General features: G+C 58.1%; 2 protein-coding genes and 1 long non-coding RNA gene across 3 annotated transcripts; 2 read left to right on the top strand and 1 right to left on the bottom strand.

Annotated features, from left to right (window-relative positions):
- Window positions 1–2,981: 2,981 nt before the first annotated feature.
- LOC148134943 (uncharacterized) lies at window positions 2,982–22,123 on the top strand. Its single transcript, XR_015755542.1, has 3 exons — window positions 2,982–3,098; window positions 16,829–16,939; window positions 20,798–22,123. It is a non-coding gene; the product is annotated as an uncharacterized LOC148134943 (long non-coding RNA).
- Window positions 22,124–34,388: 12,265 nt separating this feature from the next.
- LOC148134942 (uncharacterized) lies at window positions 34,389–49,305 on the bottom strand. The gene is made up of 5 exons (XM_087985232.1): window positions 49,173–49,305; window positions 47,145–47,516; window positions 44,434–44,465; window positions 43,618–43,675; window positions 34,389–34,574 (listed from the first exon to the last, which is right to left on the bottom strand). The coding sequence occupies exons 1-5, from the start codon at window positions 49,303–49,305 to the stop codon at window positions 34,549–34,551; spliced, it is 621 nt and encodes a 206-aa protein (XP_087841358.1). The 3' UTR covers window positions 34,389–34,548.
- On the top strand, window positions 49,287–121,791 carry LOC122546842 (organic solute transporter subunit alpha). Its single transcript, XM_087985258.1, has 7 exons — window positions 49,287–49,373; window positions 52,908–53,059; window positions 62,738–62,811; window positions 70,794–70,949; window positions 72,737–72,848; window positions 76,252–76,504; window positions 120,964–121,791. Exons 1-7 carry the CDS (start codon window positions 49,304–49,306, stop codon window positions 121,419–121,421), a joined length of 1,275 nt encoding a protein of 424 aa, XP_087841384.1. The 5' UTR covers window positions 49,287–49,303; the 3' UTR covers window positions 121,422–121,791.
- Window positions 121,792–135,118: the final 13,327 nt, after the last annotated feature.

Genomic DNA, 135,118 nt, shown 5'->3' with positions numbered 1-135,118 from the left:
CCCATCCTCCCTCCCTCCCCCCCTCCCCCCTCCTCCCCATCCCTCCCCCTCCCTCCCCCCCTCCCCATCCCTCCCCCCTCCCTCCCCATCCTCCCCCTCCCCCCCATCCCTCCCCCTCCCCCCCTCCCTCCCCATCCTCCCCCTCCTCCCCCTCCCCCTCCCCCCCTCCCCTCCCCCTCCCCCCCTCCCTCCCCCTCCCCTCCCCCCTCCCCCTCCCTCCCCTCCCTCTCCCCCTCCCTCCCCCTCCCTCTCCCCCTCCCTCCCCCCTCCCTCCCCCTCCCTCCCCCTCCCTCCCCCTCCCTCCCCCTCCCTCCCCCTCCCTCCCTCCCCTCCCTCCCCCTCCCTCCCCCTCCCTCCCCCTCCCCCTCCCTCCCCCTCCCCCTCCCCTCCCCCTCCCCCTCCCTCCCCTCCCCCTCCCTCCCCTCCCTCCCACCTCCCCCTCCCTCCCACCTCCCTCCCACCTCCCTCCTCCCCCTCCCCCTCCCTCCCTCCCCCTCCCTCCCCTCCCTCCCCCTCCCTCCCCCTCCCTCCCCCTCCCTCCCCCTCCCTCCCTCCCCTTCCCTCCTCCCCCTCCCTCCCCCTCCCTCCCCTCCCTCCCCCTCCTCCCCCTCCCTCCCCCCTCCCCTCCCTCCCCCCTCCCCCTCCCTCCCCCTCCCCCTCCCTCCCCCTCCCTCCCCCTCCCTCCCCCTCCCTCCCCCTCCCTCCCCACCCCTCCCCCCCTCCCCCCCCTCCTCCCCCTCCCCCTCCCTCCCCTCCCCCCCTCCCCCTCCCTCCCCCTCCCTCCCCCTCCCTCTCCCTCTCCCTCTCCCTCCCTCCTCCCCCTCCTCCCCCTCCCTCCCCTCCCTCCCCCTCCCTCCCCCTCCCTCCCCCTCCCTCCCTCTCCCTCCCTCTCCCTCCCTCTCCCTCCCCCTCCCTCCCCCTCCCTCCCCCTCCCCCCTCCCTCCCCCTCCCTCCCTCCCCCTCCCCCTCCCTCCCTCCCCCTCCCCCTCCCTCCCTCCCCTCCCTCCCCCTCCCTCCTCCCCCTCCCCCCCCTCCCTCCCCCTCCCTCCCTCCCCTCCCTCCTCCCCCTCCTCCCTCCTCCCTCCCCCCTCCCTCCCCCTCCCTCCCTCCCTCCCCCTCCCTCCCCCTCCCTCCCCCTCCCTCCCCTCCCTCCCCCTCCCACTCCCTCCCCCTCCCCCTCCCTCTCCCTCCCTCTCCCTCCCTCTCCCTCCCTCTCCCTCCCTCTCCTTCCCTCTCCCTCCCTCTCCCTCCCTCTCCCTCCCTCTCCCTCCCCCTCCCTCCCCCTCCCTCCCCCTCCCTACCCCCCCTCCCTCCCCCTCCCTACCCCCCCTCCCTCCCCCTCCCTCCCCCTCCCTACCCCCCCCTCCCCCTCCCTCCCCCTCCCTCCCCCTCCCTCCCCCTCCCTCCCCCTCCCTCCCCCTCCCTCCCCCTCCTCTCCCTCTCCCTCCCTCTCCCTCCCTCTCCCTCCCTCTCCTCCCTCTCCCTCCCTCTCCCTCCCCCTCCCTCCCCCTCCCTCCCCCTCCCTCCCCCTCCCTCCCCCTCCCTCCCCCTCCCTCCCCTCCCTCCCCCTCCCTCCCCCCTCCCCCTCGCTCTCTCTCTCTCGCTCCCCCTCGCTCTCTCTCTTGTTCTCTCTCGCTCCCCCTCGCTCTCTCTCTTGTTCTCTCTCGCTCCCCTCGCTCCCTCGCTCTCTCTCTCGCTCACTCGCTCTCTCTCGCTCCCTCGCTCTCTCTCTCGCTCCCTCGCTCTCTCTCTCGCTCCCTCGCTCTCTCTCTCGCTCCCTCGCTCTCTCTCTCGCTCCCTCGCTCTCTCCTCCTCTCTCTCGCTCCCTCGCGCTCCCTCGCGCTCTCTCTCGCTCTCTCTCGTGCTCTCTCGCGCTCTCTCGCGCTCTCTCGTGCTCTCTCTCGCTCTCTCGCGCTCCTCGCGCTCCCTCGCGCTCTCTCGCGCTCTCTCGCACTCTCTCGCGCTCTCTCGCGCTCTCTCGCGCTCTCTCTCGCTCTCCCTCGCTCTCCCTCGCGCTCCCTCGCGCTCCCTCGCGCTCCCTCGCGCTCCCTCGCGCTCCCTCGCGCTCCCTCTCGCTCTCTCTCTTGTTCTCTCTCGCTCTACCTCGCTCCCTCTCTCGCTCCCTCTCTCGCTCCCTCTCTCGCTCCCTCTCTCGCTCCCTCTCTCGCTCCCTCTCTCGCTCCCTCTCTCGCTCCCTCTCTCGCTCCCTCTCTCGCTCCCTCTCTCGCTCCCTCTCTCGCTCCCTCTCTCGCTCCCTCTCGCGCTCCCTCTCGCGCTCCCTCGCGCTGCCTCGCGCTCCCTCGCGCTCTCTCTCTTGTTCTCTCTCGCTCTACCTCGCTCCCTCTCTCGCTCCCTCTCTCGCTCCCTCTCTCGCTCCCTCTCTCGCCCCCTCTCTCGCTCCCTCTCTCGCTCCCTCTCTCGCTCCCTCTCTCGCTCCCTCTCTCGCTCCCTCTCTCGCTCCCTCTCTCGCTCCCTCTCTCGCTCCCTCTCTCGCTCCCTCTCTCGCTCCCCCTCGCGCTCCCTCGCGCTCCCTCTCGCTCTCTCTCTTGTTCTCTCTCGCTCTCCCTCGTGCTCCCTCTCTCACTCTCTCCCACTGTCCCATCTCTTTCTCACTCCCTCTCCTTCTCTCACTCACTCTCTCCGTCAGCCACGAGACAGGCAGAGAGCAAGAGAGTGTGAGAGAGACGCACACATAGATGGGACCGAGAGAGAGCCCGCTCCTCCCCCATCTGTCCCGCTCTCTGTCTCTCTCACTCCCTCCCACCCTCTCCCTTTCTGTCTTGGTCCCATTGCTCTCTCCCTTTGTCTCTGTCTCTCTCAGTCCCATCTATGTTTGGGTGTCTCTCATTCGCTCACTCTCTCTCTCTCTTTTGCTGTCTCTCGCTTGCGTTCTCTCACTCTCTCTCACTCTCACTCTCTCTCTCGGCCTGTCTTGTGGCTGATGTCGTTGTGAAAAATGAAGAGTGCTTTCCTGCATTCCAGGCACTACCTGAATGCACTTTGTTGTTGCAGAGCTGAGGAGGAAGCTGGCAGCTATATTGAGTGCCTGTATCCTTTCCAGGCGATGCCCACCTGGCTGTCCCCATCGCAATAAATCGGTCAGTGTAACCACCTCAGGGAGAGGCACTGTTCTGGGGTGGGGCGGGAGGGAGCCCGTATCCCAGTGAGTGTGTGTGTGTGTGTGTGTGTGTGTGTGTGTGTGTGTGTGTGTGTGTGTGTGTGTGTGTGTGCCCGTATCCCAGTGTGTGTGTGTGTGCCCGTATCCCAGTGAGAGTCTGTGTGTGTGTGTGTGTGAGCCCGTATCCCAGTGTGCATGTGTGTGTGAGCCCGTATCCCAGTGTGTGTGTGTGAGAGCCCGTATCCCTGTGTGTGTGTGTGTGTGAGCCCGTATCCCAGTGTGTGTGTGTGTGTGTGAGCCCGTATCCCAGTGTGTGTGTGTGTGTGTGTGTGAGCCCATACCCCAGTGAGTGTCTGTGTGGGAGTGTGTGTGAGCCCATACCCCAGTGTGTGTCTGTGTGGGAGTGTGTGTGTGTGTGTGTGTGTGTGAGAGCCCATACCCCGGTGAGTGTCTGTGTGGGAGTGTGTGTGTGTGAGCCCATACCCCAGTGAGTGTGTGTGTGGGAGTGTGTGTGTGTGTGAGCCCATACCCCAGTGAGTGTCTGTGTGGGAGTGTCTGTGTGTGTGTGTGTGTGAGCCCATACCCCAGTGAGTGTCTGTGTGGGAGTGTGTGTGTGTGTGTGAGCCCATACCCCAGTGAGTGTCTGTGTGGGAGTGTGTGTGTGTGAGCCCATACCCCAGTGAGTGTGTGTGTGGGAGTGTGTGTGTGTGTGAGCCCATACCCCAGTGAGTGTCTGTGTGGGAGTGTGTGTGTGTGTGAGCCCATACCCCAGTGAGTGTGTGTGTGGGAGTGTGTGTGTGTGTGTGTGTGTGTGTGTGTGTGAGCCCATACCCCAGTGAGTGTCTGTGTGGGAGTGTGTGTGTGTGTGTGAGCCCATACCCCAGTGAGTGTCTGTGTGGGAGTGTGTGTGTGTGTGAGCCCATACCCCAGTGAGTGTGTGTGTGGGAGTGTGTGTGTGTGTGTGTGTGTGTGTGTGAGCCCATACCCCAGTGAGTGTCTGTGTGGGAGTGTGTGTGTGTGTGTGAGCCCATACCCCAGTGAGTGTCTGTGTGGGAGTGTGTGTGTGTGTGAGCCCATACCCCAGTGAGTGTGTGTGTGGGAGTGTGTGTGTGTGTGTGTGTGTGTGTGTGTGTGTGAGCCCATACCCCAGTGAGTGTCTGTGTGGGAGTGTGTGTGTGTGTGTGAGCCCATACCCCAGTGAGTGTCTGTGTGTGTGTGTGTGTGAGCCCATACCCCAGTGTGTGTCTGTGTGGGAGTGTGTGTGTGTGTGAGCCCATACCCCAGTGAGTGTGTGTGTGGGAGTGTGTGTGTGTGTGTGTGTGTGTGTGTGTGTGAGCCCATACCCCAGTGAGTGTCTGTGTGGGAGTGTGTGTGTGTGTGTGAGCCCATACCCCAGTGAGTGTCTGTGTGGGAGTGTGTGTGTGTGTGAGCCCATACCCCAGTGAGTGTGTGTGTGTGTGTGAGCCCATACCCCAGTGAGTGTCTGTGTGGGAGTGTGTGTGTGTGTGTGAGCCCATACCCCAGTGAGTGTCTGTGTGGGAGTGTGTGTGTGTGTGAGCCCATACCCCAGTGAGTGTGTGTGTGGGAGTGTGTGTGTGTGTGAGCCCATACCCCAGTGTGTGTCTGTGTGGGAGTGTGTGTGTGTGAGTGTGAGCCCATACCCCAGTGTGTGTCTGTGTGGGAGTGTGTGTGTGTGTGTGTGAGCCCATACCCCAGTGTGTGTCTGTGTGGGAGTGTGTGTGTGTGTGTGTGTGAGAGCCCATACCCCAGTGAGTGTCTGTGTGGGAGTGTGTGTGTGTGTGTGTGAGCCCATACCCCAGTGAGTGTCTGTGTGGGAGTGTGTGTGTGTGTGTGAGCCCATACCCCAGTGAGTGTCTGTGTGGGAGTGTGTGTGTGTGTGTGAGCCCATACCCCAGTGAGTGTCTGTGTGGGAGTGTGTGTGTGTGTGTGAGCCCATACCCCAGTGTGTGTCTGTGTGGGAGTGTGTGTGTGTGTGTGAGCCCATACCCCAGTGTGTGTCTGTGTGGGAGTGTGAGTGTGTGTGTGAGCCCATACCCCAGTGAGTGTCTGTGTGGGAGTGTGTGTGTGTGTGTGCGCCCATACCCCAGTGAGTGTCTGTGTGGGAGTGTGTGTGTGAGCCCATACCCCAGTGAGTGTCTGTGTGGGAGTGTGTGTGTGTGTGTGTGAGCCCATACCCCAGTGTGTGTCTGTGTGGGAGTGTGTGTGTGTGTGTGAGCCCATACCCCAGTGAGTGTCTGTGTGGGAGTGTGTGTGTGTGTGTGTGTGAGCCCATACCCCAGTGAGTGTCTGTGTGGGAGTGTGTGTGTGTGTGTGTGAGCCCATACCCCAGTGAGTGTCTGTGTGGGAGTGTGTGTGTGTGTGTGTGTGAGCCCATACCCCAGTGTGTGTCCGTGTGGGAGTGTGTGTGTGTGTGTGAGCCCATACCCCAGTGTGTGTGTGGGAGTGTGTGTGTGTGTGTGTGAGCCCATACCCCAGTGAGTGTGTGTGTGGGAGTGTGTGTGTGTGTGAGCCCATACCCCAGTGAGTGTCTGTGTGGGAGTGTGTGTGTGTGTGTGAGCCCATACCCCAGTGTGTGTCTGTGTGGGAGTGTGTGTGTGTGTGTGAGCCCATACCCCAGTGAGTGTCTGTGTGGGAGTGTGTGTGTGTGTGTGTGAGCCCATACCCCAGTGTGTGTCTGTGTGGGAGTGTGTGTGTGTGTGTGAGCCCATACCCCAGTGAGTGTCTGTGTGGGAGTGTGTGTGTGTGTGTGTGAGCCCATACCCCAGTGTGTGTCTGTGTGGGAGTGTGTGTGTGTGTGTGTGTGAGCCCATACCCCAGTGAGTGTCTGTGTGGGAGTGTGTGTGTGTGTGTGAGCCCATACCCCAGTGAGTGTCTGTGTGGGAGTGTGTGTGTGTGTGTGTGTGTGAGCCCATACCCCAGTGAGTGTCTGTGTGGGAGTGTGTGTGTGTGTGTGTGAGCCCATACCCCAGTGAGTGTCTGTGTGGGAGTGTGTGTGTGTGTGAGCCCATACCCCAGTGTGTGTCTGTGTGGGAGTGTGTGTGTGTGTGTGTGAGCCCATACCCCAGTGAGTGTCTGTGTGGGAGTGTGTGTGTGTGTGAGCCCATACCCCAGTGTGTGTCTGTGTGGGAGTGTGTGTGTGTGTGTGTGAGCCCATACCCCAGTGAGTGTCTGTGTGGGAGTGTGTGTGTGTGTGAGCCCATACCCCAGTGAGTGTCTGTGTGGGAGTGAGTGTGTGTGTGTGTGAGAGCCCATACCCCAGTGAGTGTCTGTGTGGGAGTGTGTGTGTGTGAGCCCATACCCCAGTGAGTGTCTGTGTGGGAGTGTGTGTGTGTGTGTGTGAGCCCACACCCCAGTGTGTGTCTGTGTGGGAGTGTGTGTGTGTGTGTGTGAGCCCATACCCCAGTGAGTGTCTGTGTGGGAGTGTGTGTGTGTGTGAGCCCATACCCCAGTGAGTGTCTGTGTGGGAGTGAGTGTGTGTGTGTGTGAGAGCCCATACCCCAGTGAGTGTCTGTGTGGGAGTGTGTGTGTGTGAGCCCATACCCCAGTGAGTGTCTGTGTGGGAGTGTGTGTGTGTGTGAGCCCATACCCCAGTGAGTGTCTGTGTGGGAGTGTGTGTGTGTGTGTGTGTGAGCCCATACCCCAGTGTGTGTGTGGGAGTGTGTGTGTGTGTGAGCCCATACCCCAGTGTGTGTCTGTGTGGGAGTGTGTGTGTGTGTGAGCCCATACCCCAGTGTGTGTCTGTGTGGGAGTGTGTGTGTGTGTGTGAGCCCGTACCCCAGTGAGTGTCTGTGTGGGAGTGTGTGTGTGTGTGTGTGTGAGCCCATACCCCAGTGTGTGTCTGTGTGGGAGTGTGTGTTTGTGTGTGAGCCCATACCCCAGTGAGTGTCTGTGTGGGAGTGTGTGTGTGTGTGAGCCCATACCCCAGTGAGTGTCTGTGTGGGAGTGTGTGTGTGTGTGTGAGCCCATACCCCAGTGTGTGTCTGTGTGGGAGTGAGTGTGTGTGTGAGACAGCCCATACCCCAGTGAGTGTCTGTGTGTGTGTGTGTGTGTGTGTGAGCCCATACCCCAGTGAGTGTCTGTGTGGGAGTGTGTGTGTGTGTGTGCCCATACCCCAGTGAGTGTCTGTGTGGGAGTGTGTGTGTGTGTGTGTGTGAGCCCATACCCCAGTGAGTGTCTGTGTGGGAGTGTGTGTGTGTGTGTGAGCCCATACCCCAGTGTGTGTCTGTGTGGGAGTGAGTGTGTGTGTGAGACAGCCCATACCCCAGTGAGTGTCTGTGTGTGTGTGTGTGTGTGTGTGAGCCCATACCCCAGTGAGTGTCTGTGTGGGAGTGTGTGTGTGTGTGTGCCCATACCCCAGTGAGTGTCTGTGTGGGAGTGTGTGTGTGTGTGTGTGTGAGCCCATACCCCAGTGAGTGTCTGTGTGGGAGTGTGTGTGTGTGTGAGCCCATACCCCAGTGAGTGTCTGTGTGGGAGTGTGTGTGTGTGTGTGTGAGCCCATACCCCAGTGAGTGTCTGTGTGGGAGTGTGTGTGTGTGTGTGAGCCCATACCCCAGTGTGTGTCTGTGTGGGAGTGTGTGTGTGTGAGCCCATACCCCAGTGTGTGTCTGTGTGGGAGTGTGTGTGTGTGTGAGCCCATACCCCAGTGAGTGTCTGTGTGGGAGTGTGTGTGTGTGTGTGTGTGAGCCCATACCCCAGTGAGTGTCTGTGTGGGAGTGTGTGTGTGTGTGTGTGAGCCCATACCCCAGTGAGTGTGTGTGTGGGAGTGTGTGTGTGTGAGCCCATACCCCAGTGAGTGTCTGTGTGGGAGTGTGTGTGTGTGTGTGCCCATACCCCAGTGTGTGTCTGTGTGGGAGTGTGTGTGTGTGAGCCCATACCCCAGTGTGTGGGAGTGTGTGTGTGTGTGTGTGTGAGCCCATACCCCAGTGAGTGTCTGTGTGTGTGTGTGTGTGTGTGTGAGCCCATACCCCAGTGAGTGTCTGTGTGGGAGTGTGTGTGTGTGTGTGTGTGAGCCCATACCCCAGTGAGTGTCTGTGTGGGAGTGTGTGTGTGTGTGTGAGCCCATACCCCAGTGAGTGTCTGTGTGGGAGTGTGTGTGTGTGTGTGTGAGCCCATACCCCAGTGAGTGTCTGTGTGGGAGTGTGTGTGTGTGTGAGCCCATACCCCAGTGTGTGTCTGTGTGGGAGTGTGTGTGTGTGTGTGAGCCCATACCCCAGTGTGTGTCTGTGTGGGAGTGTGTGTGTGTGTGTGTGTGAGCCCATACCCCAGTGAGTGTCTGTGTGGGAGTGTGTGTGTGTGTGTGTGTGTGCCCATACCCCAGTGAGTGTCTGTGTGGGAGTGTGTGTGTGTGTGAGCCCATACCCCAGTGTGTGTCTGTGTGGGAGTGTGTGTGTGTGTGAGCCCATACCCCAGTGTGTGTCTGTGTGGGAGTGTGTGTGTGTGTGAGCCCATACCCCAGTGTGTGTCTGTGTGGGAGTGTGTGTGTGTGTGTGTGTGTGAGCCCATACCCCAGTGTGTGTCTGTGTGGGAGTGTGTGTGTGTGTGTGTGAGCCCATACCCCAGTGTGTGTCTGTGTGGGAGTGTGTGTGTGTGTGAGCCCATACCCCAGTGTGTGTGTGTGTGTGTGTGTGTGAGCCCATACCCCAGTGTGTGTCTGTGTGGGAGTGTGTGTGTGTGTGTGTGAGCCCATACCCCAGTGAGTGTCTGTGTGGGAGTGTGTGTGTGTGTGAGCCCATACCCCAGTGTGTGTCTGTGTGGGAGTGTGTGTGTGTGTGTGTGAGCCCATACCCCAGTGTGTGTCTGTGTGGGAGTGTGTGGGAGTGTGTGTGTGAGCCCATACCCCAGTGAGTGTCTGTGTGGGAGTGTGTGTGTGTCTGTGTGGGAGTGTGCGTGTGTGAGAGCCCATACCCCAGTGTGTGTCTGTGTGGGAGTGTGTGTGTGTGAGCCCATACCCCAGTGAGTGTCTGTGTGGGAGTGTGTGTGTGTGTGTGAGCCCATACCCCAGTGTGTGTCTGTGTGGGAGTGTGTGTGTGTGTGTGAGCCCATACCCCAGTGTGTGTCTGTGTGGGAGTGTGTGTGTGTGTGTGAGCCCATACCCCAGTGTGTGTCTGTGTGGGAGTGTGTGTGTGTGTGTGAGCCCATACCCCAGTGAGTGTCTGTGTGGGAGTGTGTGTGTGTGTGTGTGTGAGCCCATACCCCAGTGAGTGTCTGTGTGGGAGTGTGTGTGTGTGTGTGAGCCCATACCCCAGTGAGTGTCTGTGTGGGAGTGTGTGTGTGTGTGTGTGTGAGCCCATACCCCAGTGAGTGTCTGTGTGGGAGTGTGTGTGTGTGTGAGCCCATACCCCAGTGAGTGTCTGTGTGGGAGTGTGTGTGTGTGTGTGAGCCCATACCCCAGTGTGTGTCTGTGTGGGAGTGTGTGTGTGTGTGTGTGAGCCCATACCCCAGTGAGTGTCTGTGTGGGAGTGTGTGTGTGTGAGCCCATACCCCAGTGTGTGTCTGTGTGGGAGTGTGTGTGTGTGTGTGAGCCCATACCCCAGTGAGTGTCTGTGTGGGAGTGTGTGTGTGTGTGTGAGCCCATAACCCAGTGAGTGTCTGTGTGGGAGTGTGTGTGTGTGTGTGTGAGCCCATACCCCAGTGTGTGTCTGTGTGGGAGTGTGTGTGTGTGTGAGCCCATACCCCAGTGAGTGTGTGTGTGGGAGTGTGTGTGTGTGTGAGCCCATACCCCAGTGAGTGTCTGTGTGGGAGTGTGTGTGTGTGTGAGCCCATACCCCAGTGAGTGTGTGTGTGGGAGTGTGTGTGTGTGTGAGCCCATACCCCAGTGAGTGTGTGTGTGGGAGTGTGTGTGTGTGTGAGCCCATACCCCAGTGAGTGTCTGTGTGGGAGTGTGTGTGTGTGTGAGCCCATACCCCAGTGAGTGTCTGTGTGGGAGTGTGTGTGTGTGTGTGTGAGCCCATACCCCAGTGAGTGTCTGTGTGGGAGTGTGTGTGTGTGTGAGCCCATACCCCAGTGAGTGTCTGTGTGGGAGTGTGTGTGTGTGTGTGTGTGTGTGTGAGCCCATACCCCAGTGTGTGTCTGTGTGGGAGTGTGTGTGTGTGTGAGCCCATACCCCAGTGAGTGTCTGTGTGGGAGTGTGTGTGTGTGTGTGTGAGCCCATACCCCAGTGTGTGTCTGTGTGGGAGTGTGTGTGTGTGTGTGTGAGCCCATACCCCAGTGAGTGTCTGTGTGGGAGTGTGTGTGTGTGTGTGTGAGCCCATACCCCAGTGAGTGTCTGTGTGCGAGTGTGTGTGTGTGTGTGTGAGCCCATACCCCAGTGTGTGTCTGTGTGGGAGTGTGTGTGTGTGTGGGAGTGTGTGTGTGTGTGTGTGAGCCCATACCCCAGTGAGTGTCTGTGTGGGAGTGTGTGTGTGTGTGTGTGTGAGCCCATACCCCAGTGAGTGTCTGTGTGGGAGTGTGTGTGTGTGTGTGTGTGAGCCCATACCCCAGTGTGTGTCTGTGTGGGAGTGTGTGTGTGTGTGTGTGAGCCCATACCCCAGTGTGTGTCTGTGTGGGAGTGTGTGTGTGTGTGTGAGCCCATACCCCAGTGAGTGTCTGTGTGGGAGTGTGTGTGTGTGTGTGTGAGCCCATACCCCAGTGAGTGTCTGTGTGGGAGTGTGTGTGTGTGTGTGAGCCCATACCCCAGTGTGTGTCTGTGTGGGAGTGTGTGTGTGTGTGTGTGTGCCCATACCCCAGTGAGTGTCTGTGTGGGAGTGTGTGTGTGTGTGTGTGTGCCCATACCCCAGTGAGTGTCTGTGTGGGAGTGTGTGTGTGTGTGAGCCCATACCCCAGTGTGTGTCTGTGTGGGAGTGTGTGTGTGTGTGTGTGAGCCCATACCCCAGTGAGTGTCTGTGTGGGAGTGTGTGTGTGTGTGTGTGTGTGCCCATACCCCAGTGAGTGTCTGTGTGGGAGTGTGTGTGTGTGTGTGAGCCCATACCCCAGTGTGTGTCTGTGTGGGAGTGTGTGTGTGTGTGAGCCCGTACCCCAGTGTGTGTCTGTGTGGGAGTGTGTGTGTGTGAGCCCGTACCCCAGTGTGTGTCTGTGTGGGAGTGTGTGTGTGTGAGCCCATACCCCAGTGAGTGTCTGTGTGTGTGTGTGTGTGAGCCCATACCCCAGTGAGTGTCTGTGTGTGTGTGTGTGTGAGCCCATACCCCAGTGTGTGTCTGTGTGGGAGTGTGTGAGTGTGTGTGAGCCCGTACCCCAGTGTGTGTCTGTGTGGGAGTGTGTGTGTGTGTGTGTGTGAGCCCATACCCCAGTGAGTGTCTGTGTGGGAGTGTGTGTGTGTGAGCCCATACCCCAGTGTGTGTCTGTGTGGGAGTGTGTGTGTGTGTGAGCCCATACCCCAGTGTGTGTCTGTGTGGGAGTGTGTGAGTGTGTGTGAGCCCGTACCCCAGTGAGTGTCTGTGTGGGAGTGTGTGTGTGTGTGTGTGTGAGCCCATACCCCAGTGAGTGTCTGTGTGGGAGTGTGTGTGTGTGTGTGTGTGTGTGTGAGCCCATACCCCAGTGAGTGTCTGTGTGGGAGTGTGTGTGTGTGTGTGCCCATACCCCAGTGAGTGTCTGTGTGGGAGTGTGTGTGTGTGTGTGAGCCCATACCCCAGTGAGTGTCTGTGTGGGAGTGTGTGTGTGTGTGAGCCCATACCCCAGTGAGTGTCTGTGTGGGAGTGTGTGTGTGTGTGTGTGAGCCCATACCCCAGTGTGTGTCTGTGTGGGAGTGTGTGTGTGTGAGCCCATACCCCAGTGTGTGTCTGTGTGGGAGTGTGTGTGTGTGTGTGAGCCCATACCCCAGTGAGTGTCTGTGTGGGAGTGTGTGTGTGTGTGTGTGTGAGCCCATACCCCAGTGAGTGTCTGTGTGGGAGTGTGTGTGTGTGAGCCCATACCCCGGTGAGTGTCTGTGTGGGAGTGTGTGTGTGTGTGAGCCCATACCCCAGTGAGTGTCTGTGTGGGAGTGTGTGTGTGTGTGTGTGTGAGCCCATACCCCAGTGAGTGTCTGTGTGGGAGTGTGTGTGTGTGTGTGTGTGAGCCCATACCCCAGTGAGTGTCTGTGTGGGAGTGTGTGTGTGTGAGCCCATACCCCAGTGTGTGTCTGTGTGGGTGTGTGTGTGTGTGTGTGAGCCCATACCCCAGTGAGTGTCTGTGTGGGAGTGTGTGTGTGTGTGTGTGTGTGAGCCCATACCCCAGTGAGTGTCTGTGTGGGAGTGTGTGTGTGTGTGTGAGCCCATACCCCAGTGAGTGTGTGTGTGGGAGTGTGTGTGTGTGTGAGCCCATACCCCAGTGAGTGTCTGTGTGGGAGTGTGTGTGTGTGTGTGAGCCCATACCCCAGTGAGTGTGTGTGTGGGAGTGTGTGTGTGTGTGAGCCCATACCCCAGTGTGTGTCTGTGTGGGAGTGTGTGTGTGTGTGTGTGTGCGCCCATACCCCAGTGAGTGTGTGTGTGGGAGTGTGTGTGTGTGTGAGCCCATACCCCAGTGAGTGTCTGTGTGGGAGTGTGTGTGTGTGTGTGAGCCCATACCCCAGTGAGTGTCTGTGTGGGAGTGTGTGTGTGTGTGTGTGTGTGCCCATACCCCAGTGTGTGTCTGTGTGGGAGTGTGTGTGTGTGTGAGAGACAGCCCGTACCCCAGTGAGTGTCTGTGTGGGAGTGTGTGTGTGGGAGTGTGTGTGTGTGTGTGTGTGTGTGTGTGTGAGCCCATACCCCAGTGTGTGTCTGTGTGGGAGTGTGTGTGTGTGTGAGAGACAGCCCGTACCCCAGTGAGTGTCTGTGTGGGAGTGTGTGTCTGTGTGGGTGTGTGTGTGTGTGTGTGTGAGCCCATACCCCAGTGAGTGTCTGTGTGGGAGTGTGTGTGTGTGTGTGTGAGCCCATACCCCAGTGAGTGTCTGTGTGGGAGTGTGTGTGTGTGTGTGTGAGCCCATACCCCAGTGAGTGTCTGTGTGGGAGTGTGTGTGTGTGAGCCCATACCCCAGTGAGTGTCTGTGTGGGAGTGTGTGTGTGTGTGTGTGAGCCCATACCCCAGTGAGTGTCTGTGTGGGAGTGTGTGTGTGTGTGAGCCCATACCCCAGTGAGTGTCTGTGTGGGAGTGTGTGTGTGTGTGAGCCCATACCCCAGTGTGTGTCTGTGTGGGAGTGTGTGTGTGTGTGTGAGCCCATACCCCAGTGAGTGTCTGTGTGGGAGTGTGTGTGTGTGAGCCCATACCCCAGTGTGTGTCTGTGTGGGTGTGTGTGTGTGTGTGTGAGCCCATACCCCAGTGAGTGTCTGTGTGGGAGTGTGTGTGTGTGTGTGTGTGTGTGAGCCCATACCCCAGTGAGTGTCTGTGTGTGTGTGTGTGTGTGTGTGAGCCCATACCCCAGTGTGTGTCTGTGTGGGAGTGTGTGTGTGTGTGTGTGTGTGAGCCCATACCCCAGTGTGTGTCTGTGTGGGAGTGTGTGTGTGTGTGTGTGAGCCCATACCCCAGTGAGTGTCTGTGTGGGAGTGTGTGTGTGTGAGCCCATACCCCAGTGAGTGTCTGTGTGGGAGTGTGTGTGTGTGTGTGAGCCCATACCCCAGTGAGTGTCTGTGTGGGAGTGTGTGTGTGTGTGCCCATACCCCAGTGAGTGTCTGTGTGGGAGTGTGTGTGTGTGTGTGAGCCCATACCCCAGTGAGTGTCTGTGTGGGAGTGTGTGTGTGTGAGCCCATACCCCAGTGTGTGTCTGTGTGGGTGTGTGTGTGTGTGTGTGAGCCCATACCCCAGTGAGTGTCTCTGTGTGTGTGTGTGTGTGAGCCCATACCCCAGTGTGTGTCTGTGTGGGAGTGTGTGTGTGTGTGTGAGCCCATACCCCAGTGAGTGTCTGTGTGGGAGTGTGTGTGTGTGTGTGTGTGAGCCCATACCCCAGTGAGTGTCTGTGTGGGAGTGTGTGTGTGTGTGTGTGTGAGCCCATACCCCAGTGAGTGTCTGTGTGGGAGTGTGTGTGTGTGAGCCCATACCCCAGTGAGTGTCTGTGTGGGAGTGTGTGTGTGTGTGTGTGTGAGCCCATACCCCAGTGAGTGTCTGTGTGGGAGTGTGTGTGTGTGTGTGTGTGAGCCCATACCCCAGTGAGTGTCTGTGTGGGAGTGTGTGTGTGTGTGTGTGTGAGCCCATACCCCAGTGAGTGTCTGTGTGGGAGTGTGTGTGTGTGAGCCCATACCCCAGTGTGTGTCTGTGTGGGAGTGTGTGTGTGTGTGTGAGCCCATACCCCAGTGTGTGTCTGTGTGGGTGTGTGTGTGTGTGTGTGAGCCCATACCCCAGTGAGTGTCTGTGTGGGAGTGTGTGTGTGTGTGTGTGTGTGAGCCCATACCCCAGTGAGTGTCTGTGTGGGAGTGTGTGTGTGTGTGTGAGCCCATACCCCAGTGAGTGTGTGTGTGGGAGTGTGTGTGTGTGTGAGCCCATACCCCAGTGAGTGTCTGTGTTGGAGTGTGTGTGTGTGTGTGAGCCCATACCCCAGTGAGTGTGTGTGTGGGAGTGTGTGTGTGTGTGAGCCCATACCCCAGTGTGTGTCTGTGTGGGAGTGTGTGTGTGTGTGTGTGTGCGCCCATACCCCGGTGAGTGTGTGTGTGGGAGTGTGTGTGTGTGTGAGCCCATACCCCAGTGAGTGTCTGTGTGGGAGTGTGTGTGTGTGTGTGAGCCCATACCCCAGTGAGTGTCTGTGTGGGAGTGTGTGTGTGTGTGTGTGTGTGAGCCCATACCCCAGTGTGTGTCTGTGTGGGAGTGTGTGTGTGTGTGAGAGACAGCCCGTACCCCAGTGAGTGTCTGTGTGGGAGTGTGTGTGTGTGTGTGTGTGTGTGTGTGTGTGTGTGTGTGTGTGTGAGCCCATACCCCAGTGTGTGTCTGTGTGGGAGTGTGTGTGTGTGTGAGAGACAGCCCGTACCCCAGTGAGTGTCTGTGTGGGAGTGTGTGTCTGTGTGGGTGTGTGTGTGTGTGTGTGTGAGCCCATACCCCAGTGAGTGTCTGTGTGGGAGTGTGTGTGTGTGTGTGTGAGCCCATACCCCAGTGAGTGTCTGTGTGGGAGTGTGTGTGTGTGTGTGTGAGCCCATACCCCAGTGTGTGTCTGTGTGGGAGTGTGTGTGTGTGTGTGTGTGAGCCCATACCCCAGTGAGTGTCTGTGTGGGAGTGTGTGTGTGTGTGAGCCCATACCCCAGTGTGTGTCTGTGTGGGAGTGTGTGTGTGTGTGTGAGCCCATACCCCAGTGAGTGTCTGTGTGGGAGTGTGTGTGTGTGTGTGTGAGCCCATACCCCAGTGAGTGTCTGTGTGGGAGTGTGTGTGTGTGAGCCCATACCCCAGTGAGTGTCTGTGTGGGAGTGTGTGTGTGTGTGTGTGAGCCCATACCCCAGTGAGTGTCTGTGTGGGAGTGTGTGTGTGTGTGAGCCCATACCCCAGTGAGTGTCTGTGTGGGAGTGTGTGTGTGTGTGAGCCCATACCCCAGTGTGTGTCTGTGTGGGAGTGTGTGTGTGTGTGTGAGCCCATACCCCAGTGAGTGTCTGTGTGGGAGTGTGTGTGTGTGAGCCCATACCCCAGTGTGTGTCTGTGTGGGTGTGTGTGTGTGTGTGTGAGCCCATACCCCAGTGAGTGTCTGTGTGGGAGTGTGTGTGTGTGTGTGTGTGTGTGTGTGAGCCCATACCCCAGTGAGTGTCTGTGTGTGTGTGTGTGTGTGTGTGAGCCCATACCCCAGTGTGTGTCTGTGTGGGAGTGTGTGTGTGTGTGTGTGTGAGCCCATACCCCAGTGTGTGTCTGTGTGGGAGTGTGTGTGTGAGCCCATACCCCAGTGAGTGTCTGTGTGGGAGTGTGTGTGTGTGAGCCCATACCCCAGTGAGTGTCTGTGTGGGAGTGTGTGTGTGTGTGTGAGCCCATACCCCAGTGAGTGTCTGTGTGGGAGTGAGTGTGTGTGTGCCCATACCCCAGTGTGTGTCTGTGTGGGTGTGTGTGTGTGTGTGTGAGCCCATACCCCAGTGAGTGTCTCTGTGTGTGTGTGTGTGTGAGCCCATACCCCAGTGAGTGTCTGTGTGGGAGTGTGTGTGTGTGTGTGAGCCCATACCCCAGAGAGTGTCTGTGTGGGAGTGTGTGTGTGTGTGTGTGTGAGCCCATACCCCAGTGAGTGTCTGTGTGGGAGTGTGTGTGTGTGTGTGAGCCCATACCCCAGAGAGTGTCTGTGTGTGTGTGTGTGTGTGTGTGTGTGAGCCCATACCCCAGTGAGTGTCTGTGTGGGAGTGAGTGTGTGTGTGAGACAGCCCATACCCCAGTGTGTGTCTGTGTGGGAGTGTGTGTGTGTGTGTGTGTGTGTGAGCCCATACCCCAGTGAGTGTCTCTGTGTGTGTGTGTGTGTGTGAGCCCATACCCCAGTGTGTGTCTGTGTGGGAGTGTGTGTGTGTGTGTGTGTGAGCCCATACCCCAGTGTGTGTCTGTGTGGGAGTGTGTGTGTGTGTGTGTGTGAGCCCATACCCCGGTGAGTGTCTGTGTGGGAGTGAGTGTGTATGTGAGACAGCCCATACCCCGGTGAGTGTCTGTGTGGGAGTGAGTGTGTATGTGAGACAGCCCATACCCCAGTGTGTGTCCAGGTGGGAGTGAGTGTGTGTGTGTGTGTGTGTGTGTGTGTTATGAAACGGTGTAACCCTTGTCTCTCTCTCTCCCCCCCCCTCCCCCTCCCTCCCTCGCCCCCAGACTGTCCTTGTCCACCTGATGAACCTCCTGTTCGGATCGCTGAGTGTCTTCTACCTCACCTACCTGGGATCGTTTTTTGACATTGATGTTGAGGAGGAGGTGGAGGAAGAGGTAGGTTGGTGAGGCACCCCACCCTTGCCCTCCCCCATCCCCGTTCCCCCTCCCCCTCCCCCTCCCTGGGAGATCCGCTGGCCTTGACTGTGTCTAGCCTGTGCCTAGGTTGGTAGTGTCTGAACGGAGTCTCCAGGCTGTAGAACATCGAACATTAGAGTACAGTACAGGCCCTTCAGCCCTCAATGCTGCACCAACCTGTGAATCCCTCTGACCATCTAACCTACACCACTCCACTCTCCCCGTACACCACTCCACTCTCCCCCTACACCTCTCCACTCTCCCCCTACACCACTCCACTCTCATCCATATGTCTATCCGATGACCAATTAAATGCCCTTAAAGTTGGCGAGTCTACTACTGTGGCAGGCAGTGCGTTCCACGCCCCTTCTACAGAGTAAAGAAACTACCTCTGACATCTGTCCTATATCTATCACCCCTCAGTTTAAAGCTATGCCCCCTCGTGCTAGCCATCACCATCTGAGGAAAAAGGCACTCACTGTCCACCCTATCTAACTCTCTGATCGTACGTCTCAATTTAGTCACCTCTTAACCTTCTTCTCTCTAACAAAAACAGCCTCAGGCTTTCCTCATAAGACCTTCCCCCCCATACCAGGCAACATCCTGGTAAATCTCCTCTACACCCTTTCTAATGCTCCCACATCCTTCCTATAATGCGGCGACCAGAACTGTACACAATACTCCAAGTATGGCCACACCAGAGTTTTGTACAGCTGCAACATGACCTCATGGTTCTGAAACTCAATCCCTCCACCAATAAAAGCTAACACACCATACACCTTCTTAACAACCCTATCGACCCCTGGGTGGCTACTTTCAGGGATCTACACACATGGAAACTAAAATCTCTCTGCTCATCCACACTACCAAGAATCTGACCATTAGCCCAGTACTCTCTATTCCTGTTACTTCTCCCAAAGTGAATCACTTCACACTTTTCCACATTAAACTCCATTTGTCACCTTTCAGCCCAGCTCTGCAGCTTATCCATGTCCCTCTGCAACATCCTTCGGCACTATCCACAACTTCACCGACCTTGGTGTCATCCACAAGTTTACTAACCCATCCTTCTAAGCCCTCATCCAGCTCATTTACAAAAGTGACAAACAGCAGTGGCCCCAAAACCGATCCTTGCAGTACATCACTAGTAACTGAACTGCAGGATGAACATTTCCCATCAACCACCACCCTCTGTCTTCTTTTAGCTAGCCAATTTCTGATCCAAACTGCTAAATCACCCTCAATCCCACGCCTCCGTATTTTGTACAATAGCTACCGTGGGGAGCCTTATCAAACACTATCATACACATATCAACCACTTTACCCTCATCCACCTGTTTGGTCACCTTCGCAAAGAACACAATAAGGTCTGTGAGGCATGACCTACCCTTCACAAAACCGTGTTGACTATCCCAAATCAACTTATTCCTTTCCAGATGATTATAAATCCTATCTCTTATAACCTTTTCGAACACTTTACCCACAACCGAATTAAGGCTCACCAGTCTATAATTACTAGGGTTGTCTCTACTCCCCTTCTTGAACAAGGGGACAACATTTGCTATCCTCCAGTCTTCTGGCACTATTCCTGTAGACAATGATGACATAAAGATCAAAGCCAAAGGCTCGGCAATCTCCTCCCTGGCTTCACAAAGAATCCAAGGGATAAATCCCATCCAGCCCAGGGGATTTATCTATTTTCACACTTTTCAGAATTTCCAACACGTCCTCCTTGTGAACCTCAACCCCATCTAGTCTAGTAGCCTGTTTCTCAGTATTCTCCTTGACAACATTGTCTTTTTCCAGTGTTAATACTGATGAAAAATATTCATTTCGCTCTTCCCCTATCTCCTCTGACTCCACGCACAACTTCCCACTACTGTCCTTGATCGGACCTAATCTTATTCGAGTCATCCTTTCATTCCTAATATACCTGTAGCAAGCTTTAGGAATCTCACTGATCCTATTCGCCAAAGACTTCTCATGTCCCCTCCTCGCTCAGCTCCGTTCTCTCTTTAGATCTTTCCTGGCCACCTTGTAACTCTCAATCACCCGACCTGAGCCTTCACGTCTCATTCTAACATAAACCACCTTCTTCCTCTTGACAAGAGCTCCAACTTCTTTATTAACCCCCCGGCTCCCTCGCTTGACCACTTCCTGCCTGCCTGACAGCTACATACCTCTCAAGGACACGTAGTGGCTGCTCCTTGAACAAGCTCCGCATTTCGATTGTGCCCACCCCCTTGCAGTTTCCTTCCCCATCCTCTGCATCTTAAATCTTGCCCAATCGCATCATAATTGCCTTTCCCCCAGCCGGAACTCTTGCCCCGCGGTATATACCTATCCCTTTCCATCGCTAAAGTAAACATGACCGAATTATGGTCACTGTCTCCAAATCTAACACCTGGCCTGGCTCATTACCCAATGTGGCCTCGCCCCCTTGTTGGCCTGTCTACATACTGTGTCAGGAAACCCTCCTGCACACACTGGACAAAACCTGACCCGTCAAAAGTATTCGAACTACTCCCAGTCAATATTTGGAAGGTTAAAGCCCCCATCACAACTACCCTGTCGCTCTCACTCCTATCCAGAGTCATAGAGATGTACAGCACGGAAACAGACCCTTCGGTCCAACCCGTCCATGCCGACCCAGATATCCCAACCCAATCTAGTCCCACCTGCCAGCACCCGGCCCATGTCCCTCCAAACCCTTCCTATTCATATACCCATCCAAATGCCTCTTAAATGTTGTAATTATACCAGCCTCCACCACATCCTCTGGCAGCTCATTCCATACACGTCCCACCCTCTGGGGGAAAAAGTTGCCCCTTAGGTCTCTTTTATATCTTTCCCCTCTCACCCTAAACCTGTGCCCTCTAATTCTGGACTCCCCCACCCCAGAGAAAAGACTTTGTCTATTTATCCTATCCATGTCCCTCATAATTTTGTAAACCTCTATCAGGTCACCCCTCAGCCTCCGACGTTCCAGGGAAAACAGCCCCAGCCTGTTCAGCCTCTCCCTGTAGCTCAAACCCTCCAACCCTGGCAACATCCTTGTAAATCTTTGCTGAACCCTTTCAAGTTTCACAACATCTTTCCGATAGGAAGGAGACCAGAATCATCTTTGCTATCCTTACTTCTACCTCTCTGGAACTATTCGGAGGCCTATAGAAAACTCCCAACAGGGTGGCCTCTCCTTTCCTGTTTCTAACCTCAGCCCATACTACCCCAAACATCCTTTCATCAGCCCTAATACTGTCCTTGACTAACAATGCCACACCCCCACCTTTTACCATCTTCCCCGTTCTTAGTGAAACCTCAAAATCCCAGAACAACCATTCCTGCCCCCTGCTCTACCCACGTCTGGGAAGCGACCACAACGTCGAACTCCCAGGTACTGCCCCATGCTGCGAGCTCACCCCGCCTTACCCCGGACAGCGCCAGTCTCCCCAGCCTGAGGATCGGCCGGCTATTCGGCAAGGCGGGGCTTCACGGCGCTTGTTCGCTCGCTCGCTCTGCGTGTTTTTGCGGGGTGGGGCAAGGAGCTAACTGTGAGGTAGACAACTCCCCCCTCCACCCCACAACCCAACCCGTGCAACGCGAAGCCCCACCCTGCCGAACAGCCGGCAGTTCCGAGGTGGGGGGGGGGGGGGGGGAGGAGGATCTGGGGCTGGGAGGGGTTGCCGGGTGCGAGAGAGATGGAGAGGGAGACTGTGATGCCACCCGTGGGCAAATCGGTTTGCGCTGTGCGTGGGGTGGGGGGGGTGTTATTGGGTGGGGGGGTGGGGCATGGTCTGCAGCAGCCACCCCCACCCACTGTTCTGTCTGTCCCTACAGGGCTATGGCATGGCATTCACCATCCAGAAATGGCAGGAGCTGGCGTGGGCTGGGCACTGGGTGACGCTGGGGCTGTGGGCCTTCTCCCGGACTCTGGGCTGATGACGGAGGGATGCCCAGACCCGGGGCATTGGCCTGAGGGAGGGGGCAGGGCTTGGGGGTTCCAGGAATTGGTGGAGACCGACACACACACACGCACACATCCCCCCCCCCACCCTCGCTGATTCGAAAGGGGGCTAGACGCACCCCTCCCAGACCTGGGCGGTCTCGGACTCTTCCCCCCCTCCCCCCCCCCCCCCCCCCCCCCATCACCACTAGCCCTGGTTTCCACCGATAACGCTTCTTGCTCCATCCCCCACCTCCCGGAACACCTCCCCTCTGCCCCGTCCTGGGCGGACGTGGTGGGGTAGGATTTATCCAGCCACCTCCACCCCCACCCCAAACTGCTCATCCCGTCTGGATCCGCAGCACCCCGCTGAGGGACACGGTACAGTCTACACAGGGACAGCAGGAGGCCATTCAGCCCCTCCTCCCTCAGCCTGTTACACAGCAACAGGAGGCCATTCAGCCCCTCCCCTCCGCCAGCCTTTTACACAGGAACAGGAGGCCATTCAGCCCCCCTTCCCTCCTCCAGCCTGTTACACAGGAACAGGAGGCCATTCAGCCCCCCTTCCCTCCTCCAGCCTGTTCCACAGGAACAGGAGGCCATTCAGCCCCTCCTCCTCCAGCCTGTTACACAGGGACAGGAGGCCATTCAGCCCCCTCCTCCTCCTCCAGCCTGTTCCACAGGAACAGGAGGCCATTCAGCCCCTCCTCCTCCAGCCTGTTACACAGGGACAGGAGGCCATTCAGCCCCCTCCTCCTCCTCCAGCCTGTTACACAGGAACAGGAGGCCATTCAGCCCCCTCCTCCTCCAGCCTGTTACACAGGAACAGGGGGCCATTCAGCCCCTCCTCCTCCAGCCTGTTACACAGGGACAGGAGGCCATTCAGCCCCCTCCTCCTCCTCCAGCCTGTTACACAGGAACAGGAGGCCATTCAGCCCCCTCCCCCAGCCTGTTACACAGGAACAGGAGGCCATTCAGCCCCCCTTTCCTCCTCCAGCCTGTTACCCAGGAACTGGAGGCCATTCAGCCCCTCCCTCCTACTCCAGCCTGTTACACAGGAACCACATGCCCTGGCAGTAACCCCGATAGATCACTGAGCAAATTGCTGTGAAATTAGAATTGACTGTCCTACCCTCCGCCAAAATGATACTGTTCCCAACCCCTCACTGCCAATCATGCCTGGTGTATTTATACAGAGAAATATCAGACACATTTCGATACTTTGGAGTCTCGCTGTTTCCTTTCTGTGTGGGGAAATCACAGACCCCCGTCCCATCACCGTGTGGGGGAATCACAGACCCCCGTCTCGTCACCGTGTGGGGGAATCACAGACACAGACCCCCGTCGCGTCACCGTGTGGGGAAATCACAGACACAGACCCCCCGTCCCGTCACCGTGTGGGGGAATCACAGACACAGACCCCCGTCCCGTCACCGTGTGGGGGAATCACAGACACAGACCCCCGTCCCCTCACCGTGTGGGGGAATCACAGACACAGACCCCCGTCCCCTCACCGTGTGGGGGAATCACAGACACAGACCCCCGTCCTGTCACCGTGTGGGGGAATCACAGACACAGACCCCCGTCCTGTCACCGTGTGGGGGAATCACAGACACAGACCCCCGTCCCGTCACCGTGTGGGGGAATCACAGACACAGACCCCCGTCCCCTCACCGTGTGGGGGGAATCACAGACACAGACCCCCGTCCCCTCACCGTGTGGGGGGAATCACAGACACAGACCCCCGTCCCATCACCGTGTGGGGGAATCACAGACACAGACCCCCGTCCTGTCACCGTGTGGGGGAATCACAGACACAGACCCCCGTCCCCTCACCGTGTGGGGGAATCACAGACACAGATCCCCGTCCCGTCACCGTGTGGGGGAATCACAGACACAGACCCCCGTCCCATCACCGTGTGGGGGAATCACAGACACAGACCCCCGTCCTGTCACCGTGTGGGGGAATCACAGACACAGACCCCCGTCCTGTCACCGTGTGGGGGAATCACAGACACAGACCCCCGTCCTGTCACCGTGTGGGGGAATCACAGACACAGACCCCCGTCCCCTCACCGTGTGGGGGAATCACAGACCCCCGTCCCCTCACCGTGTGGGGGAATCACAGACACAGACCCCCGTCCCCTCACCGTGTGGGGGAATCACAGACACAGACCCCCGTCCCCTCACCGTGTGGGGGAATCACAGACACAGACCCCCGTCCCCTCACCGTGTGGGGGAATCACAGACACAGACCCCCGTCCTGTCACCGTGTGGGGGAATCACAGACACAGACCCCCGTCCTGTCACCGTGTGGGGGTATCACAGACACAGACCCCCGTCCTGTCACCGTGTGGGGGAATCACAGACACAGACCCCCGTCCCGTCACCGTGTGGGGGAATCACAGACACAGACCCCCGTCCCGTCACCGTGTGGGGGAATCACAGACACAGACCCCCGTCCCCTCACCGTGTGGGGGAATCACAGACACAGACCCCCGTCCCGTCACCGTGTGGGGGAATCACAGACACAGACCCCCGTCCCCTCACCGTGTGGGGGTATCACAGACACAGACCCCCGTCCTGTCACCGTGTGGGGGAATCACAGACACAGACCCCCGTCCCATCATCGTGTGGGGGAATCACAGACCCCCGTCCTGTCACCGTGTGGGGGAATCACAGACCCCCGTCCCCTCACCGTGTGGGGGAATCACAGACACAGACCCCCGTCCTGTCACCGTGTGGGGGAATCACAGACACAGACCCCCGTCCTGTCACCGTGTGGGGGAATCACAGACACAGACCCCCGTCCCGTCACCGTGTGGGGGAATCACAGACCCCCGTCCTGTCACCGTGTGGGGGAATCACAGACACAGACCCCCGTCCCCTCACCGTGTGGGGGAATCACAGACACAGACCCCCGTCCTGTCACCGTGTGGGGGAATCACAGACCCCCGTCCTGTCACCGTGTGGGGGAATCACAGACACAGACCCCCGTCCTGTCACCGTGTGGGGGAATCACAGACCCCCGTCCCGTCACCGTGTGGGGGAATCACAGACCCCCGTCCCGTCACCGTGTGGGGGAATCACAGACCCCCGTCCCGTCACCGTGTGGGGGAATCACAGACACAGACCCCCGTCCTGTCACCGTGTGGGGGAATCACAGACACAGACCCCCGTCCTGTCACCGTGTGGGGGAATCACAGACACAGACCCCCGTCCTGTCACCGTGTGGGGGAATCACTGACACAGACCCCCGTCCCCTCACCGTGTGGGGGAATCACAGACCCCCGTCCCGTCACCGTGTGGGGGAATCACAGACCCCCGTCCCGTCACCGTGTGGGGGAATCACAGACCCCCGTCCTGTCACCGTGTGGGGGAATCACAGACACAGACCCCCGTCCTGTCACCGTGTGGGGGAATCACAGACACAGACCCCCGTCCTGTCACCGTGTGGGGGAATCACAGACCCCCGTCCCGTCACCGTGTGGGGGAATCACAGACCCCCGTCCCGTCACCGTGTGGGGGAATCACAGACCCCCGTCCCGTCACCGTGTGGGGGAATCACAGACACAGACCCCCGTCCCGTCACCGTGTGGGGGAATCACAGACACAGACCCCCGTCCTGTCACCGTGTGGGGGAATCACAGGCACAGACCCCCGTCCTGTCACCGTGTGGGGGAATCACAGACACAGACCCCCGTCCCCTCACCGTGTGGGGGAATCACAGACACAGACCCCCGTCCCGTCACCATGTGGGGGAATCACAGACACAGACCCCCGTCCCCTCACCGTGTGGGGGAATCACAGACACAGACCCCCGTCCCCTCACCGTGTGGGGGAATCACAGACACAGACCCCCGTCCTGTCACCGTGTGGGGGAATCACAGACACAGACCCCCGTCCCGTCACCGTGTGGGGGAATCACAGACACAGACCCCCGTCCTGTCACCGTGTGGGGGAATCACAGACACAGACCCCCGTCCTGTCACCGTGTGGGGGAATCACAGACACAGACCCCCGTCCTGTCACCGTGTGGGGGAATCACAGACACAGACCCCCGTCCCGTCACCGTGTGGGGGAATCACAGACCCCCGTCCCGTCACCGTGTGGGGGAATCACAGACACAGACCCCCGTCCTGTCACCGTGTGGGGGAATCACAGACACAGACCCCCGTCCCGTCACCGTGTGGGGGAATCACAGACACAGACCCCCGTCCTGTCACCGTGTGGGGGAATCACAGACACAGACCCCCGTCCTGTCACCGTGTGGGGGAATCACAGACACAGACCCCCGTCCTGTCACCGTGTGGGGGAATCACAGACACAGACCCCCGTCCCCTCACCGTGTGGGGGAATCACAGACACAGACCCCCGTCCCCTCACCGTGTGGGGGAATCACAGACACAGACCCCCGTCCCCTCACCGTGTGGGGGAATCACAGACACAGACCCCCGTCCTGTCACCGTGTGGGGGAATCACAGACACAGACCCCCGTCCTGTCACCGTGTGGGGGAATCACAGACACAGACCCCCGTCCCGTCACCGTGTGGGGGAATCACAGACACAGACCCCCGTCCCCTCACCGTGTGGGGGGAATCACAGACACAGACCCCCGTCCCCTCACCGTGTGGGGGGAATCACAGACACAGACCCCCGTCCCATCACCGTGTGGGGGAATCACAGACACAGACCCCCGTCCTGTCACCGTGTGGGGGAATCACAGACACAGACCCCCGTCCCGTCACCGTGTGGGGGAATCACAGACACAGATCCCCGTCCCGTCACCGTGTGGGGGAATCACAGACACAGACCCCCGTCCCATCACCGTGTGGGGGAATCACAGACACAGACCCCCGTCCTGTCACCGTGTGGGGGAATCACAGACACAGACCCCCGTCCTGTCACCGTGTGGGGGAATCACAGACACAGACCCCCGTCCTGTCACCGTGTGGGGGAATCACAGACACAGACCCCCGTCCCCTCACCGTGTGGGGGAATCACAGACCCCCGTCCCCTCACCGTGTGGGGGAATCACAGACACAGACCCCCGTCCCCTCACCGTGTGGGGGAATCACAGACACAGACCCCCGTCCCCTCACCGTGTGGGGGAATCACAGACACAGACCCCCGTCCCCTCACCGTGTGGGGGAATCACAGACACAGACCCCCGTCCTGTCACCGTGTGGGGGAATCACAGACACAGACCCCCGTCCTGTCACCGTGTGGGGGTATCACAGACACAGACCCCCGTCCTGTCACCGTGTGGGGGAATCACAGACACAGACCCCCGTCCCGTCACCGTGTGGGGGAATCACAGACACAGACCCCCGTCCCGTCACCGTGTGGGGGATTCACAGACACAGACCCCCGTCCCCTCTCCGTGTGGGGGAATCACAGACACAGACCCCCGTCCCGTCACCGTGTGGGGGAATCACAGACACAGACCCCCGTCCCCTCACCGTGTGGGGGTATCACAGACACAGACCCCCGTCCTGTCACCGTGTGGGGGAATCACAGACACAGACCCCCGTCCCATCATCGTGTGGGGGAATCACAGACCCCCGTCCTGTCACCGTGTGGGGGAATCACAGACCCCCGTCCCCTCACCGTGTGGGGGAATCACAGACACAGACCCCCGTCCTGTCACCGTGTGGGGGAATCACAGACACAGACCCCCGTCCTGTCACCGTGTGGGGGAATCACAGACACAGACCCCCGTCCCGTCACCGTGTGGGGGAATCACAGACCCCCGTCCTGTCACCGTGTGGGGGAATCACAGACACAGACCCCCGTCCTGTCACCGTGTGGGGGAATCACAGACACAGACCCCCGTCCTGTCACCGTGTGGGGGAATCACAGACACAGACCCCCGTCCCGTCACCGTGTGGGGGAATCACAGACACAGACCCCCGTCCTGTCACCGTGTGGGGGAATCACAGACCCCCGTCCTGTCACCGTGTGGGGGAATCACAGACACAGACCCCCGTCCTGTCACCGTGTGGGGGAATCACAGACACAGACCCCCGTCCCGTCACCGTGTGGGGGAATCACAGACACAGACCCCCGTCCTGTCACCGTGTGGGGGAATCACTGACACAGACCCCCGTCCCCTCACCGTGTGGGGGAATCACAGACCCCCGTCCCGTCACCGTGTGGGGGAATCACAGACCCCCGTCCCGTCACCGTGTGGGGGAATCACAGACCCCCGTCCCGTCACCGTGTGGGGGAATCACAGACACAGACCCCCGTCCTGTCACCGTGTGGGGGAATCACAGACACAGACCCCCGTCCTGTCACCGTGTGGGGGAATCACAGACACAGACCCCCGTCCTGTCACCGTGTGGGGGAATCACTGACACAGACCCCCGTCCCCTCACCGTGTGGGGGAATCACAGACCCCCGTCCCGTCACCGTGTGGGGGAATCACAGACCCCCGTCCCGTCACCGTGTGGGGGAATCACAGACACAGACCCCCGTCCTGTCACCGTGTGGGGGAATCACAGACACAGACCCCCGTCCTGTCACCGTGTGGGGGAATCACTGACACAGACCCCCGTCCCCTCACCGTGTGGGGGAATCACAGACCCCCGTCCCGTCACCGTGTGGGGGAATCACAGACCCCCGTCCCGTCACCGTGTGGGGGAATCACAGACCCCCGTCCCGTCACCGTGTGGGGGAATCACAGACACAGACCCCCGTCCTGTCACCGTGTGGGGGAATCACAGACACAGACCCCCGTCCCCTCACCGTGTGGGGGAATCACAGACACAGACCCCCGTCCTGTCACCGTGTGGGGGAATCACAGACACAGACCCCCGTCCCGTCACCGTGTGGGGGAATCACAGACACAGACCCCCGTCCTGTCACCGTGTGGGGGAATCACAGGCACAGACCCCCGTCCTGTCACCGTGTGGGGGAATCACAGACACAGACCCCCGTCCCCTCACCGTGTGGGGGAATCACAGACACAGACCCCCGTCCCGTCACCGTGTGGGGGAATCACAGACACAGACCCCCGTCCCCTCACCGTGTGGGGGAATCACAGACACAGACCCCCGTCCCCTCACCGTGTGGGGGAATCACAGACACAGACCCCCGTCCTGTCACCGTGTGGGGGAATCACAGACACAGACCCCCGTCCCGTCACCATGTGGGGGAATCACAGACACAGACCCCCGTCCCCTCACCGTGTGGGGGAATCACAGACACAGACCCCCGTCCCGTCACCGTGTGGGGGAATCACAGACACAGACCCCCGTCCTGTCACCGTGTGGGGGAATCACAGACACAGACCCCCGTCCCGTCACCGTGTGGGGGAATCACAGACACAGACCCCCGTCCCCTCACCGTGTGGGGGAATCACAGACACAGACCCCCGTCCCGACACCGTGTGGGGGAATCACAGACACAGACCCCCATCCCGTCACCGTGTGGGGGAATCACAGACACAGACCCCCGTCCTGTCACCGTGTGGGGGAATCACAGACACAGACCCCCGTCCCGTCACCGTGTGGGGGAATCACAGACCCCCGTCCCGTCACCGTGTGGGGGAATCACAGACACAGACCCCCGTCCTGTCACCGTGTGGGGGAATCACAGACACAGACCCCCGTCCCGTCACCGTGTGGGGGAATCACAGACACAGACCCCCGTCCTGTCACCGTGTGGGGGAATCACAGACACAGACCCCCGTCCTGTCACCGTGTGGGGGAATCACAGACACAGACCCCCGTCCCGTCACCGTGTGGGGGAATCACAGACACAGACCCCCGTCCTGTCACCGTGTGGGGGAATCACAGACACAGACCCCCGTCCCCTCACCGTGTGGGGGAATCACAGACACAGACCCCCGTCCCGTCACCGTGTGGGGAATCACAGACACAGACCCCCGTCCTGTCACCGTGTGGGGGAATCACAGACACAGACCCCCGTCACGTCACCGTGTGGGGGAATCACAGACACAGACCCCCGTCCCGTCACCGTGTGGGGGAATCACAGACACAGACCCCCGTCCCCTCACCGTGTGGGGGAATCACAGACACAGACCCCCGTCCCCTCACCATGTGGGGGAATCACAGACACAGACCCCCCGTCCTGTCACCGTGTGGGGGAATCACAGACACAGACCCCCGTCCTGTCACCGTGTGGGGGAATCACAGACACAGACCCCCGTCCCGTCACCGTGTGGGGGAATCACAGACACAGACCCCCCGTCCTGTCACCGTGTGGGGGAATCACAGACACAGTCCCCCGTCCCGTCACCGTGTGGGGGAATCACAGACACAGACCCCCGTCCCGTCACCGTGTGGGGGAATCACAGACACAGACCCCCGTCCCGTCACCGTGTGGGGGAATCACAGACACAGACCCCCGTCCCGTCACCGTGTGGGGGAATCACAGACCCCCGTCCCGTCACCGTGTGGGGGAATCACAGACACAGACCCCCGTCCTGTCACCGTGTGGGGGAATCACAGACACAGACCCCCGTCCCGTCACCGTGTGGGGGAATCACAGACACAGACCCCCGTCCCCTCACCGTGTGGGGGAATCACAGACCCCCGTCCCGTCACCGTGTGGGGGAATCACAGACACAGACCCCCGTCCTGTCACCGTGTGGGGGAATCACAGACACAGACCCCCGTCCTGTCACCGTGTGGGGGAATCACAGACACAGACCCCCGTCCTGTCACCGTGTGGGGGAATCACAGACACAGACCCCCGTCCTGTCACCGTGTGGGGGAATCACAGACACAGACCCCCGTCCTGTCACCGTGTGGGGGAATCACAGACACAGACCCCCGTCCCCTCACCGTGTGGGGGAATCACAGACCCCCGTCTCGTCACCGTGTGGGGGAATCACAGACACAGACCCCCGTCCTGTCACCGTGTGGGGAAATCACAGACCCCCGTCCCATCACCGTGTGGGGGAATCACAGACCCCCGTCTCGTCACCGTGTGGGGGAATCACAGACACAGACCCCCGTCCCCTCACCGTGTGGGGGAATCACAGACACAGACCCCCGTCCCCTCACCATGTGGGGGAATCACAGACACAGACCCCCATCCCGTCACCGTGTGGGGGAATCACAGACACAGACCCCCGTCCTGTCACCGTGTGGGGGAATCACAGACACAGACCCCCGTCCCGTCACCGTGTGGGGGAATCACAGACCCCCGTCCCGTCACCGTGTGGGGGAATCACAGACACAGACCCCCGTCCTGTCACCGTGTGGGGGAATCACAGACACAGACCCCCGTCCCGTCACCGTGTGGGGGAATCACAGACACAGACCCCCGTCCTGTCACCGTGTGGGGGAATCACAGACACAGACCCCCGTCCTGTCACCGTGTGGGGGAATCACAGACACAGACCCCCGTCCCGTCACCGTGTGGGGGAATCACAGACACAGACCCCCGTCCTGTCACCGTGTGGGGGAATCACAGACACAGACCCCCGTCCCCTCACCGTGTGGGGGAATCACAGACACAGACCCCCGTCCCGTCACCGTGTGGGGAATCACAGACACAGACCCCCGTCCTGTCACCGTGTGGGGGAATCACAGACACAGACCCCCGTCACGTCACCGTGTGGGGGAATCACAGACACAGACCCCCGTCCCGTCACCGTGTGGGGGAATCACAGACACAGACCCCCGTCCCCTCACCGTGTGGGGGAATCACAGACACAGACCCCCGTCCCCTCACCATGTGGGGGAATCACAGACACAGACCCCCCGTCCTGTCACCGTGTGGGGGAATCACAGACACACACCCCCGTCCTGTCACCGTGTGGGGGAATCACAGACACAGACCCCCGTCCTGTCACCGTGTGGGGGAATCACAGACACAGACCCCCGTCCCATCACCGTGTGGGGGAATCACAGACACAGACCCCCGTCCTGTCACCGTGTGGGGGAATCACAGACACAGACCCCCGTCCTGTCACCGTGTGGGGGAATCACAGACACAGACCCCCGTCCTGTCACCGTGTGGGGGAATCACAGACACAGACCCCCGTCCCCTCACCATGTGGGGGAATCACAGACACAGACCCCCCGTCCTGTCACCGTGTGGGGGAATCACAGACACAGACCCCCGTCCCGTCACCGTGTGGGGGAATCACAGACACAGACCCCCCGTCCTGTCACCGTGTGGGGGAATCACAGACACAGTCCCCCGTCCCGTCACCGTGTGGGGGAATCACAGACACAGACCCCCGTCCCGTCACCGTGTGGGGGAATCACAGACACAGACCCCCGTCCCGTCACCGTGTGGGGGAATCACAGACACAGACCCCCGTCCCGTCACCGTGTGGGGGAATCACAGACCCCCGTCCCGTCACCGTGTGGGGGAATCACAGACACAGACCCCCGTCCTGTCACCGTGTGGGGGAATCACAGACACAGACCCCCGTCCCGTCACCGTGTGGGGGAATCACAGACACAGACCCCCGTCCCCTCACCGTGTGGGGGAATCACAGACCCCCGTCCCGTCACCGTGTGGGGGAATCACAGACACAGACCCCCGTCCTGTCACCGTGTGGGGGAATCACAGACACAGACCCCCGTCCTGTCACCGTGTGGGGGAATCACAGACACAGACCCCCGTCCTGTCACCGTGTGGGGGAATCACAGACACAGACCCCCGTCCTGTCACCGTGTGGGGGAATCACAGACACAGACCCCCGTCCTGTCACCGTGTGGGGGAATCACAGACACAGACCCCCGTCCCCTCACCGTGTGGGGGAATCACAGACCCCCGTCTCGTCACCGTGTGGGGGAATCACAGACACAGACCCCCGTCGCGTCACCGTGTGGGGAAATCACAGACACAGACCCCCCGTCCCGTCACCGTGTGGGGGAATCACAGACACAGACCCCCGTCCCCTCACCGTGTGGGGGAATCACAGACACAGACCCCCGTCCCCTCACCGTGTGGGGGAATCACAGACACAGACCCCCGTCCTGTCACCGTGTGGGGGAATCACAGACACAGACCCCCGTCCCCTCACCGTGTGGGGGAATCACAGACACAGACCCCCGTCCTGTCACCGTGTGGGGGAATCACAGACACAGACCCCCGTCCCGTCACCGTGTGGGGGAATCACAGACACAGACCCCCGTCCCGTCACCGTGTGGGGGAATCACAGACACAGACCCCCGTCCTGTCACCGTGTGGGGGAATCACAGACCCCCGTCCCGTCACCGTGTGGGTGAATCACAGACACAGACCCCCGTCCCCTCACCGTGTGGGGGAATCACAGACCCCCGTCCCCTCACCGTGTGGGGGAATCACAGACACAGACCCCCGTCCTGTCACCGTGTGGGGGAATCACAGACACAGACCCCCGTCCCGTCACCGTGTGGGGGGGGGAATCACAGACACAGACCCCCGTCCTGTCACCGTGTGGGGGAATCACAGACACAGACCCCCGTCCCCTCACCGTGTGGGGGAATCACAGACACAGACCCCCGTCCTGTCACCGTGTGGGGGAATCACAGACACAGACCCCCGTCCCGTCACCGTGTGGGGGAATCACAGACACAGACCCCCGTCCCGTCACCGTGTGGGGGAATCACAGACACAGACCCCCGTCCCGTCACCGTGTGGGGAATCACAGACACAGACCCCCGTCCCCTCACCGTGTGGGGGAATCACAGACACAGACCCCCGTCCCGTCACCGTGTGGGGGAATCACAGACACAGACCCCCGTCCTGTCACCGTGTGGGGGAATCACAGACACAGACCCCCGTCCCGTCACCGTGTGGGGGAATCACAGACACAGACCCCTGTCCTGTCACCGTGTGGGGGAATCACAGACACAGACCCCCGTCCTGTCACCGTGTGGGGGAATCACAGACACAGACCCCCGTCCTGTCACCGTGTGGGGGAATCACAGACACAGACCCCCGTCCTGTCACCGTGTGGGGGAATCACAGACACAGACCCCCGTCCTGTCACCGTGTGGGGGAATCACAGACACAGACCCCCGTCCCGTCACCGTGTGGGGGAATCACAGACACAGACCCCCGTCCCCTCACCGTGTGGGGGAATCACAGACACAGACCCCCGTCCTGTCACCGTGTGGGGGAATCACAGACCCCCGTCCTGTCACCGTGTGGGGGAATCACAGACACAGACCCCCGTCCCGTCACCGTGTGGGGGAATCACAGACACAGACCCCCGTCCTGTCACCGTGTGGGGGAATCACAGACACAGACCCCCGTCCCATCACCGTGTGGGGAATCACAGACACAGACCCCCGTCCTGTCACCGTGTGGGGGAATCACAGACACAGACCCCCGTCCCCTCACCGTGTGGGGGAATCACAGACACAGACCCCCGTCCTGTCACCGTGTGGGGGAATCACAGACACAGACTCCCCCCTCCTGTCACCGTGTGGGGGAATCACAGACACAGACCCCCGTCCTGTCACCGTGTGGGGGAATCACAGACACAGACCCCTGTCCTGTCACCGTGTGGGGAATCACAGACACAGACCCCCGTCCTGTCACCGTGTGGGGGAATCACAGACACAGACCCCCGTCCCCTCACCGTGTGGGGGAATCACAGACACAGACCCCCGTCCTGTCACCGTGTGGGGGAATCACAGACACAGACTCCCCCCTCCTGTCACCATGTGGGGGAATCACAGACACAGACCCCCGTCCCCTCACCGTGTGGGGGAATCACAGACCCCCGTCCTGTCACCGTGTGGGGGAATCACAGACCCCCGTCCTGTCACCGTGTGGGGGAATCACAGACACAGACCCCCGTCCTGTCACCGTGTGGGGAATCACAGACACAGACCCCCGTCCTGTCACCGTGTGGGGGAATCACAGACACAGACTCCCCCCTCCTGTCACCGTGTGGGGGAATCACAGACACAGACCCCCGTCCCCTCACCGTGTGGGGGAATCACAGACCCCCGTCCTGTCACCGTGTGGGGGAATCACAGACCCCCGTCCTGTCACCGTGTGGGGGAATCACAGACACAGACCCCCGTCCTGTCACCGTGTGGGGGAATCACAGACACAGACCCCCGTCCTGTCACCGTGTGGGGAATCACAGACACAGACCCCCGTCCTGTCACCGTGTGGGGGAATCACAGACACAGACCCCCGTCCTGTCACCGTGTGGGGGAATCACAGACACAGACCCCCGTCCCCTCACCGTGTGGGGGAATCACAGACACAGACACAGACCCCCGTCCTGTCACCGTGTGGGGGAATCACAGACACAGACCCCCGTCCTGTCACCGTGTGGGGGAATCACAGACACAGACCCCCGTCCTGTCACCGTGTGGGGGAATCACAGACACAGACCCCCGTCCTGTCACCGTGTGGGGGAATCACAGACACAGACCCCCGTCCTGTCACCGTGTGGGGGAATCACAGACACAGACCCCCGTCCTGTCACCGTGTGGGGGAGTAGGTGATGTGCTGTACAAGCTGAAAACAGAGACACTGAGAGCGAGTGAGTGAGCGGGAGGAGAGTGCGTTTATTAGTGATGGAAAGGTTCCGGAATTTGGGAAGTGACCTGTTCAGCCGACCCGGAGTTGGGAAGACCGTTTCTCTTTTGACCTGCGCGCACACGACCCCAGCAGCACCTCCAACGCCATCCTCAGGAAACTCTGCAAGTTACCGTTCCGGGATCGTGGAATACCCTGCCCTCGGGAAAAACCAGGAGAGAGTTTGGTGTCGGAATTCAGTACATCCATACGGCAAGGCACGAGGAGGGGAGAGGGGAGGGGGATTATACACACATCCGGGGGGGGGGGCGGGCGGGATTGTGTAAACACCCGGGTACGGGGGGACTTATAAATACCCGGGTCTGGGGGGGATTGTGTAAACACCCGGGTACGGGGGGACTTATAAATACCCGGGTCTGGGGGGGATTGTGTAAACACCCGGGGACGGGGGGGACTTATAAACACCCGGGTCTGGGGGGGATTGTGTAAACACCCGGGTACGGGGGGACTTATAAATACCCGGGTCTGGGGGGGATTGTGTAAACACCCGGGTACGGGGGGACTTATAAATACCCGGGTCTGGGGGGGATTGTGTAAACACCCGGGGACGGGGGGGACTTATAAACACCCGGGTCTGGGGGGGATTGTGTAAACACCCGGGTACGGGGGGACTTATAAATACCCGGGTCTGGGGGGGATTGTGTAAACACCCGGGGACGGGGGGGACTTATAAACACCTGGGTCTGGGGGGGATTGTGTAAACACCCGGGGACGGGGGGGACTTATAAATACCCGGGTCTGGGGGGGATTGTGTAAACACCCGGGTACGGGGGGGACTTATAAATACCCGGGTCTGGGGGGATTGTGTAAACACCCGGGGACGGGGGGGACTTATAAATACCCGGGTCTGGGGGGGATTGTGTAAACACCCGGGTACGGGGGGGACTTATAAATACCCGGGTCTGGGGGGGATTGTGTAAACACCCGGGGACGGGGGGGACTTATAAATACCCGGGTCTGGGGGGGATTGTGTAAACACCCGGGTACGGGGGGGACTTATAAATACCCGGGTCTGGGGGGATTGTGTAAACACCCGGGTACGGGGGGGGTTATAAACACCCGGGTCTGGGGGGGATTGTGTAAACACCCGGGTACGGGGGGGACTTATAAACACCCGGGTCTGGGGGGAATTGTGTAAACACCCGGGGACGGGGGGGACTTATAAATACCCGGGTCTGGGGGGAATTGTGTAAACACCCGGGTACGGGGGGGACTTATAAATACCCGGGTCTGGGGGGGATTGTGTAAACACCCGGGTACGGGGGGACTTATAAATACCCGGGTCTGGGGGGGATTGTGTAAACACCCGGGTACGGGGGGACTTATAAATACCCGGGTCTGGAGGGGATTGTGTAAACACCCGGGTACGGGGGGACTTATAAATACCCGGGTCTGGGGGGGATTGTGTAAACACCCGGGTACGGGGGGGACTTATAAATACCCGGGTCTGGGGGGGATTGTGTAAACACCCGGGTACGGGGGGACTTATAAATACCCGGGTCTGGGGGGGATTGTGTAAACACCCGGGTACGGGGGGACTTATAAATACCCGGGTCTGGGGGGGATTGTGTAAACACCCGGGTACGGGGGGGACTTATAAACACCCGGGTCTGGGGGGGATTGTGTAAACACCCGGGTACGGGGGGGGTTATAAATACCCGGGTCTGGGGGGGATTGTGTAAACACCCGGGTACGGGGGGACTTATAAATACCCGGGTCTGGGGGGGATTGTGTAAACACCCGGGTACGGGGGGGACTTATAAATACCCGGGTCTGGGGGGGATTGTGTAAACACCCGGGTACGGGGGGACTTATAAATACCCGGGTCTGGGGGGGATTGTGTAAACACCCGGGTACGGGGGGGACTTATAAATACCCGGGTCTGGGGGGGATTGTGTAAACACCCGGGTACGGGGGGGGTTATAAACACCCGGGTCTGGGGGGGATTGTGTAAACACCCGGGGACTGGGGGGACTTATAAATACCCGGGTCTGGGGGGGATTGTGTAAACACCCGGGGACTGGGGGGACTTATAAATACCCGGGTCTGGGGGGGATTGTGTAAACACCCGGGTACGGGGGGACTTATAAATACCCGGGTCTGGGGGGGATTGTGTAAACACCCGGGTACGGGGGGACTTATAAATACCCGGGTCTGGGGGGGATTGTGTAAACACCCGGGGACGGGGGGACTTATAAATACCCGGGTCTGGGGGGGATTGTGTAAACACCCGGGTACGGGGGGGACTTATAAATACCCGGGTCTGGGGGGGATTGTGTAAACACCCGGGTACGGGGGGGACTTATAAATACCCGGGTCTGGGGGGGATTGTGTAAACACCCGGGTACGGGGGGACTTATAAATACCCGGGTCTGGGGGGGATTGTGTAAACACCCGGGTACGGGGGGGACTTATAAATACCCGGGTCTGGGGGGGATTGTGTAAACACCCGGGTACGGGGGGACTTATAAATACCCGGGTCTGGAGGGGATTGTGTAAACACCCGGGTACGGGGGGACTTATAAATACCCGGGTCTGGGGGGGATTGTGTAAACACCCGGGTACGGGGGGGACTTATAAATACCCGGGTCTGGGGGGGATTGTGTAAACACCCGGGTACGGGGGGGACTTATAAATACCCGGGTCTGGGGGGGATTGTGTAAACACCCGGGGACTGGGGGGACTTATAAATACCCGGGTCTGGGGGGGATTGTGTAAACACCCGGGTACGGGGGGACTTATAAATACCCGGGTCTGGGGGGGATTGTGTAAACACCCGGGTACGGGGGGGACTTATAAATACCCGGGTCTGGGGGGGATTGTGTAAACACCCGGGTACGGGGGGGACTTATAAATACCCGGGTCTGGGGGGGATTGTGTAAACACCCGGGGACTGGGGGGACTTATAAATACCCGGGTCTGGGGGGGATTGTGTAAACACCCGGGTACGGGGGGGACTTATAAACACCCGGGTCTGGGGGGGATTGTGTAAACACCCGGGTACGGGGGGGGTTATAAATACCCGGGTCTGGGGGGGATTGTGTAAACACCCGGGGACTGGGGGGACTTATAAATACCCGGGTCTGGGGGGGATTGTGTAAACACCCGGGTACGGGGGGACTTATAAATACCCGGGTCTGGGGGGGATTGTGTAAACACCCGGGTACGGGGGGACTTATAAATACCCGGGTCTGGGGGGGATTGTGTAAACACCCGGGTACGGGGGGACTTATAAATACCCGGGTCTGGGGGGGATTGTGTAAACACCCGGGGACGGGGGGGACTTATAAATACCCGGGTCTGGGGGGGATTGTGTAAACACCCGGGTACGGGGGGACTTATAAATACCCGGGTCTGGGGGGGATTGTGTAAACACCCGGGTACGGGGGGACTTATAAATACCCGGGTCTGGGGGGGATTGTGTAAACACCCGGGGACGGGGGGGGGGGTTATAAACACCTGGGAATGGGGGGACGGGGGGGGTTATAAACACCCGGGTATGGGGGGACGGGGGGGGTTATAAACACCCGGGTACGGGGGGACGGGGGGGGTTATAAACACCCGGGTACGGGGGGACGGGGGGGTTTATAAACACCCGGGTATGGGGGACGGGGGGGTTATAAACACCCGGGTATGGGGGGACGGGGGGGTTATAAACACCCGGGTATGAGTGGACGGGGGGTTATAAACACCCGGGGACGGGGGGTTATAAACACCCGGGGACGGGGGGGTTATAAACACCCGGGTATGGGGGGACGGGGGGTTATAAACACCCGGGTCTGGGGGGACGGGGGGGTTATAAACACCCGGGGACGGGGGCACGGGGGATTTATAAACACCCGGGTATGGGGGACGGGGGGTTATAAACACCCGGGTATGGGGGGACGGGGGGGTTATAAACACCCGGGGACGGGGGCACGGGGGATTTATAAACACCCGGGTATGGGGGACGGGCGGTTATAAACACCCGGGTATGGGGGGACGGGGGGGTTATAAACACCCGGGGACGGGGGCACGGGGGATTTATAAACACCCGGGTATGGGGGGACGGGGGCACGGGGGATTTATAAACACCCGGGGACGGGGGCACGGGGGATTTATAAACACCCGGGTACGGGGGGTTATAAACACCCGGGGACGGGGGGGGTTATAAACACCCGGGCACGGGGGATTTATAAACACCCGGGTATGGGGGCACGGGGGATTTATAAACACCCGAGGACGGGGGCACGGGGGATTTATAAACACCCGGGTACGGGGGCACGGGGGATTTATAAACACCCGGGTATGGGTGGACGGGGGCACGGGGGATTTATAAACACCCGGGGACGGGGGGGTTATAAACACCCGGGTCTGGGGGATAGGGGCACGGGGGATTTATAAACACCCGGGGACGGGGGCACGGTGGATTTATAAACACGGGGGGACGGGGGATTTATAAACACCCGGGGACGGGGGGGGGTTATAATCACCCGGGTCTGGGGGACGGGGGGGTTATAAACATTGGGGGGGGGGTTATAAACACCCGGGTATGGGGGGACGGGGGGGTTATAAACACCCGGGTATGGGGGCACGGGGGATTTATAAACACCGGGCTCTCGGGGGATTTATAAACACCCGGGTCTGGGGGACGGGGGTGTTATAAACACCCGGGTCTGGGGGACGGGGGTGTTATAAACACCCGGGTATGGGGGGACGGGCTCTCGGGGGATTTATAAACACCCGGGTCTGGGGGACGGGGGTGTTATAAACACCCGGGTCTGGGGGACGGGGGTGTTATAAACACCCGGGTATGGGGGGACGGGGGATTTATAAACACCCGTGTCTGGGGGGACGGGGGGGTTATAAACACCCGGGTCTGGGGGACGGGGGGGTTATAAACACCCGGGTATGGGGGGACGGGGGATTTATAAACACCCGTGTCTGGGGGGACGGGGGGGTTATAAACACCCGGGTCTGGGGGACGGGGGGGTTATAAACACCTGGGGGACGGTGGGGTTATAAACACCCGGGTATGGGGGGACGGGGGATTTATAAACACCCGGGTCTGTGGGACGGGGGGGGGGGGGTTATAAACACCCGGCTATGGGGGGACGTGGGATTTATAAACACCCGGGGATGGGGGGGTTATAAACACCCGGGTATGGGGGGCACGGGGGATTTATAACCACCCGGGTATGGGGGCACGGGAGATTTATAAACACCCGGGTCTGGGGGACGGGGGGTTATAAACACCCGGGTCTGGGGGACGGGGGGGTTATAAACAACCGGGTATGGGGGGACGGGGGGTTATAAACACCCGGGTAAGGGGCGACAGGGGGTTATAAACACCCGGGTATGGGGGACGGGGGGGGATTGTATAAACACTCGGGTCTGGGGCAACAGGGGGTTATAAACACCCGGGGACAGGGGGGTTATAAACACCCGGGGACGGGGGGGTTATAAACACCCGGGTATGGGGCGACAGGGGGTTATAAACACCCGGGGACGGGGGGGTTATAAACACCCGGGTATGGGGAGACGGGGGGTTACAAACACCCGGGTATGGGGGGACGGGGGGTTATAAACACCCGGGTATGGTTGGACGGGGGGTTATAAACACCCGGGTATGGGGCGACAGGTGGTTATAAACACCCGGGGACGGGGGGGTTATAAACACCCGGGTATGGGGGGACGGGGGGGTTATAAACACCCGGGTATGGGGCGACAGGGGGTTATAAACACCCGGGGACGGGGGGGTTATAAACACCCGGGTATGGGGCGACAGGGGGTTATAAACACCCGGGTCTGGGGGGACGGGGGGGGGGTTATAAACACCCGGGTATGGGGGGACGGGGGGTTATAAACACCCAGGGACGGGGGGGGGTTATAAACACCCGGGTATGGGGGGACGGGGGGGTGTTATAAACACCCGGGTCTGGGGAGTTATAAACACCCGGGTATGGGGGACAGGGGGTTATAAACACCCGGGGACGGGGGGTTATAAACACCCGGGTCTGGGGGGACGGGGGGTTATAAACACCCGGGTCTGGGGGGACGGGGGGTTATAAACACCCGGGTATGGGGGGACGGGGGGTTATAAACACCCGGATCTGGGGGGACGGTGGTTGTAAACACCCGAGTATGGGGGTTATAAACACGCGGGTATGGGGGGACGGGGGGTATAAACACCCGGGTATGGGGGACGGGGGGTTATAAACACCCGGGTATGGGGGGACGGGGGGTTATAAACACCCGGGTCTGGGGGGACGGGGGGTTATAAACACCCGGGTCTGGGGGGACGGGGGGTTATAAACACCCGGGTCTGGGGGGACGGGGGGTTATAAACACCCGGGTCTGGGGGGACGGTGGTTGTAAACACCCGAGTATGAGGGTTATAAACACGCGGGTATGGGGGGACGGGGGGTATAAACACCCGGGTATGGGGGGACGGGGGGGTTATAAACACCCGGGTATGGGGGACGGGGGGTATAAACACCCGGGTATGGGGGACGGGGGGTTATAAACACCCGGGTATGGGGGGACGGGGGGTTATAAACACCCGGGTATGGGGGGGACGGGGGGTTATAAACACCCGGGTACGGGGGGGTTATAAACACCCGGGTATGGGGCGACAGGGGGTTATAAACACCCGGGTATGGGGCGACAGGGGGTTATAAACACCCGGGTCTGGGGGGACGGTGGTTGTAAACACCCGGGTATGGGGGGTTATAAACACCCGGGTGTGGGGGGACGGGGGGTTATAAACACCCGGGTATGGGGGGCGGGGGGGGGTTATAAACACCCGGGTATGGGGGGACGGGGGGTTATAAACACCCGGGTATGTGGGGACCGGGGTTATAAACACCCTGGTATGGGGGGGCGGGGGGTTATAAACACCCGGGCATGGGGGGGGGGTATAAACATCCGGGTATGGGGCGACAGGGGGTTATAAACACCCGGGTGTGGGTGGACGGGGGTGTTATAAACACCCGGGTATGGGGTGGAAGGGGGCACGGGGGATTTATAAACACCCGGGTACGGGGGGGGGAGAGTTGGGGGTTTTATCAACACGGGTGGGGGGGGGAGATGTGGGTTTTATCAACACCCGGGTACGGGGGGAGAGATGGGGATTTATAAACACCCGGGTACGGGGGGGAGAGATGGGGGTTTTATCAACACCCGGGTACGGGGGGGTGGGGGGAGAGATGGGGATTTATAAACACCCGGGTACGGGGGGGAGAGATGGGGGTTTATAAACACCCGGGTACGGGGGGGAGAGATGGGGATTTATAAACACCCGGGTACGGGGGGGAGAGATGGGGATTTATAAACACCCGGGTACGGGGGGGGAGAGATGGGGATTTATAAACACCCGGGTACGGGGGGTGGGGGGAGAGATGGGGATTTATAAACACCCGGGTACGGGGGGGAGAGATGGGGGTTTATAAACACCCGGGTACGGGGGGGAGAGATGGGGGTTTATAAACACCCGGGTACGGGGGGGAGAGATGGGGATTTATAAACACCCGGGTACGGGGGGGAGAGATGGGGATTTATAAACACCTGGGTACGGGGGGGAGAGATGGGGGTTTTATCAACACCCGGGTACGGGGGGTGGGGGGAGAGATGGGGATTTATAAACACCCGGGTACGGGGGGAGAGATGGGGATTTATAAACACCCGGGTACGGGGGGAGAGATGGGGATTTATAAACACCTGGGTACGGGGGGGGAGAGATGGGGATTTATAAACACCCGGGTACGGGGGGGAGAGATGGGGGTTTATAAACACCCAGGTACGGGGGGAGAGATGGGGGTTTATAAACACCCAGGTACGGGGGGGAGAGATGGGGGTTTATAAACACCCAGGTACGGGGGGAGAGATGGGGGTTTTATCAACACCCGGGTACGGGGGAAGAGATGGGGGTTTATAAACACCCGGGTACGGGGGGGAGAGATGGGGGTTTATAAACACCCAGGTACGGGGGGGAAGAGATGGGGGTTTATAAACACCCGGGTACGGGGGGGAGAGATGGGGGTTTTATCAACACCCGGGTACGGGGGGGGGGGGGGGGGGGAGAGATGGGGGTTTATAAACACCCAGGTACGGGGGGGAAGAGATGTGGTTTTATAAACACCCGGGTACGAGGGGGGAATGGGGGTTTTATAAACACCCGAATACGGGGGGGGGAGATGGGGGTTTTATAAATACGGGGGGGAGTTTGGGGGTTTATAAAAACCCGGGTACAGGGGGAGATGGGGGTGTATGAACCCCCCGGTGTGAGGGGTGTATAAACCCCCCGGTGTGGGTGTATAAACCCCCGGTACGTGGGAGTGGGGGTGCATAAACCCTACATACCCAGGGGGTGTATAAACCCCTGGGTACAGGGGGAGATGGGGGTGTATAAACCCCCGGGTACAGGGGGAGATGGGGGTGTTTAAACCCCCCGGTACGGGGGTGGGGGGTGTATAAACCCCCAGGTGCAGGGGGAGATGGGGGTGTATAAACCCCCCGGGTACAGGGGGAGATGGGGGTGTATAAACCCCCGGGTGCAGGGGGAGATGGGGGTGTATAAATCCCCGGGTGCAGGGGGAGATGGGGGTGTATAAACCCCCGGGTACAGGGGGAGATGGGGGTGTATAAATCCCCCGGGTACAGGGGGAGATGGGGGTGTATAAACCCCTGGGTACAGGGGGAGATGGGGGTGTTTAAACCCCCCGGTACGGGGGTGGGGGGTGTATAAACCCCCGGGTGCAGGGGGAGATGGGGGTGTATAAACCCCCCGGGTACAGGGGGAGATGGGGGTGTATAAACCCCCCGGGTACAGGGGGAGATGGGGGTGTATAAACCCCCCGGGTACAGGGGGAGATGGGGGTGTATAAACCCCCCGGGTACAGGGGGAGATGGGGGTGTATAAACCCCCGGGTACAGGGGGAGATGGGGGTGTATAAACCCCCGGGTACAGGGGGAGATGGGGGTGTTTAAACCCCCCGGTACAGAGGGAGATGGGGGTGTATAAACCCCCGGGTACAGGGGGAGGTGGGGGTGTATAAAGCCCTGGGTACAGAGGGAGATGGGGGTGTATAAACCCCCCCGGGTACAGGGGGAGATGGGGGTGTATAAACCCCCCCGGGTACGGGGAGAGATGGGGGTGTATAAACCCCCCGGTGGGGGGGTGACGAGCCGTCCTACTCACCTCTGTCTTTCTTCGTTTCCCCTTTTTGCTCTCCTTTCTTTGGCTGCTCCTTCGGACCCTGACACCAAATCAGACAAAAACAGTCAGTATCCAGCAGGGGACCCTCCCAGGACAGGGGCAGGGACACTACCGGGTCAGATACAGAGTACACCACCCACTACACTGTCCCCCACCAAACCCTCCCAGGGACAGGGGGTTAGATACAGAGTAAAGCTCCCTCTACACTGTTCCCCATCAAACCCTCCCAGGGACAGGGGTTTAGATACAGAGTAAAGCTCCCTCTACACTGTTCCCCATCAAACCCACAGGGACAGGGGTTTAGATACAGATTAAAGCTCCCTCTACACTGTTCCCCATCAAACCCTCCCAGGGACAGGGGGTTAGATACAGAGTAAAGCTCCCTCTACACTGTCCCCCATCAAATCCTCCCAGGAACAGGGGGTTAGATACAGAGTAAAGCTCCCTCTACACTATCCCCCATCAAACACTCCCAGGGACAGGGGGTTAGATACAGAGTAAAGCTATCACTACACTGTCCCCCATCAAACCTTCCCAGGTACAGGGGGTTAGATACAGTGTAAAGCTCCCTATACACTGTCCCCCATCAAACTATAGTGGGACAGGGACAACAGATACACTGGGAGAGCTGTCACTGTTGTAAAGCTCCCTCTATAATAAAGGTGCCAGAGCCAATCTCCCACTGTGTCAGTCTGTATCACAGCCGGGGGACTCTGTGATATCACATTCCCAGTCCCCTGGAACCCTTACCCCAGCAGCCCTCACTGGGACACCGAATAAAATCAGGGCAAAGAGTACCTTTGTTGATAATCTCTTGTCGGACTTGTATCCTGTGAGAAAACAGACACAGCAATGAATGAAATCTGAAATAAAAGCCCATTGATTGATAGACCGTTGTGTGGGTTATGTGTCTGACTATCAGCGAGAAACCACTAACTAACCCTCCCAGGTATTTCAGCAGGAACAGGGACGTTTCTGACTTCCCCACACAGTCTGATACAAGGAGACAGGCTCACTCTACTCTTCTAAACTGACAGTAAAACGCCCAATACATTATCCCCCCATCAAACATTCCCAGGGACAGGGGCAGCACAGGGTTAGATACAGAGTAAAGCTCACTCTACACTGTCCCCCATCAAACACTCCCAGGGACAGGGACAGCACGGGGTTAGATACAGAGTAAAGCTCTCTCTACACTGTCCCCCATCAAACACTCCCAGGGACAGGGACAGCACGAGGTTAGATACAGAGTAAAGCTCTCTCTACACTGTCCCCCATCAAACACTCCCAGGGACAGGGACAGCACGGGGTTAGATACAGAGTAAAGCTCTCTCTACACTGTCCACCCATCAAACACTCCCAGGGACAGGGGGGTTAGATACAGAGTAAAGCTCTCTCTACACTGTCCCCCATCAAACACTCCCAGGGACAGGGACAGCACGGGGTTAGATACAGAGTAAAGCTCTCTCTACACTGTCCCCCATCAAACACTCCCAGGGACAGGGACAGCACGGGGTGAGATACAGAGTAAAGCGCCCTCTACACTGTCCCCCCATCAAACACTCCCAGGGACAGGGGCAGTACGGGGTTAGATACAGGGTAATGCTCTCTCTACACTGTCCCCCATCAAACACTCCCAGGGACAGGGACAGCACGGGGTTAGATACAGAGTAAAGCTCCCTCTACACTGTCCCCCCATCAAACACTCCCAGGGACAGGGACAGCACGGGGTGAGATACAGAGTAAAGCTCTCTCTACACTGTCCCCCCATCAAACACTCCCAGGGACAGGGACAGCACGGGGTTAGATACAGAGTAAAGCTCTCTCTACACTGTCCCCCATCAAACACTCCCAGGGACAGGGACAGCACGGGGTTAGATACAGAGTAAAGCTCTCTCTACACTGTCCCCCATCAAACACTCCCAGGGACAGGGACAGCACGGGGTGAGATACAGAGTAAAGCGCCCTCTACACTGTCCCCCCATCAAACACTCCCAGGGACAGGGGCAGTACGGGGTTAGATACAGGGTAATGCTCTCTCTACACTGTCCCCCATCAAACACTCCCAGGGACAGGGACAGCACGGGGTTAGATACAGAGTAAAGCTCCCTCTACACTGTCCCCCCATCAAACACTCCCAGGGACAGGGGCAGTACGGGGTTAGATACAGGGTAATGCTCTCTCTACACTGTCCCCCATCAAACACTCCCAGGGACAGGGACAGCACGGGGTTAGATACAGAGTAAAGCTCCCTCTACACTGTCCCCCCATCAAACACTCCCAGGGACAGGGACAGCACGGGGTGAGATACAGAGTAAAGCGCCCTCTACACTGTCCCCCCATCAAACACTCCCAGGGACAGGGGCAGTACGGGGTTAGATACAGGGTAATGCTCTCTCTACACTGTCCCCCATCAAACACTCCCAGGGACAGGGACAGCACGGGGTTAGATACAGAGTAAAGCTCTCTCTACACTGTCCCCCATCAAACACTCCCAGGGACAGGGACAGCACGGGGTTAGATACAGAGTAAAGCTCCCTCTACACTGTCCACCCATCAAACACTCCCAGGGACAGGGGGGTTAGATACAGAGTAAAGCTGCCTCTACACTGTCCCCCCATCAAACACTCCCAGGAACAGCACGGGGTTAGATAGAGGAAAGCTCCCTCTACACTGTCCCCCCATCAAACACTCTCAGGGACAGCACGGGGTTAGATACAGAGTAAAGCTCCCTCTGCACTGTCCCCCATCAAACACTCCCAGGGACAGGGGGTTAGATACAGAGTAAAGCTCCCTCTACTCTGTCCCCCATCAAACACTCCCAGGGACAGGGGGTTAGATACAGAATAAAGCTCCCTCTACACTGTCCCCCATCAAACACTCACAGGGACAACATTGGGTTAGATACAGAGTAAAGTTTCCTCTACATAGTTTCCCCCCCCCCCCCAATCAAACATTCCCAGGGACAGCACGGGGTTAGATACAGAGTAAAGCTCGCTCTACACTGTCCCCCATCAAACACTCCCAGGGACAGCACGGGGTTAGATACAGAGTAAAGCTCGCTCTACATTGTCCCACATCAAACACTCCCAGGAACAGACACAGCACGGGGTTAGATACAGAGTAAAGCTCGCTCTACACTGTCCCCCCCATCAAACACTCCCAGGGACAGAGACAGCACAGGGTTAGATACAGAGTAAAGCTCCCTCTACACTGTCGCCCATCAAACACTCCCAGGGACAGGAGGTTAGATACAGAGTAAAGCTCCCTCTACACTGTCCCCCTACCATTGTGCAGGGGAGTGAGGATTAATTCTGGTTGTGATGCCCCTGTTGGTCGAATAGCCCAAGAGTGGATTACGTTGGACGTGGACCAACCCGCGCCCTCCACACACCCCCTGCATTGTGGACACCCCACCCCCGCACTCGGAGGGAGCCGGGTAGGGGGGGTTTACAGGGAGGGTGGGGGGTAACTGTGCTGGGACAGGCGCCAGACCTCTGCCCCCTTACCTTTCGCCCCAGGCATGGCGAGCGTCCTGCCGTCCAGCTCCTGTCTGACTCGGCCTGCTTCACGTGTCAGCGAGGGACTTCCCGAGCCGCATTTATCCGGCCCGTTCCCTGAACGCCGAACTCTCGGGAAGAGGGGAGCGCGTGAGGAGGGAACCGCTGGCCTCACAAAGTGTCCTGCTGAGTCGGCAGGCTGGGCTGGGCTGGGCTGGGCTGGGGGAGGCGGGGGGACAGACTGCTGACCGCACACACACACACACACACACACTGGCCCGTCAACTGCTGCCTGATCCCAGCTTTGTCTCTCTAATCCCTGCCCTTTCACTCCATTGTCAGCGAGAGCACGGCAAAACTTCCTGACCCTTCGCCCCTGACCTGTATTATTCCAGTGTTGGTGCTGGTCACCCAGATCACTACACCTCCCCACTCCCCCCCCTCCCTATCCCCGTCACCCCTCCCTATCTCTGTCCCCTCCTCCAGCCCCGACACCCCCTCCCTATCACTGTCCCCTCCTCCAGCCCCTACACGCCCTCCCTATCTCCGTACCCTCCTCCAGCCTCTACACCCCCTCCCTATCTCTGTCCCCTCCTCCAGCCCCTACACCCCCTCCCTATCCCTGTCCCCTCCTCCAGTCCCTACACCCCTCCCTATCGTTGTCCCCTCCTCCAGCCCCTACACCCCCTCCCTATCTCTGTCCCCTCCTCCTGCTCCTTACACCCCCTCCCTATCTCCGTCCCCTCCTCCAGCCCCTACACCCCCTCCCTATCTCTGTCCCCTCCTCCAGCCCCTACACCCATCCCTATCTGCATGCCCTCCTCCAGCGCCTACACCCCCTCCCTATCCCCGTCCCCTCCTCCAGCCCCTACCCCCCTCCCTATCTCCGTCCCCTTCTCTAGCCCCTACACCCACTCCCTATCTCCGTCCCCTCCTCCAGCCCCTACACCCCCTCCCTATCTCCGTCCCCTCCTCCAGCCCCTACACCCCCTCCCTATCTCTGTCCCCTCCTCCAGCCCCTACACCCCCTCCGTCTGTCTCTCAGTTCCTGTCTGAAGTGTTGGCTGCTGCTTGGGTCAGGAAGAGGGTCAAATGCAGATGTGTCACTGTCCCTGCAGGGTCCACATGTCTGTGTGTGTGTGTGTGTGTTTCTGACAGTGTGTCAGTGTGCCTCAGGGGGAGCGTGTGTAACAGGTTGCCTGTCAGTCGGTGTGTGTTTGAATATCAGTCTGGGTGCTTGTATATGTTTATGTCAGTTTGCGTAGATGTGTTGGTTTGTGTCTGAGTCCGTGTGTTGTGCGTCGGTCCGTGTTTCAGTTGGTTTGCGTGTGTATATGTGTCTGCATCAGTCTGTGTATGAATCTATGTTTGACTGTGTGTCAGTCAGTGTGTGTTTGTCAGTCTGAGTTTGTGTGAATTTGTGTTTGTGTGTCAGTCTGTGTTTGACTGTGTGTCAGTCAGTGTGTGTTTGTGTGCCAGTCAGTGTGTGTTTTTCAGTCTGTTTGACTGTTTTTCAGTCTGTGTTTGACTGCGTGTCAGGCTGTGTGTGTGTGTGTCAGTCTGTGTTTGTATGAATCTGTGTTTGTGTGTGTGTGTGTCTGTGGCTCCAACATTGTGTGTGTATGTGTGTAAGTTAATGTCTGTATATTTGTGTGAGCCTGTGTGTGCTTGTGTGTCCAGCCATTGTCTGTCTGTGCATCTCTGTGTCTCCACCTGTACAAGTGTCCATGCCTATCTCAGTCTGCCTGAGTGTATTGGCCACATGGACTGTGCTATCCCAGTCAAACAGCCTGAGGCGATGTGACGGAGATAGAGATAGAGGAGCCCTCGGGTGACCGGGGGTGGGGTGTGTGTGGGGGGGGAGTGGGGAGAAGGTTCTGTCTGTAACGTCAGCTACATGCAAAGTATAATGGCTGCCCCCCCCCGACAAGACCCTGTGGGTGAAGACCTTCCCCTTTAAGGGCAGGGCGGCCTGGCTCAGTTACCTGAGACAGTTCAAAGGTCGGCCCCAGAATGGTTACCCGTCTTTGGCTGCACCTGAGTCAATCATTGACTCTGGGTCCAGGACCCGATATCCAACTGATCCCTCAACCAGGAAGCATCCGGCCGGGAATACTACACCGAGGCCACCCGAACAGGGTCCACAAACCCCTCGCCAACCCCGCACCATGAGCTCAAAATCATTGAACTGCTCACTGCCGGATGGAGAGATCCCAGTCTCCGGGCAGTTCTTCCAAGGTATGCAGATGCCAGGCCAGGCCAGGATGGGGGTGACTTCCAGAGGCCCCGTGCTCCCAGGAAAAGGCCGCCAGACTATCCTCGGGTGAGGGGACAGGAGAGCGGGTTTCCCAGAATGTTCCTTAAAGGGCTGGCCGAGGAATGGTCAGCAGGGAGGGACTGGGAGAATCCAGGATACGATCCCCCTCAGAGCAGGGAGGGGAAGGGGTCAGGTTCAGAGGGCGGGAAGGATTGTGAGAGTTGAGTGTTTGATGGGTGGGTGACCTGCGGGGGAGACGGGGATAGAGGGGGAACGGGATAAAGACCCAGAGGGGGGAGACGGGGATAGAGGGGGAACGGGATAAAGACCCAGAGAGGGAGACGGGGATAGAGGGGGAACGGGATAAAGACCCAGAGGGGGGAGACGGGGATAGAGGGGGAACGGGATAAAGACCCAGAGGGGGAGACGGGGATAGAGGGGGAACGGGATAAAGACCCAGAGGGGGAGACGGGGATAGAGGGGGAACGGGATAAAGACCCAGAGACGGGGATAGAGGGGGAACGGGACAAAGACCCAGAGGGGGAGACGGGGATAGAGGGGGAACGGGATAAAGACCCAGAGGGGGAGACGGGGATAGAGGGGGAACGGGATAGAGACCCAGAGGGGGGAGACGGGGATAGAGGGGGAACGGGATAAAGACCCAGAGGGGGGAGACGGGGATAGAGTGGGAACGGGATAAAGACCCAGAGGGGGAGACGGGGATAGAGGGGGAACGGGATAGAGACCCAGAGGGGGGAGACGGGGATAGAGGGGGAACGGGATAAAGACCCAGAGGGGGAGACGGGGATAGAGGGGGAACGGGATAAAGACCCAGAGACGGGGATAGAGGGGAAATGGGATAAAGACCCAGTGGGGGATACGGGATAGAGGGGGAACGGGATAAAGACCCAGAGGGGGAGACGGGGATAGAGGGGGAACGGGATAAAGACCCAGAGGGGGAGACGGGGATAGAGGGGGAACGGGATAAAGACCCAGAGATGGGGATAGAGGTGGAACGGGATAAAGACCCAGAGGGGGAGACGGGGATAGAGGGGGAACGGGATAAAGACCCAGAGACGGGGATAGAGGGGAAATGGGATAAAGACCCAGTGGGGGATACGGGATAGAGGGGGAACGGGATAAAGACCCAGAGGGGGGAAACGGGGATAGAGGGGGAATGGGATAAAGACCCAGAGGGGGAGACGGGGTTAGAGGGGGAACAGGATAAAGACCCAGAGGGGGAGACGGGGATAGAGGGGGAACGGGATAAAGACCCAGAGATGGGGATAGAGGGGGAACGGGATAAAGACCCAGAGATGGGGATAGAGGGGGAACAGGATAAAGACCCAGAGGGGGAGACGGGGATAGAGGGGGAACGGGATAAAGACCCAGAGGGGGAGACGGGGATAGAGGGGGAACAGGATAAAGACCCAGAGGGGGAGACGGGGATAGAGGGGGAACGGGATAAAGACGCAGTGATGGGGATAGAGGGGGAACGGGATAAAGACCCAAAGGGGGAGACGGGGATAGAGGGGGAATGGGATAAAGACCCAGAGGGGGGAGATGGGGATAGAGGGGGAACGGGATAAAGACGCAGTGACGGGGATAGAGGGGGAATGGGATAAAGACCCAGAGGGGGAGACGGGGATAGAGGGGGAACGGGATAAAGACCCAGAGATGGGGATAGAGGGGGAACGGGATAAAGACCCAGAGGGGGAGACGGGGATAGAGGGGGAACGGGATAAAGACGCAGTGACGGGGATAGAGGGGGAATGGGATAAAGACCCAGGGATGGGGATAGAGGGGGAACGGGATAAAGACCCAGAGACGGGGATAGAGGGGGAACGGGATAAAGACCCAGAGGGGGAGACGGGGATAGAGGGGGAACGGGATAAATACCCAGAGGGGGGAGACGAGGGTAGAGGGGGAAAGGGATAAAGACCCAGAGGGGGAGACGGGGATAGAGGGGGAACGGGATAAAGACCCAGAGACGGGGATAGAGGGGGAACGGGATAAAGACCCAGAGGGGGAGACGGGGATAGAGGGGGAACGGGATAAAGACCCAGAGGGGGAGACGGGGATAGAGGGGGAACAGGATAAAGACCCAGGGACGGGGATAGAGGGGGAACGGGATAAATACCCAGAGGGGGAGACAGGGATAGAGGGGGAACGGGATAAAGACCCAGAGACGGGGATAGAGGGGGAACGGGATAAAGACCCAAAGGGGGAGACAGGGATAGAGGGGGAATGGGATAAAGACTCAAAGGGGGAGACGGGGATAGAGGGGGAATGGGATAAAGACCCAGAGGGGGGAGATGGGGATAGAGGGGGAACGGGATAAATACCCAGAGGGGGAGACGGGGATAGAGGGGGAACGGGATAAAGACCCAGAGGGGGAGACGGGGATAGAGGGGGAACGGGATAAATACCCAGAGGGGGAGACGGGGATAGAGGGGGAACGGGATAAAGACCCAGAGACGGGGATAGAGGGGGAACGGGATAAAGACCCAGAGGGGGAGACGGGGATAGAGGGGGAACGGGATAAAGACCCAGAGGGGGAGACGGGGATAGAGGGGGAACGGGATAAAGAGCCAGAGGGGGAGACGGGGATAAAGAGGGAACGGGATAAAGACCCAGAGACGGGGATAGAGGGGGAACGGGATAAAGACCCAGAGGGGGGAGACGGGGATAGAGGGGGAACAGGATAAAGACCCAGGGACGGGGATAGAGGGGGAACGGGATAAATACCCAGAGGGGGAGACAGGGATAGAGGGGGAACGGGATAAAGACCCAGAGACGGGGATAGAGGGGGAACGGGATAAAGACCCAAAGGGGGAGACAGGGATAGAGGGGGAATGGGATAAAGACTCAAAGGGGGAGACGGGGATAGAGGGGGAATGGGATAAAGACCCAGAGGGGGGAGATGGGGATAGAGGGGGAACGGGATAAATACCCAGAGGGGGAGACGGGGATAGAGGGGGAACGGGATAAAGACCCAGAGGGGGAGACGGGGATAGAGGGGGAACGGGATAAATACCCAGAGGGGGAGACGGGGATAGAGGGGGAACGGGATAAAGACCCAGAGACGGGGATAGAGGGGGAACGGGATAAAGACCCAGAGGGGGAGACGGGGATAGAGGGGGAACGGGATAAATACCCAGAGGGGGAGACGGGGATAGAGGGGGAACGGGATAAAGACCCAGAGACGGGGATAGAGGGGGAACGGGATAAAGACCCAGAGGGGGAGACGGGGATAGAGGGGGAACGGGATAAATACCCAGAGGGGGAGACGGGGATAGAGGGGGAACGGGATAAAGACCCAGAGGGGGAGTCGGGGAGAGAGGGGGAACGGGATAAAGACCCAGTGGTTGGGACTATGAGTTGAGTGATTGTGTTGGGGGTGTTTGAGGAGCTGAGTGAATTTGAGGGAGCAGCCAGTGTTGAGGGAGCTGGGTGCTCCGTACTCCCCCTCGCACTCTGTCCCTGATCTGATCTGATCTGATCTGATCCCCCAGCGATTCAGTCCGACCTGTGGATCTTCATCATTCCGGCTGTGCTCACCCTCCTCATCCTCATCCTCTTCCTCGAGGAGATGGGCTTTCTCCTTCGCAATGTCCGGGCGGCAAAGCGCAGGCGCCTCAGCCTCTGGATCCTGGGGATCTACCCGGTGAGAGCTCCCACTGCCTCAGCCCACTCCCTCATCCCACTCCCTCATCCCACTGCCTCATCCCACTGCCTCAGCCCACTCCCTCATCCCACTCCCTCATCCCACTCCCTCATCCTACTGCCTCAGCCCACTCCCTCATCCCACTCTCTCATCCCACTCCCTCATCCCACTCCCTCAGCCCACCCCCATCCCACCCCCTCATCCCACTCCCTCATCCTACACCATCATCCCACTGCCTCATCCCACTCCCTCATCCCACTCCCTCATCCCACTGCCTCAGCCCACTCCCTCATCCCACTCCCTCATCCCCCTGCCTCATCCCACTCCCTCATCCCACTCCCTCAGCCCACTGCCTCATCCCACTCCCTCATCCCACCCCCTCATCCCACCGCCTCAGCCCACTCCCTCAGCCCACCCCCATCCCACCCCCTCATCCCACTCCCTCATCCCACTCCCTCATCCCACTGCCTCAGCCCACTCCCTCATCCCACTCCCTCATCCCACCCCCTCATCCCACTGCCTATCCCACTCCCTCATCCCACTCCCTCATCCACCCTCATCCCACTCCCCTCATCCACTCCCTCATCCTACACCCTCATCCCACTCCCTCATCCCATGCCCTCAGCCCACTCCCTCATCCCACTCCCTCATCCCACTCCCTCATCCTACTGCCTCAGCCCACTCCCTCATCCCACTCCCTCATCCCACTCCCTCATCCCACTGCCTCATCCCACTCCCTCATCCTACCACCCTCATCCCACTCCCTCAGCCCACTGCCTCAGCCCACTCCCTCATCCCACTGCCTCATCCCACTCCCTCATCCCACTCCCTCATCTACACCCTCATCCCACTCCCTCAGCCCACTGCCTCATCCCACTCCCTCATCAATGCTCATCCAACTCCTCAGCCCACTGCCTCATCCCACTCCCTCATCCCACTGCCTCATCCCACTCCCTCATCCCACTCCCCTCATCCTACACCCTCATCCCACTCCCTCCATCCCACTCCCTCATCCTCACCTCATCCCACTCCCTCATCCCACTGCCTCATCCCACTCCCTCATCCCACTCCCTCATCCCACTCCCTCATTCCCACTCCCTCATCCTACACCCTCATCCCACTCCCTCATCCACTCCCTCATCCTACACCCTCATCCCACTCCCTCATCCCACTCCTCATCCCACTCCCTCATCCCACTCCTCATCCTACACCCTCATCCCACTCCCTCATCCCACTGCTCATCCCACTCCCTCATCCCACTCCCTCATCCCACTCCCTCATCCCACTGCCTCATCCCACCCCCTCATCCCACTCCCTCAGCCCACTCCCTCATCCCACTCCCTCATCCCACTCCCTCATCCTACACCATCATCCACTCCCTCATCCCACTCCCTCATCCACTCCCTCATCCCACTGCCCTCATCCCACCCCCTCATCCCACTCCCTCATCCCACTCCCTCATCCCACTCCCTCATCCTACACCATCATCCCACTCCCTCATCCCACTGCCTCATCCCACTCCCTCATCCCACCCCTTCATCCAACTCCCTCATCCCACTCCCTCATCCCACCCCCTCATCCCACTCCCTCATCCCACTGCCTCATCCCACTGCCTCATCCCACTCCCTCATCCCACTCCCTCATTCCTACACTGCCCTCATCCCACTCCCTCATCCACTCCCTCAGCCCACTCCCTCATCCCACTCCCTCATCCTACACTCCCTCAGCCCACCCCCTCCTCCCACTCCCTCATCCCACTCCCTCATCCTACACCTCCTCATCCCACTCCCTCCATCCTACACCCCCTCATCCCACTCCCTCATCCCACCCCCTCATCCCACTCCCTCATCCCACTCCCTCATCCCACTGCCTCATCCCACTCCCTCATCCCACTCCTCATCCCACTGCCTCATCCCACTCCCTCATCCTACACTGCCCTCATCCCACTCCCTCATCCCACCCCTCATCCCACCCCTCATCCCACTCCCTCATCCCACTCCCTCATCCCACTCCCTCAGCCCACTCCCTCATCCCACTCTCCCTCATCCTACACCCCCTCATCCTTCACCCCCCTCAACCTACACTCCTCATCATACACCTCCCTCAACCTACACCTCCCTCATCCCACTCCCCTCAAACCTAAACCCCCTCAACCTACACCCCCTCAAACTACACCCCTTCCATCCCTCTCCCCTCATCCCACTCCCCTCAACCTACACCCCCTCATCCTACACACCCTCAACCTACAGCCCCTCAACCCACTCTCCCTCATCCTACACCCCCCTCAACCCATCCCCTCATCCCACTCCCCTCATCCTACACCCCTCATCTCACTCCCCTCAACCCACTCTCCCTCATCCTACACCCCCTCAACCCACTCTCCTCATCCTACACCCCCCTCAACCCATCCCCTCATCCCACTCCCCTCATCCTACACCCCTCATCTCACTCCCCTCAACCCACTCTCCCTCATCCTACACCCCTCAACCCACTCTCCCTCATCCTACACCCCCCTCAACCCACTCCCCTCATCCTACACCCCCTCAATCTGACCCAGAGTCCCTCATCCCACTCCCTCATCCACTGCCTCATCCACCCCTCATCCCACTCCCTCATCCCACTCCCTCATCCCACTCCCTCATCCTACACCATCATCCCACTCCCTCATCCCACTGCCTCATCCCACTCCCTCATCCCACCCCTTCATCCAACTCCCTCATCCCACTCCCTCATCCCACCCCCTCATCCCACTCCCTCATCCCACTGCCTCATCCCACTGCCTCATCCCACTCCCTCATCCCACTCCCTCATCCTACACTGCCCTCATCCCACTCCCTCATCCCACTCCCTCAGCCCACTCCCTCATCCCACTCCCTCATCCTACACTCCCTCAGCCCACCCCCTCCTCCCACTCCCTCATCCCACTCCCTCATCCTACACCTCCTCATCCCACTCCCTCATCCTACACCCCCTCATCCCACTCCCTCATCCCACCCCCTCATCCCACTCCCTCATCCCACTCCCTCATCCCACTGCCTCATCCCACTCCCTCATCCCACTCCCTCATCCCACTGCCTCATCCCACTCCCTCATCCTACACTGCCCTCATCCCACTCCCTCATCCCACTCCCTCATCCCACTCCCTCAGCCCACTCCCTCATCCCACTCCCTCATCCCACTCCCTCAGCCCACTCCCTCATCCCACTCTCCCTCATCCTACACCCCCTCATCCTTCACCCCCCTCAACCTACACTCCCTCATCATACACCTCCCTCAACCTACACTCCCTCATCCCACTCCCCTCAACCTAAACCCCCTCAACCTACACCCCCCTCAAACTACACCCCTTCATCCCTCTCCCCTCATCCCACTCCCCTCAACCTACACCCCCTCATCCTACACACCCTCAACCTACAGCCCCTCAACCCACTCTCCCTCATCCTACACCCCCCTCAACCCATCCCCTCATCCCACTCCCCTCATCCTACACCCCTCATCTCACTCCCCTCAACCCACTCTCCCTCATCCTACACCCCCTCAACCCACTCTCCCTCATCCTACACCCCCCTCAACCCACTCCCCTCATCCTACACCCCCCTCAATCTGACCCAGAGTCCCTCATCGCACTCTCCCTCATCCAACACCCCCCTCAACCCACTCCCCTCATCCTACACCCCCCTCAACCCACTTCCCTCATCCAACACCCCCCTCAACCCACTCCCCTCATCCTACACCCCCCTCAACCCACTTCCCTCATCCTACACTCCCCTCAACCCACTCTCCCTCATCCTACACCCCCCTCAACCCACTCCCCTCATCCTACACTCCCCTCAACCCACTCCCCTCATCCAACCCAGAGTCCCTCAACCCACTCTCCCTCATCCTACACCCCCCTCAACCCACTTCCCTCATCCTAAACCCCCCTCAACCCACTCCCCTCATCCTACACCCCCCTCAACCCACTCCCCTCATCCAGCCTAGAGTCCCTCAACCCACTCTCCCTCATCCTACACCCCCCTCAACCCACTCTCCCTCATCCTACACCCCCCTCAACCCACTCCCCTCATCCTACACCCCCCTCAACCCACTCTCCCTCATCCTACACCCCCCTCAACCCACTCCCCTCATCCAGCCCAGAGTCCCTCAACCCACTCTCCCTCATCCTAACCCCCCTCAACCCACTCCCCTCATCCAGCCCAGAGTCCCTCAACCCACTCTCCCTCATCCTACACCCCCCTCAACCCACTCCTCTCATCCTACACCCCCTCAACCCACTCTCCCTCATCCTACACTCCCCTCAACCCACTGTCCCTCATCCTACACCCCCCTCAACCCACTCCCCTCATCCTACACCCCCCTCAACCCACTGTCCCTCATCCTACACCCCCCTCAACCCACTCTCCCTCATCCTACACCCCCCTCAATCTGACCCAGAGTCCCTCATCGCACTCTCCCTCATCCAACACCCCCCTCAACCCACTCCCCTCATCCTACACCCTCCTCAACCCACTTCCCTCATCCTATACTCCCCTCAACCCACTCCCCTCATCAAGCCCAGAGTCCCTCAACCCACTCTCCCTCATCCTACACCCCCCTCAACCCACTCCCCTCATCCAGTCTAGAGTCCCTCAACCCACTCTCCCTCATCCTACACCCCCCTCAACCCACTTCCCTCATCCTACACTCCCCTCAACCCACTCCCCTCATCCTACACTCCCCTCAACCCACTCCCCTCATCAAGCCCAGAGTCCCTCAACCCACTCTCCCTCATCCTACACCCCCCTCAACCCACTCTCCCTCATCCTACACCCCCCTCAACCCACTCCCCTCATCCTACACCCCCCTCAACCCACTCTCCCTCATCCTACACTCCCCTCAACCCACTCCCCTCATCCTACACTCCCCTCAACCCACTCCCCTCATCCAACCCAGAGTCCCTCAACCCACTCTCCCTCATCCTACACCCCCCTCAACCCACTTCCCTCATCCTACACCCCCCTCAACCCACTCCCCTCATCCTACACCCCCCTCAACCCACTCCCCTCATCCTACACCCCCCTCAACCCACTCCCCTCATCCAGCCTAGAGTCCCTCAACCCACTCTCCCTCATCCTACACCCCCCTCAACCCACTCCCCTCATCCTACACTCCCCTCAACCCACTGTGCCTCATCCTACACCTCCCTCAACCCACTCCCCTCATCCAGCCTAGAGTCCCTCAACCCACTCTCCCTCATCCTACACCCCCCTCAACCCACTCTCCCTCATCCTACACCCCCCTCAACCCACTCCCCTCATCCAGCCCAGAGTCCCTCAACCCACTCTCCCTCATTCTACACCCCCCTCAACCCACTCCCCTCATCCAGCCCAGAGTCCCTCAACCCACTTCCCTCATCCTACACCCCCCTCAACCCACTCTCCCTCATCCTACACCCCCCTCAACCCACTCCCCTCATCCTACACCCCCCTCAACCCACTCTCCCTCATCCTACACCCCCCTCAACCCACTCCCCTCATCCAGTCCAGAGTCCCTCAACCCACTCTCCCTCATCCTAACCCCCCTCAATCCACTCCCCTCATCCAGCCCAGAGTCCCTCAACCCACTCTCCCTCATCCTACACCCCCCTCAACCCACTCCCCTCATCCTACAGCCCCTCAACCCACTCCCCTCATCCTACACTCCCCTCAACCCACTCCCCTCATCCTACAGCCCCTCAACCCACTCCTCTCATCCTACACCCCCCTCAACCCACTCCCCTCATCCTACACCCCCCTCAACCCACTGTCCCTCATCCTACACCCCCCTCAACCCACTCTCCCTCATCCTACACCCCCCTCAATCTGACCCAGAGTCCCTCATCGCACTCTCCCTCATCCAACACCCCCCTCAACCCACTCCCCTCATCCTACACCCCCCTCAACCCAATTCCCTCATCCTATACTCCCCTCAACCCACTCCCCTCATCCTACACTCCCCTCAACCCACTCCCCTCATCCAGCCCAGAGTCCCTCAACCCACTCTCCCTCATCCTACACCCCCCTCAACCCACTCCCCTCATCCAGCCCAGAGTCCCTCAACCCACTCTCCCTCATTCTACACACCCCTCAACCCACTCCCCTCATCCAGCCCAGAGTCCCTCAACACACTCCCCTCATCCCACTCTCCCTCATCCTACGCCCCCCTCAACCCACTCTCCCTCATCCTACACTCCCCTCATCCCACTCTTCCTCATCCTACACTCCCCTCATCCAACCCAGAGTCCCACAACCCACTCTCCCTCATCCTACACTCCCCTCATCCAACCCAGAGTCCCTCATTCCACTCTCCCTCATCCTACACTCCCCTCATCCAACCCAGAGTCCCTCATTCCACTCTCCCTCATCCTACACTCACCTCAACCCACTCTCCCTCATCCTACACTCCCCTCAACCCACTCTCCCTCATCCTACACTCCACTCAACCCACTCTCCCCCATGCTACACCCCCCTCAACCCACTCTCCCTCATCCAACCCAGAGTCCCTCAACCCACTCTCCCTCATCCTACACTCCCCTCATCCAACCCGGAGTCCCTCATCCCACTCTCCCTCATCCTACACTCCCCTCATCCAACCCAGAGTCCCTCAACCCACTCTCCCTCATCCTACACTCCCCTCATCCAACCCAGAGTCCCTCATTCCACTCTCCCTCATCCTACACTCCCCTCATCCAAACCAGAGTCTCTCAATCCACTCTCCCTCATCCTACACTCCTCTCAATCCACTCTCCTTCATCCTACACTCCCCTCATCCAACCCAGAGTCCCTCAACCCACTATCCCTCATCCAACACCCTCTCAACCCACTCTCCCTCATCCTACACCCCCCTCAACCCACTCTCCCTCATCCTACACCCCCCTCAATCGACCCAGAGTCCCTCATCCCACTGCCCTCAACCTACACCCCCCAACCTACACTCCCCTCATCCTACACCCCACTCAACCCACTGCCCTCATCCAGCCCAGAGTCCCTCAACCCACTCTCCCTCATCCTACACCCCCCTCAACCCACTTCCCTCATCCTACACTCCCCTCAACCCACTCCCCTCATCCTACACTCCCCTCAACCCACTCCCCTCATCCTACACTCCCCTCAACCCACTCCCCTCATCCTACACCCCCCTCAATCCGACCCAGAGTCCCTCATCCCACTGCCCTCAACCTACACCCCCCAACCTACACTCCCCTCATCCTACCCCCCACTCAACCCACTGCCCTCATCCAGCCCAGAGTCCCTCAACCCACTCTCCCTCATCCAACACCCCCCTCAACCCACTCCCCTCATCCTACACTCCCCTCAACCCACTCCCCTCATCCTACACCCCACTCAACCCACTGCCCTCATCCAGCCCAGAGTCCCTCAACCCACTTCCCTCATCCTACACCCCCCTCAACCCACTCTCCCTCATCGTACACCCCCCTCAACCCACCCCCCTCATCCTACACTCCCCTCAACCCACTCCCCTCATCCTACACCCCCCTCAACCCACTCCCCTCATCCTACACTCCCCTCAACCCACTCCCCTCATCCTACACTCCCCTCAACCCACTCCCCTCATCCTACACTCCCCTCAACCCACTCCCCTCATCCTACACTCCCCTCAACCCACTCCCCTCATCCTACACCCCCCTCAACCCACTCCCCTCATCCAGCCCAGAGTCCCTCAACCCACTCTCCCTCATCGTACACCCCCCTCAACCCACTTCCCTCATCCTACACCCCCCTCAACCCACTCTCCCTCATCCTACACCCCCCTCAACCCACTCCCCTCATCCTACACTCCCCTCAACCCACTCCCCTCATCCAGCCCAGAGTCCCTCAACCCACTCTCCCTCATCCTACACCCCCCTCAACCCACTCCCCTCATCCTACACCCCCCTCAACCCACTTCCCTCATCCTACACTCCCCTCAACCCACTCCCCTCATCCTACACTCCCCTCAACCCACTCCCCTCATCCAGCCCAGAGTCCCTCAACCCACTCTCCCTCATCCTACACCCCCCTCAACCCACTTCCCTCATCCTACACTCCCCTCAACTCACTTCCCTCATCCTACACTCCCCTCATCCTACACTCCCCTCAACCCACTCCCCTCATCCAGCCCAGAGTCCCTCATCCCACTCTCCCTCATCCTACGCCCCCCTCAACCCACTCTCCCTCATCCTACACTCCCCTCATCCCACTCTCCCTCATCCTACACCCCCCAACCCACTCTCCCTCATCCTACACCACCCTCATCCAACCCAGAGTCCCTCATCCCACTCTCCCTCATCCTACACTCCCCACATCCAACCCAGAGTCCTTCAACCCACACTCCCCTCATCCCACTCTCCCTCATCCTACACTCCCCTCATCCCACCCAGAGTCCCTCAACCCACTCTCCCTCATCCTACACTCCCCTCCACCCACTCTCCCTCATCCTACACTCCCCTCAATCCAACCCAGAGTCCCTCATCCCACTCCCCTCATCCAACCCAGAGTCCCTCATCCCACTCTCCCTCATCCTACACTCCCCTCATCCAACCCAGAGTCCCTCAACCCACTCTCCCTCATGCTACACTCCCCTCCACCCACTCTCCCTCATCCTACACTCCCCTCATCCAACCCAGAGTGCCTCAACCCACTCTCCCTCATCCAACCCAGAGTCCCTCAACCCACTCTCCCTCATCCTACACTCCCCTCATCCAACCCAGAGTCCCTCATCCCACTCTCCCTCATCCTACACTCCCCTCATCCAACCCAGAGTCCCTCAACCCACTCTCCCTCATCCTACACTCCCCTCATCCAACCCAGAGTCCCTCATTCCACTCTCCCTCATCCTACACTCCCCTCATCCAAACCAGAGTCTCTCAATCCACTCTCCCTCATCCTACACTCCTCTCAATCCACTCTCCTTCATCCTACACTCCCCTCATCCAACCCAGAGTCCCTCAACCCACTCTCCCTCATCCTACACTCCCCTCATCCAACTCAGAGTCCCTCAATCCACTCTCCCTCATCCTACGCTCCCCTCAACCCACTCTCCCTCATCCAACACCCCCCTCAACCCACTCTCCCCCATGCTACACTCCCCTCAACCCACTCTCCCTCATCCAACACCCCTCTCAACACACTCTCCCCATCCTACACTCCCCTCATCCAACCCAGAGTCCCTCAACCCACTTTCCCTCATCCGACACTCCCCTCAACCAATCCAGAGTCCCTCAATCCACTCTCCCTCATCCTACGCTCCCCTCAACCAACCCAGAGTCCCTCAATCCACTCTCCCTCATCCTACGCTCCCCTCAATCCACTCTCCCTCATCCTACACACCCCTCCATCCAACCCAGAGTCCCTCAATCCACTTTCCGTCCAATCCACACTCCCCTCCAATCCCCCCCTGTCTCACCACTTGCTCACACTTCCACTTTCTCTCCCTCCCTCACTCCCCTCCCTTCTCCATCATTCTGACCCCCCATTCATCCTCTCCATCAGTCCCTCACACTGGCCTCCGTCCCTGCCACCCCTACCATCATGCTGGTGTGGATGGGGTGCAGGATCCCGGCGGACTGATCTTTTCCAGAGTCCTTCCATTACCTTGGAGAGAGTGAGCCGTCTCCCCTCACCGACCCCATCCACTAATATTTCTGGCTTCTCTTTCTAGGTGTTTGCTGTGACCTCCCTTATTGCGATATATATTCCCAGATCTGCCTCCCTCTGCAGCTTTGTCGCCTCCATGTGAGTATTTCAGGGCAGGACAAGGGGATGGGAGACCGGTCACCGCACACAGGATACTGTTCAAATCACACTCAATCCCGTTCACTCCCGCTCTACACCCAATGGACCCAAACCCCTTACCGTTCACTCCCGCTCTACACCGTCCCAATGGACCCAAACCCCTTCCCGTTCACTCCCACTCTACACCGTCCCAATGGACCCAAACCCCTTCCCGTTCACTCCCACTCTACACCGTCCCAATGGACCCAAACCACTTCCTGTTCACTCCCGCTCTACACCGTCCCAATGGACCCAAACCCCTTCCCGTTCACTCCCGCTCTACACCGTCCCAATGGACCCAAACCCCTTCCCGTTCACTCCCGCTCTACACCATCCCAATGGACCCAAACCCCTTCCCGTTCACTCCCACTCTACACCGTTGCCATGGACCCAAACCCCTTCCCGTTCACTCCCGCTCTACACCATTCCAATGGACCCCAATCCCCTTCCCGTTCACTCCCCACTCTACACCGTCCCAATGGACCCAAACCACTTCCCGTTCACTCCCACTCTACACCGTCCCAATGGACCCAAACCACTTCCTGTTCACTCCCGCTCTACACCGTCCCAATGGACCCAAACCCCTTCCCGTTCACTCCCGCTCTACACCGTCCCAATGGACCCAAACCCCTTCCCGTTCACTCCCACTCTACACCATTCCAATGGACCCCAAACCCCTTCCTGTTCACTCCCCACTCTACATCGTCCCAATGGACCCAAACCCCTTCCCGTTCACTCCCACTCTACACCATTCCAATGGACCCCAACCCCTTCCCGTTCACTCCCGCTCTACACCGTCCCAATGGACCCAAACTCCTTCCCGTTCCCTCCCACTCTACACCGTCCCAATGGACCCAAACCCATTCCTGTTCACTCCCACTCTACACCGTCCCAATGGACCCAAACCCCTTCCCGTTCACTCCCGCTCCACACCGTCCCAATGGACCCAAACCCCTTCCCGTTCACTCCCACTCTACACCGTCCCAATGGACCCAAACCCCTTCCCGTTCACTCCCACTCTACACGATCCCAATGGACCCAAACCCCTTCCCCTTCACTCCCGCTCTACACCGTCCCAATGGATCCAAACCCCTTCCCGTTCACTCCCACTCTACACCATCCCAATGGATCCCAAACCCCTTCCCGTTCACTCCCACTCTACACCGTCCCAATGGACCCAAATCCCTTCCCATTCACTCCCGCTCTACACCGTCCCAATGGACCCAAACCCCTTCCCGTTCACTCCCACTCTACACCGTCCCAATGGACCCAAACCCCTTCCTGTTCACTCCCACTCTACACCGTCCCAATGGATCCAAACCCCTTCCCGTTCACTCCCGCTCCACACCGTCCCAATGGACCCAAACCCCTTCCCGTTCACTCCCGCTCTACACCGTCCCAATGGACCCCAAACCCCTTCCCGTTCACTCCCACTCTACACTGTCCCAATGGACCCAAACCCCTTCCTGTTCACTCCCACTCTACACCATCCCAGTGGACCCAAACCCCTTCCCGTTCACTCCCGCTCTACACCATCCCAATGGACCCAAACCCCTTCCCCTTCACTCCCGCTCTACACCGTCCCAATGGACCCAAACCCCTTCCCGTTCACTCCCACTCTACACCGTCCCAATGGACCCCAAACCCCTTCCCCTTCACTCCCGCTCTACACCGTCCCAATGGACCCAAACCCCTTCCTGTTCACTCCCACTCTACACCATCCCAGTGGACCCAAACCCCTTCCCCTTCACTCCCGCTCTACACCGTCCCCAATGGACCCAAACCCCTTCCCCTTCACTCCCGCTCTACACCGTCCCAATGGACCCAAACCCCTTCCCGTTCACTCCCACTCTACACCATCCCAATGGACCCAAACCCCTTCCCATTCACTCCCGCTCTACACCGTCCCAATGGACCCAAACCCCTTCCTGTTCACTCCCACTCTACACTGTCCCAATGGACCCAAACCCCTTCCCGTTCACTCCCGCTCTACACCGTCCCAATGGACCCCAAACCCCTTCCTGTTCACTCCCACTCTACACCGTCCCAATGGACCCAAACCCCTTCCCATTCACTCCCACTCTACACCATCCCAATGGACCCAAACCCCTTCCCGTTCACTCCCGCTCTACACCGTCCCAATGGACCCCAAACCCCTTCCTGTTCACTCCCGCTCTACACCGTCCCAATGGACCCCAAACCCCTTCCTGTTCACTCCCGCTCTACACCGTCCCAATGGACCCAAACCCCTTCCCCTTCACTCCCGCTCTACACCGTCCCAATGGACCCAAACCCCTTCCTGTTCACTCCCACTCGACACCATCCCAGTGGACCCAAACCCCTTCCCGTTCACTCCCTCTCTACACCATCCCAATGGACCCAAACCCCTTCCCCTTCACTCCCGCTCTACACCGTCCCAATGGACCCAAACCCCTTCCCGTTCACTCCCGCTCCACACCGTCCCAATGGACCCAAACCCCTTCCCGTTCACTCCCACTCTACACCGTCCCAATGGACCCAAACCCCTTCCCGTTCACTCCCACTCTACACGATCCCAATGGACCCAAACCCCTTCCCCTTCACTCCCGCTCTACACCGTCCCAATGGATCCAAACCCCTTCCCGTTCACTCCCACTCTACACCATCCCAATGGATCCCAAACCCCTTCCCGTTCACTCCCACTCTACACCGTCCCAATGGACCCAAATCCCTTCCCATTCACTCCCGCTCTACACCGTCCCAATGGACCCAAACCCCTTCCCGTTCACTCCCACTCTACACCGTCCCAATGGACCCAAACCCCTTCCTGTTCACTCCCACTCTACACCGTCCCAATGGATCCAAACCCCTTCCCGTTCACTCCCGCTCCACACCGTCCCAATGGACCCAAACCCCTTCCCGTTCACTCCCGCTCTACACCGTCCCAATGGACCCCAAACCCCTTCCCGTTCACTCCCACTCTACACTGTCCCAATGGACCCAAACCCCTTCCTGTTCACTCCCACTCTACACCATCCCAGTGGACCCAAACCCCTTCCCGTTCACTCCCACTCTACACCATCCCAATGGACCCAAACCCCTTCCCCTTCACTCCCGCTCTACACCGTCCCAATGGACCCAAACCCCTTCCCGTTCACTCCCACTCTACACCGTCCCAATGGACCCCAAACCCCTTCCCCTTCACTCCCGCTCTACACCGTCCCAATGGACCCAAACCCCTTCCTGTTCACTCCCACTCTACACCATCCCAGTGGACCCAAACCCCTTCCCCTTCACTCCCGCTCTACACCGTCCCCAATGGACCCAAACCCCTTCCCCTTCACTCCCGCTCTACACCGTCCCAATGGACCCAAACCCCTTCCCGTTCACTCCCACTCTACACCATCCCAATGGACCCAAACCCCTTCCCATTCACTCCCGCTCTACACCGTCCCAATGGACCCAAACCCCTTCCTGTTCACTCCCACTCTACACTGTCCCAATGGACCCAAACCCCTTCCCGTTCACTCCCGCTCTACACCGTCCCAATGGACCCCAAACCCCTTCCTGTTCACTCCCACTCTACACCGTCCCAATGGACCCAAACCCCTTCCCATTCACTCCCACTCTACACCATCCCAATGGACCCAAACCCCTTCCCGTTCACTCCCGCTCTACACCGTCCCAATGGACCCCAAACCCCTTCCTGTTCACTCCCGCTCTACACCGTCCCAATGGACCCCAAACCCCTTCCTGTTCACTCCCGCTCTACACCGTCCCAATGGACCCAAACCCCTTCCCCTTCACTCCCGCTCTACACCGTCCCAATGGACCCAAACCCCTTCCTGTTCACTCCCACTCGACACCATCCCAGTGGACCCAAACCCCTTCCCGTTCACTCCCTCTCTACACCATCCCAATGGACCCAAACCCCTTCCCCTTCACTCCCGCTCTACACCGTCCCAATGGACCCAAACCCCTTCCTGTTCACTCCCGCTCTACACTGTCCCAATGGACCCAAACCCCTTCCCGTTCACTCCCGCTCTACACCGTCCCAATGGACCCAAACCCCTTCCCGTTCACTCCCGCTCTACACCGTCCCAATGGACCCAAACCCCTTCCCGTTCACTCCCGCTCTACACCGTCCCAATGGACCCAAACCCCTTCCCGTTCACTCCCGCTCTACACCGTCCCAATGGACCCAAACCCCTTCCCGTTCACTCCCGCTCTACACCGTCCCAATGGACCCAAACCCCTTCCCGTTCACTCCCGCTCTACACCGTCCCAATGGACCCAAACCCCTTCCTGTTCACTCCCACTCTACACCGTCCCAATGGACCCCAAACCCCTTCCCGTTCACTCCCGCTCTACACCGTCCCAATGGACCCAAACCCCTTCCTGTTCACTCCCACTCTACACCGTCCCAATGGACCCCAAACCCCTTCCCGTTCACTCCCGCTCTACACCGTCCCAATGGATCCAATCCATTTCCCGTTCACTCCCGCTCTACACCGTCCCAATGGACCCCAAACCCCTTCCCGTTCACTCCCGCTCTACACCGTCCCAATGGATCCAATCCATTTCCCGTTCACTCCCGCTCTACACCGTCCCAATGGACCCCAAACCCCTTCCCGTTCACTCCCACTCTACACTGTCCCAATGGACCCAAACCCCTTCCCGTTCACTCCCACTCTACACCGTCCCAATGGACCCCAAACCCCTTCCCGTTCACTCCCACTCTACACTGTCCCAATGGACCCAAACCACTTCCCACTCACTCCCGCTCTACACCATCCCAATGGACCCAAACCCCTTCCCACTCACTCCCGCTCTACACCGTCCCAATGGACCCCAAACCCCTTCCCGTTCACTCCCGCTCTACACCGTCCCAATGGATCCAATCCATTTCCCACTCACTCTTTGCTTTGCAGTCATACACCTCCACCCTAAAGTTATCCCTTTTTCTGTGCTCAGAAATTCTTCATTTATTTGAGTCCACAGTTATAAATACTTCAATCAAAAAGACCCAATCTTTGCAACAATCAAAAGGATGGTCAACTCCTGCCTAACACTACAAACTGAGGATAAAGAAACTCCCACCAAGTTTCATTCATAGAGAGTCATAGAGATGTACAGCACGGAAACAGACCCTTCGGTCCAACCCATCCATGCCGACCCAGATATCCCAACCCAATCTAGTCCCACCTGCCAGCACCCGGCCCATATCCCTCCAAACCCTTCCTATTCATATACCCATCCAGATGCCTCTTAAATGTTGTCATTGTACCAGCCTCCACCACATCCTCTGGCAGCTCATTCCATACACGTACCACCCACAGGGGTAAAAAGTTGCCCCTTATGTCTCTTTTATGTCTTTCCCCTCTCACCCTAAACCTATGCCCTCTAGTTCTGGACTCCCCAACCCCAGGGAAAAGACTTTGCCTATTTACCCTATCCATGCCCGTCATGATTTTATAAACCTCTATAAGGTCACCCCTCAGCCTCCGACGCTCCGGGGAAAACAGCCCCAGCCTGTTCAGCCTCTCCCTGTAGTTCAAATCCTCCAACCCTGGCAACATCCTTGTAAATCTTTTCCGAACCCGTTCAAGTTACACAACATCTTTCCGATAGGAAGGAGACCAGAATTACACGCAATATTCCAACAGTGGCCTAACCAATGTCCTGTACAGCCACAACATGACCCCCCAACTCCTGTACTCAATACTCTGACCAATAAAGGAAAGCATACCAAACGCTGCCTTCACTATCTTATCTACCTGCGACTCCACTTTCAAGGAGCTATGAACCTGCACTCCAAGGTCTCTTTGTTCAGCAACACTCCCCAGGACCTTACCATTAAGTGTCTAAGTCCTGCTAAGATTTGCTTTCCCAAAATGCAGAACCTCGCATTTATCTGAATTAAATTCCATCTGCCACTTCTTAGGCCATTGGCCCATCTGGTCCAGATCCTGTTGTAATCTGAGGTAACCCTCTTCACTGTCCACTACCCCTCCAATTTTGGTGTCATCTGCAAACTTACTAACTGTACCTCCTACGTTCACATCTAAATCATTGATAGAAATGATGAAAAGCAGTGGACCCAGCCCCGATCCCTGGGGAACACGGCTGGACACAGGCCTCCAGTCTGAAAAACAACCCTCCACCACTACCCTCTAAGACACGCATGAGAATTCCTCAAGGCCTGGCATTTCCAACTGGACGTCCGTCAATAAACGCATCGATTTGGACCCCATCTACCATCCTCTGAGAAACAAGAAGTGGAAATGGTATCACCCACCTTAAGAAATCTAAACACATAAATAGAAAGTGGGCCGACCACCAGCGCCTCATCAGGAGGCTCACTGATGATGTTACCTAGTAAGGTGATGAAACGTCTGCTCAGCAAGCAAGCCTACAAGCCAGCACCCCAACCTGAGCTACAAATCTGCTCAAAAATCACAACCGCCAGCCTCTGTCTTCTACCTTCGAGCCAAATGGAAGGAATAAAACGAACTGAACTGATTGTCCATCACCAGCACATCCTTTAACACGCAGAAATCCGACAGAACCATAGATGCTGGGACTCCGAAACAAGAACAGACATTGCTGGGAAAACTCAGCAGATCCGGCAGCATCAGCGGAGAGAAACCGGAGTCAGGGTATTGAATCCAGTGCCCTCTGTTAGGGGGTGGCACGTTGGCTCAGTGGTGAGCACTGCAGCCTCACAGCCCCAGGGACCCGGGTTCAATTCCAGCCTCGGGCAAGTTTGCGAATTCTCCCTGTGTCTGCGTGGGTTTTTGTTAAGACGTTTTTGGTGTGTTGGGCAATTATTGGTAAGGGGATTGAGTTTCGGAGCCACGAGGTCATGCTGCAGCTGTGCAAAACGCTGGCGCGGCCGCACTTAAGAGTATTGCGTGCAGTTCTGGTCGCCGCATTATAGCCAGGAAGCGTTGGAAAGGGCTCAGAGGAGATTGACCATGATGTTGCCTGGTGTGGAGGGAAGGTCTTACGAGGAAAGGCTGAGGGAACTGAGGCTGTTTTCGTTGGAGAGAAGAAGGTTGAGAGGTGACTTAATTGAGACGCAGAAGGTAATCAGAGGGTTAGAGCCATTTTCCTCAGATGGTGATGGCTAGCACGAGGGGGCATAGCTTTAAATTGAGGGGGTTATAGATATAGGACAGACGTCAGAGGTAGTTTCTTTACTCGGAGAGTGGTAAGGGTGTAGCAGACTCTCTGGCACTAAGGGCATTTAAATGGGCATTGGACATACGTATGGATAATAATGGACACTGTGGGTTAGATGGGCATCAGATTAATTTCACATGTTGGCGCAACATCGAGGGCCGAAGGGCCTGTACCCTGCTGTAATGTCTGTGTTCTTCAGTTCTGAACTGATAGAGGGTCACCGGACCTGAAAGGTTCTCTCTCTCTCTCTCTCTCTCCCTGGATGTTGTCAGAGCCGCTGAGATTATCGGTTGCAGCCTGTAATCTCTGCCCCAGTTGCTCATGGCTGACGTGCAGATCTTAAAAAATTTCAACGCCACACGCGTTTGCTCGCAAACAGAACAGGCCGAGCGGGCGACGCCAACCGGGAATATCGCGGATCTGGGTGCCGACCCGTATGGACCTATGAGGGGCTTGCTCGCCACTTCCTTGGCTGATCTGGGATCACATGGTCGTGACGGTGGCAGCCGGTCAGTTGGACCTAGGTCTGGCCTCGAGTTCCAGATTTTCTTTCCCATACTCTGATGTAGGAAATCCAGCTTCTCAAAACTTCATATGCTCGTGTGGAAAATGGAAGCACATCGTTCCCCTTTTCCTTCCAGTGCAAACACACTTTTAAAATTCCAACATGATAATCGAAATCTCGGTTTTCCAATTTACGTTTCCAGTCTTATTTCCTCAGTCCTCGCACACGCCCACCTCTCTGAGTGAGTCTTCCTCTCTCTCTCTCCTTCCCTCAGCTACCACTCCATCACCCTCTGGAAGTTCCTGGGGCTGATCAGGGATTTCTTTGGTGGGAAGAGGCAGATGTTGGAGCTGCTTAATGGACAGCTGGTCTCCCCCAATCCCTTCCCATGCTGTTGCTTCTGCTGTTTGCCAATGATCACTATCAACAGGTGAGTGTCTCTACACAGAGAGAGAGAGAGAGAGAGAGAGAGAGGCAGAGGCAGGAGGGGGAATGAGAGAGAGTAGGGAAGGGGGGAAGAGAGAAGGAGAGGGAGTGAGGGAGACTGAGGGCGATGGAGAGGGATGCACATCGACAGAGAGTACGAGAAGGAAAGAAAGTAAGAAAGAGACAGAGAGAAGGAGAGTGAGAGAAAAACAGAGTAGGAGACAGAGACAGGCTGATAGAGAGGGTGTAGGGGCTGGAGGAGGTGACAGAGATAGGGAGGGGCTTAGGGACTGGAGGAGGGGACAGAGATAGGGAGGGGGTGTAGGGGACGGAGATAGGGAGGGGGTGTAGGGGCTGGAGGAGGGGACAGAGATAGGGAGGGGGTGTAGGGGCTCGGGGAGGGGACAGAGATAGGGAGGGGGTGTAGGGGCTGGAGGAGGGGACAGAGATAGGGAGGGGGTGTAGGGGATGGAGGAGGGGACAGAGATAGGGAGGGGGAGTAGGGACAGGAGGAGGGGACGGGGATAGGGAGGGGGTGTAGGGGCTGGAGGAGGGGACGGGGATAGGGAGGGGGTGTAGGGGATGGAGGAGGGGGCAGAGATAGGGAGGGGGTGTAGAGGCAGGAGGAGGGGACGGAGATAGGGAGGGGATGTAGGGGCTGGAGGAGGGGACAGAGATAGGAAGGGGGTGTAGGGGATGGAGGAGGGGTCAGACATAGGGAGGGGTGTAGGAGGCTGGAGGTGGGACGGAGATAGGGAGGGGGTGTAGGGGGTTGGAGGAGGGGACAGAGATAGGGAGGGGGTGTAGGGGCTGGAGGAGGGGACAGAGATAGGGAGGGGGTGTAGGGACTGGAGGAGGGGACAGAGATAGGGAGGGGCCTAGGGACTGGAGGAGGTGACAGAGACAGGGAGGGGGTGTAGGGGCTGGAGGAGGGGACGGAGATAGGGAGGAGGTGTAGGGGCTGGAGGTGATGACGGAGATATGGCGGGGGTGTAGGGGCTGGAGGAGGGGACAGAGATAGGGAGGGGGTGTAGGGGCTGGAGGAGGGGACAGAGATAGGGAGGGGGTGTAGGGGCTGGTGGAGGGGACAGAGATGGGGAGGGGGTGTAGGGGTTTGGTGGAGGGGACGGATATAGGGAGGGCGTGCAGGGGCTGGAGGTGACGACGGAGATATGGCAGGGGTGTAGGGGCTGGAGGAGGGGACAGAGATAGGGAGGGGGTGTAGGGGCTGGAGGAGGGGACAGAGATAGGGAGGGGGTGTAGGGGCTGGAGGAGGGGACAGAGATAGGGAGGGGGTGTAGGGGCTGGAGGAGGGGACAGAGATAGGGAGGGGGTGTAGGGGGCTGGAGGAGGGGACCGAGATAGGGAGGGGGAGTAGGGGCTGGAGGAGGGGACGGGGATAGGGAGGGGGTGTAGGGGCTGGAGGAGGGGACAGAGATAGGGAGGGGGTGTAGGGGGCTGGAGGAGGGGACCGAGATAGGGAGGGGGAGTAGGGGGCTGGAGGAGGGGACAGAGATAGGGAGGGGGTGTAGGGGCTGGAGGAGGGGACGGGGATAGGGAGGGGGTGTAGGGGGCTGGAGGAGGGGACCGAGATAGGGAGGGGGAGTAGGGGGCTGGAGGAGGGGACAGAGATAGGGAGGGGTGTAGGGGCTGGAGGAGGGGACGCGGTTTGGGCGGGGGTGTAGATTTGAGGTACAGAGGGTGTTGATGAGGGGTCCAGACAGGGTGAGGTGGGGGCAGAGATTCGGTGTGAGCGATATGGTAACCAATCTTTCTCTTTCTGTTGCTGAGTGTGAATCTGAGCTGGATGACCATCGCGGTGTTCCAGTTATCTGTTGTCAGGACAATTCTCTTCTTCCTGTTGCTGGTGCTGTGGAGCGACGGGAAATACGATTATGGAGATGTGAGTAAATCCACAAAGGCTCACTCACCCACTCTTATAGTGGGACAGCACGGAGTTAGGTACAGCTCCCTCTACACTGTCCCCCCATCAAACACTCCCAGGGCCAGGGACAGCACGGGGTTAGGTACAGCTCCCTCTACACTGTCCCCCCATCAAACAATCCCAGGGACAGGGACAGCACAGGGTTAGAGACAGAGTAAAGCTCCCTCTACAGTGTCCCCCCATCAAACACTCCCAGGGACAGGGACAGCACGGGGTTAGATACAGAGTAAAGCTCTCTCTACACTGTCCCCCCATCAAACACTCCCAGGGACAGGGAGAGCATGGGGTTAGATACAGAGGAAAGCTTCCTCTACACTGTCCCCCATCAAACACTCCCAGGGACAGCACAGGGTTAGATACAGAGTAAAGCTCCCTCTACACTGTCCCCCCATCAAACACTCCCAGGACAGGGACAGCACGGGGTTAGAGACAGAGTAAAGCTCCCTCTACACTGTCCCCCCATCAAACAGGAAGAGGACCTAGTGGAGCTGCTAGCCTCTGAGGGATGGGTATGTGTGTGAGGGGGTGGGGGACAGGATCTGGTTACTGAAGGACGTACAAACGAGGAAGAAGACCAGGTAACCGCAGGCTTCAGGCCTGGTCCGTTCGCTGTTCAGTCAGGTCGTAGCTTCTTGGAAAGTGAGCACGACTCAACAGAGAGATCAAGAGAGGGGTGAATGGGGAAGGAGTGAGAGAGGGTGAGGAACAGGGAACGCACAGCTCCTCCCACCCCCACCCCCGCCCAAAGACGCTATACGGGGGTGGAGGTGAGGTCAAGAGATATCGAGAGCAGCAGGGTGACAGGCCAGTGGGTGTAAGTATGTAACCTCCCCACCAAGCGATGTGGGCCCAGATCTGGTCCCGCAAGGGAGAGACAGGGGTGTGGTCTCGTGGGGGAGAGACAGGGGTCTGATCCCACAGGGGAGAGACAGGGGTGTGGTCTCGTGGGGGAGAGACAGGGGTCTGATCCCACAGGGGAGAGACAGGGGTGTGGTCTCGTGGGGGAGAGACAGAGATCTGATCCCACAGGGGAGAGACAGGGGTGTGGTCTCGTGGGGGAGAGACAGGGGTCTGGTCCCACAGGGGAGAGACAGGGGTCTGATCCCACAGGGGAGAGACAGGCGTGTGGTCCCACAGGGGAGGGACAGGGGTGTGGTCCCACAGGGGAGAGACAGGGGTCTGGTCCCACAGGGGAGAGACAGGGGTCTGGTCCCACAGGGGAGAGACAGGGGTCTGGGTCCACAGGGGAGAGACAGAGATCTGGTCCCACAGGGGAGAGACAGGGGTGTGGTCCCACAGGGGAGAGACAGGGGTGTGGTCCCACAGGGGAGGGACAGGGGTGTGGTCCCGCAGGGGAGAGATAGAGATCTGGTCCCACAGGGGAGGGACAGGGGTGTGGTGGTCCCACAGGGGAGAGACAGGGGTCTGGTCCCACAGGGGAGAGACAGGGGTGTGGTCCCACAGGGGAGAGACAGAGATCTGGTCCCACAGTGGAGAGACAGGGGTCTGGTCCCACAGGGGAGAGACAGGGGTCTGGTCCCACAGGGGAGAGACAGGGGTCTAGTCTCGCAGGGGAGAGACAGAGACCTGGTCGCACAGGGGAGAGACAGGGGTCTAGTCCCACAGGGGAGAGACAGGGGTCTGGTCTCGCAGGGGAGAGACAGGGGTGTGGTCCCACAGGGGAGAGACAGGGGTCTGTTCCCACAGGGGAGGGACAGGGGTCTGGGTCCACAGGGGAGAGACAGAGATCTGGTCCCACAGGGGAGAGACAGGGGTCTGGTCCCACAGGGGAGAGACAGGGGTCTGGTCCCAGAGGAGAGAGACAGAGATCTGGTCCCACAGGGGAGAGACAGGGGTCTGGTCCCACAGGGGAGAGACAGGGGTCTGGTCTCGCAGGGGAGAGACAGGGGTCTGGTCCTACAGGGGAGAGACAGGGGTCTGGTCCCACAGGGGAGAGACAGGGGTGTGGTCCCACAGGGGAGAGACAGCGGTCTGGTCCCACAGGGGAGAGACAGGGGTCTGATCCCACAGGGGAGAGACAGGCGTGTGGTCCCACAGGGGAGGGACAGGGGTGTGGTCCCACAGGGGAGAGACAGGGGTCTGGTCCCACAGGGGAGAGACAGGGGTCTGGTCCCACAGGGGAGAGACAGGGGTCTGGGTCCACAGGGGAGAGACAGAGATCTGGTCCCACAGGGGAGAGACAGGGGTGTGGTCCCACAGGGGAGAGACAGGGGTGTGGTCCCACAGGGGAGGGACAGGGGTGTGGTCCCGCAGGGGAGAGATAGAGATCTGGTCCCACAGGGGAGGGACAGGGGTGTGGTGGTCCCACAGGGGAGAGACAGGGGTCTGGTCCCACAGGGGAGAGACAGGGGTCTGGTCCCACAGGGGAGAGACAGGGGTGTGGTCCCACAGGGGAGAGACAGAGATCTGGTCCCACAGTGGAGAGACAGGGGTCTGGTCCCACAGGGGAGAGACAGGGGTCTGGTCCCACAGGGGAGAGACAGGGGTCTAGTCTCGCAGGGGAGAGACAGAGACCTGGTCGCACAGGGGAGAGACAGGGGTCTAGTCCCACAGGGGAGAGACAGGGGTCTGGTCTCGCAGGGGAGAGACAGGGGTGTGGTCCCACAGGGGAGAGACAGGGGTCTGTTCCCACAGGGGAGGGACAGGGGTCTGGGTCCACAGGGGAGAGACAGAGATCTGGTCCCACAGGGGAGAGACAGGGGTCTGGTCCCACAGGGGAGAGACAGGGGTCTGGTCCCACAGGGGAGAGACAGGGGTCTGGTCCCAGAGGAGAGAGACAGAGATCTGGTCCCACAGGGGAGAGACAGGGGTCTGGTCCCGCAGGGGAGAGACAGGGGTCTGGTCTCGCAGGGGAGAGACAGGGGTCTGGTCCTACAGGGGAGAGACAGGGGTCTGGTCCCACAGGGGAGAGACAGGGGTGTGGTCCCACAGGGGAGAGACAGCGGTCTGGTCCCACAGGGGAGAGACAGGGGTGTGGTCCCACAGGGGAGAGACAGAGATCTGATCTCGCAGGGGAGAGACAGGGGTGTGGTCCCACAGGGGAGAGACAGGGGCCTGGGTCCACAGGGGAGAGACAGAGATCAGGTTCCACAGGGAGAGACAGGGGTCTGGTCCCACAGGGGAGAGACAGGGGTCTGGTCCCACAGGGGAGAGACAGGGGTCTGGGTCCACAGGGGAGAGACAGAGATCTGGTCCCACAGGGAGAGACAGGGGTCTGGTCCCACAGGGGAATCAAAGGATCAAGTGGGAAAGTAGCCCAAGATGAGCCACAGGTGTGTGGCAGGGTCAGCATACCCGATGGGCTGAACAGTCAGCAGTGACATTTCTCTGTTGTCCACAGGTCGCTTTCATTAACCCCAACTCCTACGTCAACATCATCATTGGTGTGTCCACCTTTGTCTCTTTCTACGGATACCTCTTGTACTACAAGGCTACCAAGAACTCGCTCCATGGCTATGGCCTCCAGGGCAAGTTCATCTGCATCATCGTGGTCCTGGTGCTCTTTGGCCTTCAGAGTGGTATTCTGGAGACCATGGGAGCACTCAGTGTCATCCCCTGCTTCCCACCCTTCTCGGTCGACATGCGCTCTCAGAGTAAGTCCGCTGTCTTCACGGGAAACGGGGCAGTGGGTACGGGGCTGGACGGGGGCAGGGTCAATATGTTGCTGCCATCATGGCTCCCCCCACCCCCGGACATAGGGAGTTGCTACATTTAGAAAGATGAGCTGGCCTTTACTGAGTTGGCAACAAGCACGGGCGATAAGTGTTTTCGGTTTTTCGGCTGGATAGTGCTGTGTTGGGGTGGGGTGTGCTGGGCTGGATGAGTTCAGTTGGATTGAGTTGATTTGAATTGAGTTGGGATGAGTTGGATTGAGTTGAGCTGGATTGGGATGAGTTGGGGTGGGATGAGTTGGGTTGGGTTGAGGTGGGATGGGTTGGGTTGAATTGAGTTGGGATGAGTTGTGTTGAGTTTGGATGGGGTAGGATAATTTGGGTTGAGCTGGGTTGGGTTGAGTTGGGTCAGGCTGGGTTGGGGTAGGATGAGTTGGGTTGGGATGAATTGGGTTTAATTCATTTGGGTTGGGACTAGTTGGATTTGGATGAGTTGGTTTGGGGTGGGATGGGTTGGGTTGAATTGGGTCAGGCTGGGCTGCAGTAGGATGGAGTTGGGTTTGGATGAGTTGAGTTGATTGTGTTAGGTTGCGGTGGGATGGGTTAGGTTGAGTTGAGTTGGGGTAGAATGGGTTGTTTTGGGTTGAGCTGTGTTGGGTTGGATTGAATTGGGTCAGGATGGGTTGGGTTGTGTTGGGTCGTGTCGGGTTGGGTTGAGTTTTGTTGGCGAAAGTGAGGAATGCAGATGCTGGAGATCAGAGTCAATATTAGAGTGGTGCTGGAAAAGCACAGCAGGTCAGGCAGCATCCGAGGTGTAGGAAAATTCATGTTTCGGGCAAGAGCCCTTCATCAGGAATGAGCCTCATTCCTGAGGAAGGGCTTCTGCCCAAACCGTCAATTTTCCTGTTCCTCAGATGCTGCCTAACCCGCTGTGTTTTTCCAGCACCACTCCAATCTTAGGTTTTGTTGGGTCATGTTGGGTTGGGTTGAGTTGTGTTGTGTTGGGGTGGGACGAGTTGAGTTGGGTCATGTTGGGTTGGGTTGGGTTGAGTTGTGTAGCATTGGTTTGGAGTTGGGTTGGGCTGGGACGAGTTGGAAAGAGTTGAGTTGGGTCATGTTGGGTTGAGTTGTGTTGGGGTTGGGTTGGGGTGGGATGAGTTGGACTGGAGTGGGTTGAATTAGGTCATGTTGGGTTTGTTGAGTTAGACCATGTCGGGTTTAATTGCGGTGTGAGGTGTTGGGTTGGAGTGGAGTTGGTTGAGTTGGGTCGTGTTGGGTTTGGTTGCGGTGTTGGGTTGGGGTGGAGTGGGTTGAGTTGGGTCGTGTTGGGTTTGGTCGCATTGTGCGGTGTTGGGTTGAAGTGGAGTGGGTTGAGTTGGGTCGTGTCTGGTTTGGTCGCGTTGTGAGGTGTTGGGTTGAGGTGGTGTGGGTTGAGTTGGGTCGTGTTAGGTTTGGTTGCGGTGTTGGGTTGAGGTGGTGTGGGTTGAGTTGGGTCGTGTTAGGTTTGGTTGCGGTGTTGGGTTGGGGTAGAGTGGGTTGAGTTGGGTCATGTCGGGTTTGGTTGCGGGGTTGGGTTGGGTCGGGGTGGAGTGGGTTGCGTTGGGTTGTGTCGGGTTTGGTCGCATTGTGAGGTGTTGGGTTGGGGTGGAGTGGGTTGAGTTGGGTTGGGGTGGAGTGGGTTGAGTTGGGCCTTGTCAGGTTTGGTTGCGGGGTTGGGTTGGGGTGGACTGGGTTGAGTTGGGCCTTGTCAGGTTTGGTTGCGGGGTTGGGTTAGGGTGAAGTGGGTTGAGTTGGGTCGTGTCGGGTTTGGTTGCGGTGTTGGGTTGAGGTGGAGTGGGTTGAGTTGGGCTATATCGGGTTTGGTTGCGGTGTTGGGTTGAGGTGGAGTGGGTTGAGTTGGGTCGTGTCGGGTTTGGTTGCGGTGTTGGGTTGAGGTGGAGTGGGTTGAGTTGGGCTATATCGGGTTTGGTTGCGGTGTTGGGTTGGGGTGGAGTGGGTTGAGTTGGGCCGTGTCAGGTTTGGTCGCATTGTGAGGTGTTGGGTTGGGGTGGAGTGGGTTGAGTTGGGTTGGGGTGGAGTGGGTTGAGTTGGGCCTTGTCGGGTTTGGTTGCGGGGTTGGGTTGGGGTGGACTGGGTTGAGTTGGGCCTTGTCAGGTTTGGTTGCGGGGTTGGGTTAGGGTGAAGTGGGTTGAGTTGGGTCGTGTCGGGTTTGGTTGCGGTGTTGGGTTGAGGTGGAGTGGGTTGAGTTGGGTCGTGTCGGGTTTGGTTGTGGTGTTGGGTTGGGGTGGAGTGGGTTGAGTTGGGCCGTGTCGGGTTTGGTTGCGGGGTTGGGTTGGGGTGGAGTAGGTTGAGTTGGGCCGTGTCGGGTTTGGTTGCGTTATGTGGTGTTGGGTTGGGTGGAGTGGGTTGAGTTGGGTCGTGTCGGGTTTGGTTGCGGTGTTGGGTTGAGGTGGAGTGGGTTGAGTTGGGCTATATCGGGTTTGGTTGCGGTGTTGGGTTGAGGTGGAGTAGGTTGAGTTGGGTCGTGTCGGGTTTGGTTGTGGTGTTGGGTTGGGGTGGAGTGGGTTGAGTTGGGCCGTGTCGGGTTTGGTTGCGGGGTTGGGTTGGGGTGGAGTAGGTTGAGTTGGGCCGTGTCGGGTTTGGTTGCGGGGTTGGGTTGGGGTGGAGTGGGTTGAGTTGGGTCGTGTCGGGTTTGGTCGCGTTGTGTGGTGTTGGGTTGGGGTGGAGTGGGTTGAGTTGGGCTGTGTCGGGTTTGGTTGCGGTGTTGGGTTGGGGTGGAGTGGGTTGAGTTGGGTCGTGTCGGGCTTGCTTGTGGTGTTGGGTTGGGGTGGAGTGGGTTGAGTTGGGCCGTGTCGGGTTTGTTTCCGTTTAGCGGTGTTGGGTTGGGGTGGAGTGGGTTGAGTTGGGTCGTGTTGGGTTTGGTCGCATTGTGAGGTGCTGGGTTGGGGTGGAGTGGGTTGAGTTGGGCTGTATCGGGTTTGGTTGCGGGGTTGGGTTGGGGTGGAGTGGGTTCAGTTGGGCCATGTCGGGTTTGGTTGTGGTGTGAGGTGTTGGGTTGGGTAGAGTGGATTGAGTTGGGTCGTGTCGGGTTTGGTCGCGTTGTGCGGTGTTGGGTTGGGGTGGAGTGAGTTGAGTTGGGTCGTGTCAGGTTTGGTTGCGTTGTTGGGTTGGGGTGGAGTGGGTTAAGATGGGTCGTGTCGGGTTTGGTTGCGCTGTGCGGTGTTGGGTTGGGGTGGAGTGGGTTGAGTTGGGCTGTGTCAGGTTTGGTTGTGGTGTTGGGTTGGGGTGGACTGCGTTGAGTTGGGCCTTGTCGGGTTTGGTTACGGGGTTGGGTTGTGTTGGGGTGGAGTGGGTTGAGTTGGGCCGTGTCGGGTTTGGTTGTGGGGTTGGGTTGGGTTGGGGTGGAGTGGGTTGAGTTGGGCCTTGTAGGGTTTGGTTGCGGTGTTGGGTTAGGTTGGGGTGGAGTGGGTTGAGTTGGGTCATGTCGGGTTTGGTTGCGGGGTTGGGTTGGGTTGGGGTGGAGTGGGTTGAGTTGGGTCGTGTCGGGTTTGGTTGCGGGGATGGGTTGGGTTGGGTTGGGGTGGAGTGGGTTGAGTTGGGTCATGTCAGGTTTGGTTGCGGGGTTGGGTTGTGTTGGGTGGAGTGTGTTGAGTTGAGTTGGGTCGTGTCGGGTTTGGTTGCGGGGTTGGGTTGGATTGGGGTGGAGTGGGTTGAGTTGGGCTGTGTCGTGTTTGGTTGCGGGGTTGGTTGGGATTGGGGTGGAGTGGGTTGAGTTGGGCCTTGTCAGGTTTGGTTGCGGGGCTGGGTTGGGTTGGGGTGGAGTGGGTTGAGTTGGGCCGTGTCGGGTTTGGTTGCAGGGTTGGGTTGGATTGGGGTGGTGTGGGTTGAGTTGGGCCGTGTCGGGTTTGGTTGCGGGGTTGGGTTGGGGGGGAGTGGGTTGAGTTGGGCCTTGTCAGGTTTGGTTGCGGTGTTGGGTTGGGTTGGGATGGAGTGGGTTGAGTTGGTCCGTGTCGGGTTTGGTTGCGGTGTTGGGTTGGGTTGGGGTGGAGTGGGTTGAGTTGGTCCGTGTCGGGTTTGGTTGCGGTGTTGGGTTGGGTTGGGGTGGAGTGGGTTGAGTTGGGTCATGTCGGGTTTGGTTGCGGGGTTGGGTTGGGGAGGAGTGTGTTCAGTTGGGTCGTGTCGGGTTTGGTTGTGGGGTTGGGTTGGGTTGGGGTGGAGTGGGTTGAGTTGGGCCTTGTCGGGTTTGGTTACGGGGTTGGGTTAGGTTGGGGTGGAGTGGGTTGAGTTGGGTCATGTCGGGTTTGGTTGCGGGGTTGGGTTGGGGTGGACTGGGTTGAGTTGGGCCGTGTCGGGTTTGGTTGCGGTGTGCGGTGTTGTTTTGGGGTGGACTGGGTTGAGTTGGTCCGTGTCGGGTTTGGTTGCGGGGTTGGGTTGGGTTGGGGTGGACTGCGTTGAGTTGGGTCATGTCAGGTTTGGTTGCGGGGTTGGGTTAGGTTGGGGTGGAGTGGGTTGAGTTGGGTCATGTCGGGTTTGGTTGCAGGGTTGGGTTAGGTTGGGGTGGAGTGGGTTGAGTTGGGTCATGTCGGGTTTGGTTGCGGGGTTGGGTTGGGTTGGGTTGGGGTGGAGTGGGTTGAGTTGGGCCTTGTCAGGTTTGGTTGCGGGGTTGGGTTAGGTTGGGTTGGGGTGGAGTGGGTTGAGTTGGGCCTTGTCAGGTTTGGTTGCGGGGTTGGGTTAGGTTGGGGTGGAGTGGGTTGAGTTGGGTCGTGTCGGGTTTGGTTGCGGGGTTGGTTTGGGTTGGGGTGGAGTGGGTTGAGTTGGGCCTTGTCAGGTTTGGTTGCGGGGTTGGGTTGGGTTGGGGTGGAGTGGGTTGAGTTGGGTCGTGTCGGGTTTGGTTGCGGGGTTGGGTTGGGTTGGGGTGGAGTGGGTTGAGTTGTGTCATGTCGGGTTTGGTTGCGGGGTTGGGTTGGGGTGGAGTGGGTTGAGTCGGGCCTTGTCAGGTTTGATTGTGGGGTTGGGTTGGGTTGGGGTGGAGTGGGTTGAGTTGGGTCGTGTCGGGTTTGGTTGCGGGGTTGAGTTGGGTTGGGGTGGAGTGGGTTGAGTTGGGTCGTGTCGGGTTTGGTTGCGGGGTTGGGTTGGGTTGGGGTGGAGTATGTTGAGTTGGGTCCTGTCGGGTTTGGTTGCGGGGTTGGGTTGGGTTGGGGTGGAGTATGTTGAGTTGGGTCATGTCGGGTTTGGTTGCGGGGTTGGGTTGAGGTGGAGTGGGTTGAGTTGGGCCTTGTCAGGTTTGTTTGCGGGGTTGGGTTGGGTTGGGGTGGAGTGGATTGAGTTGGGCCTTGTCAGGTTTGGTTGCGGGGTTGGGTTGGGTTGGGGTGGAGTGTGTTGAGTTGGGTCGTGTCGGGTTTGGTTGCGGGGTTGGGTTGGATTGGGGTGGACTGCGTTGAGTTGGGTCATGTCAGGTTTGGTTGCGGGGTTGGGTTGGGGTGGAGTGGGTTGAGTTGGGCCTTGTCAGGTTTGGTTGCGGGGTTGGGTTGGGTTGGGGTGGAGTGGGTTGAGTTGGGTCGTGTCGGGTTTGGTTGCGGGGTTGGTTTGTGTTGGGGTGGAGTGGGTTGAGTTGGGCCTTGTCAGGTTTGGTAGCGGGGTTGGGTTGGGTTGGGGTGGAGTGGGTTGAGTTGGGTCGTGTCGGGTTTGGTTGCGGGGTTGGGTTGGGTTGGGGTGGAGTGGGTTGAGTTGTGTCATGTCGGGTTTGGTTGCGGGGTTGGGTTGGGGTGGAGTGGGTTGAGTCGGGCCTTGTCAGGTTTGGTTGTGGGGTTGGGTTGGGTTGGGGTGGAGTGGGTTTTGTTGGGTCATGTCGGGTTTGGTTGCGGGGTTGTGTTGGGGTGGACTGGGTTGAGTTGGGCCTTGTTAGGTTTGGTTGTGGGATTGGATTGGGTTGGGGTGGAGTGGGTTGAGTTGGGCCGTGTCGGGTTTGGTTGCGGGGTTGTGTTGGGTTGGGGTGGAGTGGGTTGAGTTGGGCCTTGTCAGGTTTGGTTGCGGGGTTGGGTTGTGTTGGGGTGGAGTGGGTTGAGTTGGGCCGTGTCGGGTTTGGTTGCAGTGTTGGGTTGGGGTGGAGTGGGTTGAGTTGGGCCTTGTCAGGTTTGGTTGCGGGGCTGGGTTGGGGTGGAGTGGGTTGAGTTGGGCCGTGTCAGGTTTGGTTGCGGGGCTGGGTTGGGTTGGGGTGGAGTGTGTTGAGTTGGGTCGTGTCGGGTTTGGTTGTGGGGTTGAGTTGGGTTGGGGTGGAGTGGGTTGAGTTGGGCCTTGTCGGGTTTGGTTGCGGGGTTGGGTTGGGGTGGACTGGGTTGAGTTGGGCCTTGTCAGGTTTGGTTGCGGGGTTGGGTTAGGGTGAAGTGGGTTGAGTTGGGTCGTGTCGGGTTTGGTTGCGGTGTGCGGTGTTGGGCTGGGGTGGACTGGGTTGAGTTGGTCCGTGTCAGGTTTGGTTGCGGGGTTGGGTTGGGTTGGGGTGGAGTGTGTTGAGTTGGGTCCTGTCAGGTTTGGTTGCGGGGTTAGGTTGGGTTGGGGTGGAGTGGGTTGAGTTGGGTCATGTCGGGTGTGGTTGCGGGGTTGGGTTGGGGTGGAGTGGGTTGAGTTGGGCCTTGTCAGGTTTGGTTGCGGGGTTGGTTTGGGTTGGGGTGGACTGCGTTGAGTTGGGTCATGTCAGGTTTGGTTGCGGGGTTGGGTTAGGTTGGGGTGGAGTGGGTTGAGTTGGGTCATGTTGGGTTTGGTTGCGGGGTTGGGTTGGGGTGGAGTGGGTTGAGTTGGGCCTTGTCAGGTTTGGTTGCGGGGTTGGGTTGGGGTGGAGTGGGTTGATTTGGGCCTTGTCAGGTTTGGTTGCGGGGTTGGGTTGGGGTGGAGTGGGTTGAGTTGGGTCGTGTCGGGTTTGGTTGCGGGGTTGGTTTGGGTTGGGGTGGACTGCGTTGAGTTGGGTCATGTCAGGTTTGGTTGCGTGGTTGGGTTGGGTTGGGGTGGAGTGGGTTGAGTTGGGCCGTGTCGGGTTTGGTTGCGGGGTTGGGTTAGGTTGGGGTGGAGTGGATTGAGTTGGGTCATGTCGGGTTTGGTTGCGGGGTTGGGTTGGATTGGGGTGGAGTGGGTTGAGTTGGGTCATGTCAGGTTTAGTTGCGGGGTTGGGTTGGGGTGGAGTGGGTTGAGTTGGGCCTTGTCAGGTTTGGTTGCGGGGTGGGGTTGGGTTGGGGTGGAGTGGGTTGAGTTGGGTCGTGTCGGGTTTGGTTGCGGGGTTGGGTTGGGTTGGGGTGGACTGCGTTGAATTGGGCCTTGTCAGGTTTGGTTGCGGGGTTGGGTTAGGTTGGGGTGGAGTGGGTTGAGTTGAGTCATGTCGGGTTTGGTTGCGGGGTTGGGTTGGGGTGGAGTGGGTTGAGTTGGGCCTTGTCAGGTTTGGTTGCGGGGTTGGGTTGGGTTGGGGTGGAGTGGGTTGAGTTGGGTCGTGTCGGGTTTGGTTGTGGGGTTGAGTTGGGTTGGGGTGGAGTGGGTTGAGTTGGGCCTTGTCGGGTTTGGTTGCGGGGTTGGGTTGGGGTGGACTGGGTTGAGTTGGGCCTTGTCAGGTTTGGTTGCGGGGTTGGGTTAGGGTGAAGTGGGTTGAGTTGGGTCGTGTCGGGTTTGGTTGCGGTGTGCGGTGTTGGGCTGGGGTGGACTGGGTTGAGTTGGTCCGTGTCAGGTTTGGTTGCGGGGTTGGGTTGGGTTGGGGTGGAGTGGGTTGAGTTGGGCCTTGTCAGGTTTGGTTGCGGGGTTGGGTTGGGGTGGAGTGGGTTGAGTTGGGTCATGTCAGGTTTGGTTGCGGGGTTGGGTTGGGTTGGGGTGGAGTGTGTTGAGTTGGGTCCTGTCAGCTTTGGTTGCGGGGTTAGGTTGGGTTGGGGTGGAGTGGGTTGAGTTGGGTCATGTCGGGTTTGGTTGCGGGGTTGGGTTAGGTTGGGGTGGAGTGGGTTGAGTTGGGTCATGTCTGGTTTGGTTGCGGGGTTGGGTTGGGGTGGAGTGGGTTGAGTTGGGCCTTGTCAGGTTTGGTTGCGGGGTTGGGTCGTGTCGGCTTTGGTTGCGGGGTTGGTTTGGACTGCGTTGAGTTGGGTCATGTCAGGTTTGGTTGCGGGGTTGGGTTAGGTTGGGGTGGAGTGGGTTGAGTCGGGCCTTGTCAGGTTTGGTTGTGGGGTTGGGTTGGGTTGGGGTGGAGTGGGTTTTGTTGGGTCATGTCGGGTTTGGTTGCGGGGTTGGGTTGGGGTGGACTGGGTTGAGTTGGGCCTTGTTAGGTTTGGTTGTGGGATTGGATTGGGTTGGGGTGGAGTGGGTTGAGTTGGGCCGTGTCGGGTTTGGTTGCGGGGTTGTGTTGGGTTGGGGTGGAGTGGGTTGAGTTGGGCCTTGTCAGGTTTGGTTGCGGGGTTGGGTTGTGTTGGGGTGGAGTGGGTTGAGTTGGGCCGTGTCGGGTTTGGTTGCAGTGTTGGGTTGGGGTGGAGTGGGTTGAGTTGGGCCTTGTCAGGTTTGGTTGCAGGGCTGGGTTGGGGTGGAGTGGGTTGAGTTGGGCCGTGTCAGGTTTGGTTGCGGGGCTGGGTTGGGTTGGGGTGGAGTGTGTTGAGTTGGGTCGTGTCGGGTTTGGTTGTGGGGTTGAGTTGGGTTGGGGTGGAGTGGGTTGAGTTGGGCCTTGTCGGGTTTGGTTGCGGGGTTGGGTTGGGGTGGACTGCGTTGAATTGGGCCTTGTCAGGTTTGGTTGCGGGGTTGGGTTGGGGTGGAGTGGGTTGAGTTGGGCCTTGTCAGGTTTGGTTGCGGGTTTGGGTTGGGTTGGGGTGGAGTGGGTTGAGTTGGGTCGTGTCGGGTTTGGTTGTGGGGTTGGGTTGGGTTGGGGTGGAGTATGTTGAGTTGGGTCCTGTCGGGTTTGGTTGCGGGGTTGGGTAGGGTGGAGTGGGTTGAGTTGGGCCGTGTCAGGTTTGGTTGCGGGGCTGGGTTGGGTTGGGGTGGAGTGTGTTGAGTTGGGTCGTGTCGGGTTTGGTTGTGGGGTTGAGTTGGGTTGGGGTGGAGTGGGTTGAGTTGGGCCTTGTCGGGTTTGGTTGCGGGGTTGGGTTGGGGTGGACTGGGTTGAGTTGGGCCTTGTCAGGTTTGGTTGCGGGGTTGGGTTAGGGTGAAGTGGGTTGAGTTGGGTCGTGTCGGGTTTGGTTGCGGTGTGCGGTGTTGGGCTGGGGTGGACTGGGTTGAGTTGGTCCGTGTCAGGTTTGGTTGCGGGGTTGGGTTGGGTTGGGATGGAGTGTGTTGAGTTGGGTCCTGTCAGGTTTGGTTGCGGGGTTAGGTTGGGTTGGGGTGGAGTGGGTTGAGTTGGGTCATGTCGGGTTTGGTTGCGGGGTTGGGTTGGGGTGGAGTGGGTTGAGTTGGGCCTTGTCAGGTTTGGTTGCGGGGTTGGTTTGGGTTGGGGTGGACTGCGTTGAGTTGGGTCATGTCAGGTTTGGTTGCGGGGTTGGGTTAGGTTGGGGTGGAGTGGGTTGAGTTGGGTCATGTTGGGTTTGGTTGCGGGGTTGGGTTGAGGTGGAGTGGGTTGAGTTAGGCCCTGTCAGGTTTGGTTGCGGGGTTGGGTTGGGGTGGAGTGGGTTGATTTGGGCCTTGTCAGGTTTGGTTGCGGGGTTGGGTTGGGGTGGAGTGGGTTGAGTTGGGTCGTGTCGGGTTTGGTTGCGGGGTTGGGTTGGGTTGGGGTGGACTGCGTTGAGTTGGGTCATGTCAGGTTTGGTTGCGGGGTTGGGTTGGGTTGGGGTGGAGTGGGTTGAGTTGGGCCGTGTCGGGTTTGGTTGCGGGGTTGGGTTAGGTTGGGGTGGAGTGGGTTGAGTTGGGTCATGTCGGGTTTGGTTGCGGGGTTGGGTTGGATTGGGGTGGAGTGGGTTGAGTTGGGTCATGTCACGTTTGGTTGCGGGGTTGGGTTGGGGTGGAGTGGGTTGAGTTGGGCCTTGTCAGGTTTGGTTGCGGGGTTGGGTTGGGTTGGGGTGGAGTGGGTTGAGTTGGGTCGTGTCGGGTTTGGTTGCGGGGTTGGGTTGGGTTGGGGTGGACTGCCTTGAATTGGGCCTTGTCAGGTTTGGTTGTGGGGTTTGGTTAGGTTGGGGTGGAGTGGGTTGAGTTGAGTCATGTCGGGTTTGGTTGCGGGGTTGGGTTGGGGTGGAGTGGGTTGAGTTGGGCCTTGTCAGGTTTGGTTGCGGGGTTGGGTTGGGTTGGGGTGGAGTGGGTTGAGTTGGGTCGTGTCGGGTTTGGTTGTGGGGTTGGGTTGGGTTGGTGTAGACTGCGTTGAATTGGGCCTTGTCAGGTTTGGTTGCGGGGTTGGGTTAGGTTGGGGTGGAGTGGGTTGAGTTGAGTCATGTCGGGTTTGGTTGCGGGGTTGGGTTGGGGTGGAGTGGGTTGAGTTGGGCCTTGTCAGGTTTGGTTGCGGGGTTGGGTTGGGTTGGGGTGGAGTGGGTTGAGTTGGGTCGTGTCGGGTTTGGTTGTGGGGTTGGGTTGGGTTGGGGTGGAGTATGTTGAGTTGGGTCCTGTCGGGCTTGGTTGCGGGGTTGGGCAGGGGTGGAGTGGGTTGAGTTGGGCCTTGTCAGGTTTGGTTGTGGGGTTGGGTTGGGGTGGAGTGGGTTGAGTTGGGTCGTGTCGGGTTTGGTTGCGGGGTTGGTTTGGGTTGGGGTGGACTGCTTTGAGTTGGGTCATGTCAGGTTTGGTTGCGGGGTTGGGTTAGGTTGGGGTGGAGTGGGTTGAGTTGGGTCATGTCTGGTTTGGTTGCGGGGTTGGGTTGGGGTGGAGTGGGTTGAGTTGGGCCTTGTCAGGTTTGGTTGCGGGGTTGGTTTGGGTTGGGGTGGACTGCGTTGAGTTGGGTCATGTCAGGTTTGGTTGCGGGTTTGGGTTAGGTTGGGGTGGAGTGGGTTGAGTTGGGTCATGTTGGGTTTGGTTGCGAGGTTGGGTTGGGGTGGAGTGGGTTGAGTTGGGCCTTGTCAGGTTTGGTTGCGGGGTTGGGTTGGGGTGGAGTGGGTTGATTTGGGCCTTGTCAGGTTTGGTTGCGGGGTTGGGTTGGGGTGGAGTGGGTTGAGTTGGGTCGTGTCGGGTTTGGTTGCGGGGTTGGGTTGGGTTGGGGTGGACTGCGTTGAATTGGGCCTTGTCAGGTTTGGTTGCGGGGTTGGGTTAGGTTGGGGTGGAGTGGGTTGAGTTGGGCCGTGTCGGGTTTGGTTGCGGGGTTGGGTTAGGTTGGGGTGGAGTGGGTTGAGTTGGGTCATGTCGGGTTTGGTTGCGGGGTTGGGTTGGATTGGGGTGGAGTGGGTTGAGTTGGGTCATGTCAGGTTTGGTTGCGGGGTTGGGTTGGGGTGGAGTGGGTTGAGTTGGGCCTTGTCAGGTTTGGTTGCGGGGTTGGGTTGGGTTGGGGTGGAGTGGGTTGAGTTGGGTCGTGTCGGGTTTGGTTGCGGGGTTGGGTTGGGTTGGTGTGGACTGCGTTGAATTGGGCCTTGTCAGGTTTGGTTGCGGGGTTGGGTTAGGTTGGGGTGGAGTGGGTTGAGTTGAGTCATGTCGGGTTTGGTTGCGGGGTTGGGTTGGGGTGGAGTGGGTTGAGTTGGGCCTTGTCAGGTTTGGTTGCGGGGTTGGGTTGGGTTGGGGTGGAGTGGGTTGAGTTGGGTCGTGTCGGGTTTGGTTGTGGGGTTGGGTTGGGTTGGGGTGGAGTATGTTGAGTTGGGTCCTGTCGGGTTTGGTTGCGGGGTTGGGCAGGGGTGGAGTGGGTTGAGTTGGGCCTTGTCAGGTTTGGTTGTGGGGTTGGGTTGGGGTGGAGTGGGTTGAGTTGGGTCGTGTCGGGTTTGGTTGCGGGGTTGGTTTGGGTTGGGGTGGACTGCTTTGAGTTGGGTCATGTCAGGTTTGGTTGCGGGGTTGGGTTAGGTTGGGGTGGAGTGGGTTGAGTTGGGTCATGTCTGGTTTGGTTGCGGGGTTGGGTTGGGGTGGAGTGGGTTGAGTTGGGCCTTGTCAGGTTTGGTTGCGGGGTTGGGTCGTGTCGGCTTTGGTTGCGGGGTTGGTTTGGACTGCGTTGAGTTGGGTCATGTCAGGTTTGGTTGCGGGGTTGGGTTAGGTTGGGGTGGAGTGGGTTGAGTCGGGCCTTGTCAGGTTTGGTTGTGGGGTTGGGTTGGGTTGGGGTGGAGTGGGTTTTGTTGGGTCATGTCGGGTTTGGTTGCGGGGTTGGGTTGGGGTGGACTGGGTTGAGTTGGGCCTTGTTAGGTTTGGTTGTGGGATTGGATTGGGTTGGGGTGGAGTGGGTTGAGTTGGGCCGTGTCGGGTTTGGTTGCGGGGTTGTGTTGGGTTGGGGTGGAGTGGGTTGAGTTGGGCCTTGTCAGGTTTGGTTGCGGGGTTGTGTTGGGTTGGGGTGGAGTGGGTTGAGTTGGGCCTTGTCAGGTTTGGTTGCGGGGTTGGGTTGTGTTGGGGTGGAGTGGGTTGAGTTGGGCCGTGTCGGGTTTGGTTGCAGTGTTGGGTTGGGGTGGAGTGGGTTGAGTTGGGCCTTGTCAGGTTTGGTTGCAGGGCTGGGTTGGGGTGGAGTGGGTTGAGTTGGGCCGTGTCAGGTTTGGTTGCGGGGCTGGGTTGGGTTGGGGTGGAGTGTGTTGAGTTGGGTCGTGTCGGGTTTGGTTGTGGGGTTGAGTTGGGTTGGGGTGGAGTGGGTTGAGTTGGGCCTTGTCGGGTTTGGTTGCGGGGTTGGGTTGGGGTGGACTGCGTTGAATTGGGCCTTGTCAGGTTTGGTTGCGGGGTTGGGTTAGGTTGGGGTGGAGTGGGTTGAGTTGAGTCATGTCGGGTTTGGTTGCGGGGTTGGGTTGGGGTGGAGTGGGTTGAGTTGGGCCTTGTCAGGTTTGGTTGCGGGTTTGGGTTGGGTTGGGGTGGAGTGGGTTGAGTTGGGTCGTGTCGGGTTTGGTTGTGGGGTTGGGTTGGGTTGGGGTGGAGTATGTTGAGTTGGGTCCTGTCGGGTTTGGTTGCGGGGTTGGGTAGGGTGGAGTGGGTTGAGTTGGGCCGTGTCAGGTTTGGTTGCGGGGCTGGGTTGGGTTGGGGTGGAGTGTGTTGAGTTGGGCCGTGTCGGGTTTGGTTGTGGTGTTGAGTTGGGTTGGGGTGGAGTGGGTTGAGTTGGGCCTTGTCGGGTTTGGTTGCGGGGTTGGGTTGGGGTGGACTGGGTTGAGTTGGGCCTTGTCAGGTTTGGTTGCGGGGTTGGGTTAGGGTGAAGTGGGTTGAGTTGGGTCGTGTCGGGTTTGGTTGCGGTGTGCGGTGTTGGGCTGGGGTGGACTGGGTTGAGTTGGTCCGTGTCAGGTTTGGTTGCGGGGTTGGGTTGGGTTGGGGTGGAGTGTGTTGAGTTGGGTCCTGTCAGGTTTGGTTGCGGGGTTAGGTTGGGTTGGGGTGGAGTGGGTTGAGTTGGGTCATGTCGGGTTTGGTGGCGGGGTTGGGTTGGGGTGGAGTGGGTTGAGTTGGGCCTTGTCAGGTTTGGTTGCGGGGTTGGTTTGGGTTGGGGTGGACTGCGTTGAGTTGGGTCATGTCAGGTTTGGTTGCGGGGTTGGGTTAGGTTGGGGTGGAGTGGGTTGAGTTGGGTCATGTTGGGTTTGGTTGCGGGGTTGGGTTGAGGTGGAGTGGGTTGAGTTAGGCCCTGTCAGGTTTGGTTGCGGGGTTGGGTTGGGGTGGAGTGGGTTGATTTGGGCCTTGTCAGGTTTGGTTGCGGGGTTGGGTTGGGGTGGAGTGGGTTGAGTTGGGTCGTGTCGGGTTTGGTTGCGGGGTTGGGTTGGGTTGGGGTGGACTGCGTTGAGTTGGGTCATGTCAGGTTTGGTTGCGGGGTTGGGTTGGGTTTGGGTGGAGTGGGTTGAGTTGGGCCGTGTCGGGTTTGGTTGCGGGGTTGGGTTAGGTTGGGGTGGAGTGGGTTGAGTTGGGTCATGTCGGGTTTGGTTGCGGGGTTGGGTTGGATTGGGGTGGAGTGGGTTGAGTTGGGTCATGTCACGTTTGGTTGCGGGGTTGGGTTGGGGTGGAGTGGGTTGAGTTGGGCCTTGTCAGGTTTGGTTGCGGGGTTGGGTTGGGTTGGGGTGGAGTGGGTTGAGTTGGGTCGTGTCGGGTTTGGTTGCGGGGTTGGGTTGGGTTGGGGTGGACTGCCTTGAATTGGGCCTTGTCAGGTTTGGTTGTGGGGTTTGGTTAGGTTGGGGTGGAGTGGGTTGAGTTGAGTCATGTCGGGTTTGGTTGCGGGGTTGGGATGGGGTGGAGTGGGTTGAGTTGGGCCTTGTCAGGTTTGGTTGCGGGGTTGGGTTGGGTTGGGGTGGAGTGGGTTGAGTTGGGTCGTGTTGGGTTTGGTTGTGGGGTTGGGTTGGGTTGGTGTGGACTGCGTTGAATTGGGCCTTGTCAGGTTTGGTTGCGGGGTTGGGTTAGGTTGGGGTGGAGTGGGTTGAGTTGAGTCATGTCGGGTTTGGTTGCGGGGTTGGGTTGGGGTGGAGTGGGTTGAGTTGGGCCTTGTCAGGTTTGGTTGCGGGGTTGGGTTGGGTTGGGGTGGAGTGGGTTGAGTTGGGTCGTGTCGGGTTTGGTTGTGGGGTTGGGTTGGGTTGGGGTGGAGTATGTTGAGTTGGGTCCTGTCGGGTTTGGTTGCGGGGTTGGGCAGGGGTGGAGTGGGTTGAGTTGGGCCTTGTCAGGTTTGGTTGTGGGGTTGGGTTGGGGTGGAGTGGGTTGAGTTGGGTCGTGTCGGGTTTGGTTGCGGGGTTGGTTTGGGTTGGGGTGGACTGCTTTGAGTTGGGTCATGTCAGGTTTGGTTGCGGGGTTGGGTTAGGTTGGGGTGGAGTGGGTTGAGTTGGGTCATGTCTGGTTTGGTTGCGGGGTTGGGTTGGGGTGGAGTGGGTTGAGTTGGGCCTTGTCAGGTTTGGTTGCGGGGTTGGTTTGGGTTGGGGTGGACTGCGTTGAGTTGGGTCATGTCAGGTTTGGTTGCGGGTTTGGGTTAGGTTGGGGTGGAGTGGGTTGAGTTGGGTCATGTTGGGTTTGGTTGCGAGGTTGGGTTGGGGTGGAGTGGGTTGAGTTGGGCCTTGTCAGGTTTGGTTGCGGGGTTGGGTTGGGGTGGAGTGGGTTGATTTGGGCCTTGTCAGGTTTGGTTGCGGGGTTGGGTTGGGGTGGAGTGGGTTGAGTTGGGTCGTGTCGGGTTTGGTTGCGGGGTTGGGTTGGGTTGGGGTGGACTGCGTTGAGTTGGGTCATGTCAGGTTTGGTTGCGGGGTTGGGTTGGGTTGGGGTGGAGTGGGTTGAGTTGGGCCGTGTCGGGTTTGGTTGCGGGGTTGGGTTAGGTTGGGGTGGAGTGGGTCGAGTTGGGTCATGTCGGGTTTGGTTGCGGGGTTGGGTTGGATTGGGGTGGAGTGGGTTGAGTTGGGTCATGTCAGGTTTTGTTGCGGGGTTGGGTTGGGGTGGAGTGGGTTGAGTTGGGTCATGTCGGGTTTGGTTGCGGGGTTGGGTTGGGTTGGTGTGGACTGCGTTGAATTGGGCCTTGTCAGGTTTGGTTGCGGGGTTGGGTTAGGTTGGGGTGGAGTGGGTTGAGTTGAGTCATGTCGGGTTTGGTTGCGGGGTTGGGTTGGGGTGGAGTGGGTTGAGTTGGGCCTTGTCAGGTTTGGTTGCGGGGTTGGGTTGGGTTGGGGTGGAGTGGGTTGAGTTGGGTCGTGTCGGGTTTGGTTGTGGGGTTGGGTTGGGTTGGGGTGGAGTATGTTGAGTTGGGTCCTGTCGGGTTTGGTTGCGGGGTTGGGCAGGGGTGGAGTGGGTTGAGTTTGGCCTTGTCAGGTTTGGTTGTGGGGTTGAGTTGGGGTGGAGTGGGTTGAGTTGGGTCGTGTCGGGTTTGGTTGCGGGGTTGGTTTGGGTTGGGGTGGACTGCTTTGAGTTGGGTCATGTCAGGTTTGGTTGCGGGGTTGGGTTAGGTTGGGGTGGAGTGGGTTGAGTTGGGTCATGTCTGGTTTGGTTGCGGGGTTGGGTTGGGGTGGAGTGGGTTGAGTTGGGCCTTGTCAGGTTTGGTTGCGGGGTTGGGTCGTGTCGGCTTTGGTTGCGGGGTTGGTTTGGACTGCGTTGAGTTGGGTCATGTCAGGTTTGGTTGCGGGGTTGGGTTAGGTTGGGGTGGAGTGGGTTGAGTCGGGCCTTGTCAGGTTTGGTTGTGGGGTTGGGTTGGGTTGGGGTGGAGTGGGTTTTGTTGGGTCATGTCGGGTTTGGTTGCGGGGTTGGGTTGGGGTGGACTGGGTTGAGTTGGGCCTTGTTAGGTTTGGTTGTGGGATTGGATTGGGTTGGGGTGGAGTGGGTTGAGTTGGGCCGTGTCGGGTTTGGTTGCGGGGTTGTGTTGGGTTGGGGTGGAGTGGGTTGAGTTGGGCCTTGTCAGGTTTGGTTGCGGGGTTGGGTTGTGTTGGGGTGGAGTGGGTTGAGTTGGGCCGTGTCGGGTTTGGTTGCAGTGTTGGGTTGGGGTGGAGTGGGTTGAGTTGGGCCTTGTCAGGTTTGGTTGCAGGGCTGGGTTGGGGTGGAGTGGGTTGAGTTGGGCCGTGTCAGGTTTGGTTGCGGGGCTGGGTTGGGTTGGGGTGGAGTGTGTTGAGTTGGGTCGTGTCGGGTTTGGTTGTGGGGTTGAGTTGGGTTGGGGTGGAGTGGGTTGAGTTGGGCCTTGTCGGGTTTGGTTGCGGGGTTGGGTTGGGGTGGACTGCGTTGAATTGGGCCTTGTCAGGTTTGGTTGCGGGGTTGGGTTAGGTTGGGGTGGAGTGGGTTGAGTTGAGTCATGTCGGGTTTGGTTGCGGGGTTGGGTTGGGGTGGAGTGGGTTGAGTTGGGCCTTGTCAGGTTTGGTTGCGGGTTTGGGTTGGGTTGGGGTGGAGTGGGTTGAGTTGGGTCGTGTCGGGTTTGGTTGTGGGGTTGGGTTGGGTTGGGGTGGAGTATGTTGAGTTGGGTCCTGTCGGGTTTGGTTGCGGGGTTGGGTAGGGTGGAGTGGGTTGAGTTGGGCCGTGTCAGGTTTGGTTGCGGGGCTGGGTTGGGTTGGGGTGGAGTGTGTTGAGTTGGGCCGTGTCGGGTTTGGTTGTGGGGTTGAGTTGGGTTGGGGTGGAGTGGGTTGAGTTGGGCCTTGTCGGGTTTGGTTGCGGGGTTGGGTTGGGGTGGACTGGGTTGAGTTGGGCCTTGTCAGGTTTGGTTGCGGGGTTGGGTTAGGGTGAAGTGGGTTGAGTTGGGTCGTGTCGGGTTTGGTTGCGGTGTGCGGTGTTGGGCTGGGGTGGACTGGGTTGAGTTGGTCCGTGTCAGGTTTGGTTGCGGGGTTGGGTTGGGTTGGGGTGGAGTGTGTTGAGTTGGGTCCTGTCAGGTTTGGTTGCGGGGTTAGGTTGGGTTGGGGTGGAGTGGGTTGAGTTGGGTCATGTCGGGTTTGGTTGCGGGGTTGGGTTGGGGTGGAGTGGGTTGAGTTGGGCCTTGTCAGGTTTGGTTGCGGGGTTGGTTTGGGTTGGGGTGGACTGCGTTGAGTTGGGTCATGTCAGGTTTGGTTGCGGGGTTGGGTTAGGTTGGGGTGGAGTGGGTTGAGTTGGGTCATGTTGGGTTTGGTTGCGGGGTTGGGTTGAGGTGGAGTGGGTTGAGTTAGGCCCTGTCAGGTTTGGTTGCGGGGTTGGGTTGGGGTGGAGTGGGTTGATTTGGGCCTTGTCAGGTTTGGTTGCGGGGTTGGGTTGGGGTGGAGTGGGTTGAGTTGGGTCGTGTCGGGTTTGGTTGCGGGGTTGGGTTGGGTTGGGGTGGACTGCGTTGAGTTGGGTCATGTCAGGTTTGGTTGCGGGGTTGGGTTGGGTTGGGGTGGAGTGGGTTGAGTTGGGCCGTGTCGGGTTTGGTTGCGGGGTTGGGTTAGGTTGGGGTGGAGTGGGTTGAGTTGGGTCATGTCGGGTTTGGTTGCGGGGTTGGGTTGGATTGGGGTGGAGTGGGTTGAGTTGGGTCATGTCACGTTTGGTTGCGGGGTTGGGTTGGGGTGGAGTGGGTTGAGTTGGGCCTTGTCAGGTTTGGTTGCGGGGTTGGGTTGGGTTGGGGTGGAGTGGGTTGAGTTGGGTCGTGTCGGATTTGGTTGCGGGGTTGGGTTGGGTTGGGGTGGACTGCCTTGAATTGGGCCTTGTCAGGTTTGGTTGTGGGGTTTGGTTAGGTTGGGGTGGAGTGGGTTGAGTTGAGTCATGTCGGGTTTGGTTGCGGGGTTGGGTTGGGGTGGAGTGGGTTGAGTTGGGCCTTGTCAGGTTTGGTTGCGGGGTTGGGTTGGGTTGGGGTGGAGTGGGTTGAGTTGGGTCGTGTCGGGTTTGGTTGTGGGGTTGGGTTGGGTTGGTGTGGACTGCGTTGAATTGGGCCTTGTCAGGTTTGGTTGCGGGGTTGGGTTAGGTTGGGGTGGAGTGGGTTGAGTTGAGTCATGTCGGGTTTGGTTGCGGGGTTGGGTTGGGGTGGAGTGGGTTGAGTTGGGCCTTGTCAGGTTTGGTTGCGGGGTTGGGTTGGGTTGGGGTGGAGTGGGTTGAGTTGGGTCGTGTCGGGTTTGGTTGTGGGGTTGGGTTGGGTTGGGGTGGAGTATGTTGAGTTGGGTCCTGTCGGGTTTGGTTGCGGGGTTGGGCAGGGGTGGAGTGGGTTGAGTTGGGCCTTGTCAGGTTTGGTTGTGGGGTTGGGTTGGGGTGGAGTGGGTTGAGTTGGGTCGTGTCGGGTTTGGTTGCGGGGTTGGTTTGGGTTGGGGTGGACTGCTTTGAGTTGGGTCATGTCAGGTTTGGTTGCGGGGTTGGGTTAGGTTGGGGTGGAGTGGGTTGAGTTGGGTCATGTCTGGTTTGGTTGCGGGGTTGGGTTGGGGTGGAGTGGGTTGAGTTGGGCCTTGTCAGGTTTGGTTGCGGGGTTGGGTCGTGTCGGCTTTGGTTGCGGGGTTGGTTTGGACTGCGTTGAGTTGGGTCATGTCAGGTTTGGTTGCGGGGTTGGGTTAGGTTGGGGTGGAGTGGGTTGAGTCGGGCCTTGTCAGGTTTGGTTGTGGGGTTGGGTTGGGTTGGGGTGGAGTGTGTTGAGTTGGGTCGTGTCGGGTTTGGTTGTGGGGTTGAGTTGGGTTGGGGTGGAGTGGGTTGAGTTGGACCTTGTCGGGTTTGGTTGCGGGGTTGGGCTGGGGTGGACTGGGTTGAGTTGGTCCGTGTCAGGTTTGGTTGCGGGGTTGGGTTGGGTTGGGGTGGAGTGTGTTGAGTTGGGTCCTGTCAGGTTTGGTTGCGGGGTTAGGTTGGGTTGGGGTGGAGTGGGTTGAGTTGGGTCATGTCGGGTTTGGTTGCGGGGTTGGGTTGGGATGGAGTGGGTTGAGTTGGGCCTTGTCAGGTTTGATTGCGGGGTTGGTTTGGGTTGGGGTGGACTGCGTTGAGTTGGGTCATGTTAGGTTTGGTTGCGGGGTTGGGTTAGGTTGGGGTGGAGTGGGTTGAGTTGGGTCATGTTGGGTTTGGTTGCGGGGTTGGGTTGGGGTGGAGTGGGTTGAGTTGGGTCGTGTCGGGTTTGGTTGCGGGGTTGGGTTGGGTTGGGGTGGACTGCGTTGAGTTGGGTCATGTCGGGTTTGGTTGTGGGTTGGGTTGGGTTGGGGTGGAGTGGGTTGAGTTGGGCCGTGTCGGGTTTGGTTGCGGGGTTGGGTTAGGTTGGGGTGGAGTGGGTTGAGTTGGGTCATGTCGGGTTTGGTTGCGGGGTTGGGTTGGATTGGGGTGGAGTGGGTTGAGTTGGGTCATGTCAGGTTTGGTTGCAGGGTTGGGTTGGGGTGGAGTGGGTTGAGTTGGGCCTTGTCAGGTTTGGTTGCGGGGTTGGGTCGTGTCGGCTTTGGTTGCGGGGTTGGTTTGGACTGCGTTGAGTTGGGTCATGTCAGGTTTGGTTGCGGGGTTGGGTTAGGTTGGGGTGGAGTGGGTTGAGTTGGATCATGTCGGGTTTGGTTGCGGGGTTGGGTTGGGGTGGAGTGGGTTGAGTTGGGCCTTGTCAGGTTTGGTTGCGGGGTTGGTTTGGGTTGGAGTGGGTTGATTTGGGCCTTGTCAGGTTTGGTTGCGGGGTTGGGTTGGGGTGGAGTGTGTTGAGTTGGGTCGTGTCGGGTTTGGTTGCGGGGTTGGGTTGGGTTGGGGTGGACTGCGTTGAGTTGGGCCTTCTCAGGTTTGGTTGCGGGGTTGGGTTAGGTTGGGGTGGAGTGGGTTGAGTTGGGTCATGTCGGGTTTGGTTGCGGGGTTGGGTTGGGGTGGAGTGGGTTGAGTTGGGCCTTGTCAGGTTTGGTTGCGGGGTTGGGTTGGGTTGGGGTGGAGTGGGTTGAGTTGGGTCGTGTCGGGTTTGATTGCGGGGTTGGGTTGGGTTGGGGTGGAGTATGTTGAGTTGGGTCCTGTCGAGTTTGGTTGCGGGGTTGGGTAGGGGTGGAGTGGGTTGAGTTGGGCCTTGTCAGGTTTGGTTGTTGGGTTGGGTTGGGGTGGAGTGGGTTGAGTTGGGTCGTGTCGGGTTTGGTTGCGGGGTTGGTTTGGGTTGGGGTGGACTGCGTTGAGTTGGGTCATGTCAGGTTTGGTTGCGGGGTTGGGTTAGGTTGGGGTGGAGTGGGTTGAGTTGGGTCATGTCGGGTTTGGTTGCGGGGTTGGGTTGGGGTGGAGTGGGTTGAGTTGGGCCTTGTCAGGTTTGGTTGCGGGGTTGCGTTGGGTTGGGGTGGAGTGGGTTGAGTTGGGTCGTGTCGGGTTTGGTTGCGGGGTTGGTTTGGGTTGGGGTGGAGTGGGTTGAGTTGGGCCTTGTCAGGTTTGGTTGTTGGGTTGGGTTGGCATGGACTGGGTTGAGTTTGGTCGTGTCGGGTTTGGTTGCGGGGTAGGGTTGGGTTGGGGTGGACTGGGTTGAGTTGGGTCGTGTCGGGTTTGGTTGCGGGGTAGGGTTGGGTTGGGGTGGACTGGGTTGAGTTGGGTCGTGTCGGGTTTGGTTGCGGGGTAGGGTTGGGTTGGGGTGGAGTGGGTTGAGTTGTGTCATGTCGGGTTTGGTTGCGGGGTTGGGTAGGGGGGGAGTGGGTTGAGTTGGGCCTTGTCAGGTTTGGTTGCGGGGTTGCGTCGTGTCGGCTTTGGTTGCGGGGTTGGTTTGGACTGCGTTGAGTTGGGTCGTGTCAGGTTTGGTTGCGGGGTTGGGTTGGGGTGGAGTGGGTTGAGTTGGGCCTTGTCAGGTTTGATTGCGGGGTTGGTTTGGGTTGGAGTGGGTTGATTTGGGCCTTGTCAGGTTTGGTTGCGGTGTTGGGTTGGGGTGGAGTGTGTTGAGTTGGGTCGTGTCGGGTTTGGTTGCGGGGTTGGGTTGGGTTGGGGTGGACTGCGTTGAGTTGGGCCTTCTCAGGTTTGGTTGCGGGGTTGGGTTAGGTTGGGGTGGAGTGGGTTGAGTTGGGTCATGTCGGGTTTGGTTGCGGGGTTGGGTTGGGGTGGAGTGGGTTGAGTTGGGCCTTGTCAGGTTTGGTTGCGGGGTTGGGTTGGGTTGGGGTGGAGTGGGTTGAGTTGGGTCGTGTCGGGTTTGGTTGCGGGGTTGGGTTGGGTTGGGGTGGAGTATGTTGAGTTGGGTCCTGTCGGGTTTGGTTGCGGGGTTGGGTAGGGGTGGAGTGGGTTGAGTTGGGCCTTGTCAGGTTTGGTTGTGGGGTTGGGTTGGGGTGGAGTGGGTTGAGTTGGGTCGTGTCGGGTTTGGTTGCGGGGTTGCTTTGGGTTGGGGTGGACTGCGTTGAGTTGGGCCTTGTCAGGTTTGGTTGCGGGGTTGCGTTGGGTTGGGGTGGAGTGGGTTGAGTTGGGTCGTGTCGGGTTTGGTTGCGGGGTTGGTTTGGGTTGGGGTGGAGTGGGTTGAGTTGGGCCTTGTCAGGTTTCGTTGTTGGGTAGGGTTGGGGTGGACTGGGTTGAGTTTGGTCGTGTCGGGTTTGGTTGCGGGGTAGGGTTGGGTTGGGGTGGACTGGGTTGAGTTGGGTCGTGTCGGGTTTGGTTGCGGGGTAGGGTTGGGTTGGGGTGGACTGGGTTGAGTTGGGTCGTGTCGGGTTTGGTTGCGGGGTAGGGTTGGGTTGGGGTGGAGTGGGTTGAGTTGTGTCATGTCGGGTTTGGTTGCGGGGTTGGGTTGGGGTGGAGTGGGTTGAGTTGGGCCTTGTCAGGTTTGGTTGTTGGGTTGGGTTGGGGTGGACTGGGTTGAGTTTGGTCGTGTCGGGTTTGGTTGCGGGGTAGGGTTGGGTTGGGGTAGAGTGGGTTGAGTTGTGTCATGTCGGGTTTGGTTGCGGGGTTGGGTTGGGGTGGAGTGGGTTGAGTCGGGCCTTGTCAGGTTTGGTTGTTGGGTTGGGTTGGGGTGGAGTGGGTTGAGTTGGGCCTTGTCAGGTTTGGGTGCGCGGTTGGTTTGGGTTGGGGTGGACTGGGTTGAGTTGGGTCCTGTCGGGTTTGGTTGTCGGGTTGGGTTGGGGTGGATTGGGTTGAGTTGGTCGTGTCGGGTTTGGTTGCGGGGTTGGTTTGGGTTGGGGTGGACTGCGTTGAGTTGGGTCATGTCAGGTTTGGTTGCGGGGTTGGGTTAGGTTGGGGTGGAGTGGGTTGAGTTGGGTCATGTCGGGTTTGGTTGCGGGGTTGGGTTGGGGTGGAGTGGGTTGAGTTGGGCCTTGTCAGGTTTGGTTGCGGGGTTGGGTTGGGTTGGGGTGGAGTGGGTTGAGTTGGGTCGTGTCGGGTTTGGTTGCGGGGTTGGTTTGGGTTGGGGTGGAGTGGGTTGAGTTGGGCCTTGTCAGGTTTGGTTGTTGGGTTGGGTTGGGGTGGACTGGGTTGAGTTTGGTCGTGTCGGGTTTGGTTGCGGGGTAGGGTTGGGTTGGGGTGGACTGGGTTGAGTTGGGTCGTGTCGGGTTTGGTTGCGGGGTAGGGTTGGGTTGGGGTGGACTGGGTTGAGTTGGGTCGTGTCGGGTTTGGTTGCGGGGTAGGGTTGGGTTGGGGTGGAGTGGGTTGAGTTGTGTCATGTCGGGTTTGGTTGCGGGGTTGGGTAGGGGTGGAGTGGGTTGAGTTGGGCGTTGTCAGGTTTGGTTGCGGGGTTGCGTCGTGTCGGCTTTGGTTGCGGGGTTGGTTTGGACTGCGTTGAGTTGGGTCATGTCAGGTTTGGTTGCGGGTTTGGGTTAGGTTGGGGTGGAGTGGGTTGAGTTGGGTCATGTCGGGTTTGGTTGCGGGGTTGGGTTGGGGTGGAGTGGGTTGAGTTGGGCCTTGTCAGGTTTGATTGCGGGGTTGGTTTGGGTTGGAGTGGGTTGATTTGGGCCTTGTCAGGTTTGGTTGCGGTGTTGGGTTGGGGTGGAGTGTGTTGAGTTGGGTCGTGTCGGGTTTGGTTGCGGGGTTGGGTTGGGTTGGGATGGACTGCGTTGAGTTGGGCCTTCTCAGGTTTGGTTGCGGGGTTGGGTTAGGTTGGGGTGGAGTGGGTTGAGTTGGGTCATGTCGGGTTTGGTTGCGGGGTTGGGTTGGGGTGGAGTGGGTTGAGTTGGGCCTTGTCAGGTTTGGTTGCGGGGTTGGGTTGGGTTGGGGTGGAGTGGGTTGAGTTGGGTCGTGTCGGGTTTGGTTGCGGGGTTGGGTTGGGTTGGGGTGGAGTATGTTGAGTTGGGTCCTGTCGGGTTTGGTTGCGGGATTGGGTAGGGGTGGAGTGGGTTGAGTTGGGCCTTGTCAGGTTTGGTTGTGGGGTTGGGTTGGGGTGGAGTGGGTTGAGTTGGGTCGTGTCGGGTTTGGTTGCGGGGTTGGTTTGGGTTGGGGTGGACTGCGTTGAGTTGGGTCATGTCAGGTTTGGTTGCGGGGTTGGGTTAGGTTGGGGTGGAGTGGGTTGAGTTGGGTCATGTCGGGTTTGGTTGCGGGGTTGGGTTGGGGTGGAGTGGGTTGAGTTGGGCCTTGTCAGGTTTGGTTGCGGGGTTGGGTCGTGTCGGGTTTGGTTGCGGGGTTGGTTTGGGTTGGGGTGGAGTGGGTTGAGTTGGGTCGTGTCAGGTTTGGTTGTGGGGTTGGGTTAGGTTGGGGTGGAGTGGGTTGAGTTGGGTCGTGTCAGGTTTGGCTGCGGGGTTGGGTTGGGGTGGACTGGGTTGAGTTGGGCCTTGTTAGGTTTGGTTGTGGGGTTGGATTGGGTTGGGGTGGAGTGGGTTGAGTTGGGTCGTGTCGGGTTTGGTTGCGGGGTTGGGTTGGGTTGGGGTGGAGTGGGTTGAGTTGGGTCGTGTCGGGTTTGGTTGCGGGGTAGGGTTGGGGTGGAGTGGGTTGAGTTAGGCCTTGTCAGGTTTGGTTGTGCGGTTGGGTAGGGGTGGAGTGGGTTGAGTTGGGCCTTGTCAGGTTTGGTTGCGGGGTTGGGTTGGGTTGGGGTGGAGTGGGTTGAGTTGGGTCGTGTCGGGTTTGGTTGCGGGGTAGGGTTGGGTTGGGGTGGAGTGGGTTGAGTTGTGTCATGTCGGATTTGGTTGCGGGGTTGGGTTGGGGTGGAGTGGGTTGAGTCGGGCCTTGTCAGGTTTGGTTGTTGGGTTGGGTTGGGGTGGACTGGGTTGAGTTTGGTCGTGTCGGGTTTGGTTGCGGGGTAGGGTTGGGTTGGGGTGGAGTGTGTTGAGTTGTGTCATGTCGGGTTTGGTTGCGGGGTTGGGTTGGGGTGGATTGGGTTGCTTCGGGCCTTGTCAGGTTTGGTTGTTGGGTTGGGTTGGGGTGGACTGGGTTGAGTTGGGCCTTGTCAGGTTTGGTTGCGGGGTTGCGTTGGGTTGGGGTGGAGTGGGTTGAGTTGGGCTGTGTCGGGTTTGGTTGCGGGGTTGGTTTGGGTTGGGGTGGAGTGGGTTGAGTTGGGCCTTGTCAGGTTTGGTTGCGGGGTTGGGTTGGGTTGGGGTGGAGTGGGTTGAGTTGGGTCGTGTCGGGTTTGGTTGCGGGGTAGGGTTGGGTTGGGGTGGAGTGGGTTGAGTTGTGTCATGTCGGGTTTGGTTGCGGGGTTGCGTTGGGTTGGGGTGGACTGGGTTGAGTTGTGCCTTGTTAGGTTTGGTTGTGGGGTTGGATTGGGTTGGGGTGGAGTGGGTTGAGTTGGGCCGTGTCGGGTTTGGTTGCGGGGTTGTGTTGGGTTGGGGTGGAGTGGGTTGGGTTGGGCCTTGTCAGGTTTGGTTGCGGGGTTGGGTTGGGGTGCAGTGGGTTGGGTTGGGTTGGGCCGTGTCGGGTTTGGTTGTGGGGTTGGGTTGGGTTGGGGTGGAGTGGGTTGAGTTGGGTCATGTCGGGTTTGGTTGCGGGGTTGGGTTGGGTTGGGGTGGAGTGGGTTGAGTTGGGCCTTGTCAGGTTTGGTTGCGGTGTTGGGTTCGGGTGGAGTGGGTTGAGTTGGGTCGTGTTGGGTTTGGTTGCGGGGTTGGGTTGGGTTGGGGTGGAGTGGGTTGAGTTGGGCCATGTCGGGTTTGGTTGCGGGGTTGGGTTGGGTTGGGGTGGAGTGGGTGAGTTGGGCCGTGTCGGGTTTGGTTGCAGTGTTGGGTTGGGGTGGAGTGGGTTGAGTTGGGCCTTGTCAGGTTTGGTTGCGGGGCTGGGTTGGGGTGGAGTGGGTTGAGTTGTGCCGTGTCAGGTTTGGTTGCGGGGCTGGGTTGGGTTGGGGTGGAGTGTGTTGAGTTGGGTCGTGTCGGGTTTGGTTGTGGGGTTGGGTTGGGTTGGGGTGGAGTGGGTTGAGTTGGGCCTTGTCGGGTTTGGTTGCGGGGTTGGGTTGGGGTGGACTGGGTTGAATTGGGCCTTGTCAGGTTTGGTTGCGGGGTTGGGTTGGGGTGAAGTGGGTTGATTTGGGCCGTGTCGGGTTTGGTTGCAGTGTGCGGTGTTGGGTTGGGGTGGACTGGGTTGAGTTGGTCCGTGTCGGGTTTGGTTGCGGGGTTGGGTTGGGTTGGGGTGGAGTGTGTTGAGTTGGGTCCTGTCGGGTTTGGTTGCGGGGTTAGGTTGGGTTGGGGTGGAGTGGGTTGAGTTGGGTCATGTCGGGTTTTGTTGCGGGGTTGGGTTGGGGTAGAGTGGGTTGAGTTGGGCCTTGTCAGGTTTGGTTGCGGGGTTGTTTGGGTTGGAGTGGGTTGATTTGGGCCTTGTCAGGTTTGGTTGCGGGGTTGGGTTGGGGTGGAGTGGGTTGAGTTGGGTCGTGTCGGGTTTGGTTGCGGGGTTGGGTTGGGTTGGGGTGGACTGCGTTGAGTTGGGCCTTCTCAGGTTTGGTTGCGGGGTTGGGTTAGGTTGGGGTGGAGTGGGTTGAGTTGGGTCATGTCGGGTTTGGTTGCGGGGTTGTGTTGGGTTGGGGTGGAGTGGGTTGAGTTGGGTCATGTCGGGTTTGGTTGCGGGGTTGGGTTGGGGTGGAGTGGGTTGAGTTGGGCCTTGTCAGGTTTGGTTGCGGGGTTGGGTTGGGTTGGGGTGGAGTGGGTTGAGTTGGGTCGTGTCGGGTTTGGTTGCGGGGTTGGGTTGGGTTGGGGTGGAGTATGTTGAGTTGGGTCCTGTCGGGTTTGGTTGCGGGGTTGGGTTGGGGTGGAGTGGGTTGAGTTGGGCCTTGTCAGGTTTGGTTGCGGGGTTGGGTTGGGGTGGACTGGGTTGAGTTTGGTCGTGTCGGGTTTGGTTGCGGGGTAGGGTTGGGTTGGGGTAGAGTGGGTTGAGTTGTGTCATGTCGGGTTTGGTTGCGGGGTTGGGTTGGGGTGGAGTGGGTTGAGTCGGGCCTTGTCAGGTTTGGTTGTTGGGTTGGCTTGTGGTGGAGTGGGTTGAGTTGGGCCTTGTCAGGTTTGGTTGCGCGGTTGATTTGGGTTGGGGTGGACTGGGTTGAGTTGGGTCCTGTCGGGTTTGGTTGTCGGGTTGGGTTGGGGTGGAGTGGGTTGAGTTGGGTCGTGTCGGGTTTGGTTGCGGGGTTGGTTTGGGTTGGGGTGGAGTGGGTTGAGTTGGGCCTTGTCAGGTTTGGTTGCGGGGTTGGGTTAGGTTGGGGTGGAGTGGGTTGAGTTGGGTCATGTCGGGTTTGGTTGCGGGGTTGGGTTGGGGTGGAGTGGGTTGAGTTGGGCCTTGTCAGGTTTGGTTGCGGGGTTGCGTTGGGTTGGGGTGGAGTGGGTTGAGTTGGGTCGTGTCGGGTTTGGTTGCGGGGTTGGTTTGGGTTGGGGTGGAGTGGGTTGAGTTGGGCCTTGTCAGGTTTGGTTGTTGTGTTGGGTTGGGGTGGACTGGGTTGAGTTTGGTCGTGTCGGGTTTGGTTGCGGGGTAGGGTTGGGTTGGGGTGGACTGGGTTGAGTTGGGTCGTGTCGGGTTTGGTTGCGGGGTAGGGTTGGGTTGGGGTGGACTGGGTTGAGTTGGGTCGTGTCGGGTTTGGTTGCGGGGTAGGGTTGGGTTGGGGTGGAGTGGGTTGAGTTGTGTCATGTTGGGTTTGGTTGCGGGGTTGAGTTGGGGTGGAGTGGGTTGAGTCGGGCCTTGTCAGGTTTGGTTGTTGGGTTGGGTTGGGGTGGACTGAGTTGAGTTTGGTCGTGTCGGGTTTGGTTGCGGGGTAGGGTTGGGTTGGGGTAGAGTGGGTTGAGTTGTGTCATGTCGGGTTTGGTTGCGGGGTTGGGTTGGGGTGGAGTGGGTTGAGTCGGGCCTTGTCAGGTTTGGTTGTTGGGTTGGGTTGGGGTGGACTGGGTTGAGTTGGGTCATGTCGGGTTTGGTTGCGGGGTTGGGTTGGGGTGGACTGGGTTGAGTTGGGCCTTGTTAGGTTTGGTTGTGGGGTTGGATTGGGTTGGGGTGGAGTGGGTTGAGTTGGGCCGTGTCGGGTTTGGTTGCGGGGTTGTGTTGGGTTGGGGTGGAGTGGGTTGAGTTGGGCCTTGTCAGGTTTGGTTGCGGGGTTGGGTTGGGGTGCAGTGGGTTGGGTTGGGTCATGTCGGGTTTGGTTGCGGGGTTGGGTTGGGTTGGGGTGGAGTGGGTTGAGTTGGGCCTTGTCAGGTTTGATTGCGGGGTTGGGTTGGGTTGGGGTGGCGTGGGTTGAGTTGGGCCGTGTCGGGTTTGGTTGCGGGGTTGGGTTGGGTTGGGGTGGAGTGGGTTGAGTTGGGCCGTGTCGGGTTTGGTTGCGGGGTTGGGTTGGGTTGGGGTGGAGTGGGTTGAGTTGGGCCGTGTCGGGTTTGGTTGCAGTGTTGGGTTGGGGTGGAGTGGGTTGAGTTGGGCCTTGTCAGGTTTGGTTGCGGGGCTGGGTTGGGGTGGAGTGGGTTGAGTTGGGCCGTGTCAGGTTTGGTTGCGGGGCTGGGTTGGGTTGGGGTGGAGTGTGTTGAGTTGGGTCGTGTCGGGTTTGGTTGTGGGGTTGGGTTGGGTTGGGGTGGAGTGGGTTGAGTTGGGCCTTGTCGGGTTTGGTTGCGGGGTTGGGTTGGGGTGGACTGGGTTGAATTGGGCCGTGTCGGGTTTGGTTGCAGTGTGCGGTGTTGGGTTGGGGTGGACTGGGTTGAGTTGGTCCGTGTCGGGTTTGGTTGCGGGGTTGGGTTGGGTTGGGGTGGAGTGTGTTGAGTTGGGTCCTGTCGGGTTTGGTTGCGGGGTTAGGTTGGGTTGGGGTGGAGTGGGTTGAGTTGGGTCATGTCGGGTTTTGTTGCGGGGTTGGGTTGGGGTGGAGTGGGTTGAGTTGGGCCTTGTCAGGTTTGGTTGCGGGGTTGTTTGGGTTGGAGTGGGTTGATTTGGGTCTTGTCAGGTTTGGTTGCGGGGTTGGGTTGGGGTGGAGTGGGTTGAGTTGGGTCGTGTCGGGTTTGGTTGCGGGGTTGGGTTGGGTTGGAGTGGACTGCGTTGAGTTGGGTCATGTCAGGTCTGGTTGCGGGGTTGGGTTAGGTTGGGGTGGAGTGGGTTGAGTTGGGTCCTGTCGGGTTTGGTTGCGGGGTTGGGTTGGGGTGGAGTGGGTTGAGTTGGGCCTTGTCAGGTTTGGTTGCGGGGTTGGGTTGGGTTGGGGTGGAGTGGGTTGAGTTGGGTCGTGTCGGGTTTGGTTGCGGGGTTGGGTTGGGTTGGGGTGGACTGCGTTGAGTTGGGCCTTGTCAGGTTTGGTTGCGGGGTTGGGTTAGGTTGGGGTGGAGTGGGTTGAGTTGGGTCATGTTGGGTTTGGTTGCGGGGTTGGGTTGGGGTGGAGTGGGTTGAGTTGGGCCTTGTCAGGTTTGGTTGCGGGGTTGGGTTGGAGTGGGTTGAGTTGGGTCGTGTCGGGTTTGGTTGCGGGGTTGGGTTGGGTTGGGGTGGAGAATGTTGAGTTGGGTCCTGTCGGGTTTGGTTGCGGGGTTGGGTTGGGGTGGAGTGGGTTGAGTTGGGCCTTGTCAGGTTTGGTTGTGGGGTTGGGTTGGGGTGGAGTGGGTTGAGTTGGGTCGTGTCGGGTTTGGTTGCGGGGTTGGTTTGGGTTGGGGTGGACTGCGTTGAGTTGGGTCATGTCAGGTTTGGTTGCGGGGTTGGGTTAGGTTGGGGTGGAGTGGGTTGAGTTGGGTCATGTCGGGTTTGGTTGCGGGGTTGGGTTGGGGTGGAGTGGGTTGAGTTGGGCCTTGTCAGGTTTGGTTGCGGGGTTGGGTCGTGTCGGGTTTGGTTGCGGGGTTGGTTTGGGTTGGGGTGGACTGCGTTGAGTTGGGTCGTGTCGGGTTTGGTTGCGGGGTTGGGTTAGGTTGGGGTGGAGTGGGTTGAGTTGGGTCATGTCATGTTTGGTTGCGGGGTTGGGTTGGGGTGGACTGCGTTGAGTTGGGTCATGTCAGGTTTGGTTGCGGGATTGGGTTAGCTTGGGGTGGAGTGGGTTGAGTTGGGTCGTGTCGGGTTTGGTTGCGGGGTTGGGTTGGGTTGGGGTGGAGTGGGTTGAGTTGGGTCGTGTCGGGTTTGGTTGCGGGGTTGGTTTGGGTTGGGGTGGAGTGGGTTGAGTTGGGTCGTGTCGGGTTTGGTTGCGGGGTTGGGTTGGGTTGGGGTGGAGTACGTTGAGTTGGGTCCTGTCGGGTTTGGTTGCGGGGTTGGGTTGGGTTGGGGTGGAGTGGGTTGAGTTGTGCCTTGTCGGGTTTGGTTGCGGGGTTGGTTTGGGTTGGGGTGGACTGGGTTGAGTTGGGTCATGTCAGGTTTGGTTGCGGGGTTGGGTTGGGTTGGGGTGGACTGCGTTGAGTTGGGTCATGTCAGGTTTGGTTGCGGGGTTGGGTTAGGTTGGGGTGGAGTGGGTTGAGTTGGGCCGTGTCAGGTTTGGTTGCGGGGTTGGTTTGGGTTGGGGTGGACTGCGTTGAGTTGGGTCATGTCAGGTTTGGTTGCGGGGTTGGGTTAGGTTGGGGTGGAGTGGGTTGCGTTGGGCCTTGTCGGGTTTGGTTGCGGGATTGGGTTGGGTTGGGGTGGACTGGGTTGAGTTGGGCCTTGTCAGGTTTGGTTGCGGGGTTGGGTTGAGTTGGGGTGGACTGGGTTGAGTTGGGTCATGTCGGGTTTGGTTGCGGGGTTGGGTTGGGTTGGGGTGGAGTGAGTTGAGTTGGGTCGTGTCGGGTTTGGTTGCGGGGTTGGGTTGGGTTGGGGTGGAGTGGGTTGAGTTGGGTCATGTTGGGTTTGGTTGCGGGGTTGGGTTGGGTTGGGGTGGAGTGGGTTGAGTTGGGTCATGTCGGGTTTGGTTGCGGGGTTGGGTTGGGTTGGGGTGGAGTGGGTTGAGTTGGGCCTTGTCAGGTTTGGTTGCGGGGTTGGGTTGGGTTGGGGTGGCGTGGGTTGAGTTGGGCAGTGTCGGGTTTGGTTGCGGGGTTGGGTTGGGTTGGGGTGGAGTGGGTTGAGTTGGGCCGTGTCGGGTTTGGTTGCGGGGTTGGGTTGGGTTGGGGTGGAGTGGGTTGAGTTGGGCCGTGTCGGGTTTGGTTGCAGTGTTGGGTTGGGGTGGAGTGGGTTGAGTTGGGCCTTGTCAGGTTTGGTTGCGGGGCTGGGTTGGGGTGGAGTGGGTTGAGTTGGGCCGTGTCAGGTTTGGTTGCGGGGCTGGGTTGGGTTGGGGTGGAGTGTGTTGAGTTGGGTCGTGTCGGGTTTGGTTGTGGGGTTGGGTTGGGTTGGGGTGGAGTGGGTTGAGTTGTGTCATGTCGGGTTTGGTTGCGGGGTTGGGTTGGGGTGGAGTGGGTTGAGTCGGGCCTTGTCAGGTTTGGTTGCGGGGTTGGGTTGGGGTGGACTGGGTTGAGTTTGGTCGTGTCGGGTTTGGTTGCGGGGTAGGGTTGGGTTGGGGTAGAGTGGGTTGAGTTGTGTCATGTCGGGTTTGGTTGCGGGGTTGGGTTGGGGTGGAGTGGGTTGAGTCGGGCCTTGTCAGGTTTGGTTGTTGGGTTGGCTTGTGGTGGAGTGGGTTGAGTTGGGCCTTGTCAGGTTTGGTTGCGCGGTTGATTTGGGTTGGGGTGGACTGGGTTGAGTTGGGTCCTGTCGGGTTTGGTTGTCGGGTTGGGTTGGGGTGGAGTGGGTTGAGTTGGGTCGTGTCGGGTTTGGTTGCGGGGTTGGTTTGGGTTGGGGTGGAGTGGGTTGAGTTGGGCCTTGTCAGGTTTGGTTGCGGGGTTGGGTTAGGTTGGGGTGGAGTGGGTTGAGTTGGGTCATGTCGGGTTTGGTTGCGGGGTTGGGTTGGGGTGGAGTGGGTTGAGTTGGGCCTTGTCAGGTTTGGTTGCGGGGTTGCGTTGGGTTGGGGTGGAGTGGGTTGAGTTGGGTCGTGTCGGGTTTGGTTGCGGGGTTGGTTTGGGTTGGGGTGGAGTGGGTTGAGTTGGGCCTTGTCAGGTTTGGTTGTTGTGTTGGGTTGGGGTGGACTGGGTTGAGTTTGGTCGTGTCGGGTTTGGTTGCGGGGTAGGGTTGGGTTGGGGTGGACTGGGTTGAGTTGGGTCGTGTCGGGTTTGGTTGCGGGGTAGGGTTGGGTTGGGGTGGACTGGGTTGAGTTGGGTCGTGTCGGGTTTGGTTGCGGGGTAGGGTTGGGTTGGGGTGGAGTGGGTTGAGTTGTGTCATGTTGGGTTTGGTTGCGGGGTTGAGTTGGGGTGGAGTGGGTTGAGTCGGGCCTTGTCAGGTTTGGTTGTTGGGTTGGGTTGGGGTGGACTGAGTTGAGTTTGGTCGTGTCGGGTTTGGTTGCGGGGTAGGGTTGGGTTGGGGTAGAGTGGGTTGAGTTGTGTCATGTCGGGTTTGGTTGCGGGGTTGGGTTGGGGTGGAGTGGGTTGAGTCGGGCCTTGTCAGGTTTGGTTGTTGGGTTGGGTTGGGGTGGACTGGGTTGAGTTGGGTCATGTCGGGTTTGGTTGCGGGGTTGGGTTGGGGTGGACTGGGTTGAGTTGGGCCTTGTTAGGTTTGGTTGTGGGGTTGGATTGGGTTGGGGTGGAGTGGGTTGAGTTGGGCCGTGTCGGGTTTGGTTGCGGGGTTGTGTTGGGTTGGGGTGGAGTGGGTTGAGTTGGGCCTTGTCAGGTTTGGTTGCGGGGTTGGGTTGGGGTGCAGTGGGTTGGGTTGGGTCATGTCGGGTTTGGTTGCGGGGTTGGGTTGGGTTGGGGTGGAGTGGGTTGAGTTGGGCCTTGTCAGGTTTGATTGCGGGGTTGGGTTGGGTTGGGGTGGCGTGGGTTGAGTTGGGCCGTGTCGGGTTTGGTTGCGGGGTTGGGTTGGGTTGGGGTGGAGTGGGTTGAGTTGGGCCGTGTCGGGTTTGGTTGCGGGGTTGGGTTGGGTTGGGGTGGAGTGGGTTGAGTTGGGCCGTGTCGGGTTTGGTTGCAGTGTTGGGTTGGGGTGGAGTGGGTTGAGTTGGGCCTTGTCAGGTTTGGTTGCGGGGCTGGGTTGGGGTGGAGTGGGTTGAGTTGGGCCGTGTCAGGTTTGGTTGCGGGGCTGGGTTGGGTTGGGGTGGAGTGTGTTGAGTTGGGTCGTGTCGGGTTTGGTTGTGGGGTTGGGTTGGGTTGGGGTGGAGTGGGTTGAGTTGGGCCTTGTCGGGTTTGGTTGCGGGGTTGGGTTGGGGTGGACTGGGTTGAATTGGGCCGTGTCGGGTTTGGTTGCAGTGTGCGGTGTTGGGTTGGGGTGGACTGGGTTGAGTTGGTCCGTGTCGGGTTTGGTTGCGGGGTTGGGTTGGGTTGGGGTGGAGTGTGTTGAGTTGGGTCCTGTCGGGTTTGGTTGCGGGGTTAGGTTGGGTTGGGGTGGAGTGGGTTGAGTTGGGTCATGTCGGGTTTTGTTGCGGGGTTGGGTTGGGGTGGAGTGGGTTGAGTTGGGCCTTGTCAGGTTTGGTTGCGGGGTTGTTTGGGTTGGAGTGGGTTGATTTGGGTCTTGTCAGGTTTGGTTGCGGGGTTGGGTTGGGGTGGAGTGGGTTGAGTTGGGTCGTGTCGGGTTTGGTTGCGGGGTTGGGTTGGGTTGGTGTGGACTGCGTTGAGTTGGGTCATGTCAGGTCTGGTTGCGGGGTTGGGTTAGGTTGGGGTGGAGTGGGTTGAGTTGGGTCCTGTCGGGTTTGGTTGCGGGGTTGGGTTGGGGTGGAGTGGGTTGAGTTGGGCCTTGTCAGGTTTGGTTGCGGGGTTGGGTTGGGTTGGGGTGGAGTGGGTTGAGTTGGGTCATGTCGGGTTTGGTTGCGGGGTTGGGTTGGGTTGGGGTGGACTGCGTTGAGTTGGGCCTTGTCAGGTTTGGTTGCGGGGTTGGGTTAGGTTGGGGTGGAGTGGGTTGAGTTGGGTCATGTTGGGTTTGGTTGCAGGGTTGGGTTGGGGTGGAGTGGGTTGAGTTGGGCCTTGTCAGGTTTGGTTGCGGGGTTGGGTTGGAGTGGGTTGAGTTGGGTCGTGTCGGGTTTGGTTGCGGGGTTGGGTTGGGTTGGGGTGGAGAATGTTGAGTTGGGTCCTGTCGGGTTTGGTTGCGGGGTTGGGTTAGGGTGGAGTGGGTTGAGTTGGGCCTTGTCAGGTTTGGTTGTGGGGTTGGGTTGGGGTGGAGTGGGTTGAGTTGGGTCGTGTCGGGTTTGGTTGCGGGGTTGGTTTGGGTTGGGGTGGACTGCGTTGAGTTGGGTCATGTCAGGTTTGGTTGCGGGGTTGGGTTAGGTTGGGGTGGAGTGGGTTGAGTTGGGTCATGTCGGGTTTGGTTGCGGGGTTGGGTTGGGGTGGAGTGGGTTGAGTTGGGCCTTGTCAGGTTTGGTTGCGGGGTTGGGTCGTGTCGGGTTTGGTTGCGGGGTTGGTTTGGGTTGGGGTGGACTGCGTTGAGTTGGGTCGTGTCGGGTTTGGTTGCGGGGTTGGGTTAGGTTGGGGTGGAGTGGGTTGAGTTGGGTCATGTCGTGTTTGGTTGCGGGGTTGGGTTGGGGTGGACTGCGTTGAGTTGGGTCATGTCAGGTTTGGTTGCGGGATTGGGTTAGCTTGGGGTGGAGTGGGTTGAGTTGGGTCGTGTCGGGTTTGGTTGCGGGGTTGGGTTGGGTTGGGGTGGAGTGGGTTGAGTTGGGTCGTGTCGGGTTTGGTTGCGGGGTTGGTTTGGGTTGGGGTGGAGTGGGTTGAGTTGGGTCGTGTCGGGTTTGGTTGCGGGGTTGGGTTGGGTTGGGGTGGAGTACGTTGAGTTGGGTCCTGTCGGGTTTGGTTGCGGGGTTGGGTTGGGTTGGGGTGGAGTGGGTTGAGTTGTGCCTTGTCGGGTTTGGTTGCGGGGTTGGTTTGGGTTGGGGTGGACTGGGTTGAGTTGGGTCATGTCAGGTTTGGTTGCGGGGTTGGGTTGGGTTGGGGTGGACTGCGTTGAGTTGGGTCATGTCAGGTTTGGTTGCGGGGTTGGGTTAGGTTGGGGTGGAGTGGGTTGAGTTGGGCCGTGTCAGGTTTGGTTGCGGGGTTGGTTTGGGTTGGGGTGGACTGCGTTGAGTTGGGTCATGTCAGGTTTGGTTGCGGGGTTGGGTTAGGTTGGGGTGGAGTGGGTTGCGTTGGGCCTTGTCGGGTTTGGTTGCGGGATTGGGTTGGGTTGGGGTGGACTGGGTTGAGTTGGGCCTTGTCTTTGGTTGCGGGGTTGGGTTGAGTTGGGGTGGACTGGGTTGAGTTGGGTCATGTCGGGTTTGGTTGCGGGGTTGGGTTGGGTTGGGGTGGAGTGAGTTGAGTTGGGTCGTGTCGGGTTTGGTTGCGGGGTTGGGTTGGGTTGGGGTGGAGTGGGTTGAGTTGGGTCATGTTGGGTTTGGTTGCGGGGTTGGGTTGGGTTGGGGTGGAGTGGGTTGAGTTGGGTCATGTCGGGTTTGGTTGCGGGGTTGGGTTGGGTTGGGGTGGAGTGGGTTGAGTTGGGCCTTGTCAGGTTTGGTTGCGGGGTTGGGTTGGGTTGGGGTGGCGTGGGTTGAGTTGGGCAGTGTCAGGTTTGGTTGCGGGGCTGGGTTGGGGTGGAGTGGGTTGAGTTGGGCCGTGTCAGGTTTGGTTGCGGGGCTGGGTTGGGTTGGGGTGGAGTGTGTTGAGTTGGGTCGTGTCGGGTTTGGTTGTGGGGTTGGGTTGGGTTGGGGTGGAGTGGGTTGAGTTGGGCCTTGTCGGGTTTGGTTGCGGGGTTGGGTTGGGGTGGACTGGGTTGAATTGGGCCGTGTCGGGTTTGGTTGCAGTGTGCGGTGTTGGGTTGGGGTGGACTGGGTTGAGTTGGTCCGTGTCGGGTTTGGTTGCGGGGTTGGGTTGGGTTGGGGTGGAGTGTGTTGAGTTGGGTCCTGTCGGGTTTGGTTGCGGGGTTAGGTTGGGTTGGGGTGGAGTGGGTTGAGTTGGGTCATGTCGGGTTTGGTTGCAGGGTTGGGTTGGGGTGGAGTGGGTTGAGTTGGGCCTTGTCAGGTTTGGTTGCGGGGTTGGGTCGTGTCGGGTTTGGTTGCGGAGTTGGTTTGGGTTGGGGTGGACTGCGTTGAGTTGGGTCGTGTCGGGTTTGGTTGCGGGGTTGGGTTAGGTTGGGGTGGAGTGGGTTGAGTTGGGTCATGTCGGGTTTGGTTGCGGGGTTGGGTTGGGGTGGAGTGGGTTGAGTTGGGCCTTGTCAGGTTTGGTTGCGGGGTTGGGTCGTGTCGGGTTTGGTTGCGGGGTTGGTTTGGGTTGGGGTGGACTGCGTTGAGTTGGGTCGTGTCGGGTTTGGTTGCGGGGTTGGGTTAGGTTGGGGTGGAGTGGGTTGAGTTGGGTCATGTCATGTTTGGTTGCGGGGTTGGGTTGGGGTGGACTGCGTTGAGTTGGGTCATGTCAGGTTTGGTTGCGGGATTGGGTTAGCTTGGGGTGGAGTGGGTTGAGTTGGGTCGTGTCGGGTTTGGTTGCGGGGTTGGGTTGGGTTGGGGTGGAGTGGGTTGAGTTGGGTCGTGTCGGGTTTGGTTGCGGGGTTGGTTTGGGTTGGGGTGGAGTGGGTTGAGTTGGGTCGTGTCGGGTTTGGTTGCGGGGTTGGGTTGGGTTGGGGTGGAGTACGTTGAGTTGGGTCCTGTCGGGTTTGGTTGCGGGGTTGGGTTGGGTTGGGGTGGAGTGGGTTGAGTTGTGCCTTGTCGGGTTTGGTTGCGGGGTTGGTTTGGGTTGGGGTGGACTGGGTTGAGTTGGGTCATGTCAGGTTTGGTTGCGGGGTTGGGTTGGGTTGGGGTGGACTGCGTTGAGTTGGGTCATGTCAGGTTTGGTTGCGGGGTTGGGTTAGGTTGGGGTGGAGTGGGTTGAGTTGGGCCGTGTCAGGTTTGGTTGCGGGGTTGGTTTGGGTTGGGGTGGACTGCGTTGAGTTGGGTCATGTCAGGTTTGGTTGCGGGGTTGGGTTAGGTTGGGGTGGAGTGGGTTGCGTTGGGCCTTGTCGGGTTTGGTTGCGGGATTGGGTTGGGTTGGGGTGGACTGGGTTGAGTTGGGCCTTGTCAGGTTTGGTTGCGGGGTTGGGTTGAGTTGGGGTGGACTGGGTTGAGTTGGGTCATGTCGGGTTTGGTTGCGGGGTTGGGTTGGGTTGGGGTGGAGTGAGTTGAGTTGGGTCGTGTCGGGTTTGGTTGCGGGGTTGGGTTGGGTTGGGGTGGAGTGGGTTGAGTTGGGTCATGTTGGGTTTGGTTGCGGGGTTGGGTTGGGTTGGGGTGGAGTGGGTTGAGTTGGGTCATGTCGGGTTTGGTTGCGGGGTTGGGTTGGGTTGGGGTGGAGTGGGTTGAGTTGGGCCTTGTCAGGTTTGGTTGCGGGGTTGGGTTGGGTTGGGGTGGCGTGGGTTGAGTTGGGCAGTGTCGGGTTTGGTTGCGGGGTTGGGTTGGGTTGGGGTGGAGTGGGTTGAGTTGGGCCGTGTCGGGTTTGGTTGCGGGGTTGGGTTGGGTTGGGGTGGAGTGGGTTGAGTTGGGCCGTGTCGGGTTTGGTTGCAGTGTTGGGTTGGGGTGGAGTGGGTTGAGTTGGGCCTTGTCAGGTTTGGTTGCGGGGCTGGGTTGGGGTGGAGTGGGTTGAGTTGGGCCGTGTCAGGTTTGGTTGCGGGGCTGGGTTGGGTTGGGGTGGAGTGTGTTGAGTTGGGTCGTGTCGGGTTTGGTTGTGGGGTTGGGTTGGGTTGGGGTGGAGTGGGTTGAGTTGTGTCATGTCGGGTTTGGTTGCGGGGTTGGGTTGGGGTGGAGTGGGTTGAGTCGGGCCTTGTCAGGTTTGGTTGCGGGGTTGGGTTGGGGTGGACTGGGTTGAGTTTGGTCGTGTCGGGTTTGGTTGCGGGGTAGGGTTGGGTTGGGGTAGAGTGGGTTGAGTTGTGTCATGTCGGGTTTGGTTGCGGGGTTGGGTTGGGGTGGAGTGGGTTGAGTCGGGCCTTGTCAGGTTTGGTTGTTGGGTTGGCTTGTGGTGGAGTGGGTTGAGTTGGGCCTTGTCAGGTTTGGTTGCGCGGTTGATTTGGGTTGGGGTGGACTGGGTTGAGTTGGGTCCTGTCGGGTTTGGTTGTCGGGTTGGGTTGGGGTGGAGTGGGTTGAGTTGGGTCGTGTCGGGTTTGGTTGCGGGGTTGGTTTGGGTTGGGGTGGAGTGGGTTGAGTTGGGCCTTGTCAGGTTTGGTTGCGGGGTTGGGTTAGGTTGGGGTGGAGTGGGTTGAGTTGGGTCATGTCGGGTTTGGTTGCGGGGTTGGGTTGGGGTGGAGTGGGTTGAGTTGGGCCTTGTCAGGTTTGGTTGCGGGGTTGCGTTGGGTTGGGGTGGAGTGGGTTGAGTTGGGTCGTGTCGGGTTTGGTTGCGGGGTTGGTTTGGGTTGGGGTGGAGTGGGTTGAGTTGGGCCTTGTCAGGTTTGGTTGTTGTGTTGGGTTGGGGTGGACTGGGTTGAGTTTGGTCGTGTCGGGTTTGGTTGCGGGGTAGGGTTGGGTTGGGGTGGACTGGGTTGAGTTGGGTCGTGTCGGGTTTGGTTGCGGGGTAGGGTTGGGTTGGGGTGGACTGGGTTGAGTTGGGTCGTGTCGGGTTTGGTTGCGGGGTAGGGTTGGGTTGGGGTGGAGTGGGTTGAGTTGTGTCATGTTGGGTTTGGTTGCGGGGTTGAGTTGGGGTGGAGTGGGTTGAGTCGGGCCTTGTCAGGTTTGGTTGTTGGGTTGGGTTGGGGTGGACTGAGTTGAGTTTGGTCGTGTCGGGTTTGGTTGCGGGGTAGGGTTGGGTTGGGGTAGAGTGGGTTGAGTTGTGTCATGTCGGGTTTGGTTGCGGGGTTGGGTTGGGGTGGAGTGGGTTGAGTCGGGCCTTGTCAGGTTTGGTTGTTGGGTTGGGTTGGGGTGGACTGGGTTGAGTTGGGTCATGTCGGGTTTGGTTGCGGGGTTGGGTTGGGGTGGACTGGGTTGAGTTGGGCCTTGTTAGGTTTGGTTGTGGGGTTGGATTGGGTTGGGGTGGAGTGGGTTGAGTTGGGCCGTGTCGGGTTTGGTTGCGGGGTTGTGTTGGGTTGGGGTGGAGTGGGTTGAGTTGGGCCTTGTCAGGTTTGGTTGCGGGGTTGGGTTGGGGTGCAGTGGGTTGGGTTGGGTCATGTCGGGTTTGGTTGCGGGGTTGGGTTGGGTTGGGGTGGAGTGGGTTGAGTTGGGCCTTGTCAGGTTTGATTGCGGGGTTGGGTTGGGTTGGGGTGGCGTGGGTTGAGTTGGGCCGTGTCGGGTTTGGTTGCGGGGTTGGGTTGGGTTGGGGTGGAGTGGGTTGAGTTGGGCCGTGTCGGGTTTGGTTGCGGGGTTGGGTTGGGTTGGGGTGGAGTGGGTTGAGTTGGGCCGTGTCGGGTTTGGTTGCAGTGTTGGGTTGGGGTGGAGTGGGTTGAGTTGGGCCTTGTCAGGTTTGGTTGCGGGGCTGGGTTGGGGTGGAGTGGGTTGAGTTGGGCCGTGTCAGGTTTGGTTGCGGGGCTGGGTTGGGTTGGGGTGGAGTGTGTTGAGTTGGGTCGTGTCGGGTTTGGTTGTGGGGTTGGGTTGGGTTGGGGTGGAGTGGGTTGAGTTGGGCCTTGTCGGGTTTGGTTGCGGGGTTGGGTTGGGGTGGACTGGGTTGAATTGGGCCGTGTCGGGTTTGGTTGCAGTGTGCGGTGTTGGGTTGGGGTGGACTGGGTTGAGTTGGTCCGTGTCGGGTTTGGTTGCGGGGTTGGGTTGGGTTGGGGTGGAGTGTGTTGAGTTGGGTCCTGTCGGGTTTGGTTGCGGGGTTAGGTTGGGTTGGGGTGGAGTGGGTTGAGTTGGGTCATGTCGGGTTTTGTTGCGGGGTTGGGTTGGGGTGGAGTGGGTTGAGTTGGGCCTTGTCAGGTTTGGTTGCGGGGTTGTTTGGGTTGGAGTGGGTTGATTTGGGTCTTGTCAGGTTTGGTTGCGGGGTTGGGTTGGGGTGGAGTGGGTTGAGTTGGGTCGTGTCGGGTTTGGTTGCGGGGTTGGGTTGGGTTGGTGTGGACTGCGTTGAGTTGGGTCATGTCAGGTCTGGTTGCGGGGTTGGGTTAGGTTGGGGTGGAGTGGGTTGAGTTGGGTCCTGTCGGGTTTGGTTGCGGGGTTGGGTTGGGGTGGAGTGGGTTGAGTTGGGCCTTGTCAGGTTTGGTTGCGGGGTTGGGTTGGGTTGGGGTGGAGTGGGTTGAGTTGGGTCGTGTCGGGTTTGGTTGCGGGGTTGGGTTGGGTTGGGGTGGACTGCGTTGAGTTGGGCCTTGTCAGGTTTGGTTGCGGGGTTGGGTTAGGTTGGGGTGGAGTGGGTTGAGTTGGGTCATGTTGGGTTTGGTTGCAGGGTTGGGTTGGGGTGGAGTGGGTTGAGTTGGGCCTTGTCAGGTTTGGTTGCGGGGTTGGGTTGGAGTGGGTTGAGTTGGGTCGTGTCGGGTTTGGTTGCGGGGTTGGGTTGGGTTGGGGTGGAGAATGTTGAGTTGGGTCCTGTCGGGTTTGGTTGCGGGGTTGGGTTAGGGTGGAGTGGGTTGAGTTGGGCCTTGTCAGGTTTGGTTGTGGGGTTGGGTTGGGGTGGAGTGGGTTGAGTTGGGTCGTGTCGGGTTTGGTTGCGGGGTTGGTTTGGGTTGGGGTGGACTGCGTTGAGTTGGGTCATGTCAGGTTTGGTTGCGGGGTTGGGTTAGGTTGGGGTGGAGTGGGTTGAGTTGGGTCATGTCGGGTTTGGTTGCGGGGTTGGGTTGGGGTGGAGTGGGTTGAGTTGGGCCTTGTCAGGTTTGGTTGCGGGGTTGGGTCGTGTCGGGTTTGGTTGCGGGGTTGGTTTGGGTTGGGGTGGACTGCGTTGAGTTGGGTCGTGTCGGGTTTGGTTGCGGGGTTGGGTTAGGTTGGGGTGGAGTGGGTTGAGTTGGGTCATGTCGTGTTTGGTTGCGGGGTTGGGTTGGGGTGGACTGCGTTGAGTTGGGTCATGTCAGGTTTGGTTGCGGGATTGGGTTAGCTTGGGGTGGAGTGGGTTGAGTTGGGTCGTGTCGGGTTTGGTTGCGGGGTTGGGTTGGGTTGGGGTGGAGTGGGTTGAGTTGGGTCGTGTCGGGTTTGGTTGCGGGGTTGGTTTGGGTTGGGGTGGAGTGGGTTGAGTTGGGTCGTGTCGGGTTTGGTTGCGGGGTTGGGTTGGGTTGGGGTGGAGTACGTTGAGTTGGGTCCTGTCGGGTTTGGTTGCGGGGTTGGGTTGGGTTGGGGTGGAGTGGGTTGAGTTGTGCCTTGTCGGGTTTGGTTGCGGGGTTGGTTTGGGTTGGGGTGGACTGGGTTGAGTTGGGTCATGTCAGGTTTGGTTGCGGGGTTGGGTTGGGTTGGGGTGGACTGCGTTGAGTTGGGTCATGTCAGGTTTGGTTGCGGGGTTGGGTTAGGTTGGGGTGGAGTGGGTTGAGTTGGGCCGTGTCAGGTTTGGTTGCGGGGTTGGTTTGGGTTGGGGTGGACTGCGTTGAGTTGGGTCATGTCAGGTTTGGTTGCGGGGTTGGGTTAGGTTGGGGTGGAGTGGGTTGCGTTGGGCCTTGTCGGGTTTGGTTGCGGGATTGGGTTGGGTTGGGGTGGACTGGGTTGAGTTGGGCCTTGTCTTTGGTTGCGGGGTTGGGTTGAGTTGGGGTGGACTGGGTTGAGTTGGGTCATGTCGGGTTTGGTTGCGGGGTTGGGTTGGGTTGGGGTGGAGTGAGTTGAGTTGGGTCGTGTCGGGTTTGGTTGCGGGGTTGGGTTGGGTTGGGGTGGAGTGGGTTGAGTTGGGTCATGTTGGGTTTGGTTGCGGGGTTGGGTTGGGTTGGGGTGGAGTGGGTTGAGTTGGGTCATGTCGGGTTTGGTTGCGGGGTTGGGTTGGGTTGGGGTGGAGTGGGTTGAGTTGGGCCTTGTCAGGTTTGGTTGCGGGGTTGGGTTGGGTTGGGGTGGCGTGGGTTGAGTTGGGCAGTGTCAGGTTTGGTTGCGGGGCTGGGTTGGGGTGGAGTGGGTTGAGTTGGGCCGTGTCAGGTTTGGTTGCGGGGCTGGGTTGGGTTGGGGTGGAGTGTGTTGAGTTGGGTCGTGTCGGGTTTGGTTGTGGGGTTGGGTTGGGTTGGGGTGGAGTGGGTTGAGTTGGGCCTTGTCGGGTTTGGTTGCGGGGTTGGGTTGGGGTGGACTGGGTTGAATTGGGCCGTGTCGGGTTTGGTTGCAGTGTGCGGTGTTGGGTTGGGGTGGACTGGGTTGAGTTGGTCCGTGTCGGGTTTGGTTGCGGGGTTGGGTTGGGTTGGGGTGGAGTGTGTTGAGTTGGGTCCTGTCGGGTTTGGTTGCGGGGTTAGGTTGGGTTGGGGTGGAGTGGGTTGAGTTGGGTCATGTCGGGTTTGGTTGCAGGGTTGGGTTGGGGTGGAGTGGGTTGAGTTGGGCCTTGTCAGGTTTGGTTGCGGGGTTGGGTCGTGTCGGGTTTGGTTGCGGAGTTGGTTTGGGTTGGGGTGGACTGCGTTGAGTTGGGTCGTGTCGGGTTTGGTTGCGGGGTTGGGTTAGGTTGGGGTGGAGTGGGTTGAGTTGGGTCATGTCGGGTTTGGTTGCGGGGTTGGGTTGGGGTGGACTGCGTTGAGTTGGGTCATGTCAGGTTTGGTTGCGGGATTGGGTTAGGTTGGGGTGGAGTGGGTTGAGTTGGGTCATGTCGGGTTTGGTTGCGGGGTTGGTTTGGGTTGGGGTGGAGTGGTTTGAGTTGGGTCGTGTCGGGTTTGGTTGCGGGGTTGGGTTGGGTTGGGGTGGAGTGGGTTGAGTTGGGTCGTGTCGGGTTTGGTTGCGGGGTTGGTTTGGGTTGGGGTGGAGTGGGTTGAGTTGGGTCGTGTCGGGTTTGGTTGCGGGGTTGGGTTGGGTTGGGGTGGAGTATGTTGAGTTGGGTCCTGTCGGGTTTGGTTGCGGGGTTGGGTTGGGTTGGGGTGGAGTGGGTTGAGTTGGGTCGTGTCAGGTTTGGTTGCGGGGTTGGTTTGGGTTGGGGTGGACTGGGTTGAGTTGGGTCATGTCAGGTTTGGTTGCAGGGTTGGGTTGGGTTGGGGTGGACTGCGTTGAGTTGGGTCATGTCAGGTTGGGTTGCGGGGTTGGGTTAGGTTGGGGTGGAGTGGGTTGAGTTGGGCCGTGTCAGGTTTGGTTGCGGGGTTGGGTTAGGTTGGGGTGGAGTGGGTTGAGTTGGGCCGTGTCAGGTTTGGTTGCGGGGTTGGGTTAGGTTGGGGTGGGGTGGGTTGAGTTGGGTCGTGTCGGGTTTGGTTGCGGGGTTGGTTTGGGTTGGGGTGGACTGCGTTGAGTTGGGTCATGTCAGGTTTGGTTGCGGGGTTGGGTTAGGTTGGGGTGGAGTGGGTTGCGTTGGGCCTTGTTGGGTTTGGTTGCGGGATTGGGTTGGGTTGGGGTGGACTGGGTTGAGTTGGGCCTTGTCAGGTTTGGTTGCGGGGTTGGGTTGGGTTGGGGTGGACTGGGTTGAGTTGGGTCATGTCGGGTTTGGTTGCGGGGTTGGGTTGGGTTGGGGTGGAGTGAGTTGAGTTGGGTCGTGTCGGGTTTGGTTGCGGGGTTGGGTTGGGTTGGGGTGGAGTGGGTTGAGTTGTGTCATGTCGGGTTTGGTTGCGGGGTTGGGTTGGGGTGGAATGGGTTGAGTCGGGCCTTGTCAGGTTTGGTTGTGGGGTTGGGTTGGGTTGGGGTGGAGTGGTTTGAGTTGGGTCATGTCGGGTTTGTTTGCGGGGTTGGGTTGGGGTGGACTGGGTTGAGTTGGGCCTTGTTAGGTTTGGTTGTGGGGTTGGGTTGGGTTGGGGTGGAGTGGGTTGAGTTGGGTCGTGTCGGGTTTGGTTGCGGGGTTGTGTTGGGTTGGGGTGGAGTGGGTTGAGTTGGGCCTTGTCAGGTTTGGTTGCGGGGTTGGGTTGGGGTGCAGTGGGTTGAGTTGGGCCGTGTCAGGTTTGGTTGTGGGGTTGTGTTGGGTTGGGGTGGAGTGGGTTGAGTTGGGCCTTGTCAGGTTTGGTTGCGGGGTTGGGTTGGGGTGCAGTGGGTTGAGTTGGGCCGTGTCGGGTTTGGTTGTGGGGTTGGGTTGGGTTGGGGTGGAGTGGGTTGAGTTGGGCCTTGTCAGGTTTGGTTGCGGGGCTGGGTTGGGGTGGAGTGGGTTGAGTTGGGCCGTGTCGGGTTTGGTTGCAGTGTTGGGTTGGGGTGGGGTGGAGTGGGTTGAGTTGGGCCTTGTCAGGTTTGGTTGCGGGTCTGGGTTGAGTTGGGGTGGAGTTGGGTTGGGTTGGGGTGGAGTGGGTTGAGTTGGTCCGTGTCGGGTTTGGTTGCGGGGTTGGGTTGGGTTGGGGTGGAGTGGGTTGAGTTGGGCCTTGTCAGGTTTGGTTGCGGGGCTGGGTTGGGGTGGAGTGGGTTGAGTTGAGTCGTGTCGGGTTTGGTTGCGGGGTTGGGTTGGGGTGGAGTGGGTTGAGTTGGTCCGTGTCGGGTTTGGTTGCGGGGTTGGGTTGGGTTGGGGTGGAGTGGGTTGAGTTGGGCCTTGTCAGGTTTGGTTGCGGGGCTGGGTTGGGGTGGAGTGGAGTGGGTTGAGTTGGGTCATGTCGGGTTTGGTTGCGGGGTTGGGTTGGGTTGGGCTGGAGTGGGTTGAGTTGGGCCGTGTCGGGTTTGGTTGCGGGGTTGGGTTGGGTTGGGCTGGAGTGGGTTGAGTTGGGCCGTGTCGGGTTTGGTTGCGTGGTTGGGTTGGGTTGGGGTGGACTGGGTTGAGTTAGGCCTTGTCGGGTTTGGTTGCGGGGTTGGGTTGGGTTGGGCTGGAGTGGGTTGAGTTGGGCCGTGTCGGGTTTGGTTGGGATTGGGTTGGCGTGGGAAGAGTTGAGTCGGGTCGGGTCGTATGTAGCAGGATGACCTGTTGTGTTGCGAGAACAGACCGATTGCAGTCGGCATGGGGACCCTCTCCTGTACGTTGCGCTGTAACCCTCTGCCTCTGTCCGTCCCGCAGTTATCTTCCATTACGCTGTCATTGTCGAGATGTTCTTCATCAGTTTGTTGGCCCGTTACTGCTTTAGGAAGGTGGAGCCAGGCGAGGACTCCCTCGATGGCCTGTCCAAACCCAGCTCGCCCAAGTCCAACCGGACGGCTACTGTCTGCGGCTTTCCTGAACCTGACAGCTTCTCTCTGGGAGTTAACCCAGCTTACAGCAGTGAGCCTGAGGATGCTCTGTACAGGATCGAACACACTCCCTTGGAAAGGTTTGACTTCAGGCTGGCAAAGAAACCAGCTCAGGACAACTGTTTCATCTCGGTACCTCTGAACGGGCAGGAGGCAGCCACACGGAAACCAAATAGCTCACAGCACAAAGCCGGCCTTCCTAGCGCTGGGCCTGGCACGGTGAATACGGTTCAGGTGAAGGCACAGATAAACCAACCCGAATCCTGTCGGGATGTGATGATGGTCTGAAGCCTTGGGTCTGTCCAACAGGTCGAAGGTCGTTGCTCAGGGCTGGAGATGTTTCAACTTTCCCGGGAATGGTTCCTCTCCCGCGCGGCGTGGCCCTGTGCTTCCAGACATCGTCGCCAATGGGCGTTTTGACCCCAAATCGCCACCCTGCCTCGGGAAGGTGGGAGTGAAGCCTCCCTTTCTCGAGCTGCTGCGGTAAATCAATCCCCCCTCCCTCCCCCTCCTGCCGCTGTGTCGTGTCGGGACACAGTGCCCTGTGAGGGAGGCAGTTTCTGACCACTGTAGGAACAGCTCACGTCGTTCCCAGTTGGGATGGTATGTGTGTGCGTATGTGTGTGTGTGTGTGTGTGGGGGGGTGGAGGTGGGGTTGGAAGAGGGGAGGGTGCACAGAAGGAAACTCCCCACGTCCTTCTGCTTGTGTGGGTTTGGAAGGAGCCGTTGGGGGGAGTCGCTGCAGTCCACCTTGTAGATAGGTGCGTCGGTAATAAAGACCCCCTCCCCTCGCCCCTTCCCCCCCCCCCCCTCTTTTCCGCGCTCTGGGACCTGAGGGGTAACGTTTTCACGCAGAGGGTGGTGCACGTGTGGAATGAGCTGCCCGAGGACGTCAGACCGAAGGGTCTGTTTCCGTACAACTCTATGACTCTCTGAGACGCAACAACTCCATTTTCAGTGGGCGCCTCTTGATTTTTAAACAGTGCCCCCTCTTATTTTAGATCCTCCCGCGTCTCCCACCTGTCAAGAACACTTCAGGGCGTGGGAAGTCTCAGCAATGTTGTCTCTTGCTCTTCCTAAACTCGGTGGGGAGGCGGGGGGGGGGGGTGTTACAGGCCCAGTCCATGCAACGTTTCCTCATAAGATCACCCATGCCATTCCGGTGATTAGTCACAGAATCCCGACAGTGTGGAAACAGGCCATTCAGCCCATCGAAAGCCTTCGACATCCATCAAAGTTTTACCTGCACATCCACCAATATCATTTATTGTATCCGTTGCTCCCGATGCGGTCTCCTCTACATTGGGGAGACTGGACGCCTCCTAGCAGAGCGCTTTAGGGAACATCTCCGGGATACCCGCACCAATCAACCACACCGCCTTGTGGTCCAACATTTCAACTCCCCCCTCCCACTCTGCCGAGGACATGGAGGTCCACTTCAACCCCAGGGTATCAATGTGGACTTGAACATTTTCCCCATTTCCCTTCCCCCACCTCACCCTAGTTCCAAACTTCCAGCTCAGCACTGTCCCCATGACTTGTCCTACCTGCCTATCTCCTTTTCCACCTATCCACTCCACCCTCCCCCCGCCCCCGACCTATCACCTTCATCCCCTCCCCCACTCACCTATTGTACTCTATGCTACTTTCTCCCCACATCCACCCTCCACTCACTTATCTCTCCACCCTTCAGGCTCTCTGCCTGTATTCCTGATGAAGGGCTTTTGCCCAAAGCGTCGATTTTACTGCTCCTCGGATGCTGCCTGAACTGCTGTGCTTTTCCAGCACCACTGATCCCAAGAACACCCTACCCAGACCCAACCCTCTACCCTATCATTGTGACCCTGCATTTCCCACAGCCAACCCACCCTATAACATGCACATCCCTGGGCACTATGGGACAATTTAGCACGGCCAACCCACCCTAACCTGCACATCCCTGGGCACTATGGGACAATTTAGCATGACCAATTCACCCTAACCTGCACATCCCTGGGCACTACGGGGACAATTTAGCACGGCCAATCCACCCTAACCTGCACATCCCTGGGCACTACGGGGACAATTTAGCACGGCCAACCCACCCTATAACCTGCACATCCCTGGGCACTACAGGGACAATTTAGCATGGCCAATCCACCCTAACCTGCACATCCCTGGGCACTACGGGGACAATTTAGCACGGCCAACCCACCCTATAACCTGCACATCCCTGGGCACTACAGGGACAATTTATCACGGCCAATCCACCCTATAACCTGGACATCCCTGGGCACTATGGGGACAATTTAGCACGGCCAAACCACGCTAACCTGCACATCTCTGGGCATTACGGGACAATTTAGCACGGCCAATCCACCCTAACCTGCACATCCCTGGGCACTACGGGGACAATTTAGCACGGCCAATCCCACCCTAACCTGCACACCCCTGGGCACTACGGGATAATTTAGCACGGCCAATCCACCCTAACCTGCACATCCCTGGGCACTACGGGGACAATTTAGCACGGCCAATCCCACCCTAACCTGCACATCCCTGGGCACTACGGGGACAATTTAGCACGGCCAATCCCACCCTAACCTGCACATCCCTGGGCACTACGGGGACAATTTAGCACGGCCAATCCCACCCTAACCTGCACACCCCTGGGCACTACGGGATAATTTAGCACGGCCAATCCACCCTATAACCTGCACATCCCTGGGCACTACGGGGACAATTTAGCACGGCCAAACTACCCTAACCTACACATCCCTGGGCACTGTGGGACAATTTAGCACGGCCAATCCACCTTAACCTGCACATCCCTGGGCACTATGGGACAATTTAGCACGGCCAATCCACCCTAACCTGCACATCCCTGGGCACTACGGGGACAATTTAGCACGGCCAATCCACCCTAACCTGCACATCCCTGGGCACTACGGGACAATTTAGCATGGCCAATCCATCCCAACCTGCACATCTTTGGACTGTGGGAGGAAACCCAGAGGAAACCCACGCAGACACTGGGAGAATGTGCAAATTCCACACAGACAGTCGCCCGAGGCTAGAATCGAACCCGGGTCCCTGGCGCCGTGGGGCAGCAGTGCTAACCACTGAGCTACTCAAACCATTAATCTGGTAAACTTTCTCTGAACTGCGCGCAATACCTTTGTATCCTTTCTTAAATAAGGGAGACCGATACAGTATGCTGTACTCCACGTGGTGTGACCAGCGCCCTGTATAACTGAGGCATAACTTTCTGACTCTTTGTCCGTTCCCCTTCGCAATACACCATAACACTCTGCGCCTTCATCTTTACTTTCTGTACCTGCATGTTGACATCTCTGACACCCGGAGCCCTCTGCTTCTCAGAGCTCCGCGACCTCCCGCCTTTCAGATCCTGACAAAATGGACAATTTCACACTTCCCCATATTATACTCCATTTCCTGCATCTTCGCTCGCTCATTTAAGCTAGCACCAACTTTCCTATGTCCTTGTTGGAACTTCTCTCCCTGTCCTGTGACAATTTGGCGATCAGATGTCCAACTGGATCTGCTCTACTGTACGTTTCTTCAATGTGAATTAGCTTAGATGCGGTTGAAGAACTTAGACCGTTATTTGATACACGTGAACCCTCCTTACCTGCGTTGGCTATAATGCGATCCTGGTCCCATTAGTTTAAGTCACACGGCTATTGTGTGATTTTCTTATAACGTGGGATTGCACGGGAAAGGGATTATCGCGGTAAATCAGAACCCACCGCACTGACATTTCATCCCAGTCACTGAACAGTTGAAGTCCCAGCACGCTAAGTTGCTACACCCTGTCGACCTGGGAAAAAAAGATCATTTTCAGCCACTCTGTCTGCTGGCTGGTTCAGTCTCCTATCCAACACAGAGAATGCTGAAGCAGGTCTGGCAGCGTCTGTTGAGAAAGAGAGAGAGAAAGAGAGTTTTGAGGCTGGCACGAGCCTTCTCAGAACTGAATCTTCTATCCATTCCCCAAAGCTACCCTCTGCACCACAAGTATTTATACTTTCCGCAATAACCTTTGAACCTTATCAAATGCCTTCTGGAAATCTGGGTGGAGTGCTTTCTCCCCTCGCTTTATCCACTACACGTATTACCTCATCAAAGATCTCCAATGAATCAATTTCCCCTTTCACAGAGCCAATGATGACCCTGCCCGATGACCTTGAACGCATCCAAGTTGCTCGTTGTAACGTTTTTAATCGCAGCTTCTGTAGAGGCTGTGCCTTTTTATCTTGTGTTTTTACACAGTGGGACAGAAATGGGAAAATAGTTGTTTAAAGGGTCCAGTGTTTGAGAGGGTATCAGTTTTGACCCCCATTGCGGGCATCATTAGAAACAACCACGTGAAGCAGAATTTCATTTGCAGATTATTCAACGCTACACCACTGCACGTACACAGCTTTTGCTGGTAACTGGCAACTTGTTTGATGGATAACTGGTTACTAGTCCATAGACCAATATCTTTTTGCACTCCAACAACTGTGTCATTGGCTCTCAGCTAACTGAGCAGCTTGGAGTTGGAAATGAGTTACAGAGAGAGAGAGAGAGAGGTGTTCAGTTCTTCCCCACCTCTGGAACAGTCTCTCTGTTCTCTGCAGTCAAAACTCTCTAAGTGTGAAGAAACTAGTTTTTATCTTTGCTGCAACACTCGGCATATGCCACACCTTTAAACTTATAAGTCAGTAACATTTTTGGAAATGCACCTTACGTCCCTCACTAACCAGTGGAAGCATCCAGAGAAAAACGACTAAAACAGCGTCCTGGCCAGCAGAAGACTCTATAAGGATTATCTCAAAACAAGATCCTGGGAACACACACAATGTTTCACACAGGGAGTGGCTGGTGCGTGGGATGCACTGCCAGCAGCAGTAGTAGTCAGATACATTAGGGAAATAGTGCTTCTTGGGTAGGTACATGGAGGATAGGACAATGAAGGATTTGTAGGCTAGTCTAATCTTAGAGTAGGATAAAAGGCCAGCACAATATCGAGGGCCGAAGGGCCTGTACTGTTCTATGTTCTATGAACTGTCTTTCCAGATGATCCCCTCTGTCCATAACTGATTTGCCCTGGGATGCCTCTATGCGTGCGTGTGTGTGCAAGGGAGAGTTTATCAAGGAGATTTGAGCATCAATAAGTCGTATAAAATGTTGAACAGTTTACAATTGTTTATGTGCTGCTAGAGTCCAATCTCCTGTAATAAATGGGGATTTTTAATTTCATAGTCTGTACTTTCTATTAACCTTGGTCTCAAAGTCCGGGAAATTGGGGAATTCAGCGTCCATTTAAATTTGTTTAACTTTTGCAAGGATTATGGAAATAGTGGGACTTGATTTTCAGTGCCCAGTGAGGAGCAGCCAGTTTGAACATTGTACAGGACATTAGTAAGGCCACTTCTGTACTACTGTATTCTATTCCGGTCTCCCTGCTGCAGGAAGGATGTTGTCAAACTTGAAAGGGTTCAGAAAAGGAGGGCTCCAGGGCTGGAGGGTTTGAGCTAAAGGGAGAGGTTCAATAGGCTGGGGCTATTTCCCCGGGGCGCCAGAGGCTAAGGGGGGACCTTATAGACATTTATAAAATCTTGAGGGGCGTGGATAGGGTAAATGATTAGATGAGATTAGATTCCCTACAGTGTGGAAACAGGCCGTTCAGCCCAACCAGTCCACACTGACCTTCTGAAGAGCAACTCACCTAGACCCATTTCCCTCTGGCGAATGCACCTAGCGCTATGGGCAATTTAGCATGGCCAATTCACCCTAACCTGCACATCTTTGGACTGTGGGAGATGCTCCTGATGTATGGTAGTCAGTCTCGGAACTGACAGCCAGACTACTGAGACCCCTAGGACTCATAACGGCACACAAACCAACAGCCACTCTCAGACAACAACTCACCAGAACGAAGGACCCGATACCCAACATGAGCAAGACGAATGTAGTGTACAAAATACCATGCAAGGACTGCACTAAACACTATATAGGACAAACAGGAAGACAGCTAACAATCCGCATACATGAACATCAACTAGCCACGAAACGACACGACCAGCTATCCTTAGTAGCCACACACGCAGACAACAAGCAACATGAATTCGACTGGGACAACACTACTATCGTGGGGCAAGCCAGACAGAGAACAGCCAGGGAATTCCTAGAGGCATGGCACTCATCCACAAACTCCATCAACAAACACATCGACCTGGACCCAATATACCAACCACTACAGCGGACATCTGAAACTGACAACCGGAAGTGGCAGGGACAGACCACTATAAACACCGGAGGAAACATCAAAGAAGCGCTTCGCAGGAGGCTCCCAAGCACTGATGATGTCGCCTAGCCAGGGGACGAATCGTTTGCAACAAAAACTTCCAGCTCGGCGAACAGAACCACAACAGCCTCTCCCTTTCGCTCAAACTCTCTAACCCTGGCAAAACCCTTGTAAATCTTGGACGTAGGTTTGCTCACTGAGCTGGAAGGTTCATTTCCAGACGTTTCATCACCATACTCGGTAACATCTTCAGTGAGCCTCCGGACGAAGCACTGCTGATGTTTCCTGCTTTCTATTTATATGTTTGGGTTTCTTTGGGTTGGTGATGTCATTTCCTGTTCTTTTTCTCAGGGGTGGCAGATGGGGTCTAACTCGATGTGTTTGTTGATATGAACAGCACTGTACCTTTAAGAGAGTAAAAATATAGCACAACTACCTGACAGCACCAAGTGTCCTCAACAAGATATAATGTAACACATGGTTCAGTAGCTAGGGGAGCTGGAAACAACAAAATCAATTCAAATTAGGCCAATCAGCTTAAATTATACCCTGAAAAATGCCAAACACCTATCAAGTTTGAATTGAGTATATTGACAATCTTAAAAACCAATGACATAATCTGATGCTTTTGTGCATAAGACTGGGGAAAATTCAACAGTTGGGTGGAGAACTGTCAAGCCACCAACATCTGCCGACTGCCTGGAGAATAGCTCTCTTTAAGGTACCTTTATCGATCAGTCACCTGTGAAACAGAAATCCCTAAGAAAAGAAGACTGAAGAAGAGAAGATTTGACATCTGGCTTTTGAAAACTGGAATTTTTAATAAATCTTAATTGGGGCATTTTATCGGACATGTATTGTCGAAGGGGAAAGTAAAAGATAGATTCGAGGAAGGAGTTGTAAATAGTTGTTTGTTAATTATTCTCTGTTATACCTTAAGAAATAAAGTTGTGAATTTTTACTTTAAATCATTCCTGGCCTCTCGAATTTTCAGATTACTGCACACGAATACTCTTTTCTGTGTTGCCGGTTTAAATTAAGCAGGAGATTTGTGGTTCCGGTTGAGGTTCTGGATGTAGGTTTGCTCGCTGAGCTGGAAGGTTCATTTCCAGACGTTTCGTCACCTTACTAGGTAACATCTTCAGTGGGCCTCCAGGCGAAGCACTGCTGATAATTCCTACTTGCTATTTACATCATTGTGTCCAATGTTTTGACCTGCCACCTGTCTTTGCGGTGTTGTATACGTTTTCTTTTACCTATAATATTACCTTTACCATTTATAGTTAATTATGGACGGTGCCTTGGAGGTTTCCATACTTTGCATATTGATTAGACTAGATTCTCTACAGTGTGGAAACAGGCCCTTTGGCCCAACAAGTCCACACCGCCCCTCCGAAGAGCAACCCACCCAGACCCATTCCCCTACCCTATATTTACTTCTGACTAACGCACCTAACACTGAGGGCAATTTAGCATGGCCAATTCACCTAACCTGCACATCTTTGGATTATGGGATGAAACCAGAGCACCCAGAGGAAACCCACGCAGACATGGGGAGAACGTGCAAACTCCACACAGACAGGTGGGAATCGAACCCAGGACCCTGGTGCTGTGAGGCAGAGTGCTAACCACTGAGCCACCGTGCCGCCCTAAAATATCCCTGAACATGTCAGCCATTGAACTATACATCGGACTCATTTGCCACTTCATTTTACTCAGATGTTTTATTCCCTCATAATTTGCCTTTATTTAAATTTAATGAAATAGTCTGAGACCTATTCCTCACCCACTCAAAATTCAATCATATTATGATCGCTGCTGCCCAGGGGCCCTCACAGTGAGATTGTTCCTCATTAATCCTCCCTCGTTGCACAATACTGGGTCTAGCGTCGCCTGCTCAGATCCAGAACGGTTTGTTTGAAGAAACTACTCTGAAAACAACCTACAAACGCATCTCTGCTCATCTGATATTTCTAGTCGTTATATAGATATCTAGAGAGAAGTGACTTACCATCTACCCCACATGAATTTGTTCCTCACTACCAGCACATTCCTTCTTACTTGCCTCTCTTGGTCTCTTGTTGGCACCGACTGCTGTAGCCCTCACCCTGATTGAACTGCTTCATTGTTCCACCCCATCTTACATTTAGTTAACATTTTTATTTATATCTTAAGCTTTGCCACCAGCCTCTTTCCCCTTAGCAGGTTATGAATCGATTCCTCAAAATGTTTAAGCCGAGCTCAAATCTAGCACTCGACCCAGGATGGAGACACTGGCGGGGCGGGGGGACATTCAGTGACAGTAACACCATTTAACGTCAAGAGCACAAAGGTTAGATTCTTTCTCGTTGGAGATGGTAATCCCCAGGATGTTGATAGTGGGGGGAGGGGATTTAGTGATGGTAACGCCATTGAACATCAAGGGGGCGATGGTTAGATCCTCTCTTGTTGGAGATGGTAATCCCCAGGATGTCAGTAGTGGGAGGATTCAGTGATATTGTCCCCTTGATGTTCAATGGCGTTAATCGTTAGATTCTCTCTCATTGGAAATGCTAAACCCCAGGATGTTGATAGTGGGGAGGATTCAGTGATGGTAACGCCATTGAACGTCAAGGGGACGATGGTTAGATTCTCTCTTGTTGGGGACGGTAACCCCCAGGATATTGATAGTGGGGGTGGGGGGATTCAGTGATGGTAACGCCATTGAACGTCAAGGGGGCGATGGTTAGATTCTCTCTTGTTGGAGACGGTCACCCCCAGGATGTTGATAGTTGGGGGGGGGATTCAGTGATGGTAACGTCATTGAACGTCAAGGGGGCGATGGTTAGACTCTCTCTTGTTGGAGACGGTCACCCCCAGGATGTTGATAGTGGGGGGAGGGGATTCAGTGATGGTGACACCATTGAACGTCAAGGGGGCGATGGTTAGATTCTCTCTTGTTCGAGATGGTAACCCCCAGGATGTTGATAGTGGGAGGGGGATTCGGTGATGGTAACACCATTGAACATCAAGGGGACGATGGTTAGATTCTCTCTTGTTGGGGACGGTAACCCCCAGGATGTTGATAGTGGGGGGAGGGGGATTCAGTGACGGTAATGCCATTGAACGTCAAGGGGACGATGGTTAGATTCTCTCTTGTTGGGGACGGTAACCCCCAGGATGTTGATAGTGGGGGGAGGGGGGAATTCAGTGATGGTAACGCCATTGAACATCAAGGGGGCAATGGTTAGATTCTCTCCTGTTGGAGATGGTGACCCCCAGAATGTTGCTATTGGGAAGTAATCAGTGATGGTAACACCATTGAACGTTGGGAGTGGGGGGGGGGGATGTTGGTGGTGTTGTTCAGTGGATAATGGTTGGATTCTCTCTCATTGGAGATGGTAACCTCCAGGATGTTGATAGTTGGGGGGAAAATCAGTGATGGTAATACCATGGAGTGTGAAGGGGGCAATTGTTAGATTCTCTCTCGTTGGAGTTGCTAACCCCCAGGATGTTGATAGTGGGAGGGGATTCAGTGATAGTAACGCCATTGAACGTCAAGTGGGCGATGGTTAGATTCTCTCTTGTTGGAGACGGTAACCCCCAGGATGTTGATAGTGGGAGGGGATTCAGTGATAGTAACGCCATTGAACGTCAAGGGGGCGATGGTTAGATTCTCTCTTGTTGGAGACGGTAACCCCCAAGTTGTTGATAGTGGGGGGAGGGGATTCAGTGATGGTAACGCCATTGAACATCAAGGGGCGATGGTTAGATTCTCTCTTGTTGGAGATGGTGACCCCCAGGATGTTGCTATTGGGAGGTAATCAGTGATGGTAACACCATTGAACATTGGGGATGGGGGGGGTGGTTGGTGGTGTTGTTCAGTGGATAATGGTTGGATTCTCTCTCATTGGAGATGGTAACCTCCAGGATGTTGATAGTGGGAGGGGATTCAGTGATGGTAACGCCATTGAACATCAAGGGGGCGATGGTTAGATTCTCTCTTGTTGGAGATGGTGACCCCCAGGATGTTGCTATTGGGAGGTAATCAGTGATGGTAACACCATTGAACATTGGGGATGGGGGGGGTGGTTGGTGGTGTTGTTCAGTGGATAATGGTTGGATTCTCTCTCATTGGAGATGGTAACCTCCAGGATGTTGATAGTGGGGGAGGGGGATTCAGTGACGGTAACGCCATTGAACATCAAGGGGGCGATGGTTAGATTCTCTACTGTTGGAGACAGTAACCCCCCAGGATGTTGATAGTGGGAGGGGGATTCGGTGATGGTAACACCATTGAACATCAAGGGGACGATGGTTAGATTCTCTCTTGTTGGGGACGGTAACCCCCAGGATATTGATAGTGGGGGGTGGGGGGATTCAGTGATGGTAACGCCATTGAACGTCAAGGGGGCGATGGTTAGATTCTCTCTTGTTGGAGACGGTCACCCCCAGGATGTTGATAGTTGGGGGGGGGATTCAGTGATGGTAACGTCATTGAACGTCAAGGGGGCGATGGTTAGACTCTCTCTTGTTGGAGACGGTCACCCCCAGGATGTTGATAGTGGGGGGAGGGGATTCAGTGATGGTGACACCATTGAACGTCAAGGGGGCGATGGTTAGATTCTCTCTTGTTCGAGATGGTAACCCCCAGGATGTTGATAGTGGGAGGGGGATTCGGTGATGGTAACACCATTGAACATCAAGGGGACGATGGTTAGATTCTCTCTTGTTGGGGACGGTAACCCCCAGGATGTTGATAGTGGGGGGAGGGGGATTCAGTGACGGTAACGCCATTGAACGTCAAGGGGACGATGGTTAGATTCTCTCTTGTTGGGGACGGTAACCCCCAGGATGTTGATAGTGGGGGGAGGGGGGATTCAGTGATGGTAACGCCATTGAACATCAAGGGGGCGATGGTTAGATTCTCTCCTGTTGGAGATGGTGACCCCCAGAATGTTGCTATTGGGAAGTAATCAGTGATGGTAACACCATTGAACGTTGGGAGTGGGGGGGGGGGATGTTGGTGGTGTTGTTCAGTGGATAATGGTTGGATTCTCTCTCATTGGAGATGGTAACCTCCAGGATGTTGATAGTTGGGGGGAAAATCAGAGATGGTAATACCATGGAGTGTGAAGGGGGCAATTGTTAGATTCTCTCTCGTTGGAGTTGCTAACCCCCAGGATGTTGATAGTGGGAGGGGATTCTGTGATAGTAACGCCATTGAACGTCAAGTGGGCGATGGTTAGATTCTCTCTTGTTGGAGACGGTAACCCCCAGGATGTTGATAGTGGGAGGGGATTCAGTGATAGTAACGCCATTGAACGTCAAGGGGGCGATGGTTAGATTCTCTCTTGTTGGAGACGGTAACCCCCAAGTTGTTGATAGTGGGGGGAGGGGATTCAGTGATGGTAACGCCATTGAACATCAAGGGGGCGATGGTTAGATTCTCTCTTGTTGGAGATGGTGACCCCCAGGATGTTGCTATTGGGAGGTAATCAGTGATGGTAACACCATTGAACATTGGGGATGGGGGGGGTGGTTGGTGGTGTTGTTCAGTGGATAATGGTTGGATTCTCTCTCATTGGAGATGGTAACCTCCAGGATGTTGATAATGGGGGAGGGGGATTCAGTGACGGTAACGCCATTGAACGTCAAGGGGGCGATGGTTAGATTCTCTACTGTTGGAGACAGTAAACCCCCAGGATGTTGATAGTGGGAGGGGGATTCGGTGATGGTAACACCATTGAACATCAAGGGGACGATGGTTAGATTCTCTCTTGTTGGGGACGGTAACCCCCAGGATATTGATAGTGGGGGTGGGGGGATTCAGTGATGGTAACGCCATTGAACGTCAAGGGGGCGATGGTTAGATTCTCTCTTGTTGGAGACGGTCACCCCCAGGATGTTGATAGTTGGGGGGGGGATTCAGTGATGGTAACGTCATTGAACGTCAAGGGGGCGATGGTTAGACTCTCTCTTGTTGGAGACGGTCACCCCCAGGATGTTGATAGTGGGGGGAGGGGATTCAGTGATGGTGACACCATTGAACGTCAAGGGGGCGATGGTTAGATTCTCTCTTGTTCGAGATGGTAACCCCCAGGATGTTGATAGTGGGAGGGGGATTCGGTGATGGTAACACCATTGAACATCAAGGGGACGATGGTTAGATTCTCTCTTGTTGGGGACGGTAACCCCCAGGATGTTGATAGTGGGGGGAGGGGGATTCAGTGACGGTAACGCCATTGAACGTCAAGGGGACGATGGTTAGATTCTCTCTTGTTGGGGACGGTAACCCCCAGGATGTTGATAGTGGGGGGAGGGGGGATTCAGTGATGGTAACGCCATTGAACATCAAGGGGGCGATGGTTAGATTCTCTCCTGTTGGAGATGGTGACCCCCAGAATGTTGCTATTGGGAAGTAATCAGTGATGGTAACACCATTGAACGTTGGGAGTGGGGGGGGGATGTTGGTGGTGTTGTTCAGTGGATAATGGTTGGATTCTCTCTCATTGGAGATGGTAACCTCCAGGATGTTGATAGTTGGGGGGAAAATCAGTGATGGTAATACCATTGAATGTGAATGGGGCAATCGTTAGATTCTCTCTCGTTGGAGTTGCTAACCCCCAGGATGTTGATAGTGGGAGGGGATTCAGTGACGGTAACGCCATTGAACGTCAAGTGGGCGATGGTTAGATTCTCTCTTGTTGGAGACGGTAACCCCCAGGATGTTGATAGTGGGGAGAGGGGATTCAGTGAGGTAACACCATTGAACGTCAAGGGGGCGATGGTTAGACTCTCTCTTGTTGGAGACGGTCACCCCCAGGATGTTGATAGTGGTGGGAGGGGATTCAGTGATGGTGACACCATTGAACGTCAAGGGGGCGATGGTTAGATTCTCTCTTGTTGGAAATGGTAACCCCCAGGATGTTGATAGTGGGAGGGGGATTCGGTGATGGTAACACCATTGAACATCAAGGGGGCGATGGTTAGATTCTCTCTTGTTGGAGACGGTAACCCCCAGGATGTTGATAGTGAGGGGGGATTCAGTGATGGTAACGCCATTGAAAGTGAAGGGGGCGATGGTTAGATTCTCTCTTGTTGGAGACGGTAACCCCCAGGATGTTGATAGTGGGGGAGGGGGATTCAGTGATGGTAACGCCATTGAACGTCAAGGGGCGATGGTTAGATTCTCTCTTGTTGGAGACGGTAACCCCCAAGTTGTTGATAGTGGGGGGAAGGGATTCAGTGATGGTAACGCCATTGAACATCAAGGGGGCGATGGTTAGATTCTCTCTTGTTGGAGATGGTGACCCCCAGGATGTTGCTATTGGGAGGTAATCAGTGATGGTAACACCATTGAACATTGGGGATGGGGGGGGGGGGTGGTGGTTGGTGGTGTTGTTCAGTGGATAATGGTTGGATTCTCTCTCATTGGAGATGGTAACCTCCAGGATGTTGATAGTGGGGGAGGGGGATTCAGTGACGGTAACGCCATTGAACGTCAAGGGGGCGATGGTTAGATTCTCTCTTGTTGTGGACGGTAACCCCCAGGATGTTGATAGTGGGAGGGGGATTCAGTGACGGTAACGCCATTGAACGTAAAGGGGACGATGGTTAGATTCTCTCTTGTTGTGGACGGTAACCCCCAAGTTGTTGATAGTGGGGGGAGGGGATTCAGTGATGGTAACGCCATTGAACATTGGGGATGGGGGGG

Source organism: Chiloscyllium plagiosum, unplaced genomic scaffold, assembly GCF_037043375.1.
Source record: "Chiloscyllium plagiosum isolate Xiang-an unplaced genomic scaffold, Cpla_swu_hap1 HiC_scaffold_51, whole genome shotgun sequence".
Lineage (NCBI taxonomy): Eukaryota > Metazoa > Chordata > Chondrichthyes > Orectolobiformes > Hemiscylliidae > Chiloscyllium > Chiloscyllium plagiosum.
Note: the sequence above shows the minus strand (reverse complement) of the source record. Positions and strands in the feature narration are given on the sequence as shown.

Coding starts and splice junctions, on each gene's coding strand:
- LOC122546842 (XM_087985258.1), top strand. CDS start 49,304: ATGAGCTCAAAATCATTGAACTGCTCACTGCCGGATGGAGAGATCCCA. Junction 49,374..52,907: donor CTCCGGGCAGTTCTTCCAAG/GTATGCAGATGC, acceptor CTGATCCCCCAG/CGATTCAGTCCGACCTGTGG. Junction 76,505..120,963: donor GGTCGACATGCGCTCTCAGA/GTAAGTCCGCTG, acceptor TCCGTCCCGCAG/TTATCTTCCATTACGCTGTC.
- LOC148134942 (XM_087985232.1), bottom strand. CDS start 49,305: ATGGTGCGGGGTTGGCGAGGGGTTTGTGGACCCTGTTCGGGTGGCCTC. Junction 43,676..44,433: donor ACAAGAGATTATCAACAAAG/GTACTCTTTGCC, acceptor ATTTGGTGTCAG/GGTCCGAAGGAGCAGCCAAA. Junction 34,575..43,617: donor GGAAACGAAGAAAGACAGAG/GTGAGTAGGACG, acceptor TCCCGAGGGCAG/GGTATTCCACGATCCCGGAA.